Genomic DNA, 144,179 nt, shown 5'->3' on the forward strand with positions numbered 1-144,179 from the left:
ACATAATTCTGGGTGCCATTTACAAACCATAAGTGCTAATGACTCCATTCCTTTTTGTGGTTGTAGGGGCTGTTGATTGGAGTACATTAAAACAAACCTGAATTCTCTAGGACATTCAGAAGCCAAGTTATAAGCCCACAAATTTGTAACTGGACTACTTCTTTAAATTGACACCAGCTCCGGTGACCTTTGGGACATGGTTTGACCCCCTTAGGAAAGTGCTATCATCATGAAACGTTCAGATCACTTACAACTCAATAGATTCTACCTTTCTGTAACGTTTCAGCCTGATTGGACCTTGTTTTCACACAAATGAACCCAGAATGATGTGAAATTGTGCTTCGTGCAACATAATTCTGGGTGCCATTTAAAAACCATAAGTGCTAATGACTCCATTCCTTTTTGTGGTTGTAGGGGCTGTTGATTGGAGTATACTAAAACAAACCCGATCTCTCTAGGACATTCAGAAGCCAAGTTATAAGCCCACAAATGTGTAACTGGACTACTTCTTTATATTGACACCAGATCCGGTGACCTTTGGGACATGTTTTGACCCCCTTAGGAAAGTGCTATCATCATGAAACGTTCAGATCACTTACAACTCAATAGATTCTACCTTCTTGTAACGTTTCAGCCTGATTGGACCTTGTTTTCACACAAATGGACCCAGAATGATGTGAAATTGTGCTTCCTGCAACATAATTCTGGGTGCCATTTAAAAACCATAAGTGCTAATGAGTCCATTCCTTTTTTAGGTTGTAGGGGCTGTTGATTGGAGTACATTAAAACAAACCTGATCTCTCTAGGACATTCAGAAACCAAGTTATAAGCCCTCAAAGGTGCAATTAGACTACTTCTTTAAAGTGACACCAGGCCCGGTGACCTTTGGGACATGGTTTTACCCCCTATAGGAATGTGCGATCATCATGAAACGTTCAGATCACTTACAACTCAATAGATTCTACCTTCTTGTAACGTTTCAGCCTGATTGGACCTTGTTTTCACACAAATGGACCCAGAATGATGTGAAATTGTGCTTCGTGCAACATAATTCTGGGTGCCATTTACAAACCATAAGTGCTAATGACTCCATTCCTTTTTGTGGTTGTAGGGGCTGTTGGTTGGAGTACATTAAAACAAACCTGATCTCTCTAGGACATTCAGAAGCCAAGTTATAAGCCCACAAATGTGTAACTGGACTACTTCTTTAAATTGACACCAGATCCGGTGACCTTTGGGACATGGTTTGACCCCCTTAAGAAAGTGCTATCATCATGAAACGTTCAGATCACTTACAACTCAATAGATTCTACCTTCCTGTAACGTTTCAGCCTGACTGGACCTTGTTTTCACACAAATGAACCCAGAATGATGTGAAATTGTGCTTCGTGCAACATAATTCTGGGTGCCATTTAAAAACCATAAGTGCTAATGACTCCATTCCTTTTTGTGGTTGTAGGGGCTGGTGGTTGGAGTACATTAAAACAAACCTGATCTCTTTAGGACATTCAGAAACCAAGTTATAATCCCTCAAAGGTGTAATTGGACTACTTCTTTAAAGTGACACCAGGCCCGGTGACCTTTGGGACATGGTTTGACCCCCTATAGGAATGTGCGATCATCATGAAACGTTCAGATCACTTACAACTCAATAGATTCTACCTTCTTGTAACGTTTCAGCCTGATTGGACCTTGTTTTCACACAAATGAACCCAGAATGATGTGAAATTGTGCTTCGTGCAACATAATTCTGGGTGCCATTTAAAAACCATAAGTGCTAATGACTCCATTCCTTTTTGTGGTTGTGGGGGCTGTTGATTGGAGTATACTAAAACAAACCTGATCTCTCTAGGACATTCAGAAGCCAAGTTATAAGCCCACAAATGTGTAACTGGACTACTTCTTTAAATTGACACCAGATCCGGTGACCTTTGGGACATGGTTTGACCCCCTTAGGAAAGTGCGATCATCTTGAAACGTTCAGATCAATTACAACTCAATAGATTCTACCTTCTTGTAACGTTTCAGCCTGATTGGACCTTGTTTTCACACAAATGGACCCAGAATGATGTGAAATTGTGCTTCGTGCAACATAATTCTGGGTGCCATTTACAAACCATAAGTGCTAATGACTCCATTCCTTTTTGTGGTTGTAGGGGCTGTTGATTGGAGTACATTAAAACAAACCTGATCTCTCTAGGACACTCAGAAGCCAAGTTATAAGCCCACAAATGTGTAACTGGACTACTTTAAATTGACACCAGATCCGGTGACCTTTGGGACATGGTTTGACCCCCTTAGGAAAGTGCTATCATCTTGAAACGTTCAGATCACTTACAATTCAATAGATTCTACCTTCTTGTAACGTTTCAGCCTGATTGGACCTTGTTTTCACACAAATGGACCCAGAATGATGTGAAATTGTGCTTCGTGCAACATAATTCTGGGTGCCATTTACAAACCATAAGTGCTAATGACTCCATTCCTTTTTGAAGTTGTAGGGGCTGTTGATTGGAGTACACTAAAACAAACCTGATCTCTCTAGGACATTCAGAAACCAAGTTATAAGCCCTCAAAGGTGTAATTGGACTACTTCTTTAAAGTGACACCAGGCCCGGTGACCTTTGGGACATGGTTTGACCGCCTATAGGAATGTGCGATCATCATGAAACGTTCAGATCACTTACAACTCAATAGATTCTACCTTCTTGTAACGTTTCAGCCTGATTGGACCTTGTTTTCACACAAATGGACCCAGAATGATGTGAAATTGTGCTTCGTGCAACATAATTCTGGGTGCCATTTACAAACCATAAGTGCTAATGACTCCATTCCTTTTTGTGGTTGTAGGGGCTGTTGATTGGAGTACACTAAAATAAACCTGATCTCTCTAGGACATTCAGAAGCCAAGTTATAAGCCCACAAATGTGTAACTGGACTACTTCTTTAAATTGACACCAGATCCGGTGACCTTTGGGACATGGTTTGACCCCCTTAGGAAAGTGCGATCATCTTGAAACGTTCAGATCACTTACAACTCAATAGATTCTACCTTCTTGTAACGTTTCAGCCTGATTGGACCTTGTTTTCACACAAATGGACCCAGAATGATGTGAAATTGTGCTTCGTGCAACATAATTCTGGGTGCCATTTACAAACCATAAGTGCTAATGACTCCATTCCTTTTTGTGGTTGTAGGGGCTGTTGATTGGAGTACATTAAAACAAACCTGATCTCTCTAGGACACTCAGAAGCCAAGTTATAAGCCCACAAATGTGTAACTGGACTACTTCTTTAAATTGACACCAGATCCGGTGACCTTTGGGACATGGTTTGACCCCCTTAGGAAAGTGCTATCATCTTGAAACGTTCAGATCACTTACAATTCAATAGATTCTACCTTCTTGTAACGTTTTAGCCTGATTGGACCTTGTTTTCACACAAATGGACCCAGAATGATGTGAAATTGTGCTTCGTGCAACATAATTCTGGGTGCCATTTACAAACCATAAGTGCTAATGACTCCATTCCTTTTTGAAGTTGTAGGGGCTGTTGATTGGAGTACACTAAAACAAACCTGATCTCTCTAGGACATTCAGAAACCAAGTTATAAGCCCTCAAAGGTGTAATTGGACTACTTCTTTAAAGTGACACCAGGCCCGGTGACCTTTGGGACATGGTTTGACCGCCTATAGGAATGTGCGATCATCATGAAACGTTCAGATCACTTACAACTCAATAGATTCTACCTTCTTGTAACGTTTCAGCCTGATTGGACCTTGTTTTCACACAAATGGACCCAGAATGATGTGAAATTGTGCTTCGTGCAACATAATTCTGGGTGCCATTTACAAACCATAAGTGCTAATAACTCCATTCCTTTTTGTGGTTGTAGGGGCTGTTGGTTGGAGTACATTAAAACAAACCTGATCTCTCTAGGACATTCAGAAGCCAAGTTATAAGCCCACAAATGTGTAACTGGACTACTTCTTTAAATTGACACCAGATCCGGTGACCTTTGGGACATGGTTTGACCCCCTTAAGAAAGTGCTATCATCATGAAACGTTCAGATCACTTACAACTCAATAGATTCTACCTTCCTGTAACGTTTCAGCCTGACTGGACCTTGTTTTCACACAAATGAACCCAGAATGATGTGAAATTGTGCTTCGTGCAACATAATTCTGGGTGCCATTTAAAAACCATAAGTGCTAATGACTCCATTACTTTTTGTGGTTGTAGGGGCTGGTGGTTGGAGTACATTAAAACAAACCTGATCTCTTTAGGACATTCAGAAACCAAGTTATAATCCCTCAAAGGTGTAATTGGACTACTTCTTTAAAGTGACACCAGGCCCGGTGACCTTTGGGACATGGTTTGACCCCCTATAGGAATGTGAGATCATCATGAAACGTTCAGATCACTTACAACTCAATAGATTCTACCTTCTTGTAACGTTTCAGCCTGATTGGACCTTGTTTTCACACAAATGGACCCAGAATGATGTGAAATTGTGCTTCGTGCAACATAATTCTGGGTGCCATTTACAAACCATAAGTGCTAATGACTCCATTCCTTTTTGTGGTTGTAGGGGCTGTTGATTGGAGTACACTAAAATAAACCTGATCTCTCTAGGACATTCAGAAGCCAAGTTATAAGCCCACAAATGTGTAACTGGACTACTTCTTTAAATTGACACCAGATCCGGTGACCTTTGGGACATGGTTTGACCCCCTTAGGAAAGTGCGATCATCTTGAAACGTTCAGATCACTTACAACTCAATAGATTCTACCTTCTTGTAACGTTTCAGCCTGATTGGACCTTGTTTTCACACAAATGGACCCAGAATGATGTGAAATAGTGCTTCGTGCAACATAATTCTGGGTGCCATTTACAAACCATAAGTGCTAATGACTCCATTCCTTTTTGAAGTTGTAGGGGCTGTTGATTGGAGTACACTAAAACAAACCTGATCTCTCTAGGACATTCAGAAACCAAGTTATAAGCCCTCAAAGGTGTAATTGGACTACTTCTTTAAAGTGACACCAGATCCGGTGACCTTTGGGACATGGTTTGACCCCCTTAGGAAAGTGCTATTATCATGAAACGTTCAGGTCAATTACAACTCAATAGATTCTACTTTTCTGTAACGTTTCAGCCTGATTGGACCTTGTTTTCACACAAATGGACCCAGAATGATGTGAAATTGTGCTTCGTGCAACATAATTCTGGGTGCCATTTACAAACCATAAGTGCTAATGACTCCATTCCTTTTTGAAGTTGTAGGGGCTGTTGATTGGAGTACACTAAAACAAACCTGATCTCTCTAGGACATTCAGAAACCAAGTTTTAAGCCCTCAAAGGTGTAATTGGACTACTTCTTTAAAGTGACACCAGGCCCGGTGACCTTTGGGACATGGTTTGACCGCCTATAGGAATGTGCGATCATCATGAAACGTTCAGATCACTTACAACTCAATAGATTCTACCTTCTTGTAACGTTTCAGCCTGATTGGACCTTGTTTTCACACAAATGGACCCAGAATGATGTGAAATTGTGCTTTGTGCAACATAATTCTGGGTGCCATTTACAAACCATAAGTGCTAATGACTCCATTCCTTTTTGTGGTTGTAGGGGCTGTTGATTGGAGTACACTAAAATAAACCTGATCTCTCTAGGACATTCAGAAGCCAAGTTATAAGCCCACAAATGTGTAACTGGACTACTTCTTTAAATTGACACCAGATCCGGTGACCTTTGGGACATGGTTTGACCCCCTTAGGAAAGTGCGATCATCTTGAAACGTTCAGATCACTTACAACTCAATAGATTCTACCTTCTTGTAACGTTTCAGCCTGATTGGACCTTGTTTTCACACAAATGGACCCAGAATGATGTGAAATTGTGCTTCGTGCAACATAATTCTGGGTGCCATTTACAAACCATAAGTGCTAATGACTCCATTCCTTTTTGTGGTTGTAGGGGCTGTTGATTGGAGTACATTAAAACAAACCTGATCTCTCTAGGACACTCAGAAGCCAAGTTATAAGCCCACAAATGTGTAACTGGACTACTTCTTTAAATTGACACCAGATCCGGTGACCTTTGGGACATGGTTTGACCCCCTTAGGAAAGTGCTATCATCTTGAAACGTTCAGATCACTTACAATTCAATAGATTCTACCTTCTTGTAACGTTTCAGCCTGATTGGACCTTGTTTTCACACAAATGGACCCAGAATGATGTGAAATTGTGCTTCGTGCAACATAATTCTGGGTGCCATTTAAAAACCATAAGTGCTAATGACTCCATTCCTTTTTGTGGTTGTAGGGGCTGTTGATTGGAGTATACTAAAACAAACCTGATCTCTCTAGGACATTCAGAAGCCAAGTTATAAGCCCACAAATGTGTAACTGGACTACTTCTTTAAATTGACACCAGATCCGGTGACCTTTGGGACATGGTTTGACCCCCTTAGGAAAGTGCCATCATCATGAAACGTTCAGATCACTTACAACTCAATAGATTCTACCTTCTTGTAACGTTTCAGCCTGATTGGACCTTGTTTTCACACAAATGGACCCAGAATGATGTGAAATTGTGCTTCGTGCAACATAATTCTGGGTGCCATTTACAAACCATAAGTGCTAATGACTCCATTCCTTTTTGTGGTTGTAGGGGCTGTTGGTTGGAGTACATTAAAACAAACCTGATCTCTTTAGGACATTCAGAAACCAAGTTATAATCCCTCAAAGGTGTAATTGGACTACTTCTTTAAAGTGACACCAGGCCCGGTGACCTTTGGGACATGGTTTGACCCCCTAAAGGAATGTGCGATCATCATGAAACGTTCAGATAACTTACAACTCAATAGATTCTACCTTATTGTAATGTTTCAGCCTGATTGGACCTTGTTTTCACACAAATGAACCCAGAATGATGTGAAATTGTGCTTCGTGCAACATAATTCTGGGTGCCATTTAAAAACCATAAGTGCTAATGACTCCATTCCTTTTTGTGGTTGTAGGGGCTGTTGGTTGGAGTACATTAAAACAAACCTGATCTCTTTAGGACATTCAGAAACCAAGTTATAATCCCTCAAAGGTGTAATTGGACTACTTCTTTAAAGTGACACCAGGCCCGGTGACCTTTGGGACATGGTTTGACCCCCTATAGGAATGTGCGATCATCATGAAACGTTCAGATCACTTACAACTCAATAGATTCTACCTTCTTGTAACGTTTCAGCCTGATTGGACCTTGTTTTCACACAAATGAACCCAGAATGATGTGAAATTGTGCTTCGTGCAACATAATTCTGGGTGCCATTTAAAAACCATAAGTGCTAATGACTCCATTCCTTTTTGTGGTTGTAGGGGCTGTTGATTGGAGTATACTAAAACAAACCTGATCTCTCTAGGACATTCAGAAGCCAAGTTATAAGCCCACAAATGTGTAACTGGACTACTTCTTTAAATTGACACCAGATCCGGTGACCTTTGGGACATGGTTTGACCCCCTTAGGAAAGTGCGATCATCTTGAAACGTTCAGATCACTTACATCTCAATAGATTCTACCTTCTTGTAACGTTTCAGCCTGATTGGACCTTGTTTTCACACAAATGAACCCAGAATGATGTGAAATTGTGCTTCGTGCAACATAATTCTGGGTGCCATTTACAAACCATAAGTGCTAATGACTCCATTCCTTTTTGTGGTTGTAGGGGCTGTTGATTGGAGTACATTAAAACAAACCTGATCTCTCTAGGACATTCAGAAGCCAAGTTATAAGCCCACAAATGTGTAACTGGACTACTTCTTTAAATTGACACCAGATCCGGTGACCTTTGGGACATGGCTTGACCCCCTTAGGAAAGTGCGATCATCTTGAAACGTTCAGATCACTTACAACTCAATAGATTCTACCTTCCTGTAACGTTTCAGCCTGACTGGACCTTGTTTTCACACAAATGGACCCAGAAAGATGTGAAATTGTGCTTCGTGCAACATAATTCTGGGTGCCATTTAAAAACCATGAGTGCTAATGACTCCAATCCTTTTTGAGGTTGTAGGGGCTGTTGATTGGAGTACACCAAAACAAACCTGATCTCTCTAGGACATTCAGAAGCCAAGTTATAAGCCCACAAATGTGTAACTGGACTACTTCTTTAAAGTGACACCAGTTCCGGTGACCTTTGGGACATGGTTTTACCCCCTATAGGAATGTGCGATCATCATGAAACGTTCAGATCACTTACAACTCAATAGATTCTAACTTCTTGCAACATTTCAGCCTGATTGGACCTTGTTTTCACACAAATGAACCCAGAATGATGTGAAATTGTGCTTCGTGCAACATAATTCTGGGTGCCATTTAAAAACCATAAGTGCTAATGACTCCATTCCTTTTAGTGGTAATGGGGGCTGTGGATTGAAGTACTATAAAACAAACCTGACCTCTCTAGGACATTCAGAAGCCAAGTTATAAGCCCACAAAGGTGTAGCTGGACTACTTCTTTAAAGTGACACCAGGCCCGGTGACCTTTGGGACATGGTTTGACCCCCTATAGGAATGTGCAATCATCATGAAACGTTCAGATCACTTACAACTCAATAGATACTACCTTCTTGCAACGTTTCAGCCTGATTGGACCTTGTTTTCACACAAATGGACCCAGAAAGATGTGAAATTGTGCTTATTGCAACATAATTCTGGGTGCCATTTACAAACCATAAGTGCTAATGACTCCATTCCTTTTTGTGGTTGTAGGGGCTGTTGATTGGAGTACACTAAAACAAATCTGACCTCTCTAGGACATTCAGAAGCCAAGTTATAAGCCCACAAAGGTGTAGCTGGACTACTTCTTTAAAGTGACACCAGGCCCGGTGACCTTTGGGACATGGTTTGACCCCCTATAGGAATGTGCAATCATCATGAAACGTTCAGATCACTTACAACTCAATAGATACTACCTTCTTGCAACGTTTCAGCCTGATTGGACCTTGTTTTCACACAAATGGACCCAGAAAGATGTGAAATTGTGCTTATTGCAACATAACTCTGGGTGCCATTTAAAAACCATAAGTGCTAATGAATCCATTCCTTTTTGTGGTTGTAGGGGCTGTTGGTTGGAGTACATTAAAACAAACCTGATCTCTCTAGGACATTCAGAAGCCAAGTTATAAGCCCACAAATGTGTAACTGGACTACTTCTTTAAAGTGACACCAGGCCCGGTGACCTTTGGGACATGGTTTGACCCCCTTAGGAAATTGCTATCATCATGAAACGTTCAGATCACTTACAACTCAATAGATTCTACCTTCCTGTAACGTTTCAGCCTGATTGGACCTTGTTTTCACACAAATGAACCCAGAATGATGTGAAATTGTGCTTCGTGCAACATAATTCTGGGTGACATTTAAAAACCATAAGTGCTCATGACTCCATTCCTTTTTGGGGTAAGGGGGCTGTTAATTGGAGTACTCTAAAACAAACCTGACCTCTCTAGGGTATTCAAAAGCCAAGTTATAAGCCCACAAATGTGTAACTGGACTACTTTAAAGTGACACCAGGCCCGGTGACCTTTGGGACATGGTTTGACCCCCTATAGGAATGTGCGATCATCATGAAACGTTCAGATCACTTACAACTCAATAGATTCTACCTTCTTGTAACGTTTCAGCCTGATTGGACCTTGTTTTCACACAAATGGACCCAGAATGATGTGAAATTGTGCTTTGTGCAACATAATTCTGGGTGCCATTTACAAACCATAAGTGCTAATGACTCCATTCCTTTTTGTGGTTGTAGGGGCTGTTGATTGGAGTACACTAAAACAAATCTGACCTCTCTAGGACATTCAGAAGCCAAGTTATAAGCCCACAAAGTTGTAACTGGACTACTTCTTTTGAGTGACACCAGTCCCGGTGACCTTTGGGACATGGTTTGACCCCCTATAGGAATGTGCGATCATCATGAAACGTTCAGATCACTTACAACTCAATAGATTCTACCTTCTTGTAACGTTTCAGCCTGATTGGACCTTTTTTTCACACAAATGGACCCAGAATGATGTGAAATTGTGCTTCGTGCAACATAATTCTGGGTGCCATTTACAAACAATAAGTGCTAATGACTCCATTCCTTTTAGTGGTTGTAGGGGCTGTTGATTGGAGTACTCTGAAACAAACCTGATCTCTCTAGGACATTCAGAAGCCAAGTTATAAGCCCACAAATGTGTAACTGGACTACTTCTTTAAATTGACACCAGATCCGGTGACCTTTGGGACATGGTTTGACCCCCTTAGGAAAGTGCTATTATCATGAAACGTTCAGGTCAATTACAACTCAATAGATTCTACTTTTCTGTAACGTTTCAGCCTGATTGGACCTTGTTTTCACACAAATGGACCCAGAATGATGTGAAATTGTGCTTCGTGCATCATAATTCTGGGTGCCATTTACAAACCATAAGTGCTAATAACTCCATTCCTTTTTGTGTTTGTAGGGGCTGTTGATTGGAGTACACTAAAACAAACCTGACCTCTCTAGGACATTCAGAAGCCAAGTTATAAGCCCACAAAGGTGTAACTGGACTACTTCTTTAAAGTGACACCAGGCCCGGTGACCTTTGGGACATGGTTTGACCCCCTATAGGAATGTGCGATCATCATGAAACGTTCAGATCACTTACAACTCAATAGATTCTACCTTCCTGTAATGTTTCAGCCTGATTGGACCTTGTTTTCACACAAATGGACCCAGAAAGATGTGAAATTGTGCTTCGTGCAACATAATTCTGGGTGCCATTTACAAACCATAAGTGCTAACGACTCCATTCCTTTTTGTGGTTGTAGTGCCTGTTGATTGGAGTACACTAAAACAAACCTGACCACTCTAGGACATTCAGAAGAAACGTTATAAGCCCACAAATGTGTAACTGGACTACTTCTTTAAATTGACACCAGATCCGGTGACCTTTGGGACATGGTTTGACCCCCTTAGGAAAGTGCTATTATCATGAAACGTTCAGGTCGATTACAACTCAATAGATTCTACTTTTCTGTAACGTTTCAGCCTGATTGGACCTTGTTTTCACACAAATGGACCCAGAAAGATGTGAAATTGTGCTTCGTGCAACATAATTCTGGGTGCCATTTAAAAACCATGAGTGCTAATGACTCCAATCCTTTTTGAGGTTGTAGGGGCTGTTGATTGGAGTACACCAAAACAAACCTGATCTCTCTAGGACATTCAGAAGCCAAGTTATAAGCCCACAAATGTGTAACTGGACTACTTCTTTAAAGTGACACCAGTTCCGGTGACCTTTGGGACATGGTTTTACCCCCTATAGGAATGTGCGATCATCATGAAACGTTCAGATCACTTACAACTCAATAGATTCTAACTTCTTGCAACATTTCAGCCTGATTGGACCTTGTTTTCACACAAATGAACCCAGAATGATGTGAAATTGTGCTTCGTGCAACATAATTCTGGGTGCCATTTAAAAACCATAAGTGCTAATGACTCCATTCCTTTTAGTGGTAATGGGGGCTGTGGATTGAAGTACTATAAAACAAACCTGACCTCTCTAGGACATTCAGAAGCCAAGTTATAAGCCCACAAAGGTGTAGCTGGACTACTTCTTTAAAGTGACACCAGGCCCGGTGACCTTTGGGACATGGTTTGACCCCCTATAGGAATGTGCAATCATCATGAAACGTTCAGATCACTTACAACTCAATAGATACTACCTTCTTGCAACGTTTCAGCCTGATTGGACCTTGTTTTCACACAAATGGACCCAGAAAGATGTGAAATTGTGCTTATTGCAACATAATTCTGGGTGCCATTTACAAACCATAAGTGCTAATGACTCCATTCCTTTTTGTGGTTGTAGGGGCTGTTGATTGGAGTACACTAAAACAAATCTGACCTCTCTAGGACATTCAGAAGCCAAGTTATAAGCCCACAAAGGTGTAGCTGGACTACTTCTTTAAAGTGACACCAGGCCCGGTGACCTTTGGGACATGGTTTGACCCCCTATAGGAATGTGCAATCATCATGAAACGTTCAGATCACTTACAACTCAATAGATACTACCTTCTTGCAACGTTTCAGCCTGATTGGACCTTGTTTTCACACAAATGGACCCAGAAAGATGTGAAATTGTGCTTATTGCAACATAACTCTGGGTGCCATTTAAAAACCATAAGTGCTAATGAATCCATTCCTTTTTGTGGTTGTAGGGGCTGTTGGTTGGAGTACATTAAAACAAACCTGATCTCTCTAGGACATTCAGAAGCCAAGTTATAAGCCCACAAATGTGTAACTGGACTACTTCTTTAAAGTGACACCAGGCCCGGTGACCTTTGGGACATGGTTTGACCCCCTTAGGAAATTGCTATCATCATGAAACGTTCAGATCACTTACAACTCAATAGATTCTACCTTCCTGTAACGTTTCAGCCTGATTGGACCTTGTTTTCACACAAATGAACCCAGAATGATGTGAAATTGTGCTTCGTGCAACATAATTCTGGGTGACATTTAAAAACCATAAGTGCTCATGACTCCATTCCTTTTTGGGGTAAGGGGGCTGTTAATTGGAGTACTCTAAAACAAACCTGACCTCTCTAGGGTATTCAAAAGCCAAGTTATAAGCCCACAAATGTGTAACTGGACTACTTTAAAGTGACACCAGGCCCGGTGACCTTTGGGACATGGTTTGACCCCCTATAGGAATGTGCGATCATCATGAAACGTTCAGATCACTTACAACTCAATAGATTCTACCTTCTTGTAACGTTTCAGCCTGATTGGACCTTGTTTTCACACAAATGGACCCAGAATGATGTGAAATTGTGCTTTGTGCAACATAATTCTGGGTGCCATTTACAAACCATAAGTGCTAATGACTCCATTCCTTTTTGTGGTTGTAGGGGCTGTTGATTGGAGTACACTAAAACAAATCTGACCTCTCTAGGACATTCAGAAGCCAAGTTATAAGCCCACAAAGTTGTAACTGGACTACTTCTTTTGAGTGACACCAGTCCCGGTGACCTTTGGGACATGGTTTGACCCCCTATAGGAATGTGCGATCATCATGAAACGTTCAGATCACTTACAACTCAATAGATTCTACCTTCTTGTAACGTTTCAGCCTGATTGGACCTTTTTTTCACACAAATGGACCCAGAATGATGTGAAATTGTGCTTCGTGCAACATAATTCTGGGTGCCATTTACAAACAATAAGTGCTAATGACTCCATTCCTTTTAGTGGTTGTAGGGGCTGTTGATTGGAGTACTCTGAAACAAACCTGATCTCTCTAGGACATTCAGAAGCCAAGTTATAAGCCCACAAATGTGTAACTGGACTACTTCTTTAAATTGACACCAGATCCGGTGACCTTTGGGACATGGTTTGACCCCCTTAGGAAAGTGCTATTATCATGAAACGTTCAGGTCAATTACAACTCAATAGATTCTACTTTTCTGTAACGTTTCAGCCTGATTGGACCTTGTTTTCACACAAATGGACCCAGAATGATGTGAAATTGTGCTTCGTGCATCATAATTCTGGGTGCCATTTACAAACCATAAGTGCTAATAACTCCATTCCTTTTTGTGTTTGTAGGGGCTGTTGATTGGAGTACACTAAAACAAACCTGACCTCTCTAGGACATTCAGAAGCCAAGTTATAAGCCCACAAAGGTGTAACTGGACTACTTCTTTAAAGTGACACCAGGCCCGGTGACCTTTGGGACATGGTTTGACCCCCTATAGGAATGTGCGATCATCATGAAACGTTCAGATCACTTACAACTCAATAGATTCTACCTTCCTGTAATGTTTCAGCCTGATTGGACCTTGTTTTCACACAAATGGACCCAGAAAGATGTGAAATTGTGCTTCGTGCAACATAATTCTGGGTGCCATTTACAAACCATAAGTGCTAACGACTCCATTCCTTTTTGTGGTTGTAGTGCCTGTTGATTGGAGTACACTAAAACAAACCTGACCACTCTAGGACATTCAGAAGAAACGTTATAAGCCCACAAATGTGTAACTGGACTACTTCTTTAAATTGACACCAGATCCGGTGACCTTTGGGACATGGTTTGACCCCCTTAGGAAAGTGCTATTATCATGAAACGTTCAGGTCGATTACAACTCAATAGATTCTACTTTTCTGTAACGTTTCAGCCTGATTGGACCTTGTTTTCACACAAATGAACCCAGAATGATGTGAAATTGTGCTTCGTGCAACATAATTCTGGGTGCCATTTAAAAACCATAAGTGCTAATGACTCCATTCCTTTTAGTGGTAATGGGGGCTGTGGATTGGAGTACTCTAAAACAAACCTGACCTCTCTAGGACATTCAGAAGCCAAGTTATAAGCCCACAAAGGTCTAACTGGACTACTTCTTTAAAGTGACACCAGGCCCGGTGACCTTTGGGACATGGTTTTACCCCCTATAGGAATGTGCGATCATCATGAAACGTTCAGATCACTTACAACTCAATAGATTCTACCTTCTTGTAACGTTTCAGCCTGATTGGACCTTGTTTTCACACAAATGGACCCAGAATGATGTGAAATTGTGCTTCGTGCAACATAATTCTGGGTGCCATTTAAAAACCATAAGTGCTAATGACTCCATTCCTTTTTGTGGTTGGAGGGGCTGTTGGTTGGAGTACATTAAAACAAACCTGATCTCTCTAGGACATTCAGAAGCCAAGTTATAACCCCACAATTGTGTAACTGGACTACTTCTTTAAATTGACACCAGATCCGGTGACCTTTGGGACATGGTTTGACCCCCTTAGGAAGGGGCTATCATTAGGAAACGTTCAGATCACTTACAACTCAATAGATTCTACCTTCCTGTAACGTTTCAGCCTGATTGGACCTTGTTTTCACACAAATGAACCCAGAATGATGTGAAATTGTGCTTCGTGCAACATAATTCTGGGTGCCATTTAAAAACCATAAGTGCTAATGACTCCACTCCTTTTTGTGGTTGTAGGGGCTGTTGATTGGAGTATACTAAAACAAACCTGATCTCTCTAGGACATTCAGAAGCCAAGTTATAAGCCCACAAATGTGTAACTGGACTACTTCTTTAAATTGACACCAGGCCCGGTGACCTTTGGGACATGGTTTGACCCCCTATAGGAATGTGCGATCATCACAAAACGTTCAGATCACTAACAACTCAATAGATTCTACCTTCTTGTAACGTTTCAGCCTGATTGGACCTTGATTTCACACAAATGGACACAGAAAGATGTGAAATTGTGCTTCGTGCAACATAACTCTGGGTGCCATTTAAAAACCATAAGTGCTAATGACTCCAATTCTTTTTGTGGTTGTAGGGGCTGTTGGTTGGAGTACTCGAAAAAAAACCTGATCTCTCTAGGACATTCAGAAGCCAAGTTATAAGCCCACAAATGTGTAACTGGACTACTTCTTTAAAGTGACACCAGGCCCGGTGACCTTTGGGACATGGTTTGACCCCCTATAGGAATGTGCGATCATCATGAAACGTTCAGATCACTTACAACTCAATAGATTCTACCTTCTTGTAACGTTTCAGCCTGATTGGACCTTGTTTTCACACAAATGGACCCAGAATGATGTGAAATTGTGCTTTGTGCAACATAATTCTGGGTGCCATTTACAAACCATAAGTGCTAATGACTCCATTCCTATTTGTGGTTGTAGGGGCTGTTGAATGGAGTACACTATAACAAACCTGACCTCTCTAGGACATTCAGAAGCCAAGTTATAAGCCCACAAAGTTGTAACTGGACTACTTCTTTAAAGTGACACCAGGCCCGGTGACCTTTGGGACATGGTTTGACCCCCTATAGGAATGTGCGATCATCATGAAACGTTCAGATCACTTACAACTCAATAGATTCTACCTTCTTGTAACGTTCAGCCTGATTGGACCTTGTTTTCACACAAATGGACCCAGAATGATGTGACATTGTGCTTCGTGCAACATAATTCTGGGTGCCATTTACAAACCATAAGTGCTAATGACTCCATTCCTTTTATTGGTTGTAGGGGCTGTTGATTGGAGTACTCTGAAACAAACCTGACCTCTCTAGGACATTCAGAAGCCAAGTTATAAGCCCACAAAGGTGTAACTGGACTACTTATTTAAATTGACACCAGATCCGGTGACCTTTTGGACATGGTTTGACCCCCTTAGGAAAGTGCTATCATCATGAAACATTCAGATCACTTACAACTCAATAGATTCTACCTTCCTGTAACGTTTCAGCCTGATTGGACCTTGTTTTCACACAAATGAACCCAGAATGATGTGAAATTGTGCTTCGTGCAACATAATTCTGGGTGCCATTTAAAAACCATAAGTGCTAATGACTCCATTCCTTTTTGGGGTAAGGGGGCTGTTAATTGGAGTACTCTAAAACAAACCTGACCTCTCTAGGACATTCAGAAGCCAAGTTATAAGCCCACAAAGGTGTAACTGGACTACTTTAAATTGACACCAGATCCGTTGACCTTTGGGACATGGTTTGACCCCCTTAGGAAAGTGCTATTATCATGAAACGTTCAGATCAATTACAACTCAATAGATTCTACTTTTCTGTAACGTTTCAGCCTGATTGGACCTTGTTTTCACACAAATGAACCGAGAATGATGTGAAATTGTGCTTCGTGCAACATAATTCTGGGTGCCATTTAAAAACCATAAGTGCTAATGACTCCATGCCTTTTTTTGGTTGTAGGGGCTTTTGATTGGAGTATACTAAAACAAACCTGATCTCTCTAGGACATTCAGAAGCCAAGTTATAAGCCCACAAATGTGTAACTGGACTACTTCTTTAAAGTGACACCAGATCCGGTGACCTTTGGGGCATGGTTTGACCCCCTTAGGAAAGTGCTATCATCATGAAATGTTCAGATCACTTACAACTCAATAGATTCTACCTTCCTGTAACGGTTCAGCCTGATTGGACCTTGTTTTCACACAAATGGACCCAGAATGATGTGAAATTGTGCTTCGTGCAACATAATTCTGGGTGCCATTTACAAACCATAAGTGCTAATGACTCCATTCCTTTTTGTGGTTGTAGGGGCTGTTGATTGGAGTACACTAAAACAAACCTGACCTCTCTAGGACATTCAGAAGCCAAGTTATAAGCCCACAAAGGTGTAACTGGACTACTTTTTTAAAGTGACACCAGGCCCGGTGACCTTTGGAACATGGTTTGACCCCCTATAGGAATGTGAGATCATCATGAAACGTTCAGATAGCTTACAACTCAATAGATTCTACCTTCTTGTAACGTTTCAGCCTGATTGGACCTTGTTTTCACACAAATGAACCCAGAATGATGTGAAATTGTGCTTCGTGCAACATAATTCTGGGTGCCATTTAAAAACCACAAGTGCTAATGACTCCATTCCTTTTTGTGGTTCTAGGGGCTGTTGGTTGGAGTACATTAAAACAAACCTGATCTCTTTAGGACATTCAGAAACCAAGTTATAATCCCTCAAAGGTGTAATTGGACTACTTCTTTAAAGTGACACCAGGCCCGGTGACCTTTGGGACATGGTTTGACCCCCTATAGGAATGTGCGATCATCATGAAACGTTCAGATCACTTACAACTCAATAGATTCTACCTTCTTGTAACGTTTCAGCCTGATTGGACCTTGTTTTCACACAAATGAACCCAGAATGATGTGAAATTGTGCTTCGTGCAACATAATTCTGGGTGCCATTTAAAAACCATAAGTGCTAATGACTCCATTCCTTTTTTTGGTTGTAGGGGCTGTTGATTGGAGTATACTAAAACAAACCTGATCTCTCTAGGACATTCAGAAGCCAAGTTATAAGCCCACAAATGTGTAACTGGACTACTTCTTTAAATTGACACCAGATCCGGTGACCTTTGGGACATGGTTTGACCCCCTTAGGAAAGTGCGATCATCTTGAAACGTTCAGATCACTTACAAATCAATAGATTCTACCTTCTTGTAACGTTTCAGCCTGATTGGACCTTGTTTTCACACAAATGAACCCAGAATGATGTGAAATTGTGCTTCGTGCAACATAATTCTGGGTGCCATTTAAAAACCATAAGTGCTAATGACTCCATTCCTTTTTGTGGTTGTAGGGGCTGTTGATTGGAGTATACTAAAACAAACCTGATCTCTCTAGGACATTCAGAAGCCAAGTTATAAGCCCACAAATGTGTAACTGGACTACTTCTTTAAATTGACACCAGATCCGGTGACCTTTGGGACATGGCTTGACCCCCTTAGGAAAGTGCGATCATCTTGAAACGTTCAGATCACTTACAACTCAATAGATTCTACCTTCTTGTAACGTATCAGCCTGATTGGACCTTGTTTTCACACAAATGGACCCAGAATGATGTGAAATTGTGCTTCGTGCAACATAATTCTGGGTGCCATTTACAAACCATAAGTGCTAATGACTCCATTCCTTTTTGTGGTTGTAGGGGCTGTTGATTGGAGTACATTAAAACAAACCTGATCTCTCTAGGACATTCAGAAGCCAAGTTATAAGCCCACAAATGTGTAACTGGACTACTTCTTTAAATTGACACCAGATCCGGTGACCTTTGGGACATGGTTTGATCCCCTTAGGAAAGTACTATCATCATGAAACGTTCAGATCACTTACAACTCAATAGATTCTACCTTCCTGTAACGTTTCAGCCTGACTGGACCTTGTTTTCACACAAATGGACCCAGAAAGATGTGAAATTGTGCTTCGTGCAACATAATTCTGGGTGCCATTTAAAAACCATAAGTGCTAATGACTCCAATCCTTTTTGAGGTTGTAGGGGCTGTTGATTGGAGTACACTAAATCAAACCTGATCTCTCTAGGACATTCAGAAGCCAAGTTATAAGCCCACAAATGTGTAACTGGACTACTTCTTTAAAGTGACACCAGTTCCGGTGACCTTTGGGACATGGTTTTACCCCCTATAGGAATGTGCGATCATCATGAAACGTTCAGATCACTTACAACTCAATAGATTCTACCTTCTTGCAACGTTTCAGCCTGATTGGACCTTGTTTTCACACAAATGAACCCAGAATGATGTGAAATTGTGCTTCGTGCAACATAATTCTGGGTGCCATTTAAAAACCATAAGTGCTAATGACTCCATTCCTTTTAGTGGTAATGGGGGCTGTGGATTGAAGTACTCTAAAACAAACCTGACCTCTCTAGGACATTCAGAAGCCAAGTTATAAGCCCACAAAGGTGTAGCTGGACTACTTCTTTAAAGTGACACCAGGCCCGGTGACCTTTGGGACATGGTTTGACCCCCTATAGGAATGTGCGATCATCATGAAACGTTCAGATCACTTACAACTCAATAGATACTACCTTCTTGTAACGTTTCAGCCTGATTGGACCTTGTTTTCACACAAATGGACCCAGAAAGATGTGAAATTGTGCTTCGTGCAACATAACTCTGGGTGCCATTTAAAAACCATAAGTGCTAATGACTCCATTCCTTTTTGTGGTTGTAGGGGCTGTTGGTTGGAGTACATTAAAACAAACCTGATCCCTCTAGGACATTCAGAAGCCAAGTTATAAGCCCACAAATGTGTAACTGGACTACTTCTTTAAAGTGACACCAGGCCCGGTGACCTTTGGGACATGGTTTGACCCCCTTAGGAAAGTGCTATCATCATGAAACGTTCAGATCACTTACAACTCAATAGATTCTACCTTCCTGTAACGTTTCAGCCTGATTGGACCTTGTTTTCACACAAATGAACCTAGAATGATGTGAAATTGTGCTTCGTGCAACATAATTCTGGGTGACATTTAAAAACCATAAGTGCTAATGACTCCATTCCTTTTTGGGGTACGGGGGCTGTTAATTGGAGTACTCTAAAACAAACCTGACCTCTCTAGGATATTCAAAAGCCAAGTTATAAGCCCACAAATGTGTAACTGGACTACTTTAAAGTGACACCAGGCCCGGTGACCTTTGGGACATGGTTTGACCCCCTATAGGAATGTGCGATCATCATGAAACGTTCAGATCACTTACAACTCAATAGATTCTACCTTCTTGTAACGTTTCAGCCTGATTGGACCTTGTTTTCACACAAATGGACCCAGAATGATGTGAAATTGTGCTTTGTGTAACATAATTCTTGGTGCCATTTACAAACCATAAGTGCTAATGACTCCATTCCTTTTTGTGGTTGTAGGGGCTGTTGATTGGAGTACACTAAAACAAATCTGACCTCTCTAGGTCATTCAGAAGCCAAGTTATAAGCCCACAAAGTTGTAACTGGACTACTTCTTTTGAGTGACACCAGTCCCGGTGACCTTTGGGACATGGTTTGACCCCCTATAGGAATGTGCGATCATCATGAAACGTTCAGATCACTTACAACTCAATAGATTCTACCTTCTTGTAACGTTTCAGCCTGATTGGACCTTGTTTTCACACAAATGGACCCAGAATGATGTGAAATTGTGCTTCGTGCAACATAATTCTGGGTGCCATTTACAAACCATAAGTGCTAATGACTCCATTCCTTTTAGTGGTTGTAGGGGCTGTTGATTGGAGTACTCTGAAACAAACCTGATCTCTCTAGGACATTCAGAAGCCAAGTTATAAGCCCACAAATGTGTAACTGGACTACTTCTTTAAATTGACACCAGATCCGGTGACCTTTGGGACATGGTTTGACCCCCTTAGGAAAGTGCTATTATCATGAAACGTTCAGGTCAATTACAACTCAATAGATTCTACTTTTCTGTAACGTTTCAGCCTGATTGGACCTTGTTTTCACACAAATGGACCCAGAATGATGTGAAATTGTGCTTTGTGCAACATAATTCTGGGTGCCATTTACAAACCATAAGTGCTAATAACTCCATTCCTTTTTGTGTTTGTAGGGGCTGTTGATTGGAGTACACTAAAACAAACCTGACCTCTCTAGGACATTCAGAAGCCAAGTTATAAGCCCACAAAGGTGTAACTGGACTACTTCTTTAAAGTGACACCAGGCCCGGTGACCTTTGGGACATGGTTTGACCCCCTATAGGAATGTGCGATCATCATGAAACGTTCAGATCACTTACAACTCAATAGATTCTACCTTCCTGTAACGTTTCAGCCTGATTGGACCTTGTTTTCACACAAATGGACCCAGAAAGATGTGAAATTGTGCTTCGTGCAACATAATTCTGGGTGCCATTTACAAACCATAAGTGCTAATGACTCCACTCCTTTTTGTGGTTGTAGGGGCTGTTGATTGGAGTATACTAAAACAAACCTGATCTCTCTAGGACATTCAGAAGCCAAGTTATAAGCCCACAAATGTGTAACTGGACTACTTCTTTAAGTTGACACCAGATCCGGTGACCTTTGGGACATGGTTTTACCCCCTTAGGAAAATGCTATCATCATGAAACGTTCAGATCACTTACAACTCAATAGATTCTACCTTCCTGTAACGTGTCAGCCTGATTGGACCTTGTTTTCACACAAATGAACCCAGAATGATGTGAAATTGTGCTTCGTGCAAAATAATTCTGGGTGCCATTTAAAAACCATAAGTGCTAATGACTCCATTCCTTTTAGTGGTAATGGGGGCTGTGGATTGGAGTACTCTAAAACAAACCTGACCTCTCTAGGACATTCAGAAGCCAAGTTATAAGCCCACAAAGGTGTAACTGGACTACTTCTTTAAAGTGACACCAGGCCCGGTGACCTTTGGGACATGGTTTGACCCCCTATAGGAATGTGCGATCATCATGAAACGTTCAGATCACTTACAACTCAATAGATTCTACCTTCTTGTAACGTTTCAGCCTGATTGGACCTTGATTTCACACAAATGGACACAGAAAGATGTGAAATTGTGCTTCGTGCAACATAACTCTGGGTGCCATTTAAAAACCATAAGTGCTAATGACTCCATTACTTTTTGTGGTTGTAGGGGCTGTTGGTTGGAGTACTCGAAAAAAAACCTGATCTCTCTAGGACATTCAGAAGCCAAGTTATAAGCCCACAAATGTGTAACTGGACTACTTCTTTAAAGTGACACCAGGCCCGGTGACCTTTGGGACATGGTTTGACCCCCTATAGGAATGTGAGATCATCATGAAACGTTCAGATCACTTACAACTCAATAGATTCTACCTTCTTGTAACGTTTCAGCCTGATTGGACCTTGCTTTCACACAAATGGACCCAGAATGATGTGAAATTGTGCTTTGTGCAACATAATTCTGGGTGCCATTTACAAACCATAAGTGCTAATGACTCCATTCCTTTTAGTGGTAATGGGGGCTGTGGACTGGAGTACTCTAAAACAAACCTGACCTCTCTAGGACATTCAGAAGCCAAGTTATAAGCCCACAAAGGTGTAACTGGACTACTTCTTTAAAGTGACACCAGGCCCGGTGACCTTTGGGACATGGTTTGACCCCCTATAGGAATGTGCGATCATGATGAAACGTTCAGATCACTTACAACTCAATAGATTCTACCTTCTTGTAACGTTTCAGCCTGATTGGACCTTGATTTCACACAAATGGACACAGAAAGATGTGAAATTGTGCTTCGTGCAACATAACTCTGGGTGCCATTTAAAAACCATAAGTGCTAATGACTCCATTACTTTTTGTGGTTGTAGGGGCTGTTGGTTGGAGTACTCGAAAAAAAACCTGATCTCTCTAGGACATTCAGAAGCCAAGTTATAAGCCCACAAATGTGTAACTGGACTACTTCTTTAAAGTGACACCAGGCCCGGTGACCTTTGGGACATGGTTTGACCCCCTATAGGAATGTGCGATCATCATGAAACGTTCAGATCACTTACAACTCAATAGATTCTACCTTCTTGTAACGTTTCAGCCTGATTGGACCTTGCTTTCACACAAATGGACCCAGAATGATGTGAAATTGTGCTTCGTGCAACATAATTCTGGGTGCCATTTACAAACCATAAGTGCTAATGACTCCATTCCTTTTATTGGTTGTAGGGGCTGTTGATTGGAGTACTCTGAAACAAACCTGACCTCTCTAGGACATTCAGAAGCCAAGTTATAAGCCCACAAAGGTGTAACTGGACTACTTCTTTAAATTGACACCAGATCCGATGAACCTTTGGGACATGGTTTGACCCCCTTAGGAAAGTGCTATCATCATGAAACATTCAGATCACTTACAACTCAATAGATTCTACCTTCCTGTAACGTTTCAGCCTGATTGGACCTTGTTTTCACACAAATGAACCCAGAATGATGTGAAATTGTGCTTTGTGCAACATAATTCTGGGTGCCATTTACAAACCATTAGTGCTAATGACTCCATTCCTATTTGTGGTTGTAGGGGCTGTTGAATGGAGTACACTAAAACAAACCTGACCTCTCTAGGACATTCAGAAGCCAAGTTATAAGCCCACAAAGTTGTAACTGGACTACTTCTTTAAAGTGACACCAGGCCCGGTGACCTTTGGGACATGGTTTGACCCCCTATAGGAATGTGCGATCATCATGAAACGTTCAGATCACTTACAACTCAATAGATTCTACCTTCTTGTAACGTTCAGCCTGATTGGACCTTGTTTTCACACAAATGGACCCAGAATGATGTGAAATTGTGCTTCGTGCAACATAATTCTGGGTGCCATTTACAAACCATAAGTGCTAATGACTCCATTCCTTTTATTGGTTGTAGGGGCTGTTGATTGGAGTACTCTGAAACAAACCTGACCTCTCTAGGACATTCAGAAGCCAAGTTATAAGCCCACAAAGGTGTAACTGGACTACTTCTTTAAATTGACACCAGATCCGATGAACCTTTGGGACATGGTTTGACCCCCTTAGGAAAGTGCTATCATCATGAAACATTCAGATCACTTACAACTCAATAGATTCTACCTTCCTGTAACGTTTCAGCCTGATTGGACCTTGTTTTCACACAAATGAACCCAGAATGATGTGAAATTGTGCTTCGTGCAACATAATTCTGGGTGCCATTTAAAAACCATAAGTGCTAATGACTCCACTCCTTTTTGGGGTAAGGGGGCTGTTAATTGGAGTACTCTAAAACAAACCTGACCTCTCTAGGACATTCAGAAGCCAAGTTATAAGCCCACAAAGGTGTAACTGGACTACTTCTTTAAATTGACACCAGATCCGGTGACCTTTGGGACATGGTTTGACCCCCTTAGGAAAGTGCTATTGTCATGAAACGTTCAGATCAATTACAACTCAATAGATTCTACTTTTCTGTAACGTTTCAGCCTGATTGGACCTTGTTTTCACACAAATGAACCGAGAATGATGTGAAATTGTGCTTCGTGCAACATAATTCTGGGTGCCATTTAAAAACCATAAGTGCTAATGACTCCATGCCTTTTTTTGGTTGTAGTGGCTTGTGATTGGAGTATACTAAAACAAACCTGATCTCTCTAGGACATTCAGAAGCCAAGTTATAAGCCCACAAATGTGTAACTGGACTACTTCTTTAAAGTGACACCAGATCCGGTGACCTTTGGGGCATGGTTTGACCCCCTTAGGAAAGTGCTATCATCATGAAATGTTCAGATCACTTACAACTCAATAGATTCTACCTTCTTGTAACGTTTCAGCCTGATTGGACCTTGTTTTCACACAAATGAACCCAGAATGATGTGAAATTGTGCTTCGTGCAACATAATTCTGGGTGCCATTTAAAAACCATAAGTGCTAATAACTCCATTCCTTTATGGGGTAAGGGGGCTGTTAATTGGAGTACTCTAAAACAAACCTGACCTCTCTAGGACATTCAGAAGCCAAGTTATAAGCCCACAAAGGTGTAACTGGACTACTTCTTTAAATTGACACCAGATCCGGTGACCTTTGGGACATGGTTTGACCCCCTTAGGAAAGTGCTATTATCATGAAACATTCAGATCAATTACAACTCAATAGATTCTACTTTTCTGTAACGTTTCAGCCTGATTGGACCTTGTTTTCACACAAATGAACCGAGAATGATGTGAAATTGTGCTTCGTGCAACATAATTCTGGGTGCCATTTAAAAACCATAAGTGCTAATGACTCCATGCCTTTTTTTGGTTGTAGGGGCTTTTGATTGGAGTATACTAAAACAAACCTGATCTCTCTAGGACATTCAGAAGCCAAGTTATAAGCCCACAAATGTGTAACTGGACTACTTCTTTAAAGTGACACCAGATCCGGTGACCTTTGGGGCATGGTTTGACCCCCTTAGGAAAGTGCTATCATCATGAAACGTTCAGATCACTTACAAATCAATAGATTCTACCTTCTTGTAACGTTTCAGCCTGATTGGACCTTGTTTTCACACAAATGAACCCAGAATGATGTGAAATTGTGCTTCGTGCAACATAATTCTGGGTGCCATTTAAAAACCATAAGTGCTAATGACTCCATTCCTTTTTTTGGTTGTAGGGGCTGTTGATTGGAGTATACTAAAACAAACCTGATCTCTCTAGGACATTCAGAAGCCAAGTTATAAGCCCACAAATGTGTAACTGGACTACTTCTTTAAATTGACACCAGATCCGGTGACCTTTGGGACATGGTTTGACCCCCTTAGGAAAGTGCGATCATCTTGAAACGTTCAGATCACTTACAACTCAATAGATTCTACCTTCTTGTAACGTTTCAGCCTGATTGGACCTTGTTTTCACACAAATGAACCCAGAATGATGTGAAATTGTGCTTCGTGCAACATAATTCTGGGTGCCATTTAAAAACCATAAGTGCTAATGACTCCATTCCTTTTTGTGGTTGTAGGGGCTGTTGATTGGAGTATACTAAAACAAACCTGATCTCTCTAGGACATTCAGAAGCCAAGTTATAAGCCCACAAATGTGTAACTGGACTACTTCTTTAAATTGACACCAGATCCGGTGACCTTTGGGACATGGCTTGACCCCCTTAGGAAAGTGCGATCATCTTGAAACGTTCAGATCACTTACAACTCAATAGATTCTACCTTCTTGTAACGTATCAGCCTGATTGGACCTTGTTTTCACACAAATGGACCCAGAATGATGTGAAATTGTGCTTCGTGCAACATAATTCTGGGTGCCATTTACAAACCATAAGTGCTAATGACTCCATTCCTTTTTGTGGTTGTAGGGGCTGTTGATTGGAGTACATTAAAACAAACCTGATCTCTCTAGGACATTCAGAAGCCAAGTTATAAGCCCACAAATGTGTAACTGGACTACTTCTTTAAATTGACACCAGATCCGGTGACCTTTGGGACATGGTTTGATCCCCTTAGGAAAGTACTATCATAATGAAACGTTCAGATCACTTACAACTCAATAGATTCTACCTTCCTGTAACGTTTCAGCCTGACTGGACCTTGTTTTCACACAAATGGACCCAGAAAGATGTGAAATTGTGCTTCGTGCAACATAATTCTGGGTGCCATTTAAAAACCATAAGTGCTAATGACTCCAATCCTTTTTGAGGTTGTAGGGGCTGTTGATTGGAGTACACTAAATCAAACCTGATCTCTCTAGGACATTCAGAAGCCAAGTTATAAGCCCACAAATGTGTAACTGGACTACTTCTTTAAAGTGACACCAGTTCCGGTGACCTTTGGGACATGGTTTTACCCCCTATAGGAATGTGCGATCATCATGAAACGTTCAGATCACTTACAACTCAATAGATTCTACCTTCTTGCAACGTTTCAGCCTGATTGGACCTTGTTTTCACACAAATGAACCCAGAATGATGTGAAATTGTGCTTCGTGCAACATAATTCTGGGTGCCATTTAAAAACCATAAGTGCTAATGACTCCATTCCTTTTAGTGGTAATGGGGGCTGTGGATTGAAGTACTCTAAAACAAACCTGACCTCTCTAGGACATTCAGAAGCCAAGTTATAAGCCCACAAAGGTGTAGCTGGACTACTTCTTTAAAGTGACACCAGTTCCGGTGACCTTTGGGACATGGTTTGACCCCCTATAGGAATGTGCGATCATCATGAAACGTTCAGATCACTTACAACTCAATAGATACTACCTTCTTGTAACGTTTCAGCCTGATTGGACCTTGTTTTCACACAAATGGACCCAGAAAGATGTGAAATTGTGCTTCGTGCAACATAACTCTGGGTGCCATTTAAAAACCATAAGTGCTAATGACTCCATTCCTTTTTGTGGTTGTAGGGGCTGTTGGTTGGAGTACATTAAAACAAACCTGATCCCTCTAGGACATTCAGAAGCCAAGTTATAAGCCCACAAATGTGTAACTGGACTACTTCTTTAAAGTGACACCAGGCCCGGTGACCTTTGGGACATGGTTTGACCCCCTTAGGAAAGTGCTATCATCATGAAACGTTCAGATCACTTACAACTCAATAGATTCTACCTTCCTGTAACGTTTCAGCCTGATTGGACCTTGTTTTCACACAAATGAACCTAGAATGATGTGAAATTGTGCTTCGTGCAACATAATTCTGGGTGACATTTAAAAACCATAAGTGCTAATGACTCCATTCCTTTTTGGGGTACGGGGGCTGTTAATTGGAGTACTCTAAAACAAACCTGACCTCTCTAGGATATTCAAAAGCCAAGTTATAAGCCCACAAATGTGTAACTGGACTACTTTAAAGTGACACCAGGCCCGGTGACCTTTGGGACATGGTTTGACCCCCTATAGGAATGTGCGATCATCATGAAACGTTCAGATCACTTACAACTCAATAGATTCTACCTTCTTGTAACGTTTCAGCCTGATTGGACCTTGTTTTCACACAAATGGACCCAGAATGATGTGAAATTGTGCTTTGTGTAACATAATTCTTGGTGCCATTTACAAACCATAAGTGCTAATGACTCCATTCCTTTTTGTGGTTGTAGGGGCTGTTGATTGGAGTACACTAAAACAAATCTGACCTCTCTAGGTCATTCAGAAGCCAAGTTATAAGCCCACAAAGTTGTAACTGGACTACTTCTTTTGAGTGACACCAGTCCCGGTGACCTTTGGGACATGGTTTGACCCCCTATAGGAATGTGCGATCATCATGAAACGTTCAGATCACTTACAACTCAATAGATTCTACCTTCTTGTAACGTTTCAGCCTGATTGGACCTTGTTTTCACACAAATGGACCCAGAATGATGTGAAATTGTGCTTCGTGCAACATAATTCTGGGTGCCATTTACAAACCATAAGTGCTAATGACTCCATTCCTTTTAGTGGTTGTAGGGGCTGTTGATTGGAGTACTCTGAAACAAACCTGATCTCTCTAGGACATTCAGAAGCCAAGTTATAAGCCCACAAATGTGTAACTGGACTACTTCTTTAAATTGACACCAGATCCGGTGACCTTTGGGACATGGTTTGACCCCCTTAGGAAAGTGCTATTATCATGAAACGTTCAGGTCAATTACAACTCAATAGATTCTACTTTTCTGTAACGTTTCAGCCTGATTGGACCTTGTTTTCACACAAATGGACCCAGAATGATGTGAAATTGTGCTTTGTGCAACATAATTCTGGGTGCCATTTACAAACCATAAGTGCTAATAACTCCATTCCTTTTTGTGTTTGTAGGGGCTGTTGATTGGAGTACACTAAAACAAACCTGACCTCTCTAGGACATTCAGAAGCCAAGTTATAAGCCCACAAAGGTGTAACTGGACTACTTCTTTAAAGTGACACCAGGCCCGGTGACCTTTGGGACATGGTTTGACCCCCTATAGGAATGTGCGATCATCATGAAACGTTCAGATCACTAAAAACTCAATAGATTCTACCTTCCTGTAACGTTTCAGCCTGATTGGACCTTGTTTTCACACAAATGGACCCAGAAAGATGTGAAATTGTGCTTCGTGCAACATAATTCTGGGTGCCATTTACAAACCATAAGTGCTAATGACTCCATTCCTTTTTGTGGTTGTAGTGCCTGTTGATTGGAGTACACTAAAACAAACCTGACCAGTCTAGGACATTCAGAAGAAACGTTATAAGCCCACAAATGTGTAACTGGACTACTTCTTTAAATTGACACCAGATCCGGTGACCTTTGGGACATGGTTTGACCCCCTTAGGAAAGTGCTATTATCATGAAACGTTCAGGTCAATTACAACTCAATAGATTCTACTTTTCTGTAACGTTTCAGCCTGATTGGACCTTGTTTTCACACAAATGAACCCAGAATGATGTGAAATTGTGCTTCGTACAACATAATTCTGGGTGCCATTTAAAAACCATAAGTGCTAATGACTCCATTCCTTTTAGTGGTAATGGGGGCTGTGGATTGGAGTACTCTAAAACAAACCTGACCTCTCTAGGACATTCAGAAGCCAAGTTATAAGCCCACAAAGGTGTAACTGGACTACTTCTTTAAAGTGACACCAGGCCCGGTGACCTTTGGGACATGGTTTTACCCCCTATAGGAATGTGCGATCATCATGAAACATTCAGATCACTTACAACTCAATAGATTCTACCTTCTTGTAACGTTTCAGCCTGATTGGACCTTGTTTTCACACAAATGGACCCAGAATGATGTGAAATTGTGCTTCGTGCAACATAATTCTGGGTGCCATTTAAAAACCATAAGTGCTAATGACTCCATTCCTTTTTGTGGTTGGAGGGGCTGTTGGTTGGAGTACATTAAAACAAACCTGATCTCTCTAGGACATTCAGAAGCCAAGTTATAACCCCACAAATGTGTAACTGGACTACTTCTTTAAATTGACACCAGATCCGGTGACCTTTGGGACATGGTTTGACCTCCTTAGGAATGTGCTATCATTAGGAAACGTTCAGATCACTTACAACTCAATAGATTCTACCTTCCTGTAACGTTTCAGCCTGATTGGACCTTGTTTTCACACAAATGAACCCAGAATGATGTGAAATTGTGCTTCGTGCAACATAATTCTGGGTGCCATTTAAAAACCATAAGTGCTAATGACTCCACTCCTTTTTGTGGTTGTAGGGGCTGTTGATTGGAGTATACTAAAACAAACCTGATCTCTCTAGGACATTCAGAAGCCAAGTTATAAGCCCACAAATGTGTAACTGGACTACTTCTTTAAGTTGACACCAGATCCGGTGACCTTTGGGACATGGTTTTACCCCCTTAGGAAAATGCTATCATCATGAAACGTTCAGATCACTTACAACTCAATAGATTCTACCTTCCTGTAACGTGTCAGCCTGATTGGACCTTGTTTTCACACAAATGAACCCAGAATGATGTGAAATTGTGCTTCGTGCAAAATAATTCTGGGTGCCATTTAAAAACCATAAGTGCTAATGACTCCATTCCTTTTAGTGGTAATGGGGGCTGTGGATTGGAGTACTCTAAAACAAACCTGACCTCTCTAGGACATTCAGAAGCCAAGTTATAAGCCCACAAAGGTGTAACTGGACTACTTCTTTAAAGTGACACCAGGCCCGGTGACCTTTGGGACATGGTTTGACCCCCTATAGGAATGTGCGATCATCATGAAACGTTCAGATCACTTACAACTCAATAGATTCTACCTTCTTGTAACGTTTCAGCCTGATTGGACCTTGATTTCACACAAATGGACACAGAAAGATGTGAAATTGTGCTTCGTGCAACATAACTCTGGGTGCCATTTAAAAACCATAAGTGCTAATGACTCCATTACTTTTTGTGGTTGTAGGGGCTGTTGGTTGGAGTACTCGAAAAAAAACCTGATCTCTCTAGGACATTCAGAAGCCAAGTTATAAGCCCACAAATGTGTAACTGGACTACTTCTTTAAAGTGACACCAGGCCCGGTGACCTTTGGGACATGGTTTGACCCCCTATAGGAATGTGAGATCATCATGAAACGTTCAGATCACTTACAACTCAATAGATTCTACCTTCTTGTAACGTTTCAGCCTGATTGGACCTTGCTTTCACACAAATGGACCCAGAATGATGTGAAATTGTGCTTTGTGCAACATAATTCTGGGTGCCATTTACAAACCATAAGTGCTAATGACTCCATTCCTTTTAGTGGTAATGGGGGCTGTGGATTGGAGTACTCTAAAACAAACCTGACCTCTCTAGGACATTCAGAAGCCAAGTTATAAGCCCACAAAGGTGTAACTGGACTACTTCTTTAAAGTGACACCAGGCCCGGTGACCTTTGGGACATGATTTGACCCCCTATAGGAATGTGCGATCATCATGAAACGTTCAGATCACTTACAACTCAATAGATTCTACCTTCTTGTAACGTTTCAGCCTGATTGGACCTTGATTTCACACAAATGGACACAGAAAGATGTGAAATTGTGCTTCGTGCAACATAACTCTGGGTGCCATTTAAAAACCATAAGTGCTAATGACTCCATTACTTTTTGTGGTTGTAGGGGCTGTTGGTTGGAGTACTCGAAAAAAAACCTGATCTCTCTAGGACATTCAGAAGCCAAGTTATAAGCCCACAAATGTGTAACTGGACTACTTCTTTAAAGTGACACCAGGCCCGGTGACCTTTGGGACATGGTTTGACCCCCTATAGGAATGTGCGATCATCATGAAACGTTCAGATCACTTACAACTCAATAGATTCTACCTTCTTGTAACATTTCAGCCTGATTGGACCTTGCTTTCACACAAATGGACCCAGAATGATGTGAAATTGTGCTTCGTGCAACATAATTCTGGGTGCCATTTACAAACCATAAGTGCTAATGACTCCATTCCTTTTATTGGTTGTAGGGGCTGTTGATTGGAGTACTCTGAAACAAACCTGACCTCTCTAGGACATTCAGAAGCCAAGTTATAAGCCCACAAAGGTGTAACTGGACTACTTCTTTAAATTGACACCAGATCCGATGAACCTTTGGGACATGGTTTGACCCCCTTAGGAAAGTGCTATCATCATGAAACATTCAGATCACTTACAACTCAATAGATTCTACCTTCCTGTAACGTTTCAGCCTGATTGGACCTTGTTTTCACACAAATGAACCCAGAATGATGTGAAATTGTGCTTTGTGCAACATAATTCTGGGTGCCATTTACAAACCATTAGTGCTAATGACTCCATTCCTATTTGTGGTTGTAGGGGCTGTTGAATGGAGTACACTAAAACAAACCTGACCTCTCTAGGACATTCAGAAGCCAAGTTATAAGCCCACAAAGTTGTAACTGGACTACTTCTTTAAAGTGACACCAGGCCCGGTGACCTTTGGGACATGGTTTGACCCCCTATAGGAATGTGCGATCATCATGAAACGTTCAGATCACTTACAACTCAATAGATTCTACCTTCTTGTAACGTTCAGCCTGATTGGACCTTGTTTGCACACAAATGGACCCAGAATGATGTGAAATTGTGCTTCGTGCAACATAATTCTGGGTGCCATTTACAAACCATAAGTGCTAATGACTCCATTCCTTTTATTGGTTGTAGGGGCTGTTGATTGGAGTACTCTGAAACAAACCTGACCTCTCTAGGACATTCAGAAGCCAAGTTATAAGCCCACAAAGGTGTAACTGGACTACTTTAAATTGACACCAGATCCGATGAACCTTTGGGACATGGTTTGACCCCCTTAGGAAAGTGCTATCATCATGAAACATTCAGATCACTTACAACTCAATAGATTCTACCTTCCTGTAACGTTTCAGCCTGATTGGACCTTGTTTTCACACAAATGAACCCAGAATGATGTGAAATTGTGCTTCGTGCAACATAATTCTGGGTGCCATTTAAAAACCATAAGTGCTAATGACTCCACTCCTTTTTGGGGTAAGGGGGCTGTTAATTGGAGTACTCTAAAACAAACCTGACCTCTCTAGGACATTCAGAAGCCAAGTTATAAGCCCACAAAGGTGTAACTGGACTACTTCTTTAAATTGACACCAGATCCGGTGACCTTTGGGACATGGTTTGACCCCCTTAGGAAAGTGCTATTGTCATGAAACGTTCAGATCAATTACAACTCAATAGATTCTACTTTTCTGTAACGTTTCAGCCTGATTGGACCTTGTTTTCACACAAATGAACCGAGAATGATGTGAAATTGTGCTTCGTGCAACATAATTCTGGGTGCCATTTAAAAACCATAAGTGCTAATGACTCCATGCCTTTTTTTGGTTGTAGTGGCTTGTGATTGGAGTATACTAAAACAAACCTGATCTCTCTAGGACATTCAGAAGCCAAGTTATAAGCCCACAAATGTGTAACTGGACTACTTCTTTAAAGTGACACCAGATCCGGTGACCTTTGGGGCATGGTTTGACCCCCTTAGGAAAGTGCTATCATCATGAAATGTTCAGATCACTTACAACTCAATAGATTCTACCTTCTTGTAACGTTTCAGCCTGATTGGACCTTGTTTTCACACAAATGAACCCAGAATGATGTGAAATTGTGCTTCGTGCAACATAATTCTGGGTGCCATTTAAAAACCATAAGTGCTAATAACTCCATTCCTTTATGGGGTAAGGGGGCTGTTAATTGGAGTACTCTAAAACAAACCTGACCTCTCTAGGACATTCAGAAGCCAAGTTATAAGCCCACAAAGGTGTAACTGGACTACTTCTTTAAATTGACACCAGATCCGGTGACCTTTGGGACATGGTTTGACCCCCTTAGGAAAGTGCTATTATCATGAAACATTCAGATCAATTACAACTCAATAGATTCTACTTTTCTGTAACGTTTCAGCCTGATTGGACCTTGTTTTCACACAAATGAACCGAGAATGATGTGAAATTGTGCTTCGTGCAACATAATTCTGGGTGCCATTTAAAAACCATAAGTGCTAATGACTCCATGCCTTTTTTTGGTTGTAGGGGCTTTTGATTGGAGTATACTAAAACAAACCTGATCTCTCTAGGACATTCAGAAGCCAAGTTATAAGCCCACAAATGTGTAACTGGACTACTTCTTTAAAGTGACACCAGATCCGGTGACCTTTGGGGCATGGTTTGACCCCCTTAGGAAAGTGCTATCATCATGAAATGTTCAGATCACTTACAACTCAATAGATTCTACCTTCCTGTAACGGTTCAGCCTGATTGGACCTTGTTTTCACACAAATGGACCCAGAATGATGTGAAATTGTGCTTCGTGCAACGTAATTCTGGGTGCCATTTACAAACCATAAGTGCTAATGACTCCATTCCTTTTTGTGGTTGTAGGGGCTGTTGATTGGAGTACACTAAAACAAACCTGACCTCTCTAGGACATTCAGAAGCCAAGTTATAAGCCCACAAAGGTGTAACTGGACTACTTCTTTAAAGTGACACCAGGCCCGGTGACCTTTGGGACATGGTTTGACCCCCTATAGGAATGTGCGATCATCATGAAACGTTCAGATAGCTTACAAATCAATAGATTCTACCTTCTTGTAACGTTTCAGCCTCATTGGACCTTGTTTTCACACAAATGGACCCAGAATGATGTGAAATTGTGCTTTGTGCAGCATAATTCTGGGTGCCATTTACAAATCATAACTGCTAATGACTCCATTCCTTTTTGTGGTTGTAGGGGCTGTTGATTGGAGTACACTAAAACAAATCTGACCTCTCTAGGACATTCAGAAGCCAAGTTATAAGCCCACAAAGTTGTAACTGGACTACTTCTTTAAAGTGACACCAGGCCCGGTGACCTTTCGGACATGGTTTGACCCCCTATAGGAATGTGCGATCATCATGATACGTTCAGATCACTTACAACTCAATAGATTCTACCTTCTTGTAACGTTTCAGCCTGATTGGACCTTGTTTTCACACAAATGGACCCAGAAAGATGTGAAATTGTGCTTCGTGCAACATAATTCTGGGTGCCATTTACAAACCATAAGTGCTAATGACTCCATTCCTTTTAGTGGCTGTAGGGGCTGTTGATTGGAGTACTCTGAAACAAACCTGATCTCTCTAGGACATTCAGAAGCCAAGTTATAAGCCCACAAATGTGTAACTGGACTACTTCTTTAAATTGACACCAGATCCGGTGACCTTTGGGACATGGTTTGACCCCCTTAGGAAAGTGCTATTATCATGAAACGTTCAGGTCAATTACAACTCAATAGATTCTACTTTTCTGTAACGTTTCAGCCTGATTGGACCTTGTTTTCACACAAATGGACCCAGAATGATGTGAAATTGTGCTTCGTGCAACATAATTCTGGGTGCCATTTACAAACCATAAGTGCTAATAACTCCATTCCTTTTTGTGTTTGTAGGGGCTGTTGATTGGAGTACACTAAAACAAACCTGACCTCTCTAGGACATTCAGAAGCCAAGTTATAAGCCCACAAAGGTGTAACTGGACTACTTCTTTAAAGTGACACCAGGCCCGGTGACCTTTGGGACATGGTTTGACCCCCTATAGGAATGTGCGATCATCATGAAACGTTCAGATCACTTACAACTCAATAGATTCTACCTTCCTGTAACGTTTCAGCCTGATTGGACCTTGTTTTCACACAAATGGACCCAGAAAGATGTGAAATTGTGCTTCGTGCAACATAATTCTGGGTGCCATTTACAAACCATAAGTGCTAATGACTCCATTCCTTTTTGTGGTTGTAGTGCCTGTTGATTGGAGTACACTAAAACAAACCTGACCACTCTAGGACATTCAGAAGAAACGTTATAAGCCCACAAATGTGTAACTGGACTACTTCTTTAAATTGACACCAGATCCGGTGACCTTTGGGACATGGTTTGACCCCCTTAGGAAAGTGCTATTATCATGAAACGTTCAGGTCAATTACAACTCAATAGATTCTACTTTTCTGTAACGTTTCAGCCTGATTGGACCTTGTTTTCACACAAATGAACCCAGAATGATGTGAAATTGTGCTTCGTGCAACATAATTCTGGGTGCCATTTAAAAACCATAAGTGCTAATGACTCCATTCCTTTTAGTGGTAATGGGGGCTGTGGATTGGAGTACTCTAAAACAAACCTGACCTCTCTAGGACATTCAGAAGCCAAGTTATAAGCCCACAAAGGTGTAACTGGACTACTTCTTTAAATTGACACCAGATCCGGTGACCTTTGGGACATTGTTTGATCCCCTTAGGAAAGTACTATCATCATGAAACGTTCAGATCACTTACAACTCAATAGATTCTACCTTCCTGTAACGTTTCAGCCTGACTGGACCTTGTTTTCACACAAATGGACCCAGAAAGATGTGAAATTGTGCTTCGTGCAACATAATTCTGGGTGCCATTTAAAAACCATAAGTGCTAATGACTCCAATCCTTTTTGAGGTTGTAGGGGCTGTTGATTGGAGTACACTAAATCAAACCTGATCTCTCTAGGACATTCAGAAGCCAAGTTATAAGCCCACAAATGTGTAACTGGACTACTTCTTTAAAGTGACACCAGTTCCGGTGACCTTTGGGACATGGTTTTACCCCCTATAGGAATGTGCGATCATCATGAAACGTTCAGATCACTTACAACTCAATAGATTCTACCTTCTTGCAACGTTTCAGCCTGATTGGACCTTGTTTTCACACAAATGAACCCAGAATGATGTGAAATTGTGCTTCGTGCAACATAATTCTGGGTGCCATTTAAAAACCATAAGTGCTAATGACTCCATTCCTTTTAGTGGTAATGGGGGCTGTGGATTGAAGTACTCTAAAACAAACCTGACCTCTCTAGGACATTCAGAAGCCAAGTTATAAGCCCACAAAGGTGTAGATGGACTACTTCTTTAAAGTGACACCAGGCCCGGTGACCTTTGGGACATGGTTTGACCCCCTATAGGAATGTGCGATCATCATGAAACGTTCAGATCACTTACAACTCAATAGATACTACCTTCTTGTAACGTTTCAGCCTGATTGGACCTTGTTTTCACACAAATGGACCCAGAAAGATGTGAAATTGTGCTTCGTGCAACATAACTCTGGGTGCCATTTAAAAACCATAAGTGCTAATGAATCCATTCCTTTTTGTGGTTGTAGGGGCTGTTGGTTGGAGTACATTAAAACAAACCTGATCTCTCTAGGACATTCAGAAGCCAAGTTATAAGCCCACAAATGTGTAACTGGACTACTTCTTTAAAGTGACACCAGGCCCGGTGACCTTTGGGACATGGTTTGACCCCCTTAGGAAAGTGCTATCATCATGAAACGTTCAGATCACTTACAACTCAATAGATTCTACCTTCCTGTAACGTTTCAGCCTGATTGGACCTTGTTTTCACACAAATGAACCTAGAATGATGTGAAATTGTGCTTCGTGCAACATAATTCTGGGTGACATTTAAAAACCATAAGTGCTAATGACTCCATTCCTTTTTGGGGTACGGGGGCTGTTGATTGGAGTACTCTAAAACAAACCTGACCTCTCTAGGATATTCAAAAGCCACGTTATAAGCCCACAAATGTGTAACTGGACTACTTTAAAGTGACACCAGGCCCGGTGACCTTTGGGACATGGTTTGACCCCCTATAGGAATGTGCGATCATCATGAAACGTTCAGATCACTTACAACTCAATAGATTCTACCTTCTTGTAACGTTTCAGCCTGATTGGACCTTGTTTTCACACAAATGGACCCAGAATGATGTGAAATTGTGCTTTGTGCAACATAATTCTTGGTGCCATTTACAAACCATAAGTGCTAATGACTCCATTCCTTTTTGTGGTTGTAGGGGCTGTTGATTGGAGTACACTAAAACAAATCTGACCTCTCTAGGACATTCAGAAGCCAAGTTATAAGCCCACAAAGTTGTAACTGGACTACTTCTTTTGAGTGACACCAGTCCCGGTGACCTTTGGGACATGGTTTGACCCCCTATAGGAATGTGCGATCATCATGAAACGTTCAGATCACTTACAACTCAATAGATTCTACCTTCTTGTAACGTTTCAGCCTGATTGGACCTTGTTTTCACACAAATGGACCCAGAATGATGTGAAATTGTGCTTCGTGCAACATAATTCTGGGTGCCATTTACAAACCATAAGTGCTAATGACTCCATTCCTTTTAGTGGTTGTAGGGGCTGTTGATTGGAGTACTCTGAAACAAACCTGATCTCTCTAGGACATTCAAAAGCCAAGTTATAAGCCCACAAATGTGTAACTGGACTACTTCTTTAAATTGACACCAGATCCGGTGACCTTTGGGACATGGTTTGACCCCCTTAGGAAAGTGCTATTATCATGAAACGTTCAGGTCAATTACAACTCAATAGATTCTACTTTTCTGTAACGTTTCAGCCTGATTGGACCTTGTTTTCACACAAATGGACCCAGAATGATGTGAAATTGTGCTTCGTGCAAAATAATTCTGGGTGCCATTTACAAACCATAAGTGCTAATAACTCCATTCCTTTTTGTGTTTGTAGGGGCTGTTGATTGGAGTACACTAAAACAAACCTGACCTCTCTAGGACATTCAGAAGCCAAGTTATAAGCCCACAAAGGTGTAACTGGACTACTTCTTTAAAGTGACACCAGGCCCGGTGACCTTTGGGACATGGTTTGACCCCCTATAGGAATGTGCGATCATCATGAAACGTTCAGATCACTTACAACTCAATAGATTCTACCTTCCTGTAACGTTTCAGCCTGATTTGACCTTGTTTTCACACAAATGGACCCAGAAAGATGTGAAATTGTGCTTCGTGCAACATAATTCTGGGTGCCATTTACAAACCATAAGTGCTAATGACTCCATTCCTTTTTGTGGTTGTAGTGCCTGTTGATTGGAGTACACTAAAACAAACCTGACCACTCTAGGACATTCAGAAGAAACGTTATAAGCCCACAAATGTGTAACTGGACTACTTCTTTAAATTGACACCAGATCCGGTGACCTTTGGGACATGGTTTGACCCCCTTAGGAAAGTGCTATTATCATGAAACGTTCAGGTCAATTACAACTCAATAGATTCTACTTTTCTGTAACGTTTCAGCCTGATTGGACCTTGTTTTCACACAAATGAACCCAGAATGATGTGAAATTGTGCTTCGTACAACATAATTCTGGGTGCCATTTAAAAACCATAAGTGCTAATGACTCCATTCCTTTTAGTGGTAATGGGGGCTGTGGATTGGAGTACTCTAAAACAAACCTGACCTCTCTAGGACATTCAGAAGCCAAGTTATAAGCCCACAAAGGTGTAACTGGACTACTTCTTTAAAGTGACACCAGGCCCGGTGACCTTTGGGACATGGTTTTACCCCCCATAGGAATGTGCGATCATCATGAAACATTCAGATCACTTACAACTCAATAGATTCTACCTTCTTGTAACGTTTCAGCCTGATTGGACCTTGTTTTCACACAAATGGACCCAGAATGATGTGAAATTGTGCTTCGTGCAACATAATTCTGGGTGCCATTTAAAAACCATAAGTGCTAATGACTCCATTCCTTTTTGTGGTTGGAGGGGCTGTTGGTTGGAGTACATTAAAACAAACCTGATCTCTCTAGGACATTCAGAAGCCAAGTTATAACCCCACAAATGTGTAACTGGACTACTTCTTTAAATTGACACCAGATCCGGTGACCTTTGGGACATGGTTTGACCCCCTTAGGAATGTGCTATCATTAGGAAACGTTCAGATCACTTACAACTCAATAGATTCTACCTTCCTGTAACGTTTCAGCCTGATTGGACCTTGTTTTCACACAAATGAACCCAGAATGATGTGAAATTGTGCTTCGTGCAACATAATTCTGGGTGCCATTTAAAAACCATAAGTGCTAATGACTCCACTCCTTTTTGTGGTTGTAGGGGCTGTTGATTGGAGTATACTAAAACAAACCTGATCTCTCTAGGACATTCAGAAGCCAAGTTATAAGCCCACAAATGTGTAACTGGACTACTTCTTTAAGTTGACACCAGATCCGGTGACCTTTGGGACATGGTTTTACCCCCTTAGGAAAATGCTATCATCATGAAACGTTCAGATCACTTACAACTCAATAGATTCTACCTTCCTGTAACGTTTCAGCCTGATTGGACCTTGTTTTCACACAAATGAACCCAGAATGATGCGAAATTGTGCTTCGTGCAAAATAATTCTGGGTGCCATTTAAAAACCATAAGTGCTAATGACTCCATTCCTTTTAGTGGTAATGGGGGCTGTGGATTGGAGTACTCTAAAACAAACCTGACCTCTCTAGGACATTCAGAAGCCAAGTTATAAGCCCACAAAGGTGTAACTGGACTACTTCTTTAAAGTGACACCAGGCCCGGTGACCTTTGGGACATGGTTTGACCCCCTATAGGAATGTGCGATCATCATGAAACGTTCAGATCACTTACAACTCAATAGATTCTACCTTCTTGTAACGTTTCAGCCTGATTGGACCTTGATTTCACACAAATGGACACAGAAAGATGTGAAATTGTGCTTCGTGCAACATAACTCTGGGTGCCATTTAAAAACCATAAGTGCTAATGACTCCATTACTTTTTGTGGTTGTAGGGGCTGTTGGTTGGAGTACTCGAAAAAAAAACCTGATCTCTCTAGGACATTCAGAAGCCAAGTTATAAGCCCACAAATGTGTAACTGGACTACTTCTTTAAAGTGACACCAGGCCCGGTGACCTTTGGGACATGGTTTGACCCCCTATAGGAATGTGCGATCATCATGAAACGTTCAGATTACTTACAACTCAATAGATTCTACCTTCTTGTAACGTTTCAGCCTGATTGGACCTTGCTTTCACACAAATGGACCCAGAATGATGTGAAATTGTGCTTTGTGCAACATAATTCTGGGTGCCATTTACAAACCATTAGTGCTAATGACTCCATTCCTATTTGTGGTTGTAGGGGCTGTTGAATGGAGTACACTAAAACAAACCTGACCTCTCTAGGACATTCAGAAGCCAAGTTATAAGCCCACAAAGTTGTAACTGGACTACTTCTTTAAAGTGACACCAGGCCCGGTGACCTTTGGGACATGGTTTGACCCCCTATAGGAATGTGCGATCATCATGAAACGTTCAGATCACTTACAACTCAATAGATTCTACCTTCTTGTAACGTTCAGCCTGATTGGACCTTGTTTTCACACAAATGGACCCAGAATGATGTGAAATTGTGCTTCGTGCAACATAATTCTGGGTGCCATTTACAAACCATAAGTGCTAATGACTCCATTCCTTTTATTGGTTGTAGGGGCTGTTGATTGGAGTACTCTGAAACAAACCTGACCTCTCTAGGACATTCAGAAGCCAAGTTATAAGCCCACAAAGGTGTAACTGGACTACTTCTTTAAATTGACACCAGATCCGATGAACCTTTGGGACATGGTTTGACCCCCTTAGGAAAGTGCTATCATCATGAAACATTCAGATCACTTACAACTCAATAGATTCTACCTTCCTGTAACGTTTCAGCCTGATTGGACCTTGTTTTCACACAAATGAACCCAGAATGATGTGAAATTGTGCTTTGTGCAACATAATTCTGGGTGCCATTTACAAACCATTAGTGCTAATGACTCCATTCCTATTTGTGGTTGTAGGGGCTGTTGAATGGAGTACACTAAAACAAACCTGACCTCTCTAGGACATTCAGAAGCCAAGTTATAAGCCCACAAAGTTGTAACTGGACTACTTCTTTAAAGTGACACCAGGCCCGGTGACCTTTGGGACATGGTTTGACCCCCTATAGGAATGTGCGATCATCATGAAACGTTCAGATCACTTACAACTCAATAGATTCTACCTTCTTGTAACGTTCAGCCTGATTGGACCTTGTTTTCACACAAATGGACCCAGAATGATGTGAAATTGTGCTTCGTGCAACATAATTCTGGGTGCCATTTACAAACCATAAGTGCTAATGACTCCATTCCTTTTATTGGTTGTAGGGGCTGTTGATTGGAGTACTCCTAAACAAACCTGACCTCTCTAGGACATTCAGAAGCCAAGTTATAAGCCCACAAAGGTGTAACTGGACTACTTCTTTAAATTGACACCAGATCCGATGAACCTTTGGGACATGGTTTGACCCCCTTAGGAAAGTGCTATCATCATGAAACATTCAGATCACTTACAACTCAATAGATTCTACCTTCCTGTAACGTTTCAGCCTGATTGGACCTTGTTTTCACACAAATGAACCCAGAATGATGTGAAATTGTGCTTCGTGCAACATAATTCTGGGTGCCATTTAAAAACCATAAGTGCTAATGACTCCACTCCTTTTTGGGGTAAGGGGGCTGTTAATTTGAGTACTCTAAAACAAACCTGACCTCTCTAGGACATTCAGAAGCCAAGTTATAAGCCCACAAAGGTGTAACTGGACTACTTCTTTAAATTGACACCAGATCCGGTGACCTTTGGGACATGGTTTGACCCCCTTAGGAAAGTGCTATTGTCATGAAACGTTCAGATCAATTACAACTCAATAGATTCTACTTTTCTGTAACGTTTCAGCCTGATTGGACCTTGTTTTCACACAAATGAACCGAGAATGATGTGAAATTGTGCTTCGTACAACATAATTCTGGGTGCCATTTAAAAACCATAAGTGCTAATGACTCCATGCCTTTTTTTGGTTGTAGGGGCTTGTGATTGGAGTATACTAAAACAAACCTGACATTCAGAAGCCAAGTTATAAGCCCACAAATGTGTAACTGGACTACTTCTTTAAAGTGACACCAGATCCGGTGACCTTTGGGGCATGGTTTGACCCCCTTAGGAAAGTGCTATCATCATGAAATGTTCAGATCACTTACAACTCAATAGATTCTACCTTCTTGTAACGTTTCAGCCTGATTGGACCTTGTTTTAACACAAATGAACTCAGAATGATGTGAAATTGTGCTTCGTGCAACATAATTCAGGGTGCCATTTAAAAACCATAAGTGCTAATAACTCCATTCCTTTATGGGGTAAGGGGGCTGTTAATTGGAGTACTCTAAAACAAACCTGACCTCTCTAGGACATTCAGAAGCCAAGTTATAAGCCCACAAAGGTGTAACTGGACTACTTCTTTAAATTGACACCAGATCCGGTGACCTTTGGGACATGGTTTGACCCCCTTAGGAAAGTGCTATTATCATGAAACATTCAGATCAATTACAACTCAATAGATTCTACTTTTCTGTAACGTTTCAGCCTGATTGGACCTTGTTTTCACACAAATGAACCGAGAATGATGTGAAATTGTGCTTCGTGCAACATAATTCTGGGTGCCATTTAAAAACCATAAGTGCTAATGACTCCATGCCTTTTTTTGGTTGTAGGGGCTTTTGATTGGAGTATACTAAAACAAACCTGATCTCTCTAGGACATTCAGAAGCCAAGTTATAAGCCCACAAATGTGTATCTGGACTACTTCTTTAAAGTGACACCAGATCCGGTGACCTTTGGGGCATGGTTTGACCCCCTTAGGAAAGTGCTATCATCATGAAATGTTCAGATCACTTACAACTCAATAGATTCTACCTTCCTGTAACGGTTCAGCCTGATTGGACCGTGTTTTCACACAAATGGACCCAGAATGATGTGAAATTGTGCTTCGTGCAACGTAATTCTGGGTGCCATTTACAAACCATAAGTGCTAATGACTCCATTCCTTTTTGTGGTTGTAGGGGCTGTTGATTGGAGTACACTAAAACAAACCTGACCTCTCTAGGACATTCAGAAGCCAAGTTATAAGCCCACAAAGGTGTAACTGGACTACTTCTTTAAAGTGACACCAGGCCCGGTGACCTTTGGGACATGGTTTGACCCCCTATAGGAATGTGCGATCATCATGAAACGTTCAGATAGCTTACAACTCAATAGATTCTACCTTCTTGTAACGTTTCAGCCTCATTGGACCTTGTCTTCACACAAATGGACCCAGAATGATGTGAAATTGTGCTTTGTGCAGCATAATTCTGGGTGCCATTTACAAATCATAACTGCTAATGACTCCATTCCTTTTTGTGGTTGTAGGGGCTGTTGATTGGAGTACACTAAAACAAATCTGACCTCTCTAGGACATTCAGAAGCCAAGTTATAAGCCCACAAAGTTGTAACTGGACTACTTCTTTAAAGTGACACCAGGCCCGGTGACCTTTCGGACATGGTTTGACCCCCTATAGGAATGTGCGATCATCATGATACGTTCAGATCACTTACAAATCAATAGATTCTACCTTCTTGTAACGTTTCAGCCTGATTGGACCTTGTTTTCACACAAATGGACCCAGAAAGATGTGAAATTGTGCTTCGTGCAACATAATTCTGGGTGCCATTTACAAACCATAAGTGCTAATGACTCCATTCCTTTTAGTGGTTGTAGGGGCTGTTGATTGGAGTACTCTGAAACAAACCTGATCTCTCTAGGACATTCAGAAGCCAAGTTATAAGCCCACAAATGTGTAACTGGACTACTTCTTTAAATTGACACCAGATCCGGTGACCTTTGGGACATGGTTTGACCCCCTTAGGAAAGTGCTATTATCATGAAACGTTCAGGTCAATTACAACTCAATAGATTCTACTTTTCTGTAACTTTTCAGCCTGATTGGACCTTGTTTTCACACAAATGGACCCAGAATGATGTGAAATTGTGCTTCGTGCAACATAATTCTGGGTGCCATTTACAAACCATAAGTGCTAATAACTCCATTCCTTTTTGTGTTTGTAGGGGCTGTTGATTGGAGTACACTAAAACAAACCTGACCTCTCTAGGACATTCAGAAGCCAAGTTATAAGCCCACAAAGGTGTAACTGGACTACTTCTTTAAAGTGACACCAGGCCCGGTGACCTTTGGGACATGGTTTGACCCCCTATAGGAATGTGCGATCATCATGAAACGTTCAGATCACTTACAACTCAATAGATTCTACCTTCCTGTAACGTTTCAGCCTGATTGGACCTTGTTTTCACACAAATGGACCCAGAAAGATGTGAAATTGTGCTTCGTGCAACATAATTCTGGGTGCCATTTACAAACCATAAGTGCTAATGACTCCATTCCTTTTTGTGGTTGTAGTGCCTGTTGATTGGAGTACACTAAAACAAACCTGACCACTCTAGGACATTCAGAAGAAACGTTATAAGCCCACAAATGTTTAACTGGACTACTTCTTTAAATTGACACCAGATCCGGTGACCTTTGGGACATGGTTTGACCCCCTTAGGAAAGTGCTATTATCATGAAACGTTCAGGTCAATTACAACTCAATAGATTCTACTTTTCTGTAACGTTTCAGCCTGATTGGACCTTGTTTTCACACAAATGAACCCAGAATGATGTGAAATTGTGCTTCGTGCAACATAATTCTGGGTGCCATTTAAAAACCATAAGTGCTAATGACTCCATTCCTTTTAGTGGTAATGGGGGCTGTGGATTGGAGTACTCTAAAACAAACCTGACCTCTCTAGGACATTCAGAAGCCAAGTTATAAGCCCACAAAGGTGTAACTGGACTACTTCTTTAAAGTGACACCAGGCCCGGTGACCTTTGGGACATGGTTTTACCCCCTATAGGAATGAGCGATCATCATGAAACATTCAGATCACTTACAACTCAATAGATTCTACCTTCTTGTAACGTTTCAGCCTGATTGGACCTTGTTTTCACACAAATGGACCCAGAATGATGTGAAATTGTGCTTCGTGCAACATAATTCTGGGTGCTATTTAAAAACCATAAGTGCTAATGACTCCATTCCTTTTTGTGGTTGTAGGGGCTGTTGATTGGAGTATACTAAAACAAACCTGATCTCTCTAGGACATTCAGAAGCCAAGTTATAAGCCCACAAATGTGTAACTGGACTACTTCTTTAAATTGACACCAGATCCGGTGACCTTTGGGACATGGTTTGACCCCCTTAGGAATGTGCTATCATTAGGAAACGTTCAGATCACTTACAACTCAATAGATTCTACCTTCCTGTAACGTTTCAGCCTGATTGGACCTTGTTTTCACACAAATGAACCCAGAATAATGTGAAATTGTGCTTCGTGCAACATAATTCTGGGTGCCATTTAAAAACCATAAGTGCTAATGACTCCACTCCTTTTTGTGGTTGTAGGGGCTGTTGATTGGAGTATACTAAAACAAACCTGATCTCTCTAGGACATTCAGAAGCCAAGTTATAAGCCCACAAATGTGTAACTGGACTACTTCTTTAAGTTGACACCAGATCTGGTGACCTTTGGGACATGGTTTTACCCCCTTAGGAAAATGCTATCATCATGAAACGTTCAGATCACTTACAACTCAATAGATTCTACCTTCCTGTAACGTTTCAGCCTGATTGGACCTTGTTTTCACACAAATGAACCCAGAATGATGTGAAATTGTGCTTCGTGCAAAATAATTCTGGGTGCCATTTAAAAACCATAAGTGCTAATGACTCCATTCCTTTTAGTGGTAATGGGGGCTGTGGATTGGAGTACTCTAAAACAAACCTGACCTCTCTAGGACATTCAGAAGCCAAGTTATAAGCCCACAAAGGTGTAACTGGACTACTTCTTTAAAGTGACACCAGGCCCGGTGACCTTTGGGACATGGTTTGACCCCCTATAGGAATGTGCGATCATCATGAAACGTTCAGATCACTTACAACTCAATAGATTCTACCTTCTTGTAACGTTTCAGCCTGATTGGACCTTGATTTCACACAAATGGACACAGAAAGATGTGAAATTGTGCTTCGTGCAACATAACTCTGGGTGCCATTTAAAAACCATAAGTGCTAATGACTCCATTACTTTTTGTGGTTGTAGGGGCTGTTGGTTGGAGTACTCGAAAAAAAACCTGATCTCTCTAGGACATTCAGAAGCCAAGTTATAAGCCCACAAATGTGTAACTGGACTACTTCTTTAAAGTGACACCAGGCCCGGTGACCTTTGGGACATGGTTTGACCCCCTATAGGAATGTGCGATCATCATGAAACGTTCAGATCACTTACAACTCAATAGATTCTACCTTCTTGTAACGTTTCAGCCTGATTGGACCTTGCTTTCACACAAATGGACCCAGAATGATGTGAAATTGTGCTTTGTGCAACATAATTCTGGGTGCCATTTACAAACCATTAGTGCTAATGACTCCATTCCTATTTGTGGTTGTAGGGGCTGTTGAATGGAGTACACTAAAACAAACCTGACCTCTCTAGGACATTCAGAAGCCAAGTTATAAGCCCACAAAGTTGTAACTGGACTACTTCTTTAAAGTGACACCAGGCCCGGTGACCTTTGGGACATGGTTTGACCCCCTTAGGAAAGTGCTATCATCATGAAACATTCAGATCACTTACAACTCAATAGATTCTACCTTCCTGTAACGTTTCAGCCTGATTGGACCTTGTTTTCACACAAATGAACCCAGAATGATGTGAAATTGTGCTTTGTGCAACATAATTCTGGGTGCCATTTACAAACCATTAGTGCTAATGACTCCATTCCTATTTGTGGTTGTAGGGGCTGTTGAATGGAGTACACTAAAACAAACCTGACCTCTCTAGGACATTCAGAAGCCAAGTTATAAGCCCACAAAGTTGTAACTGGACTACTTCTTTAAAGTGACACCAGGCCCGGTGACCTTTGGGACATGGTTTGACCCCCTATAGGAATGTGCGATCATCATGAAACGTTCAGATCACTTACAACTCAATAGATTCTACCTTCTTGTAACGTTCAGCCTGATTGGACCTTGTTTTCACACAAATGGACCCAGAATGATGTGAAATTGTGCTTCGTGCAACATAATTCTGGGTGCCATTTACAAACCATAAGTGCTAATGACTCCATTCCTTTTATTGGTTGTAGGGGCTGTTGATTGGAGTACTCCTAAACAAACCTGACCTCTCTAGGACATTCAGAAGCCAAGTTATAAGCCCACAAAGGTGTAACTGGACTACTTCTTTAAATTGACACCAGATCCGATGAACCTTTGGGACATGGTTTGACCCCCTTAGGAAAGTGCTATCATCATGAAACATTCAGATCACTTACAACTCAATAGATTCTACCTTCCTGTAACGTTTCAGCCTGATTGGACCTTGTTTTCACACAAATGAACCCAGAATGATGTGAAATTGTGCTTCGTGCAACATAATTCTGGGTGCCATTTAAAAACCATAAGTGCTAATGACTCCACTCCTTTTTGGGGTAAGGGGGCTGTTAATTTGAGTACTCTAAAACAAACCTGACCTCTCTAGGACATTCAGAAGCCAAGTTATAAGCCCACAAAGGTGTAACTGGACTACTTCTTTAAATTGACACCAGATCCGGTGACCTTTGGGACATGGTTTGACCCCCTTAGGAAAGTGCTATTGTCATGAAACGTTCAGATCAATTACAACTCAATAGATTCTACTTTTCTGTAACGTTTCAGCCTGATTGGACCTTGTTTTCACACAAATGAACCGAGAATGATGTGAAATTGTGCTTCGTGCAACATAATTCTGGGTGCCATTTAAAAACCATAAGTGCTAATGACTCCATGCCTTTTTTTGGTTGTAGGGGCTTGTGATTGGAGTATACTAAAACAAACCTGACATTCAGAAGCCAAGTTATAAGCCCACAAATGTGTAACTGGACTACTTCTTTAAAGTGACACCAGATCCGGTGACCTTTGGGGCATGGTTTGACCCCCTTAGGAAAGTGCTATCATCATGAAATGTTCAGATCACTTACAACTCAATAGATTCTACCTTCTTGTAACGTTTCAGCCTGATTGGACCTTGTTTTAACACAAATGAACTCAGAATGATGTGAAATTGTGCTTCGTGCAACATAATTCAGGGTGCCATTTAAAAACCATAAGTGCTAATAACTCCATTCCTTTATGGGGTAAGGGGGCTGTTAATTGGAGTACTCTAAAACAAACCTGACCTCTCTAGGACATTCAGAAGCCAAGTTATAAGCCCACAAAGGTGTAACTGGACTACTTCTTTAAATTGACACCAGATCCGGTGACCTTTGGGACATGGTTTGACCCCCTTAGGAAAGTGCTATTATCATGAAACATTCAGATCAATTACAACTCAATAGATTCTACTTTTCTGTAACGTTTCAGCCTGATTGGACCTTGTTTTCACACAAATGAACCGAGAATGATGTGAAATTGTGCTTCGTGCAACATAATTCTGGGTGCCATTTAAAAACCATAAGTGCTAATGACTCCATGCCTTTTTTTGGTTGTAGGGGCTTTTGATTGGAGTATACTAAAACAAACCTGATCTCTCTAGGACATTCAGAAGCCAAGTTATAAGCCCACAAATGTGTATCTGGACTACTTCTTTAAAGTGACACCAGATCCGGTGACCTTTGGGGCATGGTTTGACCCCCTTAGGAAAGTGCTATCATCATGAAATGTTCAGATCACTTACAACTCAATAGATTCTACCTTCCTGTAACGGTTCAGCCTGATTGGACCGTGTTTTCACACAAATGGACCCAGAATGATGTGAAATTGTGCTTCGTGCAACGTAATTCTGGGTGCCATTTACAAACCATAAGTGCTAATGACTCCATTCCTTTTTGTGGTTGTAGGGGCTGTTGATTGGAGTACACTAAAACAAACCTGACCTCTCTAGGACATTCAGAAGCCAAGTTATAAGCCCACAAAGGTGTAACTGGACTACTTCTTTAAAGTGACACCAGGCCCGGTGACCTTTGGGACATGGTTTGACCCCCTATAGGAATGTGCGATCATCATGAAACGTTCAGATAGCTTACAACTCAATAGATTCTACCTTCTTGTAACGTTTCAGCCTCATTGGACCTTGTCTTCACACAAATGGACCCAGAATGATGTGAAATTGTGCTTTGTGCAGCATAATTCTGGGTGCCATTTACAAATCATAACTGCTAATGACTCCATTCCTTTTTGTGGTTGTAGGGGCTGTTGATTGGAGTACACTAAAACAAATCTGACCTCTCTAGGACATTCAGAAGCCAAGTTATAAGCCCACAAAGTTGTAACTGGACTACTTCTTTAAAGTGACACCAGGCCCGGTGACCTTTCGGACATGGTTTGACCCCCTATAGGAATGTGCGATCATCATGATACGTTCAGATCACTTACAAATCAATAGATTCTACCTTCTTGTAACGTTTCAGCCTGATTGGACCTTGTTTTCACACAAATGGACCCAGAAAGATGTGAAATTGTGCTTCGTGCAACATAATTCTGGGTGCCATTTACAAACCATAAGTGCTAATGACTCCATTCCTTTTAGTGGTTGTAGGGGCTGTTGATTGGAGTACTCTGAAACAAACCTGATCTCTCTAGGACATTCAGAAGCCAAGTTATAAGCCCACAAATGTGTAACTGGACTACTTCTTTAAATTGACACCAGATCCGGTGACCTTTGGGACATGGTTTGACCCCCTTAGGAAAGTGCTATTATCATGAAACGTTCAGGTCAATTACAACTCAATAGATTCTACTTTTCTGTAACGTTTCAGCCTGATTGGACCTTGTTTTCACACAAATGGACCCAGAATGATGTGAAATTGTGCTTCGTGCAACATAATTCTGGGTGCCATTTACAAACCATAAGTGCTAATAACTCCATTCCTTTTTGTGTTTGTAGGGGCTGTTGATTGGAGTACACTAAAACAAACCTGACCTCTCTAGGACATTCAGAAGCCAAGTTATAAGCCCACAAAGGTGTAACTGGACTACTTCTTTAAAGTGACACCAGGCCCGGTGACCTTTGGGACATGGTTTGACCCCCTATAGGAATGTGCGATCATCATGAAACGTTCAGATCACTTACAACTCAATAGATTCTACCTTCCTGTAACGTTTCAGCCTGATTGGACCTTGTTTTCACACAAATGGACCCAGAAAGATGTGAAATTGTGCTTCGTGCAACATAATTCTGGGTGCCATTTACAAACCATAAGTGCTAATGACTCCATTCCTTTTTGTGGTTGTAGTGCCTGTTGATTGGAGTACACTAAAACAAACCTGACCACTCTAGGACATTCAGAAGAAACGTTATAAGCCCACAAATGTTTAACTGGACTACTTCTTTAAATTGACACCAGATCCGGTGACCTTTGGGACATGGTTTGACCCCCTTAGGAAAGTGCTATTATCATGAAACGTTCAGGTCAATTACAACTCAATAGATTCTACTTTTCTGTAACGTTTCAGCCTGATTGGACCTTGTTTTCACACAAATGAACCCAGAATGATGTGAAATTGTGCTTCGTGCAACATAATTCTGGGTGCCATTTAAAAACCATAAGTGCTAATGACTCCATTCCTTTTAGTGGTAATGGGGGCTGTGGATTGGAGTACTCTAAAACAAACCTGACCTCTCTAGGACATTCAGAAGCCAAGTTATAAGCCCACAAAGGTGTAACTGGACTACTTCTTTAAAGTGACACCAGGCCCGGTGACCTTTGGGACATGGTTTTACCCCCTATAGGAATGAGCGATCATCATGAAACATTCAGATCACTTACAACTCAATAGATTCTACCTTCTTGTAACGTTTCAGCCTGATTGGACCTTGTTTTCACACAAATGGACCCAGAATGATGTGAAATTGTGCTTCGTGCAACATAATTCTGGGTGCCATTTAAAAACCATAAGTGCTAATGACTCCATTCCTTTTTGTGGTTGTAGGGGCTGTTGATTGGAGTATACTAAAACAAACCTGATCTCTCTAGGACATTCAGAAGCCAAGTTATAAGCCCACAAATGTGTAACTGGACTACTTCTTTAAATTGACACCAGATCCGGTGACCTTTGGGACATGGTTTGACCCCCTTAGGAATGTGCTATCATTAGGAAACGTTCAGATCACTTACAACTCAATAGATTCTACCTTCCTGTAACGTTTCAGCCTGATTGGACCTTGTTTTCACACAAATGAACCCAGAATAATGTGAAATTGTGCTTCGTGCAACATAATTCTGGGTGCCATTTAAAAACCATAAGTGCTAATGACTCCACTCCTTTTTGTGGTTGTAGGGGCTGTTGATTGGAGTATACTAAAACAAACCTGATCTCTCTAGGACATTCAGAAGCCAAGTTATAAGCCCACAAATGTGTAACTGGACTACTTCTTTAAGTTGACACCAGATCTGGTGACCTTTGGGACATGGTTTTACCCCCTTAGGAAAATGCTATCATCATGAAACGTTCAGATCACTTACAACTCAATAGATTCTACCTTCCTGTAACGTTTCAGCCTGATTGGACCTTGTTTTCACACAAATGAACCCAGAATGATGTGAAATTGTGCTTCGTGCAAAATAATTCTGGGTGCCATTTAAAAACCATAAGTGCTAATGACTCCATTCCTTTTAGTGGTAATGGGGGCTGTGGATTGGAGTACTCTAAAACAAACCTGACCTCTCTAGGACATTCAGAAGCCAAGTTATAAGCCCACAAAGGTGTAACTGGACTACTTCTTTAAAGTGACACCAGGCCCGGTGACCTTTGGGACATGGTTTGACCCCCTATAGGAATGTGCGATCATCATGAAACGTTCAGATCACTTACAACTCAATAGATTCTACCTTCTTGTAACGTTACAGCCTGATTGGACCTTGATTTCACACAAATGGACACAGAAAGATGTGAAATTGTGCTTCGTGCAACATAACTCTGGGTGCCATTTAAAAACCATAAGTGCTAATGACTCCATTACTTTTTGTGGTTGTAGGGGCTGTTGGTTGGAGTACTCGAAAAAAAACCTGATCTCTCTAGGACATTCAGAAGCCAAGTTATAAGCCCACAAATGTGTAACTGGACTACTTCTTTAAAGTGACACCAGGCCCGGTGACCTTTGGGACATGGTTTGACCCCCTATAGGAATGTGCGATCATCATGAAACGTTCAGATCACTTACAACTCAATAGATTCTACCTTCTTGTAACGTTTCAGCCTGATTGGACCTTGCTTTCACACAAATGGACCCAGAATGATGTGAAATTGTGCTTTGTGCAACATAATTCTGGGTGCCATTTACAAACCATTAGTGCTAATGACTCCATTCCTATTTGTGGTTGTAGGGGCTGTTGAATGGAGTACACTAAAACAAACCTGACCTCTCTAGGACATTCAGAAGCCAAGTTATAAGCCCACAAAGTTGTAACTGGACTACTTCTTTAAAGTGACACCAGGCCCGGTGACCTTTGGGACATGGTTTGACCCCCTATAGGAATGTGCGATCATCATGAAACGTTCAGATCACTTACAACTCAATAGATTCTACCTTCTTGTAACGTTCAGCCTGATTGGACCTTGTTTTCACACAAATGGACCCAGAATGATGTGAAATTGTGCTTCGTGCAACATAATTCTGGGTGCCATTTACAAACCATAAGTGCTAATGACTCCATTCCTTTTATTGGTTGTAGGGGCTGTTGATTGGAGTACTCTGAAACAAACCTGACCTCTCTAGGACATTCAGAAGCCAAGTTATAAGCCCACAAAGGTGTAACTGGACTACTTCTTTAAATTGACACCAGATCCGATGAACCTTTGGGACATGGTTTGACCCCCTTAGGAAAGTGCTATCATCATGAAACATTCATATCACTTACAACTCAATAGATTCTACCTTCCTGTAACGTTTCAGCCTGAATGGACCTTGTTTTCACACAAATGAACCCAGAATGATGTGAAATTGTGCTTCGTGCAACATAATTCTGGGTGCCATTTAAAAACCATAAGTGCTAATGACTCCACTCCTTTTTGGGGTAAGGGGGCTGTTAATTGGAGTACTCTAAAACAAACCTGACCTCTCTAGGACATTCAGAAGCCAAGTTATAAGCCCACAAAGGTGTAACTGGACTACTTCTTTAAATTGACACCAGATCTGGTGACCTTTGGGACATGGTTTGACCCCCTTAGGAAAGTGCTATTGTCATGAAACGTTCAGATCAATTACAACTCAATAGATTCTACTTTTCTGTAACGTTTCAGCCTGATTGGACCTTGTTTTCACACAAATGAACCGAGAATGATGTGAAATTGTGCTTCGTGCAACATAATTCTGGGTGCCATTTAAAAACCATAAGTGCTAATGACTCCATGCCTTTTTTTGGTTGTAGGGGCTTGTGATTGGAGTATACTAAAACAAACCTGATCTCTCTAGGACATTCAGAAGCCAAGTTATAAGCCCACAAATGTGTAACTGGACTACTTCTTTAAAGTGACACCAGATCCGGTGACCTTTGGGGCATGGTTTGACCCCCTTAGGAAAGTGCTATCATCATGAAATGTTCAGATCACTTACAACTCAAAAGATTCTACCTTCTTGTAACGTTTCAGCCTGATTGGACCTTGTTTTCACACAAATGAACCCTGAATGATGTGAAATTGTGCTTCGTGCAACATAATTCTGGGTGCCATTTAAAAACCATAAGTGCTAATAACTCCATTCCTTTATGGGGTAAGGGGGCTGTTAATTGGAGTACTCTAAAACAAACCTGACCTCTCTAGGACATTCAGAAGCCAAGTTATAAGCCCACAAAGGTGTAACTGGACTACTTCTTTAAATTGACACCAGATCCGGTGAACTTTGGGACATGGTTTGACCCCCTTAGGAAAGTGCTATTATCATGAAACATTCAGATCAATTACAACTCAATAGATTCTACTTTTCTGTAACGTTTCAGCCTGATTGGACCTTGTTTTCACACAAATGAACCGAGAATGATGTGAAATTGTGCTTCGTGCAACATAATTCTGGGTGCCATTTAAAAACCATAAGTGCTAATGACTCCATGCCTTTTTTTGGTTGTAGGGGCTTTTGATTGGAGTATACTAAAACAAACCTGATCTCTCTAGGACATTCAGAAGCCAAGTTATAAGCCCACAAATGTGTAACTGGACTACTTCTTTAAAGTGACACCAGATCCGGTGACCTTTGGGGCATGGTTTGACCCCCTTAGGAAAGTGCTATCATCATGAAATGTTCAGATCACTTACAACTCAATAGATTCTACCTTCCTGTAACGGTTCAGCCTGATTGGACCTTGTTTTCACACAAATGGACCCAGAATGATGTGAAATTGTGCTTCGTGCAACGTAATTCTGGGTGCCATTTACAAACCATAAGTGCTAATGACTCCATTCCTTTTTGTGGTTGTAGGGGCTGTTGATTGGAGTACACTAAAACAAACCTGACCTCTCTAGGACATTCAGAAGCCAAGTTATAAGCCCACAAAGGTGTAACTGGACTACTTCTTTAAAGTGACACCAGGCCCGGTGACCTTTGGGACATGGTTTGACCCCCTATAGGAATGTGCGATCATCATGAAACGTTCAGATAGCTTACAACTCAATAGATTCTACCTTCTTGTAACGTTTCAGCCTCATTGGACCTTGTTTTCACACAAATGGACCCAGAATGATGTGAAATTGTGCTTTGTGCAACATAATTCTGGGTGCCATTTACAAATCATAACTGCTAATGACTCCATTCCTTTCTGTGGTTGTAGGGGCTGTTGATTGGAGTACACTAAAACAAATCTGACCTCTCTAGGACATTCAGAAGCCAAGTTATAAGCCCACAAAGTTGTAACTGGACTACTTCTTTAAAGTGACACCAGGCCCGGTGACCTTTCGGACATGGTTTGACCCCCTATAGGAATGTGCGATCATCATGATACGTTCAGATCACTTACAACTCAATAGATTCTACCTTCTTGTAACGTTTCAGCCTGATTGGACCTTGTTTTCACACAAATGGACCCAGAAAGATGTGAAATTGTGCTTCGTGCAACATAATTCTGGGTGCCATTTACAAACCATGAGTGTTAATGACTCCATTCCTTTTAGTGGTTTTAGGGGCTGTTGATTGGAGTACTCTGAAACAAACCTGATCTCTCTAGGACATTCAGAAGCCAAGTCATAAGCCCACAAATGTGTAACTGGACTACTTCTTTAAAGTGACACGAGATCCGGTGACCTTTGGGACATGGTTTGACCCCCTTAGGAAAGTGCCATTATCATGAAACGTTCAGATCAATTACAACTCAATAGATTCTACTTTTCTGTAACGTTTCAGCCTGATTGGACCTTGTTTTCACACAAATGAACCGAGAATGATGTGAAATTGTGCTTCGTGCAACATAATTCTGGGTGCCATTTAAAAACCATAAGTGCTAATGACTCCATTCCTTTTTTTGGTTGTAGGGGCTTTTGATTGGAGTATACTAAAACAAACCTGATCTCTCTAGGACATTCAGAAGCCAAGTTATAATCCCACAAATGTGTAACTGGACTACTTCTTTAAATTGACACCAGATCCGGTGACCTTTGGGACATGGTTTGACCCCCTTAGGAAAGTGCTATCATCATGAAACGTTCAGATCACTTACAACTAAATAGATTCTACCTTCCTGTAACGTTTCAGCCTGATTGGACCTTGTTTTCACACAAATGGACCCAGAATGATGTGAAATTGTGCTTCGTGCAACATAATTCTGGGTGCCATTTACAAACCATAAGTGCTAATGACTCCATTCCTTTTTGTGGTTGTAGGGGCTGTTGATTGGAGTACACTAAAACAAACCTGACCTCTCTAGGACATTCAGAAGCCAAGTTATAAGCCCACAAAGGTGTAACTGGACTACTTCTTTAAAGTGACACCAGGCCCGGTGACCTTTGGGACATGGTTTGACCCCCTATAGGAATGTGCGATCATCATGAAACGTTCAGATCACTTACAACTAAATAGATTCTACCTTCCTGTAACGTTTCAGCCTGATTGGACCTTGTTTTCACACAAATGGACCCAGGATGATGTGAAATTGTGCTTCTTGCAACATAATTCTGCGTGCCATTTACAAACCATAAGTGCTAATGACTCCATTCCTTTTTGTGGTTGTAGGGGCTGTTGATTGGAGTACACTAAAACAAACCTGACCTCTCTAGGACATTCAGAAGAAATGTTATAAGCCCACAAAGGTGTAACTGGACTACTTCTTTGAAGTGACACCAGGCCCGGTGACCTTTGGGACATGGTTTGACCCCCTATAGGAATGTGCTATCATAATAAAACACAGGAATCATTTACAACTCAATAGATTCTACTTTTCTGTGACGTTTCAGCCTGATTGGACCTTGTTTTCACACAAATGGACCCAGAATGATGTGAAATTGTGCTTCGTGCAACATAATTCTGGGTGCCATTTAAAAACCATTGGTGCTAATGACTCCATTCCTTTTAGTGGTAATGGGGGCTGTGGATTGGAGTACTCTAAAACAAATCTGACCTCTCTAGGACATTCAGAAGCCAAGTTATAAGCCCACAAAGGTGTAACTGGACTACTTCTTTAAAGTGACACCAGGCCCGGTGACCTTTGGGACATGGTTTGACCCCCTATAGGAATGTGCGATCATCATGAAACGTTCAGATCATTTACAACTCAATAGATTCTACCTTCTTGTAACGTTTCAGCCTGATTGGACCTTGTTTTCACACAAATGGACCCAGAATGATGTGAAATTGTGCTTCGTGCAACATAATTCTGGGTGCCATTTAAAAACCATAAGTGCTAATGACTCCAATCCTTTTTGAGGTTGTAGGGGCTGTTGATTGGAGTACACTAAAACAAACCTGACCTCTCTAGGACATTCAGAAGCCAAGTTATAAGCCCACAAAGGTGTAACTGGACTACTTCTTTAAAGTGACACCAGGCCCGGTGACCTTTGGGACATGGTTTGACCCCCTATAGGAATGTGCGATCATCATGAAACGTTCAGATCACTTACCACTCAATAGATTCTACCTTCCTGTAACGTTTCAGCCTGATTGGACCTTGTTTTCACACAAATGGACCCAGAATGATGTGAAATTGTGCTTCGTGCAACATAATTCTGGGTGCCATTTACAAACCATAAGTGCTAATGACTCCATTCCTTTTTGTGGTTGTAGGGGCTGTTGATTGGAGTACACTAAAACAAACCTGACCTCTCTAGGACATTCAGAAGAAATGTTATAAGCCCACAAAGGTGTAACTGGACTACTTCTTTGAAGTGACACCAGGCCCAGTGACCTTTGGGACATGGTTTGACCCCCTATAGGAATGTGCTATCATAATAAAACACAGGAATCATTTACAACTCAATAGATTCTACTTTTCTGTGACGTTTCAGCCTGATTGGACCTTGTTTTCACACAAATGGACCCAGAATGATGTGAAATTGTGCTTCGTTCAACATAATTCTGGGTGCCATTTAAAAACCATAAGTGCTAATGACTCCATTCCTTTTAGTGGTAATGGGGGCTGTGGATTGGAGTACTCTAAAACAAATCTGACCTCTCTAGGACATTCAGAAGCCAAGTTATAAGCCCACAAAGGTGTAACTGGACTACTTCTTTAAAGTGACACCAGGCCCGGTGACCTTTGGGACATGGTTTGACCCCCTATAGGAATGTGCGATCATCATGAAACGTTCAGATCATTTACAACTCAATAGATTCTACCTTCTTGTAACGTTTCAGCTTGATTGGACCTTGTTTTCACACAAATGGACCCAGAATGATGTGAAATTGTGCTTCGTGCAACATAATTCTGGGTGCCATTTAAAAACCATAAGTGCTAATGACTCCAATCCTTTTTGAGGTTGTAGGGGCTGTTGATTGGAGTACACTAAAACAAACCTGATCTCTCTAGGACATTCAGAAGCCAAGTTATAATCCCACAAATGTGTAACTGGACTACTTCTTTAAAGTGACAACAGTTCCGGTGACCTTTGGGACATGGTTTTACCCCCTATAGGAATGTGCGATCATCATGAAACGTTCAGATAACTTACAACTCAATAGATTCTACCTTCTTGCAACGTTTCAGCCTGATTGGACCTTGTTTTCACACAAATGAACCCAGAATGATGTGAAATTGTGCTTCGTGCAACATAATTCTGGGTGCCATTTAAAAACCATAAGTGCTAATGACTCCATTCCTTTTAGTGGTAATAGGGGCTGTGGATTGGAGTACTCTAAAACAAACCTGACCTCTCTAGGACATTCAGAAGCCAAGTTATAAGCCCACAAAGGTGTAACTGGACTACTTCTTTAAAGTGACACCAGGCCTGGTGACCTTTGGGACATGGTTTGACCCCCTATAGGAATGTGCGATCATCATGAAACGTTCAGATCACTTACAACTCAATAGATTCTACCTTCTTGTAACGTTTCAGCCTGATTGGACCTTGTTTTCACACAAATGGACCCAGAAAGATGTGAAATTGTGCTTCGTGCAACATAACTCTGGGTGCCATTTAAAAACCATAAGTGCTAATGACTCCATTCCTTTTTGTGGTTGTAGGGGCTGTTGGTTGGAGTACATTAAAACAAACCTGATCTCTCTAGGACATTCAGAAGCCAAGTTATAAGCCCACAAATGTGTAACTGGACTACTTCTTTAAAGTGACACCAGGCCCGGTGACCTTTGGGACATGGTTTGACCCCCTATAGGAATGTGCGATCATCATGAAACGTTCAGATCACTTACAACTCAATAGATTCTACCTTCTTGTAACGTTTCAGTCTGATTGGACCTTGTTTTCACACAAATGGACCCAGAATGATGTGAAATTGTGCTTTGTGCAACATAATTCTGGGTGCCATTTACAAACCATAAGTGCTAATGACTCCATTCCTATTTGTGGTTGTAGGGGCTGTTGAATGGAGTACACTAAAACAAACCTGACCTCTCTAGGACATTCAGAAGCCAAGTTATAAGCCCACAAAGTTGTAACTGGACTACGTCTTTAAAGTGACACCAGGCCCGGTGACCTTTGGGACATGGTTTGACCCCCTATAGGAATGTGCGATCATCATGAAACGTTCAGATCACTTACAACTCAATAGATTCTACATTCTTGTAACGTTTCAGCCTGATTGGACCTTGTTTTCACACAAATGGACCCAGAATGATGTGAAATTGTGCTTCGTGCAACATAATTCTGGGTCCTAGAGAGATCAGGTTTGTTTTAGTATACTCCAATCAACAGCCCCTACAACCACAAAAAGGAATGGAGTCATTAGCACTTATGGTTTTTAAATGGCACCCAGAATTATGTTGCACGAAGCACAATTTCACATCATTCTGGGTTCATTTGTGTGAAAACAAGGTCCAATCAGGCTGAAACGTTACTGGAAGGTAGAATCTATTGCGTTGTAAGTGATCTGAACGTTTCATGATGATAGCACTTCCCTAAGGGGGTCAAACCATGTCCCAAAGGTCACCGGATCTGTTGTCTAAAGAAGTAGTCCAGTTACACATTTGTGGGCTTATAACTTGGCTTCTGAATGTCCTAGAGAGATCAGGTTTGTTTTAGTATACTCCAATCAACAGCCCCTAAAACCACAAAAAGGAATGGAGTCATTAGCACTTATGGTTTTTAAATGGCACCCAGAATAATGTTGCACGAAGCACAATTTCACATCATTCTGGGTCCATTTGTGTAAAAACAATGTCCATTCAGGCTGAAACAATACAGGAAGGTAGAATCTATTGAGTTGTAAGTGATCTGAATGTTTCAAGATGATCGCACATTCCTATAGGGGGTCAAACCATGTCCCAAAGGTCACCGGGCCTGGTGTCACTTTAAAGAAGTAGTCCAGTTACACCTTTGTGGGCTTATAACTTGGCTTCTGAATGTCCTAGAGAGGTTAGGTTTGTTTTAGTGTACTCCAATCAAAAGCCCCTACAACCACAAAAAGGAATGGAGTGTGGGCTTATAACTTGGCTTCTGAATGTCCTAGAGCGATCAGGTTTGTTTTAGTGTACTCCAATCAACAGCCCCTACAACCACAAAAAGGAATGGAGTCATTAGCACTTATGGTTTTTAAATGGCACCCAGAATTATGTTGCACAAAGCACAATTTCACATCATTCTGGGTTCATTTGTGTGAAAACAAGGTCCAATCATGCTGAAACGTTACAGGAAGGTAGAATCTTTTGAGTTGTAAGTGATCTGAACGTTTCATGATGATAGAACTTTCCTAAGGGGGTCAAACCATGTCCCAAAGGTCACCGGATCTGGTGTCAATTTAAAGAAGTAGTCCAGTTACGCATTTGTGGGCTTATAACTTGGCTTCTGAATGTCCTAGAGGGATCAGGTTTGTTTTAGTGTACTCCAATCAACAGCCCCTACAACCACAAAAAGGAATGCAGTCATTAGCACTTATGGTTTGTAAATGGCACCCAGAATTATGTTGCACGAAGCACAATTTCACATCATTCTGGGTCCATTTGTGTGAAAACAAGGTCCAATCAGGCTGAAACATTACAGGAAGGTAGAATATATTAAGTTGTAAGTGATCTGAACGTTTCATGATGATAGCACTTCCCTAAGGGGGTCAAACCATGTCCCAAAGGTCACCGGATCTGGTGTCTAAAGAAGTAGTCCAGTTACACATTTGTGGGCTTATAACTTGGCTTCTGAATGTCCTAGAGAGATCAGGTTTGTTTTATTATACTCCAATCAACAGCCCCTACAACCACAAAAAGGAATGGAGTCATTAGCACTTATGGTTTTTAAATGGCACCCAGAATTATGTTGCACGAAGCACAATTTCACATCATTCTGGGTTCATTTGTGTGAAAACAAGGTCCAATCAGGCTGAAACGTTACAGGAAGGTAGAATCTATTGAGTTGTAAGTGATCTGAACATTTCATGATGATAGCACTTTCCTAAGGGGGTCAAACCATGTCCCAAAGGTCACCGGATCTGGTGTCAATTTAAAGAAGTAGTCCAGTTACACATTTGTGGGCTTATAACTTGGCTTCTGAATGTCCTAGAGAGATCAGGTTTGTTTTAGTGTACTCCAATCAACAGCCCGTACAACCACAAAAAGGAATGGAGTCATTAGCACTTACGGTTTTTAAATGGCACCCAGAATTATGTTGCATGAAGCACAATTTCACATCATTCTGGGTTCATTTGTGTGAAAACAAGGTCCAATCAGGCTAAAACGTTACAGGAAGGTAGAATCTATTGAGTTGTAAGTGATCTAAACGTTTCATGATGATCGCACTTTCCTAAGGGGGTCAAACCATGTCCCAAAGGTCACCGGATCTGGTGTCTAAAGAAGTAGTCCAGTTACACATTTGTGGGCTTATAACTTGGCTTCTGAATGTCCTAGAGAGATCAGGTTTGTTTTATTATACTCCAATCAACAGCCCCTACAACCACAAAAAGGAATGGAGTCATTAGCACTTATGGTTTTTAAATGGCACCCAGAATTATGTTGCACGAAGCACAATTTCACATCATTCTGGGTTCATTTGTGTGAAAACAAGGTCCAATCAGGCTGAAACGTTACAAGAAGGTAGAATCTATTGAGTTGTAAGTGATCTGAACGTTTAATGATGATCTCACATTCCTATAGGGGGTAAAACCATGTCCCAAAGGTCACCGGGCCTGGTTTCACTTTAAAGAAGTAGTCCAGTTACACCTTTGTTGGCTTATAACTTGGCTTCTGAATGTCCTCGAGAGGTCAGGTTTGTTTTAGTGTACTCCAATCAACAGCCCCTACAACCACAAAAAGGAATGGAGTCATTAGCACTTATGGTTTGTAAACGGCACCCAGAATTATGTTGCACGAAGCACAATTTCACATCATTCTGGGTCCATTTGTGTGAAAACAAGGTCCAATCAGGCTGAAAAATTACAGGAAGGTAGAATCTATTAAGTTGTAAGTGATCTAAATGCTTCAAGATGATCGCACATTCCTATAGGGGGTCAAACCATGTCCCAAAGGTCACCGGGCCTGGTGTCACTTTAAAGAAGTAGTCCAGTTACACCTTTGTGGGCTTATAACTTGGCTTCTGAATGTCCTAGAGAGGTTAGGTTTGTTTCAGTGTACTCCAATCAAAAGCCCCTACAACCACAAAAAGGAATGGAGTGTGGGCTTATAACTTGGCTTCTGAATGTCCTAGAGCGATCAGGTTTGTTTTAGTGTACTCCAATCAACAGCCCCTACAACCACAAAAAGGAATGGAGTCATTAGCACTTATGGTTTTTAAATGGCACCCAGAATTATGTTGCACAAAGCACAATTTCACATCATTCTGGGTTCATTTGTGTGAAAACAAGGTCCAATCATGCTGAAACGTTACAGGAAGGTAGAATCTTTTGAGTTGTAAGTGATCTGAACGTTTCATGATGATAGAACTTTCCTAAGGGGGTCAAACCATGTCCCAAAGGTCACCGGATCTGGTGTCAATTTAAAGAAGTAGTCCAGTTACGCATTTGTGGGCTTATAACTTGGCTTCTGAATGTCCTAGAGGGATCAGGTTTGTTTTAGTGTACTCCAATCAACAGCCCCTACAACCACAAAAAGGAATGCAGTCATTAGCACTTATGGTTTGTAAATGGCACCCAGAATTATGTTGCACGAAGCACAATTTCACATCATTCTGGGTCCATTTGTGTGAAAACAAGGTCCAATCAGGCTGAAACATTACAGGAAGGTAGAATATATTAAGTTGTAAGTGATCTGAACGTTTCATGATGATAGCACTTCCCTAAGGGGGTCAAACCATGTCCCAAAGGTCACCGGATCTGGTTTCAATTTAAAGAAGTAGACCAGTTACACATTTGTGGGCTTATAACTTGGCTTCTGAATGTCCTAGAGAGATCAGGTTTGTTTTAGTGTACTCCAATCAACAGCCCGTACAACCACAAAAAGGAATGGAGTCATTAGCACTTACGGTTTTTAAATGGCACCCAGAATTATGTTGCATGAAGCACAATTTCACATCATTCTGGGTTCATTTGTGTGAAAACAAGGTCCAATCAGGCTGAAACGTTACAGGAAGGTAGAATCTACTGAGTTGTAAGTGATCTGAACGTTTCATGATGATAGCACTTTCCTTAGGGGGTCAAACCATGTCCCAAAGGTCACTGGATCTGGTGTCAATTTAAAGAAGTAGTCCAGTTACACATTTGTGGGCTTATAACTTGGCTTCTGATTGTCCTAGAGAGATCAGGTTTGTTTTAGTGTACTCCAATCAACAGCCCCTACAACCACAAAATGAATGGAGTCATTAGCACTTATGGTTTGTAAATGGCACCCAGAATTATGTTGCACGAAGCACAATTTCACATCATTCTGGGAACATTTGTGTGAAAACAAGGTCCAATCAGGCTCAAACATTACAGGAAGGTAGAATCTATTACGTTGTAAGTGATCTGAACGTTTCATGATGATAGCACTTCCCTAAGGGGGTCAAACAATGTCCCAAAGGTCACCGGATCTGGTGTCTAAAGAAGTAGTCCAGTTACACATTTGTGGGCTTATAACTTGGCTTCTGAATGTCCTAGAGAGATCAGGTTTGTTTTAGTATACTCCAATCAACAGCCCCTACAACCACAAAAAGGAATGGAGTCATTAGCACTTATGGTTTTTAAATGGCACCCAGAATTATGTTGCACGAAGCACAATTTCACATCATTCTGGGAACATTTGTGTGAAAACAAGGTCCAATCAGGCTCAAACATTACAGGAAGGTAGAATCTATTACGTTAAAAGTGATCTGAACGTTTCATGATGATAGCACTTTCCTAAGGGGGTCAAACCATGTCCCAAAGGTCACCGGATCTGGTGTCAATTTAAAGAAGTAGTCCAGTTACACATTTGTGGGCTTATAACTTGGCTTCTGAATGTCCTAGAGAGGTCAGGTTTAATTTAGTGTACTCCAATCAACAGCCCCTACAACCACAAAAAGGAATGGAGTCATTAGCACTTATGGTTTGTAAATGGCACCCAGAATTATGTTGCACGAAGCACAATTTCACATCATTCTGGGTCCATTTGTGTGATAACAAGGTCCAATCAGGCTGAAACATTACAGGAAGGTAGAATCTATTAAGTTGTAAGTGATCTGAACGTTTCATGATGATAGCACTTCCCTAAGGGGGTCAAACCATGTCCCAAAGGTCACCGGATCTGGTGTCTAAAGAAGAAGTCCAGTTACACATTTGTGGGCTTATAACTTGTTTTCTGAATGTCCTAGAGAGATCAGGTTTGTTTTAGTACTCCAATCAACAGCCCCTACAACCACAAAAAGGAATGGAGTCATTAGCACTTATGGTTTTTAAATGGCACCCAGAATTATGTTGCACAAAGCACAATTTCACATCATTCTGGGTTCATTTGTGTGAAAACAAGGTCCAATCAGGCTGAAACGTTACAGGAAGGTAGAATCTATTGCGTTGTAAGTGATCTGAACGTTTCATGATGATAGCACTTTCCTAAGGCGGTCAAACCATGTCCCAAAGGTCACCGGATCTGGTGTCAATTTAAAGAAGTAGTCCAGTTACACATTTGTGGGCTTATAACTTGGCTTCTGAATGTCCTAGAGAGATCAGGTTTGTTTTATTATACTCCAATCAACAGCCCCTACAACCACAAAAAGGAATGGAGTCATTAGCACTTATGGTTTTTAAATGGCACCCAGAATTATGTTGCACGAAGCATAATTTCACATCATTCTGGGTTCATTTGTGTGAAAACAAGGTCCAATCAGGCTGAAACAATACAGGAAGGTAGAATCTATTGAGTTGTAAGTGATCTGAATGTTTCAAGATGATCGCACATTCCTATAGGGGGTCAAACCATGTCCCAAAGGTCACCGGGCCTGGTGTCACTTTAAAGAAGTAGTCCAGTTACACCTTTGTGGGCTTATAACTTGGCTTCTGAATGTCCTAGAGAGGTTAGGTTTGTTTTAGTGTACTCCAATCAAAAGCCCCTACAACCACAAAAAGGAATGGAGTGTGGGCTTATAACTTGGCTTCTGAATGTCCTAGAGCGATCAGGTTTGTTTTAGTGTACTCCAATCAACAGCCCCTACAACCACAAAAAGGAATGGAGTCATTAGCACTTATGGTTTTTAAATGGCACCCAGAATAATGTTGCACAAAGCACAATTTCACATCATTCTGGGTTCATTTGTGTGAAAACAAGGTCCAATCATGCTGAAACGTTACAGGAAGGTAGAATCTTTTGAGTTGTAAGTGATCTGAACGTTTCATGATGATAGAACTTTCCTAAGGGGGTCAAACCATGTCCCAAAGGTCACCGGATCTGGTGTCAATTTAAAGAAGTAGTCCAGTTACGCATTTGTGGGCTTATAACTTGGCTTCTGAATGTCCTAGAGGGATCAGGTTTGTTTTAGTGTACTCCAATCAACAGCCCCTACAACCACAAAAAGGAATGCAGTCATTAGCACTTATGGTTTGTAAATGGCACCCAGAATTATGTTGCACGAAGCACAATTTCACATCATTCTGGGTCCATTTGTGTGAAAACAAGGTCCAATCAGGCTGAAACATTACAGGAAGGTAGAATATATTAATTTGTAAGTGATCTGAACGTTTCATGATGATAGCACTTCCCTAAGGGGGTCAAACCATGTCCCAAAGGTCACCGGATCTGGTGTCTAAAGAAGTAGTCCAGTTACACATTTGTGGGCTTATAACTTGGCTTCTGAATGTCCTAGAGAGATCAGGTTTGTTTTATTATACTCCAATCAACAGCCCCTACAACCACAATAAGGAATGGAGTCATTAGCACTTATGGTTTTTAAATGGCACCCAGAATTATGTTGCACGAAGCACAATTTCACATCATTCTGGGTTCATTTGTGTGAAAACAAGGTCCAATCAGGCCGAAACGTTACAGGAAGGTAGAATCTATTAAGTTGTAAGTGATCTGAACATTTCATGATGATAGCACTTCCCTAAGGGGGTCAAACCATGTCCCAAAGGTCACCGGATCTGGTGTCAATTTAAAGAAGTAGTCCAGTTACACATTTGTGGGCTTATAACTTGGCTTCTGAATGTCCTAGAGAGATCAGGTTTGTTTTAGTGTACTCCAATCAACAGCCCGTACAACCACAAAAAGGAATGGAGTCATTAGCACTTACGGTTTTTAAATGGCACCCAGAATTATGTTGCATGAAGCACAATTTCACATCATTCTGGGTTCATTTGTGTGAAAACAAGGTCCAATCAGGCTGAAACGTTACAGGAAGGTAGAATCTACTGAGTTGTAAGTGATCTGAACGTTTCATGATGATAGCACTTTCCTTAGGGGGTCAAACCATGTCCCAAAGGTCACTGGATCTGGTGTCAATTTAAAGAAGTAGTCCAGTTACACATTTGTGGGCTTATAACTTGGCTTCTGATTGTCCTAGAGAGATCAGGTTTGTTTTAGTGTACTCCAATCAACAGCCCCTACAACCACAAAATGAATGGAGTCATTAGCACTTATGGTTTGTAAATGGCACCCAGAATTATGTTGCACGAAGCACAATTTCACATCATTCTGGGAACATTTGTGTGAAAACAAGGTCCAATCAGGCTCAAACATTACAGGAAGGTAGAATCTATTACGTTGTAAGTGATCTGAACGTTTCATGATGATAGCACTTCCCTAAGGGGGTCAAACAATGTCCCAAAGGTCACCGGATCTGGTGTCTAAAGAAGTAGTCCAGTTACACATTTGTGGGCTTATAACTTGGCTTCTGAATGTCCTAGAGAGATCAGGTTTGTTTTAGTATACTCCAATCAACAGCCCCTACAACCACAAAAAGGAATGGAGTCATTAGCACTTATGGTTTTTAAATGGCACCCAGAATTATGTTGCACGAAGCACAATTTCACATCATTCTGGGAACATTTGTGTGAAAACAAGGTCCAATCAGGCTCAAACATTACAGGAAGGTAGAATCTATTACGTTAAAAGTGATCTGAACGTTTCATGATGATAGCACTTTCCTAAGGGGGTCAAACCATGTCCCAAAGGTCACCGGATCTGGTGTCAATTTAAAGAAGTAGTCCAGTTACACATTTGTGGGCTTATAACTTGGCTTCTGAATGTCCTAGAGAGGTCAGGTTTAATTTAATGTACTCCAATCAACAGCCCCTACAACCACAAAAAGGAATGGAGTCATTAGCACTTATGGTTTGTAAATGGCACCCAGAATTATGTTGCACGAAGCACAATTTCACATCATTCTGGGTCCATTTGTGTGATAACAAGGTCCAATCAGGCTGAAACATTACAGGAAGGTAGAATCTATTAAGTTGTAAGTGATCTGAACGTTTCATGATGATAGCACTTCCCTAAGGGGGTCAAACCATGTCCCAAAGGTCACCGGATCTGGTGTCTAAAGAAGAAGTCCAGTTACACATTTGTGGGCTTATAACTTGTTTTCTGAATGTCCTAGAGAGATCAGGTTTGTTTTAGTACTCCAATCAACAGCCCCTACAACCACAAAAAGGAATGGAGTCATTAGCACTTATGGTTTTTAAATGGCACCCAGAATTATGTTGCACAAAGCACAATTTCACATCATTCTGGGTTCATTTGTGTGAAAACAAGGTCCAATCAGGCTGAAACGTTACAGGAAGGTAGAATCTATTGCGTTGTAAGTGATCTGAACGTTTCATGATGATAGCACTTTCCTAAGGCGGTCAAACCATGTCCCAAAGGTCACCAGATCTGGTGTCAATTTAAAGAAGTAGTCCAGTTACACATTTGTGGGCTTTTAACTTGGCTTCTGAATGTCCTAGAGAGATCAGGTTTGTTTTATTATACTCCAATCAACAGCCCCTACAACCACAAAAAGGAATGGAGTCATTAGCACTTATGGTTTTTAAATGGCACCCAGAATTATGTTGCACGAAGCACAATTTCACTTCATTCTGGGTCCATTTGTGTGAAAACAAGGTCCAATCAGGCTGAAACGCTACAAGAAGGTAGAATCAATTGAGTTGTAAGTGATCTGAACGTTTCATGATGATCGCACATTCCTATAGGGGGTCAAACCATGTCCCAAAGGTCACCGGGCCTGGTGTCACTTTAAAGAAGTAGTCCAGTTACACCTTTGTGGGCTTATAACTTGGCTTCTGAATGTCCTAGAGAGATCAGATTTGTTTTATTATACTCCAATCAACAGCCCCTACAACCACAAAAAGGAATGGAGTCATTAGCACTTATGGTTTTTAAATGGCACCCAGAATTATGTTGCACGAAGCACAATTTCACATCATTCTGGGTTCATTTGTGTGAAAACAAGGTCCAATCAGGCTGAAACGTTACAGGAAGGTAGAATCTATTGAGTTGTAAGTGATCTGAACATTTCATGATGATAGCACTTTCCTAAGGGGGTCAAACCATGTCCCAAAGGTCACCGGATCTGGTGTCAATTTAAAGAAGTAGTCCAGTTACACATTTGTGGGCTTATAACTTGGCTTCTGAATGTCCTAGAGAGATCAGGTTTGTTTTAGTGTACTCCAATCAACAGCCCGTACAACCACAAAAAGGAATGGAGTCATTAGCACTTACGGTTTTTAAATGGCACCCAGAATTATGTTGCATGAAGCACAATTTCACATCATTCTGGGTTCATTTGTGTGAAAACAAGGTCCAATCAGGCTCAAACATTACAGGAAGGTAGAATCTATTACGTTGTAAGTGATCTGAACGTTTCATGATGATAGCACTTCCCTAAGGGGGTCAAACAATGTCCCAAAGGTCACCGGATCTGGTGTCTAAAGAAGTAGTCCAGTTACACATTTGTGGGCTTATAACTTGGCTTCTGAATGTCCTAGAGAGATCAGGTTTGTTTTAGTTTACTCCAATCAACAGCCCCTACAACCACAAAAAGGAATGGAGTCATTAGCACTTATGGTTTTTAAATGGCACCCAGAATTATGTTGCACGAAGCACAATTTCACATCATTCTGGGAACATTTGTGTGAAAACAAGGTCCAATCAGGCTCAAACATTACAGGAAGGTAGAATCTATTACGTTAAAAGTGATCTGAACGTTTCATGATGATAGCACTTTCCTAAGGGGGTCAAACCATGTCCCAAAGGTCACCGGATCTGGTGTCAATTTAAAGAAGTAGTCCAGTTACACATTTGTGGGCTTATAACTTGGCTTCTGAATGTCCTAGAGAGGTCAGGTTTAATTTAGTGTACTCCAATCAACAGCCCCTACAACCACAAAAAGGAATGGAGTCATTAGCACTTATGGTTTGTAAATGGCACCCAGAATTATGTTGCACGAAGCACAATTTCACATCATTCTGGGTCCATTTGTGTGATAACAAGGTCCAATCAGGCTGAAACATTACAGGAAGGTAGAATCTATTAAGTTGTAAGTGATCTGAACGTTTCATGATGATAGCACTTCCCTAAGGGGGTCAAACCATGTCCCAAAGGTCACCGGATCTGGTGTCTAAAGAAGAAGTCCAGTTACACATTTGTGGGCTTATAACTTGTTTTCTGAATATCCTAGAGAGATCAGGTTTGTTTTAGTACTCCAATCAACAGCCCCTACAACCACAAAAAGGAATGGAGTCATTAGCACTTATGGTTTTTAAATGGCACCCAGAATTATGTTGCACACAGCACAATTTCACATCATTCTGGGTTCATTTGTGTGAAAACAAGGTCCAATCAGGCTGAAACGTTACAGGAAGGTAGAATCTATTGCGTTGTAAGTGATCTGAACGTTTCATGATGATAGCACTTTCCTAAGGCGGTCAAACCATGTCCCAAAGGTCACCGGATCTGGTGTCAATTTAAAGAAGTAGTCCAGTTACACATTTGTGGGCTTAAACCTTGGCTTCTGAATGTCCTAGAGCGATCAGGTTTGTTTTATTGTACTCCAATCAACAGCCCCTACAACCACAAAAAGGAATGGAGACATTAGCACTTATGGTTTTCAAATGGCACCCAGAATCATGTTGCACGAAGCACAATTTCACATCATTCTGGGTTCATTTGTGTAAAAACAATGTCCAATCAGGCTGAAACAATACAGGAAGGTAGAATCTATTGAGTTGTAAGTGATCTGAACGTTTCAAGATGATCGCACATTCCTATAGGGGGTCAAACCATGTCCCAAAGGTCACCGGGCCTGGTGTCACTTTAAAGAAGTAGTCCAGTTACACCTTTGTGGGCTTATAACTTGGCTTCTGAATGTCCTTGAGAGGTTAGGTTTGTTTTAGTGTACTCCAATCAAAAGCCCCTACAACCACAAAAAGGAATGGAGTCATTAGCACTTATGGTTTGTAAATGGCACCCAGAATTATGTTGCACGAAGCACAATTTCACATCATTCTGGGTTCATTTGTATGAAAACAAGGTCCAATCAGGCTGAAACGTTACAGGAAGGTAGAATCTATTATGTTGTAAGTGATCTGAACGTTTCATGATGATAACACTTCCCTAAGGGGGTCAAACCATGTCCCAAAGGTCACCGGATCTGGTGTCTAAAGAAATAGTCCAGTTACACATTTGTGGGCTTATAACTTGGCTTCTGAATGTCCTAGAGAGATCAGGTTTGTTTTATTATACTCCAATCAACAGCCCCTACAACCACAAAAAGGAATGGAGTCATTAGCACTTATGGTTTTTAAATGGCACCCAGAATTATGTTGCACGAAGCACAATTTCACTTCATTCTGGGTCCATTTGTGTGAAAACAAGGTCCAATCAGGCTGAAACGCTACAAGAAGGTAGAATCAATTGAGTTGTAAGTGATCTGAACGTTTCATGATGATCGCACATTCCTATAGGGGGTCAAACCATGTCCCAAAGGTCACCGGGCCTGGTGTCACTTTAAAGAAGTAGTCCAGTTACACCTTTGTGGGCTTATAACTTGGCTTCTGAATGTCCTAGAGAGATCAGGTTTGTTTTATTATACTCCAATCAACAGCCCCTACAACCACAAAAAGGAATGGAGTCATTAGCACTTATGGTTTTTAAATGGCACCCAGAATTATGTTGCACGAAGCACAATTTCACATCATTCTGGGTTCATTTGTGTGAAAACAAGGTCCAATCAGGCTGAAACGTTACAGGAAGGTAGAATCTACTGAGTTGTAAGTGATCTGAACGTTTCATGATGATAGCACTTTCCTTAGGGGGTCAAACCATGTCCCAAAGGTCACTGGATCTGGTGTCAATTTAAAGAAGTAGTCCAGTTACACATTTGTGGGCTTATAACTTGGCTTCTGATTGTCCTAGAGAGATCAGGTTTGTTTTAGTGTACTCCAATCAACAGCCCCTACAACCACAAAATGAATGGAGTCATTAGCACTTATGGTTTGTAAATGGCACCCAGAATTATGTTGCACGAAGCACAATTTCACATAATTCTGGGAACATTTGTGTGAAAACAAGGTCCAATCAGGCTCAAACATTACAGGAAGGTAGAATCTATTAAGTTGTAAGTGATCTGAACGTTTCATGATGATAGCACTTCCCTAAGGGGGTCAAACAATGTCCCAAAGGTCACCGGATCTGGTGTCTAAAGAAGTAGTCCAGTTACACATTTGTGGGCTTATAACTTGGCTTCTGAATGTCCTAGAGAGATCAGGTTTGTTTTGGTATACTCCAATCAACAGCCCCTACAACCACAAAAAGGAATGGAGTCATTAGCACTTATGGTTTTTAAATGGCACCCAGAATTATGTTGCACGAAGCACAATTTCACATCATTCTGGGTTCATTTGTGTGAAAACAAGGTCCAATCAGGCTGAAACGTTACAGGAAGGTAGAATCTATTGAGTTGTAAGTGATCTGAACGTTTCATGATGATAGCACTTTCCTAAGGGGGTCAAACCATGTCCCAAAGGTCACCGGATCTGGTGTCAATTTAAAGAAGTAGTCCAGTTACACATTTGTGGGCTTATAACTTGGCTTCTGAATGTCCTAGAGAGATCAGGTTTGTTTTATTATACTCCAATCAACAGCCCCTACAACCACAAAAAGGAATGGAGTCATTAGCACTTATGGTTTTTAAATGGCACCCAGAATTATGTTGCACGAAGCACAATTTCACATCATTCTGGGTTCATTTGTGTGAAAACAAGGTCCAATCAGGCTGAAACGTTACAGGAAGGTAGAATCTACTGAGTTGTAAGTGATCTGAACGTTTCATGATGATAGCACTTTCCTTAGGGGGTCAAACCATGTCCCAAAGGTCACTGGATCTGGTGTCAATTTAAAGAAGTAGTCCAGTTACACATTTGTGGGCTTATAACTTGGCTTCTGATTGTCCTAGAGAGATCAGGTTTGTTTTAGTGTACTCCAATCAACAGCCCCTACAACCACAAAATGAATGGAGTCATTAGCACTTATGGTTTGTAAATGGCACCCAGAATTATGTTGCACGAAGCACAATTTCACATCATTCTGGGAACATTTGTGTGAAAACAAGGTCCAATCAGGCTCAAACATTACAGGAAGGTAGAATCTATTAAGTTGTAAGTGATCTGAATGTTTCATGATGATAGCACTTCCCTAAGGGGGTCAAACAATGTCCCAAAGGTCACCGGATCTGGTGTCTAAAGAAGTAGTCCAGTTACACATTTGTGGGCTTATAACTTGGCTTCTGAATGTCCTAGAGAGATCAGGTTTGTTTTAGTATACTCCAATCAACAGCCCCTACAACCACAAAAAGGAATGGAGTCATTAGCACTTATGGTTTTTAAATGGCACCCAGAATTATGTTGCACGAAGCACAATTTCACATCATTCTGGGTTCATTTGTGTGAAAACAAGGTCCAATCAGGCTGAAACGTTACAGGAAGGTAGAACCTATTGAGTTGTAAGTGATCTGAACGTTTCATGATGATAGCACTTTCCTAAGGGGGTCAAACCATGTCCCAAAGGTCACCGGATCTGGTGTCAATTTAAAGAAGTAGTCCAGTTACACATTTGTGGGCTTATAACTTGGCTTCTGAATGTCCTAGAGAGGTCAGGTTTAATTTAGTGTACTCCAATCAACAGCCCCTACAACCACAAAAAGGAATGGAGTCATTAGCACTTATGGTTTGTAAATGGCACCCAGAATTATGTTGCACGAAGCACAATTTCACATCATTCTGGGTCCATTTGTGTGATAACAAGGTCCAATCAGGCTGAAACATTACAGGAAGGTAGAATCTATTAAGTTGTAAGTGATCTGAACGTTTCATGATGATAGCACTTCCCTAAGGGGGTCAAACCATGTCCCAAAGGTCACCGGATCTGGTGTCTAAAGAAGTAGTCCAGTTACACATTTGTGGGCTTATAACTTGTTTTCTGAATGTCCTAGAGAGATCAGGTTTGTTTTAGTACTCCAATCAACAGCCCCTACAACCACAAAAAGGAATGGAGTCATTAGCACTTATGGTTTTTAAATGGCACCCAGAATTATGTTGCACGAAGCACAATTTCACATCATTCTGGGTTCATTTGTGTGAAAACAAGGTCCAATCAGGCTGAAACGTTACAGGAAGGTAGAATCTATTGCGTTGTAAGTGATCTGAACGTTTCATGATGATAGCACTTTCCTAAGGCGGTCAAACCATGTCCCAAAGGTCACCGGATCTGGTGTCAATTTAAAGAAGTAGTCCAGTTACACATTTGTGGTCTTAAACCTTGGCTTCTGAATGTCCTAGAGCGATCAGGTTTGTTTTAGTACTCCAATCAACAGCCCCTACAACCACAAAAAGGAATGGAGTCATTAGCACTTATGGTTTTTAAATGGCACCCAGAATTATGTTGCACGAAGCACAATTTCACATCATTCTGGGTTCATTTGTGTAAAAACAATGTCCAATCAGGCTGAAACAATTCAGGAAGGTAGAATCTATTGAGTTGTAAGTGATCTGAACGTTTCAAGATGATCGCACATTCCTATAGGGGGTCAAACCATGTCCCAAAGGTCACCGGGCCTGGTGTCACTTTAAAGAAGTAGTCCAGTTACACCTTTGTGGGCTTATAACTTGGCTTCTGAATGTCCTAGAGAGGTTAGGTTTGTTTTAGTGTACTCCAATCAACAGCCCCTACAACCACAAAAAGGAATGGAGTAATTAGCACTTATGGTTTTTAAATGGCACCCAGAATTATGTTGCACGAAGCACAATTTCACATCATTCTGGGTTCATTTGTGTGAAAACAAGGTCCAATCAGGCTGAAACGTTACAGGAAGGTAGAATCTATTGAGCTGTAAGTGATCTGAACGTTTCATGATGATAGCACTTTCCTAAGGGGGTCAAACCATGTCCCAAAGGTCACCGGATCTGGTGTCACTTTAAAGAAGTAGTCCAGTTACACATTTGTTGGCTTATAACTTGGCTTCTGAATGTCCTAGAGAGGTCAGGTTTGTTTTAGTGTACTCCAATCAACAGCCCCTACAACCACAAAAAGGAATGGAGTCATTAGCACTTATGGTTTGTAAATGGCACCCAGAATTATGTTGCACGAAGCACAATTTCACATCATTCTGGGTCCATTTGTGTGAAAACAAGGTCCAATCAGGCTGAAACATTACAGGAAGGTAGTATCTATTAAGTTGTAAGTGATCTGAATGTTTCATGATGATAGCACTTCCCTAAGGGGGTCAAACCATGTCCCAAAGGTCACCGGATCTGGTGTCTAAAGAAGTAGACCAGTTACACATTTGTGGGCTTATAACTTGGCTTCTGAATGTCCTAGAGAGATCAGGTTTGTTTTAGTATACTCCAATCAACAGCCCCTACAACCACAAAAAGGAATGGAGTCATTAGCACTTATGGTTTTTAAATGGCACCCAGAATTATGTTGCACGAAGCACAATTTCACATCATTCTGGGTTCATTTGTGTGAAAACAAGGTCCAATCAGGCTGAAACGTTACAGGAAGGTAGAATCTATTGCGTTGTAAGTGATCTGAACATTTCATGATGATAGCACTTTCCTAAGGGGGTCAAACCATGTCCCAAAGGTCACCGGATCTGGTGTCAATTTAAAGAAGTAGTCCAGTTACACATTTGTGGGCTTAAACCTTGGCTTCTGAATGTCCTTGAGCATCAGGTTTGTTTTAGTGTACTCCAATCAACAGCCCCTACAACCACAAAAAGGAATGGAGACATTAGCACTTATGGTTTTTAAATGGCACGAGAATTATGTTGCACGAAGCACAATTTCACATCATTCTGGGTTCATTTGTGTAAAAACAAGGTCCAATGAGGCTGAAACAATACAGGAAGGTAGAATCTATTGAGTTGTAAGTGATCTGAACGTTTCAAGATGATCGCACATTCCTATAGGGGGTCAAATCATGTCCCAAAGGTCACCGGGCCTGGTGTCACTTTAAAGAAGTAGTCCAGTTACACCTTTGTGGGCTTATAACTTGGCTTCTGAATGTCCTAGAGAGGTTAGGTTTGTTTTAGTGTACTCCATTCAAAAGCCCCTACAACCACAAAAAGGAATGGAGTGTGGGCTTATAACTTGGCTTCTGAATGTCCTAGAGCGATCAGGTTTGTTTTAGTGTACTCCAATCAACAGCCCCTACAACCACAAAAAGGAATGGAGTCATTAGCACTTAAGGTTTTTAAATGGCACCCAGAATTATGTTGCACAAAGCACAATTTCACATCATTCTGGGTTCATTTGTGTGAAAACAAGGTCCAATCATGCTGAAACGTTACAGGAAGGTAGAATCTTTTGAGTTGTAAGTGATCTGAACGTTTCATGATGATAGAACTTTCCTAAGGGGGTCAAACCATGTCCCAAAGGTCACCGGATCTGGTGTCAATTTAAAGAAGTAGTCCAGTTACACATTTGTGGGCTTATAACTTGGCTTCTGAATGTCCTAGAGAGATCAGGTTTGTTTTAGTGTACTCCAATCAACAGCCCCTACAACCACAAAAAGGAATGCAGTCATTAGCACTTATGGTTTTTAAATGGCACCCAGAATTATGTTGCACGAAGCACAATTTCACATCATTCTGGGAACATTTGTGTGAAAACAAGGTCCAATCAGGCTCAAACATTACAGGAAGGTAGAATCTATTAAGTTGTAAGTGATCTGAACGTTTCATGATGATAGCACTTCCCTAAGGGGGTCAAACAATGTCCCAAAGGTCACCGGATCTGGTGTCTAAAGAAGTAGTCCAGTTACACATTTGTGGGCTTATAACTTGGCTTCTGAATGTCCTAGAGAGATCAGGTTTGTTTTAGTATACTCCAATCAACAGCCCCTACAACCACAAAAAGGAATGGAGTCATTAGCACTTATGGTTTTTAAATGGCACCCAGAATTATGTTGCACGAAGCACAATTTCACATCATTCTGGGAACATTTGTGTGAAAACAAGGTCCAATCAGGCTCAAACATTACAGGAAGGTAGAATCTATTACGTTAAAAGTGATCTGAACGTTTCATGATGATAGCACTTTCCTAAGGGGGTCAAACCATGTCCCAAAGGTCACCGGATCTGGTGTCAATTTAAAGAAGTAGTCCAGTTACACATTTGTGGGCTTATAACTTGGCTTCTGAATGTCCTAGAGAGGTCAGGTTTAATTTAATGTACTCCAATCAACAGCCCCTACAACCACAAAAAGGAATGGAGTCATTAGCACTTATGGTTTGTAAATGGCACCCAGAATTATGTTGCACGAAGCACAATTTCACATCATTCTGGGTCCATTTGTGTGATAACAAGGTCCAATCAGGCTGAAACATTACAGGAAGGTAGAATCTATTAAGTTGTAAGTGATCTGAACGTTTCATGATGATAGCACTTCCCTAAGGGGGTCAAACCATGTCCCAAAGGTCACCGGATCTGGTGTCTAAAGAAGAAGTCCAGTTACACATTTGTGGGCTTATAACTTGTTTTCTGAATGTCCTAGAGAGATCAGGTTTGTTTTAGTACTCCAATCAACAGCCCCTACAACCACAAAAAGGAATGGAGTCATTAGCACTTATGGTTTTTAAATGGCACCCAGAATTATGTTGCACAAAGCACAATTTCACATCATTCTGGGTTCATTTGTGTGAAAACAAGGTCCAATCAGGCTGAAACGTTACAGGAAGGTAGAATCTATTGCGTTGTAAGTGATCTGAACGTTTCATGATGATAGCACTTTCCTAAGGCGGTCAAACCATGTCCCAAAGGTCACCAGATCTGGTGTCAATTTAAAGAAGTAGTCCAGTTACACATTTGTGGGCTTTTAACTTGGCTTCTGAATGTCCTAGAGAGATCAGGTTTGTTTTATTATACTCCAATCAACAGCCCCTACAACCACAAAAAGGAATGGAGTCATTAGCACTTATGGTTTTTAAATGGCACCCAGAATTATGTTGCACGAAGCACAATTTCACTTCATTCTGGGTCCATTTGTGTGAAAACAAGGTCCAATCAGGCTGAAACGCTACAAGAAGGTAGAATCAATTGAGTTGTAAGTGATCTGAACGTTTCATGATGATCGCACATTCCTATAGGGGGTCAAACCATGTCCCAAAGGTCACCGGGCCTGGTGTCACTTTAAAGAAGTAGTCCAGTTACACCTTTGTGGGCTTATAACTTGGCTTCTGAATGTCCTAGAGAGATCAGATTTGTTTTATTATACTCCAATCAACAGCCCCTACAACCACAAAAAGGAATGGAGTCATTAGCACTTATGGTTTTTAAATGGCACCCAGAATTATGTTGCACGAAGCACAATTTCACATCATTCTGGGTTCATTTGTGTGAAAACAAGGTCCAATCAGGCTGAAACGTTACAGGAAGGTAGAATCTATTGAGTTGTAAGTGATCTGAACATTTCATGATGATAGCACTTTCCTAAGGGGGTCAAACCATGTCCCAAAGGTCACCGGATCTGGTGTCAATTTAAAGAAGTAGTCCAGTTACACATTTGTGGGCTTATAACTTGGCTTCTGAATGTCCTAGAGAGATCAGGTTTGTTTTAGTGTACTCCAATCAACAGCCCGTACAACCACAAAAAGGAATGGAGTCATTAGCACTTACGGTTTTTAAATGGCACCCAGAATTATGTTGCATGAAGCACAATTTCACATCATTCTGGGTTCATTTGTGTGAAAACAAGGTCCAATCAGGCTCAAACATTACAGGAAGGTAGAATCTATTACGTTGTAAGTGATCTGAACGTTTCATGATGATAGCACTTCCCTAAGGGGGTCAAACAATGTCCCAAAGGTCACCGGATCTGGTGTCTAAAGAAGTAGTCCAGTTACACATTTGTGGGCTTATAACTTGGCTTCTGAATGTCCTAGAGAGATCAGGTTTGTTTTAGTTTACTCCAATCAACAGCCCCTACAACCACAAAAAGGAATGGAGTCATTAGCACTTATGGTTTTTAAATGGCACCCAGAATTATGTTGCACGAAGCACAATTTCACATCATTCTGGGAACATTTGTGTGAAAACAAGGTCCAATCAGGCTCAAACATTACAGGAAGGTAGAATCTATTACGTTAAAAGTGATCTGAACGTTTCATGATGATAGCACTTTCCTAAGGGGGTCAAACCATGTCCCAAAGGTCACCGGATCTGGTGTCAATTTAAAGAAGTAGTCCAGTTACACATTTGTGGGCTTATAACTTGGCTTCTGAATGTCCTAGAGAGGTCAGGTTTAATTTAGTGTACTCCAATCAACAGCCCCTACAACCACAAAAAGGAATGGAGTCATTAGCACTTATGGTTTGTAAATGGCACCCAGAATTATGTTGCACGAAGCACAATTTCACATCATTCTGGGTCCATTTGTGTGATAACAAGGTCCAATCAGGCTGAAACATTACAGGAAGGTAGAATCTATTAAGTTGTAAGTGATCTGAACGTTTCATGATGATAGCACTTCCCTAAGGGGGTCAAACCATGTCCCAAAGGTCACCGGATCTGGTGTCTAAAGAAGAAGTCCAGTTACACATTTGTGGGCTTATAACTTGTTTTCTGAATATCCTAGAGAGATCAGGTTTGTTTTAGTACTCCAATCAACAGCCCCTACAACCACAAAAAGGAATGGAGTCATTAGCACTTATGGTTTTTAAATGGCACCCAGAATTATGTTGCACACAGCACAATTTCACATCATTCTGGGTTCATTTGTGTGAAAACAAGGTCCAATCAGGCTGAAACGTTACAGGAAGGTAGAATCTATTGCGTTGTAAGTGATCTGAACGTTTCATGATGATAGCACTTTCCTAAGGCGGTCAAACCATGTCCCAAAGGTCACCGGATCTGGTGTCAATTTAAAGAAGTAGTCCAGTTACACATTTGTGGGCTTAAACCTTGGCTTCTGAATGTCCTAGAGCGATCAGGTTTGTTTTATTGTACTCCAATCAACAGCCCCTACAACCACAAAAAGGAATGGAGACATTAGCACTTATGGTTTTCAAATGGCACCCAGAATCATGTTGCACGAAGCACAATTTCACATCATTCTGGGTTCATTTGTGTAAAAACAATGTCCAATCAGGCTGAAACAATACAGGAAGGTAGAATCTATTGAGTTGTAAGTGATCTGAACGTTTCAAGATGATCGCACATTCCTATAGGGGGTCAAACCATGTCCCAAAGGTCACCGGGCCTGGTGTCACTTTAAAGAAGTAGTCCAGTTACACCTTTGTGGGCTTATAACTTGGCTTCTGAATGTCCTTGAGAGGTTAGGTTTGTTTTAGTGTACTCCAATCAAAAGCCCCTACAACCACAAAAAGGAATGGAGTCATTAGCACTTATGGTTTGTAAATGGCACCCAGAATTATGTTGCACGAAGCACAATTTCACATCATTCTGGGTTCATTTGTATGAAAACAAGGTCCAATCAGGCTGAAACGTTACAGGAAGGTAGAATCTATTATGTTGTAAGTGATCTGAACGTTTCATGATGATAACACTTCCCTAAGGGGGTCAAACCATGTCCCAAAGGTCACCGGATCTGGTGTCTAAAGAAATAGTCCAGTTACACATTTGTGGGCTTATAACTTGGCTTCTGAATGTCCTAGAGAGATCAGGTTTGTTTTATTATACTCCAATCAACAGCCCCTACAACCACAAAAAGGAATGGAGTCATTAGCACTTATGGTTTTTAAATGGCACCCAGAATTATGTTGCACGAAGCACAATTTCACTTCATTCTGGGTCCATTTGTGTGAAAACAAGGTCCAATCAGGCTGAAACGCTACAAGAAGGTAGAATCAATTGAGTTGTAAGTGATCTGAACGTTTCATGATGATCGCACATTCCTATAGGGGGTCAAACCATGTCCCAAAGGTCACCGGGCCTGGTGTCACTTTAAAGAAGTAGTCCAGTTACACCTTTGTGGGCTTATAACTTGGCTTCTGAATGTCCTAGAGAGATCAGGTTTGTTTTATTATACTCCAATCAACAGCCCCTACAACCACAAAAAGGAATGGAGTCATTAGCACTTATGGTTTTTAAATGGCACCCAGAATTATGTTGCACGAAGCACAATTTCACATCATTCTGGGTTCATTTGTGTGAAAACAAGGTCCAATCAGGCTGAAACGTTACAGGAAGGTAGAATCTACTGAGTTGTAAGTGATCTGAACGTTTCATGATGATAGCACTTTCCTTAGGGGGTCAAACCATGTCCCAAAGGTCACTGGATCTGGTGTCAATTTAAAGAAGTAGTCCAGTTACACATTTGTGGGCTTATAACTTGGCTTCTGATTGTCCTAGAGAGATCAGGTTTGTTTTAGTGTACTCCAATCAACAGCCCCTACAACCACAAAATGAATGGAGTCATTAGCACTTATGGTTTGTAAATGGCACCCAGAATTATGTTGCACGAAGCACAATTTCACATAATTCTGGGAACATTTGTGTGAAAACAAGGTCCAATCAGGCTCAAACATTACAGGAAGGTAGAATCTATTAAGTTGTAAGTGATCTGAACGTTTCATGATGATAGCACTTCCCTAAGGGGGTCAAACAATGTCCCAAAGGTCACCGGATCTGGTGTCTAAAGAAGTAGTCCAGTTACACATTTGTGGGCTTATAACTTGGCTTCTGAATGTCCTAGAGAGATCAGGTTTGTTTTGGTATACTCCAATCAACAGCCCCTACAACCACAAAAAGGAATGGAGTCATTAGCACTTATGGTTTTTAAATGGCACCCAGAATTATGTTGCACGAAGCACAATTTCACATCATTCTGGGTTCATTTGTGTGAAAACAAGGTCCAATCAGGCTGAAACGTTACAGGAAGGTAGAATCTATTGAGTTGTAAGTGATCTGAACGTTTCATGATGATAGCACTTTCCTAAGGGGGTCAAACCATGTCCCAAAGGTCACCGGATCTGGTGTCAATTTAAAGAAGTAGTCCAGTTACACATTTGTGGGCTTATAACTTGGCTTCTGAATGTCCTAGAGAGATCAGGTTTGTTTTATTATACTCCAATCAACAGCCCCTACAACCACAAAAAGGAATGGAGTCATTAGCACTTATGGTGTGGTTCTTTTTCCTTATCAAAAACAAGAGAGAGACAGTTTATCCAATCTCAGCGTGGGGCTTTATTTGTACAATTCAGCAATACATCACCAACACTTCATGGGGACAGCCTTCAGCCTCGAACTAAATGCCTCGGCTGGAAACCTGCTGCAAAGCCCTCTCTCCTACACCACGCAGCATCGGTTATACTCTTCTGGCCCCCACCCTCATGATTTCGGGAAATGATGGGATGCTGTTTTATTACCCAATATGGTCAAAGTAAGCCAATACTTACTGGAAGTTACATAAGCTGGACTGAACAACATGTTGTGGAGCACGTACGCAGCAGCTGGACAATCAAGATGTTAAAAGTGCACGTACACAGGATGCTGGGCTGATCAACATCTTGTCAAAATGCACGTACACAGAACACTGCTTTTTTGGCTCCTACAGATCCCCCCCATGGGGGTGTCCACCCCCATAAACAAGCTGGCTACATAACAAATAACATAACACATAAATGAATGTTAACATAGACCAGTAAATGGGAGTTAAATGACAAAATGACTAATATACTGCAGTCTTCAGCCAAACTATATAGATATAAATGTAACGACGAAGTAACTGCAAAGTAAGTATCAGCTGCAAGACACAACATTGAATGTGTCGTCTTTAACCACCCCAGCAATACATCAAAAATGCATGCGCACACTGTAAGAGGGCGAAAAACCTGTCCGCTGTTCTTAACAGGAAAATTCCCCCTTGACCTCCTGCCCCAACAGGACGATCACGTAACGCACAGAGTGAGCATACAAGTCTAGCCTAAGTATATGGCAGACATTAGGTAACATTGAATTAACAAAAGAACACACATAAGAGAAAATGAAGTGATGATACCTTCCAACAGAGAATAAAAAAAATCATGAGTACGATCGTGCATTAATTATCCTTAGCAATATTGCAACCAGTAACTGTACGTGAATATGCAATCAAAAATACAAACTCATATGAAATAAATGATTGACGTGGATACGAATGAACAACTAGGAGATGTTGATGTGACTAAACCTATAAAAAGTTAAACACAACAGTAAATGTAATGAATATACGAACATACTAGATGTAACAACACAACTGCTCAACCGAAATAGAGAACGGAGTCAGAGTCTCAGTTGCAGAGCTGGAAAAAAAGAAGAAACGGAGTGAAGAAAACACAAGAGTCTAGTTCAGTTTCATTGATGACTGCTGCAGGGGTCTTGTCGCTGGAAGAGGACTTCGAGGCCGATTCCTTAGTCGAGTGCATGTAACCACAACAACAACATCTCTGATGAGACGCAAAGCTTACTCCACCGCCATCTCATCAGCCGTCCCGTTCTTCAGGCACATTGGGTGTCGTGCTGTGCTGAGTCCATTGCGGCCATTTCCATTTGCACGTATTGAGACGACGCAGCAAGGTTCATTTGGGCAGCCAGAGTTCGCTCCCACAGTCTCCTCACAACAGGTAGGATGCAACATGCCAATAGAGAAATCAGAATTAGTACTACTATTGCACCAATTCCTGCTTTTACCAAAATAGCTCCCCACTGACCCAATTTGAGGGCTAAGGAGTCTAAGGACCAGCTTTCCCTGCCTGCATTCTCCCTCAGCTCTATCTTTAAATCTTTCAATTTCCTCATTCCTTCAGTAAATGCACCATCAGGGGCCGTATTACTTGGAATGTAGGTGCAACATTCTTGCCCACTGGAGTTCAGAAACTTACAGAGCCCACCTTTCTCGGCCAGCAACCAGTCCAAAGCCTGGTCATGCTGCAAAGTCATCTTGACTGTGGCATGAAGTTGTTCACCCAAGAGGCCAAGGTTATTTACTGTGTAATTTAAGATTCTTTGCTGATTAAAATAAACATAGTTGATCCATTTCACATTCTTATTTATTGTTATCCAAGGAAGAATTGACTCTAAACCAGCTACTACCTCATCTCTTGCTTGAAATTCTATGGGAATTCCTGTTGGCAGTCCTATGGCGTTTAAATGCACTTTATGATCAAACACATCATACCTCTTTGTCCTACGTCTATTGGTAGTCTCCAACTGAAGTAATTCACTCACACCTTCATGTAAGATAGTCACTGGAACTTTCATACGTACTAGCGTACACAACCCAACCCAAAAACTTGGCAAAACATTCATTAAAACATCACCACCACACATCCAGTAGCTGTCGGCCACTGGAATGTCTTGCTCACCTATGAGATCCAGAGTGGGGATCGTCATCGATATGTTTTCACAGTCCTGACTAAGAGTTACAGGGTTTTCATACCAAACAGGGGTATCAATGAGAAGTGGCGTCATATTTGCATGCGGGAACCAGGATAATACCCAAGTGACGTTACAGTTGACAGATGTATTACCTACGTCCACTCCTCCATTGTCAGCGAAACCTCCACTTGCAAAACATTCATAATCAGCACTATAATCAATTTTGTAGTCCGTTGGAGGACCATTTTGGTCTGTTTGGATCGCAAATTCAGCACATTCCTCTAAGATGTTATATTCTGCATATTTTTTAACATATTTGTGCTTATCTCGTGTACCATGGAGCAATCTGCAGTGGAATCCGCACAATGGCAACTTAAGAATAGGTGGAATCTTTTTATTTATCTCTATTTCCTTTCTAGTCTTACAAGTGCGTCGTTGTGTAATGGCACATTCACTAGAAGTATATTTTTCTGGAACAACCTCAGGTAACATTCCGGGTGCTTGAGCGCACACTATGCAGTCATTAGGAGTCATTTCTCTCGTCGTATACAAAGCCCATTTATACCAACTATTTTGCATGGCGGCATCCCAAAGCCTATCCTCTATCGGCAATGGTCTGCCCGCTCTAGGGGAGATAGGTCCTGTGTTACTCCCGGGCCTAGGTCTAATCGGCCCAAATAGTGGCTTAGGCACAGCTTTGCGATTGGTCACTTCTTGTTCATTTTGGCCTTGCTGAGTAAGATTACAAACATGGTTACTACCAGAGGCTTCTGTGGGAAAATCAGATTTCACAGCTACATCTCCTGTGGGAGTTGTAGTACTAACAGGTGGCTTAGTAGTTACACTTCTTAACTTGCTAACTGGCGTTGTTTCAGGTCTTAAAATCAGTGGAGTCACTAGCTGTAAGTGAGAGGAAGAGCTCCAGTCGGACCTCCCCTCTTCAACAGGAGCTGTGGTAGTCAAAACATCAGGGATTACAGTAGTAGTAGTAGTAGCGCTAGTAGTTAAAACATTATTTGGAACTGTGGTCACACTGTCAGGGATTTTATTTATCTTAATTGTGGTCAAAACATTATTTGGAATCGTGGTTGTAACACCAGTTTTAACAACTGCTATGTCGAATGCAGGCAAGGATGCTGACCTATGTTGCATCCGGCCTGCTGGATTGTACTTAACTTGATCACGGTGTGCTGCCTCGTCGTTGACCAAGTCGTCTAGCGTATGCTCTTGTGATGGGTCGACGATCTGCTCCTCGGCCATCGTCTCCATCTTCACCTCCTCCAGCACCACCATCAGACCCCCTAGTGTCATCCAAAACAGAACTGTTATCAGGCTTAGCACGCCCTTCTTTTCCTCGGCCATCATGCCGGTTTGTTACGTCAGACACAATACTGCCCTGAGTTTTGTCTTTGACTTTCGTGCAGTGTGTCAGATGATGCCACGTCGATCCTCCTTCGACCTGGACTGCCGTTGGCGTTGCTCGAACCACTTTGTAGGGACCCTCTCGCCGCGGTTCGTGCCACTTCCTCCTGAAAACTTTGATGTACACCTGGTCTCCAGGAACTACTGGCCCGTCTGCGCCTGCGCTAGAGACGAGCTCCTTTCTCTTTTCCTGCAAATAGATGGCTTTATGGATGCTGGTTAGTTGCTTGATGTAGCTTTTGAATTCAAGCTCTAGCTGCTCCAGTGAAGGCCCCTTGTGGGGTCCTCTGAGCTGAGGAGCTGGCATTGGCCTGCCTGTTAGGACCTCATGAGGTGAAAGATGCGTGCTTCTGTTAGTTTGCATGCGATAGCTCATTAAGGCAAGCGGCAATGCATCAACCCAGTTAAGGTTAGTACAAGCACAGATTTTGCAGATTTTAGACTTCAACGTCAGATTCGCTCGCTCGACCATTCCTTGGCTCTGGGGGTGATAAACTGATCCTAATCGTTGCTTTATCCTTAGTTGTTGCAACACACCTTTAAGGACTTTTTCAACAAAAGCAGGACCATTGTCCGAGCTTATTTCCGACGGGATACCAAAGCGAGGAATCACTTCTCTGACTAGAAACTTTACCACTGTTTCTGAACCTAGATCTTTGGAGGGAACGGCTTCGATCCACCGACTGAATCTGTCAATGATCACCAACATGTACCGCTTCCCATGCACAGACTTAATCATGTCAACATAGTCAATGACCAAATGTTTGAAAGGACCTTCGGGCACTGGAATGTGTCCCGCTGGGACTGTGATGCCCTTTTTTACATTGTTCTCAGCACAAATGTCACACTGATCTATTACTTCCTCAACCATGGCTTTTAGGTAGGGTGACCAGTAACCTTGTTTGTTAAGTCTTTTCAGAACCTCTGTACGACCACAATGATCAGGACCGTGGCTCTCTGAGATTAGCATTGTCAGCAGGGAGACAGGTGCAACGATCAAGCCCTCATGAGACCTCCACAAGCCGCTTGAGTCCATTGTTGCACCTCTTTTTCTCCAACACTGCTGCTCGCTTTTCTCTGCCTTTTCCTGAATCAAAATGATGTCTTCTGGTGTTATTACAGGTTCTAATGATATTACAGGCGTCAAAATGGCTTCTTCACACCTGGAGGCAGATTTTGCCGCCTCATCTGCTGCATTGTTGCCTCTGATGACATCGCAGTTACCCTTGCGGTGTGCAGGGCATTTTACAATGGCCAGTTTCGATGGAAGCATCATTGCTGAGATCAGCTCGTTGATCTGCTTTCCATGAAGGATGGGTGTGCCGTCCGTCTTCTTAAAACCTCTTTGCCTCCACACACTTCCAAACAGGTGACAAACACCATGTGCGTATGCAGAGTCAGTGTAGATAGTTGCTACCTGGCCACTTGCCAACTTGCAAGCTTCGGTCAGGGCTTTGAGTTCCGCTAGCTGTGCAGAACAGGGTTGGTTACACTTTTCAGCTTTTACTGTTTCAAATCTGTCATCTACTTTTTCCACAACAGCAAACGCTGCATGGTTTCCTAAGTAGTCTCTAAAACATGAACCATCAACAAAATAGGTGACATCAGATTGATCGAAAGGAGTAGATTCCAAATCAGGCCTTAGCTTAGTGTATCTAGATACCTCAGCTATGCAGCAATGTGGTTCTCCTTCGAACTCAAAGGGAACACTGTTAGCAGGGTTTGTCGTGGTACACCTCTTTATGACAACGTCCGGATATGTCAGTAGTGGCATATACTGCAAGCATCTTGCTTGGTTTAACACAAACTTCCCTCGGTTGATTAGTTCAGATATTTTGTGATGTGTGTAGATGGTGACAGGATATCCCATTGTTATCACTGAGGCTTTCTCATAAGCATAATGCAAAGCAGCCAATCCTTGATAACAAGGGGGCCATCCCTGTGCCACATTGTCAAGTTTTGCACTGTAGTACGCAATAGGTTGTTTCCGACGTCCACTGCATGTGTCCTGCATTAACACTGCAGAGGCATACATGTCATGTCTGTTTGCGACGTACAGCAAAAATGGTTTTGTGTAGTCAGGTGTTGCTAAACTTGGCGCAGTTTGCATGTCTTGTTTGATAGTTTCAAAAGCTATCTTAGCTTCATTTGTCCATTTTAGAGTCGATTTTAAAGACTCACTTCCAGCATCTTTAATCAGTGCCCTAAGTGGTGCGGTTTTTTCAGCATAGTTTTCAATCCACTCGGAGTTGAAACCAGTCATTCCCAGAAATGTCATCATTTGTCCAACAGTTTGTGGTTGTGGAGCTTTGCTCACACCTTCCACGTGTTCTGGTGAGATGGCGACAGTCCCATGGGAGATTACTCTCCCTAGGTACTCTACCTGTGGTTGGCAGTACTGAAGCTTTGTCAGGGAGGCTTTGTGTCCTCCCCGAGCTAACTTCTGTAGGACTTTAATGGAGTCACGATGGCAATCATCGATTGTTCGTGCGCAAATCAGTAGGTCATCAACATACTGAATCACAGTGCTGTTCACCTCGATGCCTTCGAGGCTCTGTTTCAAAATTTGATTGAAGATGTGTGGACTGTGTTTTAGCCCTTGTGGTAGCCTTCTGTACGTGAGCTGTCTTCCACGAAACGTGAATGCAAAAAGATATTGTGATTCTTTGGCCAATGGGATGCTAAAAAATGCTGAACACAGATCAATTACCGTGAAGTATTTAGCTTCTCCATCGATGTTACTCAGTAATGTGCTTGGATTTGGCACGTCTGCGTCAAAGTCAGTGATCACTTCATTTACAGCTCTTAAATCATGTACCAGTCGGTACTTGAGCTTGTCTGCTTTTAGCACTGGCAAAATTGGAGTGTTACATGTGCTATAGGTTTCTTTTAGTACTCCTGCTTGAATTAGACCTTCAATAGTTGCATTTATACCCTCTTCTGCTTCTGGCTTTAGTGGGTATTGGGGTCGATAAGGCAGTCTTGCATTTGGCTTCAATTCCACTTGAACTGGAGTTGCCGATGTTACCAGTCCAACATCCGTGTCATGTTTGGACCATAGCTGGTCTGGAACCTGTTTTAGCATGTCAGCTTTCAACTCGTTTTGAACTGTTTCTGATTCTGCTACACCCTGCATGTGTTTTTTGTTTGCGACTGTTACAACCTGTGGTTTTGACATCATGGTGGTACCGCAGAGAATTTTAATCATTTCTGCATTTTTTGTAGTGTAGATTAGCGGGTTATCTGTTTTCTGCCACTCTGTTTTAGTTGCTGTTAACATCATTGGTCCAAGATCTTTTGACTCAAAGCCTTTGTTTACCATTAAGGTAATGTGTGGTGCTGATTCTGGCACAGTGTGCCATTTTTCAATAAATGGGTTTTCTTCCACATTCACAGCTGCACCTTGCTGTCCTATCACGATGTATTGTGACACTAGCCTAACGTGCAAGTCTTTTGTTTCTTTGTCCCATTTTTCTTCAAAGATTCTACTGCATGATGAATCATAAGTCATTGTGCAGTGATAGTCACTGAATGGTACAGTAGCTTCTGGAATTTGAGCTTCAATAAATTTCTCCCATTGTTGAAACATCTCGGAGACTGGCTTGTTAATGTCACCAAGCCAGTAGACCTTAGCGTGTTTTGTCTGAGCAGTCATTTGAAAGTTTATTCCAGAGCTATCTACATAAATTCCTTCTGGTGTGCACCAGATTTTTGTTTTTAGTTTACACAATGCATCTCTTCCTAGTAGATTAACTGGAGTTTGGTCTGAAATCAGAATTGGGATTACGATTTCACTGTCATCAACTGCTAGTCTTACTGGAGCTGTTAAGGGGTTTATTTGTTTTGCTCCCGAGAACCCTGTTGTCTTTACGCTTTTCTCAGACATGGGGAGATGAGTTGCATAATTTGATTTTATGCACGAGTAGGTTGCCCCAGTATCAACTAACATTGGGACCGATTTGCCTTCTATTTTAACATTGATCACTGGTTCTTTATCGGCGTTAGCTGTTAAAATTGGTAGTTGCTCCTCCCCCCCAGGGCCCTCCGGGCATCCCTAGAATCCTTGTTGTGCTGCCCATGGATTAACTGGACCTCCTCTTCCCCGGTTTGGTCGTGTTCCACGACCACGCCCAGACCATTCAGGGTTTGGAATTGGATTCGGACAGTCTCGATACAGGTGACCCATCTGGCCACACCCCCAACATGAACCTGGAAGTGGGGGTCGATTCTGCTGCACCCAGCCTTGTCGAGTTGGGTAGCGGTTGGGGAAACGATTTGGAAATCGTCTCTGTGGTCCGGGCTGCTGTCTACCATACTGGTTTGGGTAGACATTGATAACCGGTTGAGATGGAGTTTGAGGCGGGGCCACAGCTGTCTGCAATGCTTGGACTTGGCTGTCACTTTTCACCACTGCTGCCTGAGTTTTTGCCTTGCTCTGGAGATCATTTATGTGCAGCTGCGTGAGTTTTCTTTGAGCACACTTTTCTTGCTCAATCATTTTGTTATTGTCTTTCCGATAGCGGTCCACGGCGTGGACTACATGGTCTCTGAACTGTGCATGTGGCATTGAGTCCAGTCCCACCACATCCTCCAGTTTGTCTCGCACAGGAGTCGGGAGAGTGGAAATCAGGGATGTTCGGAACAGAGAAGTCATTATTGGCGTCCCCTCAGGACCCTCCTCCGTCTCCAGCTTCCACCGTCTGAGCTGCCTGTCAACAAATGACGCAGGACTCTCAGTCTCTGAAAGTGGCTCACCTTTCAAGGCTTTGGGGTCAATCCTGTTGGGATATGCTGCTCTTAGTATGTTCCAGAGTGCATTTCTGTGTGTGTTAAACTCCGTGCCGTCAGCCATTGGGTCCAGCATCCATTGGACTCCATTGGATGCGAGCAATGTTCCCATAGCTGATGTCCCAACAACTCGAGCCAAAATAGCTTTGAGATCTCCAAGGGCAAGCATTAGCCCAGTTGTCTCCTGTTCGAAGGCCCGAATCCACTTTCCAGCGCCATCTTGTATCTCGGGCAGCCGCGAAACCAAACCAGTGAGGTCGAGGCTCTGCCAGGGAATATAATTAGCTCTTGTGCCCTTAATTAAAATTGGGTACTGACCATCATTAGTGTATCGAATAGGTGGTTTTAAGTCATGTCTGGGTCTCAGATCACGGCTTTCATTGCTAGGACCTGGTTTTTCCTTCTCTTGAGTCAGACCTGTATTTGGATCACCACGCTCTGGTGAATGAATGCCTGGTTTGTAAAAAGGCTTGAAATTTTTCTCCTTGCTTGTGCTAGTGGTGTTCTCACTAACCTCATCTGAATGTGTGCCTGTGATGTGATTTAAGGATTTCCGCAGGCCTTCAGATATGTCCTGTATAATTTGGTCAACATCGTTTAGCTCATCATGTACATCCTCATCCTTGTTCTCAAGGTCAATCCAGTATGAGTTAGCCTTCGGTTGCCTTTTCAAAAAATCCTTATGTTCTGCAAAACAATCAATCTCCCTTCGTCCTTCTTCCCTTACCGCTCGACGTTCTGTACTGCAATATTTTGGATGCGTTCCACGAGGTGGAGTTGTTTGTTCGAATTCTCTTTCCTCACTTCCTTTTGCATGCTTTTCTTTGCCAGGTGCTTCATCTGATTGCTGTGATGTTGTTAATTTTAAAATTGCATTGTCGACATCTAAACCCTTAGGACCTTTGTCGAATGTGTCGCGCAAATCAAAATCTCCCGTAATTGTAACGGTTCCCAAGAGGGGATACAGGCCCTCTTCTGCTGGGGCCTTCACTTCCTTCTGGGGTTTGTCCAATTTGTCTTTCATTTTGAGAATGGCATGTTTAAAGTTCTGTCTGTAAATCTTTCCTTCATTCCTGAATAAGTCCAGGATCTGAATTTCTTTTTCTCTTTTCTGCTGTCTTTTCTTGGATCCATCTGCTTTATGATCCTGAATTCTCAATTCCAAATTATCACACGCCACTACGTCAAAAGTGCCTTCAGATGGCCACGGATTGCATAGTTTTCTCGTCCGTTTTGACCACTTCTCTGACATGTGCTTTATCTCTTTTGCTAAAGCCGGATTCTTCGCTGCCAAAATTCCTGCTGGCGTGACAGACATTTTGAAGTTTCAGTGACACTATTATTCCTTTGATTAGTTGACTAGTTTGTTTATTTATAGTCTCCTGAAAATAACACAAGAATTGAAAGTTGAAACAGATACTGGTGACATATGATGCTGTGGTCTTGAGTAATCTGTTGTTGCTCTGTTTACACAAATGTTGAACAATTTATCTTCTTATTGTAAATGCCTTAAAATCAAATCTCTTCTGATGTAACACTAAAGTAAAGTTAGTTCAAAAAGCTTTATTTATTGTTGAAAGAAAACTTAATGCCTGATGTATTTATTTCTCCAGCAGTTAAGCTGCAAGATGAGTTTGACTCAAATCTTCTGTCCTGCAGAGGCAGGCTGGTGTGACAGGCTAAAATAGCCGTATCCTTGGTCCGAGCTGTGTGTGAGCAATGTTCAGCCCACAGGGTAGGGTTTCTCTACGCCTACGGCTCACCAACCAATCCACACACAGAGGTGGAGTCAGAGGCGGGATCGCCTCTGTACTTCTGTGTCTGTGTGTGTGAGGAGATTAACGCACACACAGCTGGTGGGTGGAGCTTACACTTCTATTCTGATTCTCTGCCCAGTCTAAGCTGAGAGTCTGACCACTAAGGATGTCTGTACAGAGAAACGAACAAGTCCTGGTGACATCAACCGCACCCAGTCTTCAGAATTTAGCAACTCTCATACAGCTTTATAACATTACAACACAGGAAAAAGTCAACCACAATTGAGACCGAATCAGCAGAAGAAAAATCAGTTTCTCTCTAATTTATCCAAGCAATAGTTTAAACAAGATCAGAGTATTTGAACTTTCACGAGTAAAACAACCACACACAACAAAGCTTTCACACTTGCATAGAGATAAAAAACACACTTCAAAGCGATTTGACACTGGAACAACGTTTCATGCCAAACAGCAACACACATACACATTATTATTTTTACTCATAATCTATATTTCTCATATTTCACATAACCCAGCTGGTAAAAATAGTTATCATGCTTGTGCACTTCAGCATATATTTTTTATTTATATATATGTCACTCTAAAAACTTGTTATTATTATTTTAACTTCTGGTTTTCTGTTCAAAGGCTAATCAGAACAAGATCACAGACTTTGAAATTTGTATAACATTAAACATCAAAATGTAGCACTGCAGTGAATAATATTGATTTGTTTTACACCGTTTTTTAAAGCTTCTCCTAGTTTTTCCTCCTTTTTTCCTCCTAACCTCTGGCGCCTCACCCACAGCTGTTCTCACTCACACACACGCTTGTCTTCACAAACACACACACACACACACACACACAAAAAACAAACTCAATAGACAGTCTCCCCGAGCACCCGGGTCTGTCGTTTCCGTGCAGCCTCTCCGCTGCTCCTATGAGTTCAACACATGCCTTTTGCCAACAACACATGAAATTTACCAATCCTCGAGGATTCAACCGAATTACTGGCAAGCTTATCTGTCACAACTTCAGCGATTTTTCTCAGATCCCAATCTTATCCCGGCCTCACCGGGGCATATGGATCTCACTTGTCGACCTTTTACTTGTCCTTCCTGGACTCTTTTTTTTTTTTTTTCATCAGCTGTCAAATTCTATTCCAATTCTCGCTGTCCCAGCTTTTAATTTGTCACTTTAAACTTTGTCCGTCATCAAAATGACTCAGCTGACTTCACACATGTGTGAATAATTTCACCGCTGCTCTGGACAAGCGCCTTCTCTTGTTGTTATTCTAAATTATGAGTAGGGCATGTTTTTTCTCCCAGACCATTTCTCAGTCCACGAAAATAACTCCAAAATTGAACAAAAGTTGTTCTTACCTATAAGGGCCCCGGAGTCAGGTTTCAGTGGATTGAGAAATGATCCGAAGAGCACACCTCCACTCCCCGCTTCGTGGTCACCAAATGTGGTTCTTTTTCCTTATCAAAAACAAGAGAGAGACAGTTTATCCAATCTCAGCGTGGGGCTTTATTTGTACAATTCAGCAATACATCACCAACACTTCATGGGGACAGCCTTCAGCCTCGAACTAAATGCCTCGGCTGGAAACCTGCTGCAAAGCCCTCTCTCCTACACCACGCAGCATCGGTTATACTCTTCTGGCCCCCACCCTCATGATTTCGGGAAATGATGGGATGCTGTTTTATTACCCAATATGGTCAAAGTAAGCCAATACTTACTGGAAGTTACATAAGCTGGACTGAACAACATGTTGTGGAGCACGTACGCAGCAGCTGGACAATCAAGATGTTAAAAGTGCACGTACACAGGATGCTGGGCTGATCAACATCTTGTCAAAATGCACGTACACAGAACACTGCTTTTTTGGCTCCTACAATGGTTTTTAAATGGCACCCAGAATTATGTTGCACGAAGCACAATTTCACATCATTCTGGGTTCATTTGTGTGAAAACAAGGTCCAATCAGGCTGAAACGTTACAGGAAGGTAGAATCTACTGAGTTGTAAGTGATCTGAACGTTTCATGATGATAGCACTTTCCTTAGGGGGTCAAACCATGTCCCAAAGGTCACTGGATCTGGTGTCAATTTAAAGAAGTAGTCCAGTTACACATTTGTGGGCTTATAACTTGGCTTCTGATTGTCCTAGAGAGATCAGGTTTGTTTTAGTGTACTCCAATCAACAGCCCCTACAACCACAAAATGAATGGAGTCATTAGCACTTATGGTTTGTAAATGGCACCCAGAATTATGTTGCACGAAGCACAATTTCACATCATTCTGGGAACATTTGTGTGAAAACAAGGTCCAATCAGGCTCAAACATTACAGGAAGGTAGAATCTATTAAGTTGTAAGTGATCTGAACGTTTCATGATGATAGCACTTCCCTAAGGGGGTCAAACAATGTCCCAAAGGTCACCGGATCTGGTGTCTAAAGAAGTAGTCCAGTTACACATTTGTGGGCTTATAACTTGGCTTCTGAATGTCCTAGAGAGATCAGGTTTGTTTTAGTATACTCCAATCAACAGCCCCTACAACCACAAAAAGGAATGGAGTCATTAGCACTTATGGTTTTTAAATGGCACCCAGAATTATGTTGCACGAAGCACAATTTCACATCATTCTGGGTTCATTTGTGTGAAAACAAGGTCCAATCAGGCTGAAACGTTACAGGAAGGTAGAACCTATTGAGTTGTAAGTGATCTGAACGTTTCATGATGATAGCACTTTCCTAAGGGGGTCAAACCATGTCCCAAAGGTCACCGGATCTGGTGTCAATTTAAAGAAGTAGTCCAGTTACACATTTGTGGGCTTATAACTTGGCTTCTGAATGTCCTAGAGAGGTCAGGTTTAATTTAGTGTACTCCAATCAACAGCCCCTACAACCACAAAAAGGAATGGAGTCATTAGCACTTATGGTTTGTAAATGGCACCCAGAATTATGTTGCACGAAGCACAATTTCACATCATTCTGGGTCCATTTGTGTGATAACAAGGTCCAATCAGGCTGAAACATTACAGGAAGGTAGAATCTATTAAGTTGTAAGTGATCTGAACGTTTCATGATGATAGCACTTCCCTAAGGGGGTCAAACCATGTCCCAAAGGTCACCGGATCTGGTGTCTAAAGAAGTAGTCCAGTTACACATTTGTGGGCTTATAACTTGTTTTCTGAATGTCCTAGAGAGATCAGGTTTGTTTTAGTACTCCAATCAACAGCCCCTACAACCACAAAAAGGAATGGAGTCATTAGCACTTATGGTTTTTAAATGGCACCCAGAATTATGTTGCACGAAGCACAATTTCACATCATTCTGGGTTCATTTGTGTGAAAACAAGGTCCAATCAGGCTGAAACGTTACAGGAAGGTAGAATCTATTGCGTTGTAAGTGATCTGAACGTTTCATGATGATAGCACTTTCCTAAGGCGGTCAAACCATGTCCCAAAGGTCACCGGATCTGGTGTCAATTTAAAGAAGTAGTCCAGTTACACATTTGTGGTCTTAAACCTTGGCTTCTGAATGTCCTAGAGCGATCAGGTTTGTTTTAGTGTACTCCAATCAACAGCCCCTACAACCACAAAAAGGAATGGAGACATTAGCACTTATGGTATTTAAATGGCACCGAGAATTATGTTGCACGAAGCACAATTTCACATCATTCTGGGTTCATTTGTGTAAAAACAATGTCCAATCAGGCTGAAACAATTCAGGAAGGTAGAATCTATTGAGTTGTAAGTGATCTGAACGTTTCAAGATGATCGCACATTCCTATAGGGGGTCAAACCATGTCCCAAAGGTCACCGGGCCTGGTGTCACTTTAAAGAAGTAGTCCAGTTACACCTTTGTGGGCTTATAACTTGGCTTCTGAATGTCCTAGAGAGGTTAGGTTTGTTTTAGTGTACTCCAATCAACAGCCCCTACAACCACAAAAAGGAATGGAGTAATTAGCACTTATGGTTTTTAAATGGCACCCAGAATTATGTTGCACGAAGCACAATTTCACATCATTCTGGGTTCATTTGTGTGAAAACAAGGTCCAATCAGGCTGAAACGTTACAGGAAGGTAGAATCTATTGAGCTGTAAGTGATCTGAACGTTTCATGATGATAGCACTTTCCTAAGGGGGTCAAACCATGTCCCAAAGGTCACCGGATCTGGTGTCACTTTAAAGAAGTAGTCCAGTTACACATTTGTTGGCTTATAACTTGGCTTCTGAATGTCCTAGAGAGGTCAGGTTTGTTTTAGTGTACTCCAATCAACAGCCCCTACAACCACAAAAAGGAATGGAGTCATTAGCACTTATGGTTTGTAAATGGCACCCAGAATTATGTTGCACGAAGCACAATTTCACATCATTCTGGGTCCATTTGTGTGAAAACAAGGTCCAATCAGGCTGAAACATTACAGGAAGGTAGTATCTATTAAGTTGTAAGTGATCTGAATGTTTCATGATGATAGCACTTCCCTAAGGGGGTCAAACCATGTCCCAAAGGTCACCGGATCTGGTGTCTAAAGAAGTAGACCAGTTACACATTTGTGGGCTTATAACTTGGCTTCTGAATGTCCTAGAGAGATCAGGTTTGTTTTAGTATACTCCAATCAACAGCCCCTACAACCACAAAAAGGAATGGAGTCATTAGCACTTATGGTTTTTAAATGGCACCCAGAATTATGTTGCACGAAGCACAATTTCACATCATTCTGGGTTCATTTGTGTGAAAACAAGGTCCAATCAGGCTGAAACGTTACAGGAAGGTAGAATCTATTGCGTTGTAAGTGATCTGAACATTTCATGATGATAGCACTTTCCTAAGGGGGTCAAACCATGTCCCAAAGGTCACCGGATCTGGTGTCAATTTAAAGAAGTAGTCCAGTTACACATTTGTGGGCTTAAACCTTGGCTTCTGAATGTCCTTGAGCATCAGGTTTGTTTTAGTGTACTCCAATCAACAGCCCCTACAACCACAAAAAGGAATGGAGACATTAGCACTTATGGTTTTTAAATGGCACGAGAATTATGTTGCACGAAGCACAATTTCACATCATTCTGGGTTCATTTGTGTAAAAACAAGGTCCAATGAGGCTGAAACAATACAGGAAGGTAGAATCTATTGAGTTGTAAGTGATCTGAACGTTTCAAGATGATCGCACATTCCTATAGGGGGTCAAATCATGTCCCAAAGGTCACCGGGCCTGGTGTCACTTTAAAGAAGTAGTCCAGTTACACCTTTGTGGGCTTATAACTTGGCTTCTGAATGTCCTAGAGAGGTTAGGTTTGTTTTAGTGTACTCCATTCAAAAGCCCCTACAACCACAAAAAGGAATGGAGTGTGGGCTTATAACTTGGCTTCTGAATGTCCTAGAGCGATCAGGTTTGTTTTAGTGTACTCCAATCAACAGCCCCTACAACCACAAAAAGGAATGGAGTCATTAGCACTTAAGGTTTTTAAATGGCACCCAGAATTATGTTGCACAAAGCACAATTTCACATCATTCTGGGTTCATTTGTGTGAAAACAAGGTCCAATCATGCTGAAACGTTACAGGAAGGTAGAATCTTTTGAGTTGTAAGTGATCTGAACGTTTCATGATGATAGAACTTTCCTAAGGGGGTCAAACCATGTCCCAAAGGTCACCGGATCTGGTGTCAATTTAAAGAAGTAGTCCAGTTACACATTTGTGGGCTTATAACTTGGCTTCTGAATGTCCTAGAGAGATCAGGTTTGTTTTAGTGTACTCCAATCAACAGCCCCTACAACCACAAAAAGGAATGCAGTCATTAGCACTTATGGTTTTTAAATGGCACCCAGAATTATGTTGCACGAAGCACAATTTCACATCATTCTGGGAACATTTGTGTGAAAACAAGGTCCAATCAGGCTCAAACATTACAGGAAGGTAGAATCTATTAAGTTGTAAGTGATCTGAACGTTTCATGATGATAGCACTTCCCTAAGGGGGTCAAACAATGTCCCAAAGGTCACCGGATCTGGTGTCTAAAGAAGTAGTCCAGTTACACATTTGTGGGCATATAACTTGGCTTCTGAATGTCCTAGAGAGATCAGGTTTGTTTTGGTATACTCCAATCAACAGCCCCTACAACCACAAAAAGGAATGGAGTCATTAGCACTTATGGTTTTTAAATGGCACCCAGAATTATGTTGCACGAAGCACAATTTCACATCATTCTGGGTTCATTTGTGTGAAAACAAGGTCCAATCAGGCTGAAACGTTACAGGAAGGTAGAATCTATTGAGTTGTAAGTGATCTGAACGTTTCATGATGATAGCACTTTCCTAAGGGGGTCAAACCATGTCCCAAAGGTCACCGGATCTGGTGTCAATTTAAAGAAGTAGTCCAGTTACACATTTGTGGGCTTATAACTTGGCTTCTGAATGTCCTAGAGAGATCAGGTTTGTTTTATTATACTCCAATCAACAGCCCCTACAACCACAAAAAGGAATGGAGTCATTAGCACTTATGGTTTTTAAATGGCACCCAGAATTATGTTGCACGAAGCACAATTTCACATCATTCTGGGTTCATTTGTGTGAAAACAAGGTCCAATCAGGCTGAAACGTTACAGGAAGGTAGAATCTACTGAGTTGTAAGTGATCTGAACGTTTCATGATGATAGCACTTTCCTTAGGGGGTCAAACCATGTCCCAAAGGTCACTGGATCTGGTGTCAATTTAAAGAAGTAGTCCAGTTACACATTTGTGGGCTTATAACTTGGCTTCTGATTGTCCTAGAGAGATCAGGTTTGTTTTAGTGTACTCCAATCAACAGCCCCTACAACCACAAAATGAATGGAGTCATTAGCACTTATGGTTTGTAAATGGCACCCAGAATTATGTTGCACGAAGCACAATTTCACATCATTCTGGGAACATTTGTGTGAAAACAAGGTCCAATCAGGCTCAAACATTACAGGAAGGTAGAATCTATTAAGTTGTAAGTGATCTGAACGTTTCATGATGATAGCACTTCCCTAAGGGGGTCAAACAATGTCCCAAAGGTCACCGGATCTGGTGTCTAAAGAAGTAGTCCAGTTACACATTTGTGGGCTTATAACTTGGCTTCTGAATGTCCTAGAGAGATCAGGTTTGTTTTAGTATACTCCAATCAACAGCCCCTACAACCACAAAAAGGAATGGAGTCATTAGCACTTATGGTTTTTAAATGGCACCCAGAATTATGTTGCACGAAGCACAATTTCACATCATTCTGGGTTCATTTGTGTGAAAACAAGGTCCAATCAGGCTGAAACGTTACAGGAAGGTAGAACCTATTGAGTTGTAAGTGATCTGAACGTTTCATGATGATAGCACTTTCCTAAGGGGGTCAAACCATGTCCCAAAGGTCACCGGATCTGGTGTCAATTTAAAGAAGTAGTCCAGTTACACATTTGTGGGCTTATAACTTGGCTTCTGAATGTCCTAGAGAGGTCAGGTTTAATTTAGTGTACTCCAATCAACAGCCCCTACAACCACAAAAAGGAATGGAGTCATTAGCACTTATGGTTTGTAAATGGCACCCAGAATTATGTTGCACGAAGCACAATTTCACATCATTCTGGGTCCATTTGTGTGATAACAAGGTCCAATCAGGCTGAAACATTACAGGAAGGTAGAATCTATTAAGTTGTAAGTGATCTGAACGTTTCATGATGATAGCACTTCCCTAAGGGGGTCAAACCATGTCCCAAAGGTCACCGGATCTGGTGTCTAAAGAAGTAGTCCAGTTACACATTTGTGGGCTTATAACTTGTTTTCTGAATGTCCTAGAGAGATCAGGTTTGTTTTAGTACTCCAATCAACAGCCCCTACAACCACAAAAAGGAATGGAGTCATTAGCACTTATGGTTTTTAAATGGCACCCAGAATTATGTTGCACGAAGCACAATTTCACATCATTCTGGGTTCATTTGTGTGAAAACAAGGTCCAATCAGGCTGAAACGTTACAGGAAGGTAGAATCTATTGCGTTGTAAGTGATCTGAACGTTTCATGATGATAGCACTTTCCTAAGGCGGTCAAACCATGTCCCAAAGGTCACCGGATCTGGTGTCAATTTAAAGAAGTAGTCCAGTTACACATTTGTGGGCTTAAACCTTGGCTTCTGAATGTCCTAGAGCGATCAGGTTTGTTTTAGTGTACTCCAATCAACAGCCCCTACAACCACAAAAAGGAATGGAGACATTAGCACTTATGGTTTTTAAATGGCACCGAGAATTATGTTGCACGAAGCACAATTTCACATCATTCTGGGTTCATTTGTGTAAAAACAATGTCCAATCAGGCTGAAACAATTCAGGAAGGTAGAATCTATTGAGTTGTAAGTGATCTGAACGTTTCAAGATGATCGCACATTCCTATAGGGGGTCAAACCATGTCCCAAAGGTCACCGGGCCTGGTGTCACTTTAAAGAAGTAGTCCAGTTACACCTTTGTGGGCTTATAACTTGGCTTCTGAATGTCCTAGAGAGGTTAGGTTTGTTTTAGTGTACTCCAATCAACAGCCCCTACAACCACAAAAAGGAATGGAGTAATTAGCACTTATGGTTTTTAAATGGCACCCAGAATTATGTTGCACGAAGCACAATTTCACATCATTCTGGGTTCATTTGTGTGAAAACAAGGTCCAATCAAGCTGAAACGTTACAGGAAGGTAGAATCTATTGAGCTGTAAGTGATCTGAACGTTTCATGATGATAGCACTTTCCTAAGGGGGTCAAACCATGTCCCAAAGGTCACCGGATCTGGTGTCACTTTAAAGAAGTAGTCCAGTTACACATTTGTTGGCTTATAACTTGGCTTCTGAATGTCCTAGAGAGGTCAGGTTTGTTTTAGTGTACTCCAATCAACAGCCCCTACAACCACAAAAAGGAATGGAGTCATTAGCACTTATGGTTTGTAAATGGCACCCAGAATTATGTTGCACGAAGCACAATTTCACATCATTCTGGGTCCATTTGTGTGAAAACAAGGTCCAATCAGGCTGAAACATTACAGGAAGGTAGTATCTATTAAGTTGTAAGTGATCTGAATGTTTCATGATGATAGCACTTCCCTAAGGGGGTCAAACCATGTCCCAAAGGTCACCGGATCTGGTGTCTAAAGAAGTAGACCAGTTACACATTTGTGGGCTTATAACTTGGCTTCTGAATGTCCTAGAGAGATCAGGTTTGTTTTAGTATACTCCAATCAACAGCCCCTACAACCACAAAAAGGAATGGAGTCATTAGCACTTATGGTTTTTAAATGGCACCCAGAATTATGTTGCACGAAGCACAATTTCACATCATTCTGGGTTCATTTGTGTGAAAACAAGGTCCAATCAGGCTGAAACGTTACAGGAAGGTAGAATCTATTGCGTTGTAAGTGATCTGAACGTTTCAAGATGATCGCACATTCCTATAGGGGGTCAAATCATGTCCCAAAGGTCACCGGGCCTGGTGTCACTTTAAAGAAGTAGTCCAGTTACACCTTTGTGGGCTTATAACTTGGCTTCTGAATGTCCTAGAGAGGTTAGGTTTGTTTTAGTGTACTCCATTCAAAAGCCCCTACAACCACAAAAAGGAATGGAGTGTGGGCTTATAACTTGGCTTCTGAATGTCCTAGAGCGATCAGGTTTGTTTTAGTGTACTCCAATCAACAGCCCCTACAACCACAAAAAGGAATGGAGTCATTAGCACTTAAGGTTTTTAAATGGCACCCAGAATTATGTTGCACAAAGCACAATTTCACATCATTCTGGGTTCATTTGTGTGAAAACAAGGTCCAATCATGCTGAAACGTTACAGGAAGGTAGAATCTTTTGAGTTGTAAGTGATCTGAACGTTTCATGATGATAGAACTTTCCTAAGGGGGTCAAACCATGTCCCAAAGGTCACCGGATCTGGTGTCAATTTAAAGAAGTAGTCCAGTTACACATTTGTGGGCTTATAACTTGGCTTCTGAATGTCCTAGAGAGATCAGGTTTGTTTTAGTGTACTCCAATCAACAGCCCCTACAACCACAAAAAGGAATGCAGTCATTAGCACTTATGGTTTTTAAATGGCACCCAGAATTATGTTGCACGAAGCACAATTTCACATCATTCTGGGAACATTTGTGTGAAAACAAGGTCCAATCAGGCTCAAACATTACAGGAAGGTAGAATCTATTAAGTTGTAAGTGATCTGAACGTTTCATGATGATAGCACTTCCCTAAGGGGGTCAAACAATGTCCCAAAGGTCACCGGATCTGGTGTCTAAAGAAGTAGTCCAGTTACACATTTGTGGGCTTATAACTTGGCTTCTGAATGTCCTAGAGAGATCAGGTTTGTTTTGGTATACTCCAATCAACAGCCCCTACAACCACAAAAAGGAATGGAGTCATTAGCACTTATGGTTTTTAAATGGCACCCAGAATTATGTTGCACGAAGCACAATTTCACATCATTCTGGGTTCATTTGTGTGAAAACAAGGTCCAATCAGGCTGAAACGTTACAGGAAGGTAGAATCTATTGAGTTGTAAGTGATCTGAACGTTTCATGATGATAGCACTTTCCTAAGGGGGTCAAACCATGTCCCAAAGGTCACCGGATCTGGTGTCAATTTAAAGAAGTAGTCCAGTTACACATTTGTGGGCTTATAACTTGGCTTCTGAATGTCCTAGAGAGATCAGGTTTGTTTTATTATACTCCAATCAACAGCCCCTACAACCACAAAAAGGAATGGAGTCATTAGCACTTATGGTTTTTAAATGGCACCCAGAATTATGTTGCACGAAGCACAATTTCACATCATTCTGGGTTCATTTGTGTGAAAACAAGGTCCAATCAGGCTGAAACGTTACAGGAAGGTAGAACCTATTGAGTTGTAAGTGATCTGAACGTTTCATGATGATAGCACTTTCCTAAGGGGGTCAAACCATGTCCCAAAGGTCACCGGATCTGGTGTCAATTTAAAGAAGTAGTCCAGTTACACATTTGTGGGCTTATAACTTGGCTTCTGAATGTCCTAGAGAGGTCAGGTTTAATTTAGTGTACTCCAATCAACAGCCCCTACAACCACAAAAAGGAATGGAGTCATTAGCACTTATGGTTTGTAAATGGCACCCAGAATTATGTTGCACGAAGCACAATTTCACATCATTCTGGGTCCATTTGTGTGATAACAAGGTCCAATCAGGCTGAAACATTACAGGAAGGTAGAATCTATTAAGTTGTAAGTGATCTGAACGTTTCATGATGATAGCACTTCCCTAAGGGGGTCAAACCATGTCCCAAAGGTCACCGGATCTGGTGTCTAAAGAAGTAGTCCAGTTACACATTTGTGGGCTTATAACTTGTTTTCTGAATGTCCTAGAGAGATCAGGTTTGTTTTAGTACTCCAATCAACAGCCCCTACAACCACAAAAAGGAATGGAGTCATTAGCACTTATGGTTTTTAAATGGCACCCAGAATTATGTTGCACGAAGCACAATTTCACATCATTCTGGGTTCATTTGTGTGAAAACAAGGTCCAATCAGGCTGAAACGTTACAGGAAGGTAGAATCTATTGCGTTGTAAGTGATCTGAACGTTTCATGATGATAGCACTTTCCTAAGGCGGTCAAACCATGTCCCAAAGGTCACCGGATCTGGTGTCAATTTAAAGAAGTAGTCCAGTTACACATTTGTGGGCTTAAACCTTGGCTTCTGAATGTCCTAGAGCGATCAGGTTTGTTTTAGTGTACTCCAATCAACAGCCCCTACAACCACAAAAAGGAATGGAGACATTAGCACTTATGGTTTTTAAATGGCACCGAGAATTATGTTGCACGAAGCACAATTTCACATCATTCTGGGTTCATTTGTGTAAAAACAATGTCCAATCAGGCTGAAACAATTCAGGAAGGTAGAATCTATTGAGTTGTAAGTGATCTGAACGTTTCAAGATGATCGCACATTCCTATAGGGGGTCAAACCATGTCCCAAAGGTCACCGGGCCTGGTGTCACTTTAAAGAAGTAGTCCAGTTACACCTTTGTGGGCTTATAACTTGGCTTCTGAATGTCCTAGAGAGGTTAGGTTTGTTTTAGTGTACTCCAATCAACAGCCCCTACAACCACAAAAAGGAATGGAGTAATTAGCACTTATGGTTTTTAAATGGCACCCAGAATTATGTTGCACGAAGCACAATTTCACATCATTCTGGGTTCATTTGTGTGAAAACAAGGTCCAATCAGGCTGAAACGTTACAGGAAGGTAGAATCTATTGAGCTGTAAGTGATCTGAACGTTTCATGATGATAGCACTTTCCTAAGGGGGTCAAACCATGTCCCAAAGGTCACCGGATCTGGTGTCACTTTAAAGAAGTAGTCCAGTTACACATTTGTTGGCTTATAACTTGGCTTCTGAATGTCCTAGAGAGGTCAGGTTTGTTTTAGTGTACTCCAATCAACAGCCCCTACAACCACAAAAAGGAATGGAGTCATTAGCACTTATGGTTTGTAAATGGCACCCAGAATTATGTTGCACGAAGCACAATTTCACATCATTCTGGGTCCATTTGTGTGAAAACAAGGTCCAATCAGGCTGAAACATTACAGGAAGGTAGTATCTATTAAGTTGTAAGTGATCTGAATGTTTCATGATGATAGCACTTCCCTAAGGGGGTCAAACCATGTCCCAAAGGTCACCGGATCTGGTGTCTAAAGAAGTAGACCAGTTACACATTTGTGGGCTTATAACTTGGCTTCTGAATGTCCTAGAGAGATCAGGTTTGTTTTAGTATACTCCAATCAACAGCCCCTACAACCACAAAAAGGAATGGAGTCATTAGCACTTATGGTTTTTAAATGGCACCCAGAATTATGTTGCACGAAGCACAATTTCACATCATTCTGGGTTCATTTGTGTGAAAACAAGGTCCAATCAGGCTGAAACGTTACAGGAAGGTAGAATCTATTGCGTTGTAAGTGATCTGAACATTTCATGATGATAGCACTTTCCTAAGGGGGTCAAACCATGTCCCAAAGGTCACCGGATCTGGTGTCAATTTAAAGAAGTAGTCCAGTTACACATTTGTGGGCTTAAACCTTGGCTTCTGAATGTCCTTGAGCATCAGGTTTGTTTTAGTGTACTCCAATCAACAGCCCCTACAACCACAAAAAGGAATGGAGACATTAGCACTTATGGTTTTTAAATGGCACGAGAATTATGTTGCACGAAGCACAATTTCACATCATTCTGGGTTCATTTGTGTAAAAACAAGGTCCAATGAGGCTGAAACAATACAGGAAGGTAGAATCTATTGAGTTGTAAGTGATCTGAACGTTTCAAGATGATCGCACATTCCTATAGGGGGTCAAATCATGTCCCAAAGGTCACCGGGCCTGGTGTCACTTTAAAGAAGTAGTCCAGTTACACCTTTGTGGGCTTATAACTTGGCTTCTGAATGTCCTAGAGAGGTTAGGTTTGTTTTAGTGTACTCCATTCAAAAGCCCCTACAACCACAAAAAGGAATGGAGTGTGGGCTTATAACTTGGCTTCTGAATGTCCTAGAGCGATCAGGTTTGTTTTAGTGTACTCCAATCAACAGCCCCTACAACCACAAAAAGGAATGGAGTCATTAGCACTTAAGGTTTTTAAATGGCACCCAGAATTATGTTGCACAAAGCACAATTTCACATCATTCTGGGTTCATTTGTGTGAAAACAAGGTCCAATCATGCTGAAACGTTACAGGAAGGTAGAATCTTTTGAGTTGTAAGTGATCTGAACGTTTCATGATGATAGAACTTTCCTAAGGGGGTCAAACCATGTCCCAAAGGTCACCGGATCTGGTGTCAATTTAAAGAAGTAGTCCAGTTACACATTTGTGGGCTTATAACTTGGCTTCTGAATGTCCTAGAGAGATCAGGTTTGTTTTAGTGTACTCCAATCAACAGCCCCTACAACCACAAAAAGGAATGCAGTCATTAGCACTTATGGTTTGTAAATGGCACCCAGAATTATGTTGCACGAAGCACAATTTCACATCATTCCTGGTCCATTTGTGTGAAAACAAGGTCCAATCAGGCTGAAACATTACAGGAAGGTATAATATATTAAGTTGTAAGTGATCTGAACGTTTCATGATGATAGCACTTCCCTAAGGGCGTCAAACCATGTCCCAAAGGTCACCAGATCTGGTGTCTAAAGAAGTAGTCCAGTTACACATTTGTGGGCTTATAACTTGGCTTCTGAATGTCCTAGAGAGATCAGGTTTGTTTTAGTATACTCCAATCAACAGCCCCTACAACCACAAAATGAATGGAGTCATTAGCACTTATGGTTTGTAAATGGCACCCAGAATTATGCTGCACGAAGCACAATTTCACATCATTCTGGGAACATTTGTGTGAAAACAAGGTCCAATCAGGCTGAAACATTGCAGGAAGGTAGAATCTATTAAGTTGTAAGTGATCTGAACGTTTCATGATGATAGCACTTCCCTAAGGGGGTCAAACAATGTCCCAAAGGTCACCGGATCTGGTGTCTAAAGAAGTAGTCCAGTTACACATTTGTGGGCTTATAACTTGTTTTCTGAATGTCCTAGAGAGATCAGGTTTGTTTTAGTACTCCAATAAACAGCCCCTAAAACCACAAAAAGGAATGGAGTCATTAGCACTTATGGTTTTTAAATGGCACCCAGAATTATGTTGCACGAAGCACAATTTAACATCATTCTGGGTTCATTTGTGTGAAAACAAGGTCCAATCAGGCTGAAACGTTACAGGAAGGTAGAATCTATTGCGTTGTAAGTGATCTGAACGTTTCATGATGATAGCACTTTCCTAAGGCGGTCAAACCATGTCCCAAAGGTCACCGGATCTGGTGTCAATATAAAGAAGTAGTCCAGTTACACATTTGTGGGCTTAAACCTTGGCTTCTGAATGCCCTAGAGCGATCAGGTTTGTTTTAGTGTACTCCAATCAACAGCCCCTACAACCACAAAAAGGAATGGTGACATTAGCACTTATGGTTTTTAAATGGCACAGAGAATTATGTTGCACGAAGCACAATTTCACATCATTCTGGTTTCATTTGTGTAAAAACAAGGTCCAATCAGGCTGAAACAATACAGGAAGGTAGAATCTATTGAGTTGTAAGTGATCTGAATGTTTCATGATGATCGCACATTCCTATAGGGGGTAAAACCATGTCCCAAAGGTCACCGGGCCTGGTGTCACTTTAAAGAAGTAGTCCAGTTACACCTTTGTGGGCTTATAACTTGGCTTCTGAATGTCCTAGAGAGGTTAGGTTTGTTTTAGTGTACTCCAATCAAAAGCCCCTACAACCACAAAAAGGAATGGAGTCATTAGCACTTATGGTTTGTAAATGGCACCCAGAATTATGTTGCACGAAGCACAATTTCACATCATTCTGGGTTCATTTGTATGAAAACAAGGTCCAATCAGGCTGAAACGTTACAGGAAGGTAGAATCTATTGAGTTGTAAGTGATCTGAACGTTTCATGATGATAGCACTTTCCTAAGGGGGTCAAACCATGTCCCAAAGGTCACCGGATCTGGTGTCAATTTAAAGAAGTTGTCCAGTTACACATTTGTGGGCTTATAACTTGGCTTCTTAATGTCCTAGAGAGGTTAGGTTTGTTTTAGTTTACTCCAATCAACAGCCCCTACAACCACAAAAAGGAATGGAGTCATTAGCACTTATGGTTTGTAAATGGCACCCAGAATTTTGTTGAGCGAAGCACAATTTCACATCATTCTGGGTTCATTTGTGTGAAAACAAGGTCCAATCAGGCTGAAACGTTACAAGAAGGTAGAATCTATTGAGTTGTAAGTGATCTGAACGTTTCATGATGATAGCAATTTCCAAAAGGGGGTCAAACCATGTCCCAAAGGTCACCGGATCTGGTGTCAATTTAAAGAAGTAGTCCAGTTACACATTTGTGGGCTTAAACCTTGGCTTCTGAATGTCCTAGAGAGATCAGGTTTGTCTTAGTGTACTCCAATCAACAGCCCCTACAACCACAAAAAGGAATGGAGACATTAGCACTTATGGTTTTTAAATGGCACCGAGAATTATGTTGCACGAAGCACAATTTCACATCATTCTGGGTTCATTTGTGTAAAAACAAGGTCCAATCAGACTGAAACAAAACAGGAAGGTAGAATCTATTGAGTTGTAAGTGATCTGAACGTTTCAAGATGATCGCACATTCCTATAGGGGGTCAAACCATGTCCCAAAGGTCACCGGGCCTGGTGTCACTTTAAAGAAGTAGTCCAGTTACACCTTTGTGGGCTTATAACTTGGCTTCTGAATGTCCTAGAGAGGTTAGGTTTGTTTTAGTGTACTCCAATCAAAAGCCCCTACAACCACAAAAAGGAATGGAGTCATTAGCACTTATGGTTTGTAAATGGCACCCAGAATTATGTTGCACGAAGCACAATTTCACATCATTCTGGGTTCATTTGTATGAAAACAAGGTCCAATCAGGCTGAAACGTTACAGGAAGGTAGAATCTATTGAGTTGTAAGTGATCTGAACGTTTCATGATGATAGCACTTTCCTAAGGGGGTCAAACCATGTCCCAAAGGTCACCGGATCTGGTGTCAATTTAAAGAAGTTGTCCAGTTACACATTTGTGGGCTTATAACTTGGCTTCTGAATGTCCTAGAGAGGTTAGGTTTGTTTTAGTGTACTCCAATCAACAGCCCCTACAACCACAAAAAGGAATGGAGTCATTAGCACTTATGGTTTGTAAATGGCACCCAGAATTTTGTTGAGCGAAGCACAATTTCACATCATTCTGGGTTAATTTGTGTGAAAACAAGGTCCAATCAGGCTGAAACGTTACAAGAAGGTAGAATCTATTGAGTTGTAAGTGATCTGAACGTTTCATGATGATCGCACATTCCTATAGGGGGTCAAACCATGTCCCAAAGGTCACTGGGCCTGGTGTCACTTTAAAGAAGTAGTCCAGTTACACATTTGTGGGCTTATAACTTGGCTTCTGAATATCCTAGAGCGATCAGGTTTGTTTTAGTGTACTCCAATCAACAGCCCCTACAACCACAAAAAGGAATGGAGTCATTAGCACTTATGATTTTTAAATGGCACCCAGAATTATGTTGCACGAAGCACAATTTCACATCATTCTGGGTTCATTTGTGTGAAAACAAGGTCCAATCAGGCAGAAACATTACAGGAAGGTAGAATCTATTGAGTTGTAAGTGATCTGAACGTTTCATGATGATAGCACTTTCCTATAGGGGGTCAAACCATGTCCCAAAGGTCACCGGGCCTGGTGTCACTTTAAAGAAGTAGTCCAGTTACACCTTTGTGGGCTTATAACTTGGCTTCTGAATGTCCTAGAGAGGTCAGGTTTGTTTTAGTGTACTCCAATCAACAGCCCCTACAACCACAAAAAGGAATGGAGTCATTAGCACTTATTGTTTGTAAATGGCACCCAGAATTATGTTGCACAAAGCACAATTTCACATCATTCTGGGTTCATTTGTGTGAAAACAAGGTCCAATCAGGCTGAAACGTTACAGGAAGGTAGAATCTATTGAGTTGTAAGTGATCTGAACGTTTCAAGATGATCGCACATTCCTATAGGGGGTAAAACCATGTCCCAAAGGTCACTGGGCCTGGTGTCACTTTAAAGAAGTAGTCCAGTTACATCTCAGTGGGCTTATAACTTGGCTTCTGAATGTCCTAGAGAGATCAGGTTTGTTTTAATGTACTCCAATCAACAGCCCCTACAACCACAAAAAGGAATGGAGTCATTAGCACTTATGGTTTGTAAATGGCACCCAGAATTATGTTGAACGAAGCACAATTTCACATCATTCTGGGTTCATTTGTGTGAAAACAAGGTCCAATCAGGCAGAAACGTTACAGGAAGGTAGAATCTATTGAGTTGTAAGTGATCTGAACGTTTCATGATGATAGCACTTTCCTAAGGGGGTCAAACCATGTCCCAAAGGTCACCGGATCTGGTGTCACTTTAAAGAAGTAGTCCAGTTACACATTTGTGGGCTTATAACTTGGCTTCTGAATGTCCTAGAGGGATCAGGTTTGTTTTAGTGTACTCCAATCAACAGCCCGTACAACCACAAAAAGGAATGGAGTCATTAGCACTTATTGTTTGTAAATGGCACCCAGAATTATGTTGCACGAAGCACAATTTCACATCATTCTGGGTCCATTTGTGTGAAAACAAGGTCCAATCAGGCTGAAACGTTACAAGAAGGTAGAATCTATTGAGTTGTAAGTGATCTGAACGTTTCATTATGACCGCACATTCCTATAGGGGGTCAAACCATGTCCCAAAGGTCACCGGGCCTGGTGTCACTTTAAAGAAGTAGTCCAGTTACACCTTTGTGGGCTCATAACTTGGCTTCTGAATGTCCTAGAGAGGTCAGGTTTGTTTTAGTGTACTCCAATCAACAGCCCCTACAACCACAAAAAGGAGTGGTGTCATTAGCACTTATGGTTTGTAAATGGCACCCAGAATTATGTTGCACGAAGCACAATTTCACATCATTCTGGGTCCATTTGTGTGAAAACAAGGTCCAATCAGGCTGAAACGTTACAAGAAGGTTGAATCTATTGAGTTGTAAGTGATCTGAACGTTTCATGATGATAGCACTTTCCTATAGGGGGTAAAACCATGTCCCAAAGGTCACCGGGCCTGGTGTCACTTTAAAGAAGTAGTCCAGTTACATCTCTGTGGGCTTATAACTTGGCTTCTGAATGTCCTAGAGAGATCAGGTTTGTTTTAATGTACTCCAATCAACAGCCCCTACAACCACAAAAAGGAATGGAGTCATTAGCACTTAAGGTTTGTAAATGGCACCCAGAATTATGTTGAACGAAGCACAATTTCACATCATTCTGGGTTCATTTGTGTGAAAACAAGGTCCAATCAGGCAGAAACGTTACAGGAAGGTAGATTCTATTGAGTTGTAAGTGATCTGAACGTTTCATGATGATAGCACTTTCCTAAGGGGGTCAAACCATGTCCCAAAGGTCACCGGATCTGGTGTCACTTTAAAGAAGTAGTCCAGTTACACATTTGTGGGCTTATAACTTGGCTTCTGAATGTCCTAGAGGGATCAGGTTTGTTTTAGTGTACTCCAATCAACAGCCCCTACAACCACAAAAAGGAATGGAGTCATTAGCACTTATGGTTTGTAAATGGCACCCAGAATTATGTTGCACGAAGCACAATTTCACATCATTCTGGGTCCATTTGTGTGAAAACAATGTCCAATCAGGCAGAAACGTTACAAGAAGGTCGAATATATTGAGTTGTAAGTGATCTGAACGTTTCATGATGATCGCACATTCCTATAGGGGGTCAAACCATGTCCCAAAGGTCACCGGGCCTGGTGTCACTTTAAAGAAGTAGTCCAGTTACCCCTTTGTGGGCTTATAACTTGGCTTCTGAATGTCCTAGAGAGGTCAGGTTTGTTTTAGTGTACTCCAATCAACAGCCCCTACAACCACAAAAAGGAATGGAGTCATTAGCACTTATGGTTTGTAAATGGCACCCAGAATTATGTTGCACGAAGCACAATTTCATATCATTCTGGGTTCATTTGTGTGAAAACAAGGTCCAATCAGGCTGAAACGTTACAGGAAGGTAGAATCTATTGCGTTGTAAGTGATCTGAACGTTTCATGATGATAGCACTTTCCTAAGAGGGTCAAACCATGTCCCAAAGGTCACCGGATCTGGTGTCAATTTAAAGAAGTAGTCCAGTTACACATTTGTGGGCTTAAACCTTGGCTTCTGAATGTCCTAGAGCGATCAGGTTTGTTTTAGTGTACTCCAATCAACAGCCCCTACAACCACAAAAAGGAATGGAGTCATTAGCACTTATGGTTTTTAAATGGCACCCAGAATTATGTTGCACGAAGCACAATTTCACATCATTCTGGGTTCATTTGTATGAAAACAAGGTCCAATCAGGCTGAAACGTTATAGGAAGGTAGAATCTATTGAGTTGTAAGTGATCTGAACGTTTCATGATGATAGCACATTCCTAAGGGGGTCAAACCATGTCCCAAAGGTCACCGGATCTGGTGTCAATTTAAAGAAGTTGTCCAGTTACACCTTTGTGGGCTTATAACTTGGCTTCTGAATGTCCTAGAGAGGTTTGTTTTGTTTTAGTGTACTCCAATCAACAGCCCCTACAACCACAAAAAGGAATGGAGTCATTAGCACTTATGGTTTTTAAATGGCACCCAGAATTATGTTGCACGAAGCACAATTTCACATCATTCTGGGTTCATTTGTGTGAAAACAAGGTCCAATCAGGCTGAAATGTTACAGGAAGGTAGAATCTATTGAGTTGTAAGTGATCTGAACGTTTCATGATGATAGCACTTTCCTAAGGGGGTCAAACCATGTCCCAAAGGTCACCTGATCTGGTGTCAATTTAAAGAAGTAGTCCAGTTACACATTTGTGGGCTTATAACTTGGCTTCTGAATGTCATAGAGAGATCAGGTTTGTTTTAGTGTACTCCAATCAACAGCCCCTACAACCACAAAAAGGAATGGAGTCATTAGCACTTATGGTTTGTAAATGGCACCCAGAATTATGTTGCACGAAGCACAATTTCACTTCAGTCTGGGTCCATTTGTGTGAAAACAAGGTCCAATCAGGCTGAAACGCTACAAGAAGGTAGAATCAATTGAGTTGTAAGTGATCTGAACGTTTCAAGATGATCGCACATTCCTATAGGGGGTAAAACCATGTCCCAAAGGTCACCGGGCCTGGTGTCACTTTAAAGAAGTAGTCCAGTTACATATTTGTGGGCTTATAACTTGGCTTCTGAATGTCCTATAGAGGTTATTTTGTTTTAATGTACTCCAATAAACAGCCCCTACAACCACAAAAATGAATGGAGTCATTAGCACTTATAGTTTGTAAATGGCACCCAGAATTATGTTGCACGAAGCACAATTTCACATCATTCTGGGTTTATTTGTGTGAAAACAAGGTCCAATCAGGCTGAAACGTTACAAGAAGGTAGAATCTATTGAGTTGTAAGTGATCTGAACGTTTCATGATGATCGCACATTCCTATAGGGGGTCAAACCATGTCCCAAAGGTCACCGGGCCTGGTGTCACTTTAAAGAAGTAGTCCAGTTACACCTTTGTGGGCTTATAACTTGGCTTCTGAATGTCCTAGAGAGGTCAGGTTTGTTTTATTGTACTCCAATCAACAGCCCCTACAACCACAAAAAGGAATGGAGTCATTAGCACTTATGGTTTGTAAATGGCACCCAGAATTATGTGGCACGAAGCACAATTTCACATCATTCTGGGTCCATTTGTGTGAAAACAAGGTACAATCAGGCTGAAACGTTACAAGAAGGTAGAATCTATTGAGTTGTAAGTGATCTGAACGTTTCATGATGATCGCACATTCCTATAGGGGGTCAAACCATGTCCCAAAGGTCACCGGGCCTGGTGTCACTTTAAAGAAGTAGTCCAGTTACACATTTGTGGGCTCATAACTTGGCTTCTGAATGTCCTAGAGAGGTCAGGTTTGTTTTAGTGTACTCCAATCAACAGCCCCTACAACCACAAAAAGGAATGGAGTCATTAGCACTTATGGTTTGTAAATGGCACCCAGAATTATGTTGCACGAAGCACAATTTCACATCATTCTGGGTTCATTTGTGTGAAACAAGGTCCAATCAGGCTGAAATGTTACAGGAAGGTAGAATCTATTGCGTTGTAAGTGATCTGAACGTTTCATGATGATAGCACTTTCCTAAGAGGGTCAAACCATGTCCCAAAGGTCACCGGATCTGGTGTCAATTTAAAGAAGTAGTCCAGTTACACATTTGTGGGCTTATAACTTGGCTTCTGAATGTCCTAGAGAGTTTAGGTTTGTTTTAGTGTACTCCAATCAAAAGCCCCTACAACCACAAAAAGGAATGGAGTCATTAGCACTTATGGTTTGTAAATGGCACCCAGAATTATGTTGCACGAAGCACAAGTTCACATCATTCTGGGTTCATTTGTATGAAAACAAGGTCCAATCAGGCTGAAACGTTACAGGAAGGTAGAATCTATTGAGTTGTAAGTGATCTGAACGTTTCATGATGATAGCACATTCCTAAGGGGGTCAAACCATGTCCCAAAGGTCACCGGATCTGGTGTCAATTTAAAGAAGTTGTCCAGTTACACATTTGTGGGCTTATAACTTGGCTTCTGAATGTCCTAGAGAGGTTTGGTTTGTTTTAGTGTACTCCAATCAACAGCCCCTACAACCACAAAAAGGAATGGAGTCATTAGCACTTATGGTTTGTAAATGGCACCCAGAATTTTGTTGAGCGAAGCTCAATTTCACATCATTCTGGGTTCATTTGTGTGAAAACAAGGTCCAATCAGGCTGAAACGTTACAAGAAGGTAGAATCTATTGAGTTGTAAGTGATCTGAACGTTTCATGATGATCGCACATTCCTATAGGGGGTCAAACCATGTCCCAAAGGTCACCGGGCCTGGTGTCACTTTAAAGAAGTAGTCCAGTTACACATTTGTGGGCTTATAACTTGGCTTCTGAATGTCCTAGAGCGATCAGATTTGTTTTAGTGTACTCCAATCAACAGCCCCTACAACCACAAAAAGGAATGGAGTCATTAGCACTTATGATTTTTAAATGGCACCCAGAATTATGTTGCACGAAGCACAATTTCACATCATTCTGGGTTCATTTGTGTGAAAACAAGGTCCAATCAGGCTGAAATGTTACAGGAAGGTAGAATCTATTGAGTTGTAAGTGAACTGAACGTTTCATGATGATAGCACTTTCCTAAGGGGGTCAAACCATGTCCCAAAGGTCACCTGATCTGGTGTCAATTTAAAGAAGTAGTCCAGTTACACATTTGTGGGCTTATAACTTGGCTTCTGAATGTCCTAGAGAGATCAGGTTTGTTTTAGTGTACTCCAATCAACAGCCCCTACAACCACAAAAAGGAATGGAGTCATTAGCACTTATGGTTTGTAAATGGCACCCAGAATTATGTTGCACGAAGTACAATTTCACTTCATTCTGGGTCCATTTGTGTGAAAACAAGGTCCAATCAGGCTGAAACGTTACAAGAAGGTAGAATCAATTGAGTTGTAAGTGATCTGAATGTTTCAAGATGATCGCACATTCCTATAGGGGGTAAAACCATGTCCCAAAGGTCACCGGGCCTGGTGTCACTTTAAAGAAGTTGTCCAGTTACATCTTTGTGGGCTTATAACTTGGCTTCTGAATGTCCTATAGAGGTTAGGTTTGTTTTAGTGTACTCCAATCAACAGCCCCTACAACCACAAAAATGAATGGAGTCATTAGCACTTATAGTTTGTAAATGGCACCCAGAATTATGTTGCACGAAGCACAATTTCACATCATTCTGGGTTTATTTGTGTGAAAACAAGGTCCAATCAGGCTGAAACGTTACAAGAAGGTAGAATCTATTGAGTTGTAAGTGATCTGAACGTTTCATGATGATCGCACATTCCTATAGGGGGTCAAACCATGTCCCAAAGGTCACCGGGCCTGGTGTCAATTTAAAAAAGTAGTCCAGTTACACATTTGTGGGCTTATAACTTGGCTTCTGAATGTCCTAGAGAGATCAGGTTTGTTTTAGTATACGCCAATCAACAGCCCCTACAACCACAAAAAGGAATGGAGTCATTAGCACTTATGGTTTTTAAATGGCACCCAGAACTATGTTGCACGAAGCACAATTTCACATCATTCTGGGTTCATTTGTATGAAAACAAGGTCCAATCAGGCTGAAACGTTACAGGAAGGTAGAATCTATTGAGTTGTAAGTGATCTGAACGTTTCATGATGATAGCACTTTCCTAAGGGGGTCAAACCATGTCCCAAATGTCACCGGATGTGGTGTCAATTTAAAGAAGTAGTCCAGTTACACATTTGTGGGCTTATAACTTGGCTTCTGAATGTCCTAGAGAGGTCAGGTTTGTTTTAATGTACTCCAATCAACAGCCCCTACAATCACAAAAAGGAATGGAGTCATTAGCACTTATGGTTTGTAAATGGCACCCAGAATTATGTTGCACAAAGCACAAGTTCACATCATTCTGGGTTCATTTGTGTGAAAACAAGGTCCAATCAGGCAGAAACGTTACAGGAAGGTAGAATCTATTGAGTTGTAAGTGATCTGAACGTTTCATGATGATAGCACTTTCCTATAGGGGGTCAAACCATGTCCCAAAGGTCACCGGGCCTGGTGTCACTTTAAAGAAGTAGTCCAGTTACACCTTTGTGGGCTTATAACTTGGCTTCTGAATGTCCTAGAGAGGTCAGGTTTGTTTTAGTGTACTCCAATCAACAGCCGCTACAACCACAAAAAGGAATGGAGTCATTAGCACTTATGGTTTGTAAATGGCACCCCGAATTATGTTGCACGAAGCACAATTTCACATCATTCTGGGTCCATTTGTGTGAAAACAAGGTCCAATCAGGCTGAAACGTTACAGGAAGGTAGAATCTATTGAGTTGTAAGTGATCTGAACGTTTCAAGATGATCGCACATTCCTATAGGGGGTAAAACCATGTTCCAAAGGTCACCGGGCCTGGTGTCACTTTAAAGAAGTAGTCCAGTTACATCTCTGTGGGCTTATAACTTGGCTTCTGAATGTCCTAGAGAGATCAGGTTTGTTTTAATGTATTCCAATCAACAGCCGCTACAACCACAAAAAGGAATGGAGTCATTAGCACTTATGGTTTGTAAATGGCACCCAGAATTATGTTGAACGAAGCACAATTTCACATCATTCTGGGTTCATTTGTGTGAAAACAAGGTCCAATCAGGCAGAAACGTTACAGGAAGGTAGAATCTATTGAGTTGTAAGTGATCTGAACGTTTCATGATGATCACACATTCGTATAGGGGGTCAAACCATCTCCCAAAGGTCACCGGGCCTGGTGTCACTTTAAAGAAGAAGTCCAGTTACACATTTGTGGGCTTATAACTTGGCTTCTGAATGTCCTAGAGCGATCAGGTTTGTTTTAGTGTACTCCAAGCAACAGCCCCTACAACCACAAAAAGGAATGGAGTCATTAGCACTTATAGTTTTTAAATGGCACCCAGAATTATGTTGCACGAAGCACAATTTCACATCATTCTGGGATCATTTGTGTGAAAACAAGGTCCAGTCAGGCTGAAACGTTACAAGAAGGTAGAATCTACTGAGTTGTAAGTGATCTGAACGTTTCATGATGATCGCACATTCCTATAGGGGGTCAAACCATGTCCCAAAGGTCACCGGGCCTGGTGTCACTTTAAAGAAGTAGTCCAGTTACACATTTGTGGGCATATAACTTGGCTTCTGAATGTCCTAGAGAGGTCAGGTTTGTTTTAATGTACTCCAATCAACAGCCCCTACAACCACAAAAAGGAATGGAGTCATTAGCACTTATGGTTTGTAAATGGCACCCAGAATTATGTTGCACAAAGCACAAGTTCACATCATTCTTGGTTCATTTGTGTGGAAACAAGGTCCAATCAGGCAGAAACGTTACAGGAAGGTAGAATCTATTGAGTTGTAAGTGATCTGAACGTTTCATGATGATAGCACTTTCCTATAGGGGGTCAAACCATGTCCCAAAGGTCACCGGGCCTGGTGTCACTTTAAAGAAGTAGTCCAGTTACACCTTTGTGGGCTTATAACTTGGCTTCTGAATGTCCTAGAGAGGTCAGGTTTGTTTTAGTGTACTCCAATCAACAGCCGCTACAACCACAAAAAGGAATGGAGTCATTAGCACTTATGGTTTGTAAATGGCACCCCGAATTATGTTGCACGAAGCACAATTTCACATCATTCTGGGTCCATTTGTGTGAAAACAAGGTCCAATCAGGCTGAAACGTTACAGGAAGGTAGAATCTATTGAGTTGTAATTGATCTGAACGTTTCAAGATGATCGCACATTCCTATAGGGGGTAAAACCATGTTCCAAAGGTCACCGGGCCTGGTGTCACTTTAAAGAAGTAGTCCAGTTACATCTCTGTGGGCTTATAACTTGGCTTCTGAATGTCCTAGAGAGATCAGGTTTGTTTTAGTGTACTCCAATCAACAGCCCCTACAACCACAAAAAGGAATGGAGTCATTAGCACTTATGGTTTGTAAATGGCACCCAGAATTATGTTGCACGAAGCACAATTTCACTTCATTCTGGGTCCATTTGTGTGAAAACAAGGTCCAATCAGGCTGAAACGCTACAAGAAGGTAGAATCAATTGAGTTGTAAGTGATCTGAACGTTTCAAGATGATCGCACATTCCTATAGGGGGTAAAACCATGTCCCAAAGGTCACCGGGCCTGGTGTCACTTTAAAGAAGTAGTCCAGTTACATCTTTGTGGGCTTATAACTTGGCTTCTGAATGTCCTATAGAGGTTAGGTTTGTTTTAGTGTACTCCAATCAACAGCCCCTACAACCACAAAAATGAATGGAGTCATTAGCACTTATAGTTTGTAAATGGCACCCAGAATTATGTTGCACGAAGCACAATTTCACATCATTCTGGGTTTATTTGTGTGAAAACAAGGTCCTATCAGGCTGAAACGTTACAAGAAGGTAGAATCTATTGAGTTGTAAGTGATCTGAATGTTTCATGATGATCGCACATTCCTATAGGGGGTCAAACCATGTCCCAAAGGTCACCGGGCCTGGTGTCACTTTAAAGAAGTAGTCCAGTTACACCTTTGTGGGCTTATAACTTGGCTTCTGAATGTCCTAGAGAGGTCAGGTTTGTTTTAGTGTACTCCAATCAACAGCCCCTACAACCACAAAAAGGAATGGAGTCATTAGCACTTATGGTTTGTAAATGGCACCCAGAATTATGTTGCACGAAGCACAATTTCACATGATTCTGGGTTCATTTGTGTGAAAACAAGGTCCAATCAGGCTGAAACGTCACAGGAAGGTAGAATCTATTGAGTTGTAAGTGATCTGAACGTTTCATGATGATAGCACTTTCCTAAGGGGGTCAAACCATGTCCCAAAGGTCACCGGATCAGGTGTCAATTTAAAAAAGTAGTCCAGTTACACATTTGTGGGCTTATAACTTGGCTTCTGAATGCCCTAGAGAGATCAAGTTTGTTTTAGTATACGCCAATCAACAGCCCCTACAACCACAAAAAGGAATGGAGTCATTAGCACTTATGGTTTTTAAATGGCACCCAGAACTGTGTTGCACGAAGCACAATTTCACATCATTCTGGATTCATTTGTATGAAAACAAGGTCCAATCAGGCTGAAACGTTACAGGAAGGTAGAATCTATTGAGTTGTAAGTGATCTGAACGTTTCATGATGATAGCACTTTCCTAAGGGGGTCAAACCATGTCCCAAATGTCACCGGATGTGGTGTCAATTTAAAGAAGTAGTCCAGTTACACATTTGTGGGCTTATAACTTGGCTTCTGAATGTCCTAGAGAGGTCAGGTTTGTTTTAATGTACTCCAATCAAAAGCCCCTACAATCACAAAAAGGAATGGAGTCATTAGCACTTATGGTTTGTAAATGGCACCCAGAATTATGTTGCACAAAGCACAAGTTCACATCATTCTGGGTTCATTTGTGTGAAAACAAGGTCCAATCAGGCTGAAACGTTACAAGAAGGTAGAATCTATTGAGTTGTAAGTGATCTGAACGTTTCATGATGATCGCACATTCCTATAGGGGGTCAAACCATGTCCCAAAGGTCACCGGGCCTGGTGTCACTTTAAAGAAGTAGTCCAGTTACACCTTTGTGGGCTTATAACTTGGCTTCTGAATGTCCTAGAGAGGTCAGGTTTGTTTTATTGTACTCCAATCAACAGCCCCTACAACCACAAAAAGGAATGGAGTCATTAGCACTTATGGTTTGTAAATGGCACCCAGAATTATGTGGCACGAAGCACAATTTCACATCATTCTGGGTCCATTTGTGTGAAAACAAGGTACAATCAGGCTGAAACGTTACAAGAAGGTAGAATCTATTGAGTTGTAAGTGATCTGAACGTTTCATGATGATCGCACATTCCTATAGGGGGTCAAACCATGTCCCAAAGGTCACCGGGCCTGGTGTCACTTTAAAGAAGTAGTCCAGTTACACCTTTGTGGGCTCATAACTTGGCTTCTGAATGTCCTAGAGAGGTCAGGTTTGTTTTAGTGTACTCCAATCAACAGCCCCTACAACCACAAAAAGGAATGGAGTCATTAGCACTTATGGTTTGTAAATGGCACCCAGAATTATGTTGCACGAAGCACAGTTTCACATCATTCTGGGTTCATTTGTGTGAAACAAGGTCCAATCAGGCTGAAATGTTACAGGAAGGTAGAATCTATTGCGTTGTAAGTGATCTGAACGTTTCATGATGATAGCACTTTCCTAAGACGGTCAAACCATGTCCCAAAGGTCACCGGATCTGGTGTCAATTTAAAGAAGTAGTCCAGTTACACATTTGTGGGCTTATAACTTGGCTTCTGAATGTCCTAGAGAGTTTAGGTTTGTTTTAGTGTACTCCAATCAAAAGCCCCTACAACCACAAAAAGGAATGGAGTCATTAGCACTTATGGTTTGTAAATGGCACCCAGAATTATGTTGCACGAAGCACAAGTTCACATCATTCTGGGTTCATTTGTATGAAAACAAGGTCCAATCAGGCTGAAACGTTATAGGAAGGTAGAATCTATTGAGTTGTAAGTGATCTGAACGTTTCATGATGATAGCACATTCCTAAGGGTGTCAAACCATGTCCCAAAGGTCACCGGATCTGGTGTCAATTTAAAGAAGTTGTCCAGTTACACATTTGTGGGCTTATAACTTGGCTTCTGAATGTCCTAGAGAGGTTTGGTTTGTTTTAGTGTACTCCAATCAACAGCCCCTACAACCACAAAAAGGAATGGAGTCATTAGCACTTATGGTTTGTAAATGGCACCCAGAATTTTGTTGAGCGAAGCTCAATTTCACATCATTCTGGGTTCATTTGTGTGAAAACAAGGTCCAATCAGGCTGAAACGTTACAAGAAGGTAGAATCTATTGAGTTGTAAGTGATCTGAACGTTTCATGATGATCGCACATTCCTATAGGGGGTCAAACCATGTCCCAAAGGTCACCGGGCCTGGTGTCACTTTAAAGAAGTAGTCCAGTTACACATTTGTGGGCTTATAACTTGGCTTCTGAATGTCCTAGAGCGATCAGGTTTGTTTTAGTGTACTCCAATCAACAGCCCCTACAACCACAAAAAGGAATGGAGTCATTAGCACTTATGATTTTTAAATGGCACCCAGAATTATGTTGCACGAAGCACAATTTCACATCATTCTGGGTTCATTTGTGTGAAAACAAGGTCCAATCAGGCTGAAATGTTACAGGAAGGTAGAATCTATTGAGTTGTAAGTGATCTGAACGTTTCATGATGATAGCACTTTCCTAAGGGGGTCAAACCATGTCCCAAAGGTCACCTGATCTGGTGTCAATTTAAAGAAGTAGTCCAGTTACACATTTGTGGGCTTATAACTTGGCTTCTGAATGTCCTAGAGAGATCAGGTTTGTTTTAGTGTACTCCAATCAACAGCCCCTACAACCACAAAAAGGAATGGAGTCATTAGCACTTATGGTTTGTAAATGGCACCCAGAATTATGTTGCACGAAGCACAATTTCACTTCATTCTGGGTCCATTTGTGTGAAAACAAGGTCCAATCAGGCTGAAACGCTACAAGAAGGTAGAATCAATTGAGTTGTAAGTGATCTGAATGTTTCAAGATGATCGCACATTCCTATAGGGGGTAAAACCATGTCCCAAAGGTCACCGGGCCTGGTGTCACTTTAAAGAAGTAGTCCAGTTACATCTTTGTGGGCTTATAACTTGGCTTCTGAATGTCCTATAGAGGTTAGGTTTGTTTTAGTGTACTCCAATCAACAGCCCCTACAACCACAAAAATGAATGGAGTCATTAGCACTTATAGTTTGTAAATGGCACCCAGAATTATGTTGCACGAAGCACAATTTCACATCATTCTGGGTTTATTTGTGTGAAAACAAGGTCCAATCAGGCTGAAACGTTACAAGAAGGTAGAATCTATTGAGTTGTAAGTGATCTGAACGTTTCATGATGATCGCACATTCCTATAGGGGGTCAAACCATGTCCCAAAGGTCACCGGGCCTGGTGTCACTTTAAAGAAGTAGTCCAGTTACACCTTTGTGGGCTTATAACTTGGCTCCTGAATGTCCTAGAGAGGTCAGGTTTGTTTTAGTGTACTCCAATCAACAGCCCCTACAACCACAAAAAGGAATGGAGTCATTAGCACTTATGGTTTGTAAATGGCACCCAGAATTATGTTGCACGAAGCACAATTTCACATCATTCTGGGTTCATTTGTGTGAAAACAAGGTCCAATCAGGCTGAAACGTCACAGGAAGGTAGAATCTATTGAGTTGTAAGTGATCTGAACGTTTCATGATGATAGCACTTTCCTAAGGGGGTCAAACCATGTCCCAAAGGTCACCGGATCTGGTGTCAATTTAAAAAAGTAGTCCAGTTACACATTTGTGGGCTTATAACTTGGCTTCTGAATGTCCTAGAGAGATCAGGTTTGTTTTAGTATACGCCAATCAACAGCCCCTACAACCACAAAAAGGAATGGAGTCATTAGCACTTATGGTTTTTAAATGGCACCCAGAACTATGTTGCACGAAGCACAATTTCACATCATTCTGGGTTCATTTGTATGAAAACAAGGTCCAATCAGGCTGAAACGTTACAGGAAGGTAGAATCTATTGAGTTGTAAGTGATCTGAACGTTTCATGATGATAGCACTTTCCTAAGGGGGTCAAACCATGTCCCAAATGTCACCGGATGTGGTGTCAATTTAAAGAAGTAGTCCAGTTACACATTTGTGGGCTTATAACTTGGCTTCTGAATGTCCTAGAGAGGTCAGGTTTGTTTTAATGTACTCCAATCAAAAGCCCCTACAATCACAAAAAGGAATGGAGTCATTAGCACTTATGGTTTGTAAATGGCACCCAGAATTATGTTGCACAAAGCACAAGTTCACATCATTCTGGGTTCATTTGTGTGAAAACAAGGTCCAATCAGGCAGAAACGTTACAGGAAGGTAGAATCTATTGAGTTGTAAGTGATCTGAACGTTTCATGATGATAGCACTTTCCTATAGGGGGTCAAACCATGTCCCAAAGGTCACCGGGCCTGGTGTCACTTTAAAGAAGTAGTCCAGTTACACCTTTGTGGGCTTATAACTTGGCTTCTGAATGTCCTAGAGAGGTCAGGTTTGTTTTAGTGTACTCCAATCAACAGCCGCTACAACCACAAAAAGGAATGGAGTCATTAGCACTTATGGTTTGTAAATGGCACCCCGAATTATGTTGCACGAAGCACAATTTCACATCATTCTGGGTCCATTTGTGTGAAAACAAGGTCCAATCAGGCTGAAACGTTACAGGAAGGTAGAATCTATTGAGTTGTAAGTGATCTGAACGTTTCAAGATGATCGCACATTCCTATAGGGGGTAAAACCATGTTCCAACGGTCACCGGGCCTGGTGTCACTTTAAAGAAGTAGTCCAGTTACATCTCTGTGGGCTTATAACTTGGCTTCTGAATGTCCTAGAGAGATCAGGTTTGTTTTAATGTATTCCATTCAACAGCCGCTACAACCACAAAAAGGAATGGAGTCATTAGCACTTATGGTTTGTAAATGGCACCCAGAATTATGTTGAATGAAGCACAATTTCACATCATTCTGGGTTCATTTGTGTGAAAACAAGGTCCAATCAGGCAGAAACGTTACAGGAAGGTAGAATCTATTGAGTTGTAAGTGATCTGAACGTTTCATGATGATCACACATTCGTATAGGGGGTCAAACCATCTCCCAAAGGTCACCGGGCCTGGTGTCACTTTAAAGAAGAAGTCCAGTTACACATTTGTGGGCTTATAACTTGGCTTCTGAATGTCCTAGAGCGATCAGGTTTGTTTTAGTGTACTCCAAGCAACAGCCCCTACAACCACAAAAAGGAATGGAGTCATTAGCACTTATGGTTTTTAAATGGCACCCAGAATTATGTTGCACGAAGCACAATTTCACATCATTCTGGGTTCATTTGTGTGAAAACAAGGTCCAGTCAGGCTGAAACGTTACAAGAAGGTAGAATCTACTGAAATGTAAGTGATCTGAACGTTTCATGATGATCGCACATTCCTATAGGGGGTCAAACCATGTCCCAAAGGTCACCGGGCCTGGTGTCACTTTAAAGAAGTAGTCCAGTTACACATTTGTGGGCATATAACTTGGCTTCTGAATGTCCTAGAGAGGTCAGGTTTGTTTTAATGTACTCCAATCAACAGCCCCTACAACCACAAAAAGGAATGGAGTCATTAGCACTTATGGTTTGTAAATGGCACCCAGAATTATGTTGCACAAAGCACAAGTTCACATCATTCTTGGTTCATTTGTGTGAAAACAAGGTCCAATCAGGCAGAAACGTTACAGGAAGGTAGAATCTATTGAGTTGTAAGTGATCTGAACGTTTCATGATGATAGCACTTTCCTATAGGGGGTCAAACCATGTCCCAAAGGTCACCGGGCCTGGTGTCACTTTAAAGAAGTAGTCCAGTTACACCTTTGTGGGCTTATAACTTGGCTTCTGAATGTCCTAGAGAGGTCAGGTTTGTTTTAGTGTACTCCAATCAACAGCCGCTACAACCACAAAAAGGAATGGAGTCATTAGCACTTATGGTTTGTAAATGGCACCCCGAATTATGTTGCACGAAGCACAATTTCACATCATTCTGGGTCCATTTGTGTGAAAACAAGGTCCAATCAGGCTGAAACGTTACAGGAAGGTAGAATCTATTGAGTTGTAAGTGATCTGAACGTTTCAAGATGATCGCACATTCCTATAGGGGGTAAAACCATGTTCCAAAGGTCACCGGGCCTGGTGTCACTTTAAAGAAGTAGTCCAGTTACATCTCTGTGGGCTTATAACTTGGCTTCTGAATGTCCTAGAGAGATCAGGTTTGTTTTAGTGTACTCCAATCAACAGCCCCTACAACCACAAAAAGGAATGGAGTCATTAGCACTTATGGTTTGTAAATGGCACCCAGAATTATGTTGCACGAAGCACAATTTCACTTCATTCTGGGTCCATTTGTGTGAAAACAAGGTCCAATCAGGCTGAAACGCTACAAGAAGGTAGAATCAATTGAGTTGTAAGTGATCTGAACATTTCAAGATGATCGCACATTCCTATAGGGGGTAAAACCATGTCCCAAAGGTCACCGGGCCTGGTGTCACTTTAAAGAAGTAGTCCAGTTACATCTTTGTGGGCTTATAACTTGGCTTCTGAATGTCCTATAGAGGTTAGGTTTGTTTTAGTGTACTCCAATCAACAGCCCCTACAACCACAAAAATGAATGGAGTCATTAGCACTTATAGTTTGTAAATGGCACCCAGAATTATGTTGCACGAAGCACAATTTCACATCATTCTGGGTTTATTTGTGTGAAAACAAGGTCCTATCAGGCTGAAACGTTACAAGAAGGTAGAATCTATTGAGTTGTAAGTGATCTGAACGTTTCATGATGATCGCACATTCCTATAGGGGGTCAAACCATGTCCCAAAGGTCACCGGGCCTGGTGTCACTTTAAAGAAGTAGTCCAGTTACACCTTTGTGGGCTTATAACTTGGCTTCTGAATGTCCTAAAGAGGTCAGGTTTAATTTAGTGTACTCCAATCAACAGCCCCTACAACCACAAAAAGGAATGGAGTCATTAGCACTTATGGTTTGTAAATGACACCCAGAATTATGTTGCACGAAGCACAATTTCACATCATTCTGGGTTCATTTGTGTGAAAACAAGGTCCAATCAGGCTGAAACGTCACAGGAAGGTAGAATCTATTGAGTTGTAAGTGATCTGAACGTTTCATGATGATAGCACTTTCCTAAGGGGGTCAAACCATGTCCCAAAGGTCACCGGATCTGGTGTCAATTTAAAAAAGTAGTCCAGTTACACATTTGTGGGCTTATAACTTGGCTTCTGAATGTCCTAGAGAAATCAGGTTTGTTTTAGTATACACCAATCAACAGCCCCTACAACCACAAAAAGGAATGGAGTCATTAGCACTTATGGTTTTTAAATGGCACCCAGAACTATGTTGCACGAAGCACAATTTCACATCATTCTGGGTTCATTTGTATGAAAACAAGGTCCAATCAGGCTGAAACGTTACAGGAAGGTAGAATCTATTGAGTTGTAAGTGATCTGAACGTTTCATGATGATAGCACTTTCCTAAGGGGGTCAAACCATGTCCCAAATGTCACCGGATGTGGTGTCAATTTAAAGAAGTAGTCCAGTTACACATTTGTGGGCTTATAACTTGGCTTCTGAATGTCCTAGAGAGGTCAGGTTTGTTTTAATGTACTCCAATCAACAGCCCCTACAATCACAAAAAGGAATGGAGTCATTAGCACTTATGGTTTGTAAATGGCACCCAGAATTATGTTGCACAAAGCACAAGTTCACATCATTCTGGGTTCATTTGTGTGAAAACAAGGTCCAATCAGGCAGAAACGTTACAGGAAGGTAGAATCTATTGAGTTGTAAGTGATCTGAACGTTTCATGATGATAGCACTTTCCTATAGGGGGTCAAACCATGTCCCAAAGGTCACCGGGCCTGGTGTCACTTTAAAGAAGTAGTCCAGTTACACCTTTGTGGGCTTATAACTTGGCTTCTGAATGTCCTAGAGAGGTCAGGTTTGTTTTAATGTACTCCAATCAACAGCCCCTACAATCACAAAAAGGAATGGAGTCATTAGCACTTATGGTTTGTAAATGGCACCCAGAATTATGTTGCACAAAGCACAAGTTCACATCATTCTGGGTTCATTTGTGTGAAAACAAGGTCCAATCAGGCAGAAACGTTACAGGAAGGTAGAATCTATTGAGTTGTAAGTGATCTGAACGTTTCATGATGATAGCACTTTCCTATAGGGGGTCAAACCATGTCCCAAAGGTCACCGGGCCTGGTGTCACTTTAAAGAAGTAGTCCAGTTACACCTTTGTGGGCTTATAACTTGGCTTCTGAATGTCCTAGAGAGGTCAGGTTTGTTTTAGTGTACTCCAATCAACAGCCGCTACAACCACAAAAAGGAATGGAGTCATTAGCACTTATGGTTTGTAAATGGCACCCCGAATTATGTTGCACGAAGCACAATTTCACATCATTCTGGGTCCATTTGTGTGAAAACAAGGTCCAATCAGGCTGAAACGTTACAGGAAGGTAGAATCTATTGAGTTGTAAGTGATCTGAACGTTTCAAGATGATCGCACATTCCTATGGGGGGTAAAACCATGTTCCAAAGGTCACCGGGCCTGGTGTCACTTTAAAGAAGTAGTCCAGTTACATCTCTGTGGGCTTATAACTTGGCTTCTGAATGTCCTAGAGAGATCAGGTTTGTTTTAATGTACTCCAATCAACAGCCGCTACAACCACAAAAAGGAATGGAGTCATTAGCACTTATGGTTTGTAAATGGCACCCAGAATTATGTTGAACGAAGCACAATTTCACATCATTCTGGGTTCATTTGTGTGAAAACAAGGTCCAATCAGGCAGAAACGTTACAGGAAGGTAGAATCTATTGAGTTGTAAGTGATCTGAACGTTTCATGATGATCACACATTCGTATAGGGGGTCAAACCATGTCCCAAAGGTCACCGGGCCTGGTGTCACTTTAAAGAAGAAGTCCAGTTACACATTTGTGGGCTTATAACTTGGCTTCTGAATGTCCTAGAGCGATCAGGTTTGTTTTAGTGTACTCCAAGCAACAGCCCCTACTCCACAAAAAGGAATGGAGTCATTAGCACTTATGGTTTTTAAATGGCACCCAGAATTATGTTGCACGAAGCACAATTTCACATCATTCTGGGTTCATTTGTGTGAAAACAAGGTCCAGTCAGGCTGAAACGTTACAAGAAGGTAGAATCTACTGAGTTGTAAGTGATCTGAACGTTTCATGATGATCACACATTCCTATAGGGGGTCAAACCATGTCCCAAAGGTCACCGGGCCTGGTGTCACTTTAAAGAAGTAGTCCAGTTACACATTTGTGGGCATATAACTTGGCTTCTGAATGTCCTAGAGAGGTCAGGTTTGTTTTAATGTACTCCAATCAACAGCCCCTACAACCACAAAAAGGAATGGAGTCATTAGCACTTATGGTTTGTAAATGGCACCCAGAATTATGTTGCACAAAGCACAAGTTCACATCATTCTTGGTTCATTTGTGTGAAAACAAGGTCCAATCAGGCAGAAACGTTACAGGAAGGTAGAATCTATTGAGTTGTAAGTGATCTGAACGTTTCAAGATGATCGCACATTCCTATAGGGGGTAAAACCATGTTCCAAAGGTCACCGGGCCTGGTGTCACTTTAAAGAAGTAGTCCAGTTACATCTCTGTGGGCTTATAACTTGGCTTCTGAATGTCCTAGAGAGATCAGGTTTGTTTTAATGTACTCCAATCAACAGCCCCTACAACCACAAAAAGGAATGGAGTCATTAGCACTTATGGTTTGTAAATGGCACCCAGAATTATGTTGCACGAAGCACAATTTCACATCATTCTGGGTTCATTTGTGTGAAAACAAGGTCCAATCAGGCTGAAACGTTACAGGAAGGTAGAATCTATTGAGTTGTAAGTGATCTGAACGTTTCATGGTGATAGCACTTTCCTAAGGGGGTCAAACCATGTCCCAAAGCTCACCGGATCTGGTGTCAATTTAAAGAAGTAGTCCAGTTACACATTTGTGGGCTTATAACTTGGCTTCTGAATGTCCTAGAGCGATCAGGTTTGTTTTAGTGTACTCCAAGCAACAGCCCCTACAACCACAAAAAGGAATGGAGTCATTAGCACTTATGGTTTTTAAATGGCACCCAGAATTATGTTGCACGAAGCACAATTTCACATCATTCTGGGTTCATTTGTGTGAAAACAAGGTCCAGTCAGGCTGAAACGTTACAAGAAGGTAGAATCTACTGAGTTGTAAGTGATCTGAACGTTTCATGATGATCGCACATTCCTATAGGGGGTCAAACCATGTCCCAAAGGTCACCGGGCCTGGTGTCACTTTAAAGAAGTAGTCCAGTTACACATTTGTGGGCATATAACTTGGCTTCTGAATGTCCTAGAGAGGTCAGGTTTGTTTTAATGTACTCCAATCAACAGCCCCTACAACCACAAAAAGGAATGGAGTCATTAGCACTTATGGTTTGTAAATGGCACCCAGAATTATGTTGCACAAAGCACAAGTTCACATCATTCTGGGTTCATTTGTGTGAAAACAAGGTCCAATCAGGCAGAAACGTTACAGGAAGGTAGAATCTATTGAGTTGTAAGTGATCTGAACGTTTCATGATGATAGCACTTTCCTAAGGGGTTCAAACCATGTCCCAAAGGTCACCGGGCCTGGTGTCACTTTAAAGAAGTAGTCCAGTTACACCTTTGTGGGCTTATAACTTGGCTTCTGAATGTCCTAGAGAGGTCAGGTTTGTTTTAGTGTACTCCAATCAACAGCCCCTATAACCACAAAAAGGAATGGAGTCATTAGCACTTATGGTTTGTAAATGGCACCCAGAATTATGTTGAACGAAGCAAAATTTCACATCATTCTGGGTTCATTTGTCTGAAAACATGGTCCAATCAGGCAGAAACCTTACAGGAAGGTAGAATCTATTGAGTTGTAAGTGATCTGAACGTTTCATGATGATAGCACTTTCCTAAGGGGGTCAAACCATGTCCCAAAGGTCACCGGATCTGGTGTCACTTTAAAGAAGTAGCCCAGTTACACATTTGTGGGCTTATAACTTGGCTTCTGAATGTCCTAGAGAGATCAGGTTTGTTTTAGTGTACTCCAGTCAACAGCCCCTACAACCACAAAAAGGAATGGAGTCATTAGCACTTATGGTTTGTAAATGGCACCCAGAATTATGTTGCACGAAGCACAATTTCACATCATTCTGGGTCCATTTGTGTGAAAACAAGGTCCAATCAGGCTGAAACGTTACAAGAAGGTAGAATCTATTGAGTTGTAAGTGATCTGAACGTTTCATGATGATCGCACATTCCTATAGGGGGTCAAACCATGTCCCAAAGGTCACCGGGCCTGGAGTCACTTTAAAGAAGTAGTCCAGTTACACCTTTGTGGGCTTATAACTTGGCTTCTGAATGTCCTAGAAAGGTCAGGTTTGTTTTAGTGTACTCCAATCAACAGCCCCTACAACCACAAAAAGGAATGGAGTCATTAGCACTTATGGTTTGTAAATGGCACCCAGAATTATGTGGCACGAAGCACATTTTCACATCATTCTGGGTTCATTTGTGTAAAAACAGGGTCCAATCAGGCTGAAACGTTACAGGAAGGTAGAATCTATTGAGTTGTAAGTGATCTGAACGTTTCATGATGATCGCACATTCCTATAGGGAGTCAAACCATGTCCCAAAGGTCACCGGGCCTGGTGTCACTTTAAAGAAGTAGTCCAGTTACACCTTTGTGGGCTCATAACTTGGCTTCTGAATGTCCTAGAGAGGTCAGGTTTGTTTTAGTGTACTCCAATCAACAGCCCCTACAACCACAAAAAGCAATGGAGTCATTAGCACTTATGGTTTGTAAATGGCACCCAGAATTATGTTGCACGAAGCACAATTTCACATCATTCTGGGTTCATTTGTGTGAAAACAAGGTCCAATCAGGCTGAAACGTTACAGGAAGGTAGAATCTATTGCGTTGTAAGTGATCTGAACGTTTCATGATGATAGCACTTTCCTAAGAGGGTGAAACCATGTCCCAAAGGTCACCGGATCTGGTGTCAATTTAAAGAAGTAGTCCAGTTACACATTTGTGGGCTTAAACCTTGGCTTCTGAATGTCCTAGAGCGATCAGGTTTGTTTTAGTGTACTCCAATCAACAGCCCCTACAACCACAAAAAGGAATGGAGACATTAGCACTTATGGTTTTTAAATGGCACCGAGAATTATGTTGCACGAAGCACAATTTCACATCATTCTGGGTTCATTTGTGTAAAAACAAGGTCCAATCAGGCTGAAACAATACAGGAAGGTAGAATCTATTGAGTTGTAAGTGATCTGAACGTTTCATGATGATAGCACTTTCCTAAGGGGGTCAAACCATGTCCCAAAGGTCACCGGATCTGGTGTCAATTTAAAAAAAGTAGTCCAGTTACACCTTTGTGGGCTCATAACTTGGCTTCTGAATGTCCTAGAGAGGTCAGGTTTGTTTTAGTGTACTCCAATCAACAGCCCCTACAACCACAAAAAGCAATGGAGTCATTAGCACTTATGGTTTGTAAATGGCACCCAGAATTATGTTGCACGAAGCACAATTTCACATCATTCTGGGTTCATTTGTGTGAAAACAAGGCCCAATCAGGCTGAAACGTTACAGGAAGGTAGAATCTATTGCTTGTAAGTGATCTGAACGTTTCATGATGATAGCACTTTCCTAAGAGGGTGAAACCATGTCCCAAAGGTCACCGGATCTGGTGTCAATTTAAAGAAGTAGTCCAGTTACACATTTGTGGGCTTAAACCTTGGCTTCTGAATGTCCTAGAGCGATCAGGTTTGTTTTAGTGTACTCCAATCAACAGCCCCTACAACCACAAAAAGGAATGGAGACATTAGCACTTATGGTTTTTAAATGGCACCGAGAATTATGTTGCACGAAGCACAATTTCACATCATTCTGGGTTCATTTGTGTAAAAACAAGGTCCAATCAGTCTGAAACAATACAGGAAGGTAGAATCTATTGAGTTGTAAGTGATCTGAACGTTTCAAGATGATCGCACATTCCTATAGGGGGTCAAACCATGTCCCAAAGGTCACCGGGCCTGGTGTCACTTTAAAGAAGTAGTCCAGTTACACCTTTGTGGGCTTATAACTTGGCTTCTGAATGTCCTAGAGAGTTTAGGTTTGTTTTAGTGTACTCCAATCAAAAGCCCCTACAACCACAAAAAGGAATGGAGTCATTAGCACTTATGGTTTGTAAATGGCACCCAGAATTATGTTGCACGAAGCACAATTTCACATCATTCTGGGTTCATTTGTATGAAAACAAGGTCCAATCAGACTGAAACGTTATAGGAAGGTAGAATCTATTGAGTTGTAAGTGATCTGAACGTTTCATGATGATAGCACATTCCTAAGGGGGTCAAACCATGTCCCAAAGGTCACCAGATCTGGTGTCAATTTAAAGAAGTTGTCCAGTTACACATTTGTGGGCTTATAACTTGGCTTCTGAATGTCCTAGAGAGGTTTGGTTTGTTTTAGTGTACTCCAATCAACAGCCCCTACAACCACAAAAAGGAATGGAGTCATTAGCACTTATGGTTTGTAAATGGCACCCAGAATTTTGTTGAGCGAAGCTCAATTTCACATCATTCTGGGTTCATTTGTGTGAAAACAAGGTCCAATCAGGCTGAAACGTTACAAGAAGGTAGAATCTATTGCGTTGTAAGTGATCTGAACGTTTCATGATGATCGCACATTCCTATAGGGGGTCAAACCATGTCCCAAAGGTCACCGGGCCTGGTGTCACTTTAAAGAAGTAGTCCAGTTACACATTTGTGGGCTTATAACTTGGCTTCTGAATGTCCTAGAGCGATCAGGTTTGTTTTAGTGTACTCCAATCAACAGCCCCTACAACCACAAAAAGGAATGGAGTCATTAGCACTTATGGTTTGTAAATGGCACCCAGAATTATGTTGCACGAAGCACAATTTCACTTCATTCTGGGTCCATTTGTGTGAAAACAAGGTCCAATCAGGCTGAAACGCTACAAGAAGGTAGAATCAATTGAGTTGTAAGTGATCTGAACGTTTCATGATGATAGCACATTCCTATAGGGGGTCAAACCATGTCCCAAAGGTCACCGGGCCTGGTGTCACTTTAAAGAAGTAGTCCAGTTACACCTTTGTGGGCTTATAACTTGGCTTCTGAATGTCCGAGAGAGGTCAGGTTTGTTTTAGTGTACTCCAATCAACAGCCCCTACAACCACAAAAAGGAATGGAGTCATTAGCACTTATGGTTTGTAAATGGCACCCAGAATTATGTTGCACGAAGCACAATTTCACATCATTCTGGGTTCATTTGTGTGAAAACAAGGTCCAATCAGGCTGAAACGTCACAGGAAGGTAGAATCTATTGAGTTGAAAGTGATCTGAACGTTTCATGATGATAGCACTTTCCTAAGGGGGTCAAACCATGTCCCAAAGGTCACCGGATCTGGTGTCAATTTAAAAAAGTAGTCCAGTTACACATTTGTGGGCTTTTAACTTGGCTTCTGAATGTCCTAGAGAGATCAGATTTGTTTTAGTATACGCCAATCAACAGCCCCTACAACCACAAAAAGGAATGGAGTCATTAGCACTTATGGTTTTTAAATGGCACCCAGAATTATGTTGCACAAAGCACAATTTCACATCATTCTGGGTTCATTTGTGTGAAAACAAGGTCCAATCAGGCTGAAACGTTACAGGAAGGTAGAATCTATTGCGTTGTAAGTGATCTGAACGTTTCATGATGATAGCACTTTCCTAAGAGGGTCAAACCATGTCCCAAAGGTCACCGGATCTGGTGTCAATTTAAAGAAGTAGTCCAGTTACACATTTGTGGGCTTAAACCTTGGCTTCTGAATGTCCTAGAGCGATCAGGTTTGTTTTAGTGTACTCCAATCAACAGCCCCTACAACCACAAAAAGGAATGGAGACATTAGCACTTATGGTTTTTAAATGGCACCGAGAATTATGTTGCACGAAGCACAATTTCACATCATTCTGGGTTCATTTGTGTAAAAACAAGGTCCAATCAGGCTGAAACAATACAGGAAGGTAGAATCTATTGAGTTGTAAGTGATCTGAACGTTTCAAGATGATCGCACATTCCTATAGGGGGTCAAACCATGTCCCAAAGGTCACCGGGCCTGGTGTCACTTTAAAGAAGTAGTCCAGTTACACCTTTGTGGGCTTATAACTTGGCTTCTGAATGTCCTAGAGAGTTTAGGTTTGTTTTAGTGTACTCCAATCAAAAGCCCCTACAACCACAAAAAGGAATGGAGTCATTAGCACTTATGGTTTGTAAATGGCACCCAGAATTATGTTGCACGAAGCACAATTTCACATCATTCTGGGTTCATTTGTATGAAAACAAGGTCCAATCAGACTGAAACGTTATAGGAAGGTAGAATCTATTGAGTTGTAAGTGATCTGAACGTTTCATGATGATAGCACATTCCTAAGGGGGTCAAACCATGTCCCAAAGGTCACCAGATCTGGTGTCAATTTAAAGAAGTTGTCCAGTTACACATTTGTGGGCTTATAACTTGGCTTCTGAATGTCCTAGAGAGGTTTGGTTTGTTTTAGTGTACTCCAATCAACAGCCCCTACAACCACAAAAAGGAATGGAGTCATTAGCACTTATGGTTTGTAAATGGCACCCAGAATTTTGTTGAGCGAAGCTCAATTTCACATCATTCTGGGTTCATTTGTGTGAAAACAAGGTCCAATCAGGCTGAAACGTTACAAGAAGGTAGAATCTATTGAGTTGTAAGTGATCTGAACGTTTCATGATGATCGCACATTCCTATATGGGGTCAAACCATGTCCCAAAGGTCACCGGGCCTGGTGTCACTTTAAAGAAGTAGTCCAGTTACACATTTGTGGGCTTATAACTTGGCTTCTGAATGTCCTAGAGCGATCAGGTTTGTTTTAGTGTACTCCAATCAACAGCCCCTACAACCACAAAAAGGAATGGAGTCATTAGCACTTATGGTTTGTAAATGGCACCCAGAATTATGTTGCACGAAGCACAATTTCACTTCATTCTGGGTCCATTTGTGTGAAAACAAGGTCCAATCAGGCTGAAACGCTACAAGAAGGTAGAATCAATTGAGTTGTAAGTGATCTGAACGTTTCATGATGATAGCACATTCCTATAGGGGGTCAAACCATGTCCCAAAGGTCACCGGGCCTGGTGTCACTTTAAAGAAGTAGTCCAGTTACACCTTTGTGGGCTTATAACTTGGCTTCTGAATGTCCGAGAGAGGTCAGGTTTGTTTTAGTGTACTCCAATCAACAGCCCCTACAACCACAATAAGGAATGGAGTCATTAGCACTTATGGTTTGTAAATGGCACCCAGAATTATGTTGCACGAAGCACAATTTCACATCATTCTGGGTTCATTTGTGTGAAAACAAGGTCCAATCAGGCTGAAACGTCACAGGAAGGTAGAATCTATTGAGTTGTAAGTGATCTGAACGTTTCATGATGATAGCACTTTCCTAAGGGGGTCAAACCATGTCCCAAAGGTCACCGGATCTGGTGTCAATTTAAAAAAGTAGTCCAGTTACACATTTGTGGGCTTATAACTTGGCTTCTGAATGTCCTAGAGAGATCAGATTTGATTTAGTATACGCCAATCAACAGCCCCTACAACCACAAAAAGGAATGGAGTCATTAGCACTTATGGTTTTTAAATGGCACCCAGAATTATGTTGCACGAAGCACAATTTCACATCATTCTGGGTTCATTTGTATGAAAACAAGGTCCAATCAGGCTGAAACGTTACAGGAAGGTAGAATCTATTGAGTTGTAAGTGATCTGAACGTTTCATGATGATAGCACTTTCCTAAGGGGGTCAAACCATGTCCCAAATGTCACCGGATCTGGTGTCAATTTAAAGAAGTAGTCCAGTTACACATTTGTGGGCTTATAACTTGGCTTCTGAATGTCCTAGAGAGGTCAGGTTTGTTTTAATGTACTCCAATCAACAGCCCCTACAATCACAAAAAGGAATGGAGTCATTAGCACTTATGGTTTGTAAATGGCACCCAGAATTATGTTGCACAAAGCACAAGTTCACATCATTCTGGGTTCATTTGTGTGAAAACAAGGTCCAATCAGGCAGAAACGTTACAGGAAGGTAGAATCTATTGAGTTGTAAGTGATCTGAACGTTTCATGATGATAGCACTTTCCTATAGGGGGTCAAACCATGTCCCAAAGGTCACCGGGCCTGGTGTCACTTTAAAGAAGTAGTCCAGTTACACCTTTGTGGGCTTATAACTTGGCTTCTGAATGTCCTAGAGAGGTCAGGTTTGTTTTAGTGTACTCCAGTCAACAGCCCCTACACCCACAAAAAGGAATGGAGTCATTAGCACTTATGGTTTGTAAATGGCACCCAGAATTATGTTGCACGAAGCACAATTTCACATCATTCTGGGTCCATTTGTGTGAAAACAAGGTCCAATCAGGCTGAAACGTTACAAGAAGGTAGAATCTATTGAGTTGTAAGTGATCTGAACGTTTCATGATGATCACACATTCCTAAAGGGGGTCAAACCATGTCCCAAAGGTCACCGGGCCTGGTGTCACTTTAAAGAAGAAGTCCAGTTACACATTTGTGGGCTTATAACTTGGCTTCTGAATGTCCTAGAGCGATCAGGTTTGTTTTAGTGTACTCCAATCAACAGCCCCTACAACCACAAAAAGGAATGGAGTCATTAGCACTTATGGTTTTTAAATGGCACCCAGAATTATGTTGCACGAAGCACAATTTCACATCATTCTGGGTTCATTTGTGTGAAAACAAGGTCCAATCAGGCTGAACCGTTACGGGAAGGTAGAATCTATTGAGTTGTAAGTGATCTGAACGTTTCATGATGATAGCACTTTCCTAAGGGGGTCAAACCATGTCCCAAAGGTCACCGGATCTGGTGTCAATTTAAAGAAGTAGTCCAGTTACACATTTGTGGGCTTATAACTTGGCTTCTGAATGTCCTAGAGAGATCAGGTTTGTTTTAGTGTACTCCAATCAACAGCCCCTACAACCACAAAAAGGAATGGAGTCATTAGCACTTATGGTTTGTAAATGGCACCCAGAATTATGTTGCACGAAGCACAATTTCACATCATTCTGGGTCCATTTGTGTGAAAACAAGGTCCAATCAGGCTGAAACGTTACAAGAAGGTAGAATCTATTGAGTTGTAAGTGATCTGAACGTTTCATGATGATCGCACATTCCTATAGGGGGTCAAACCATGTCCCAAAGGTCACCGGGCCTGGAGTCACTTTAAAGAAGTAGTCCAGTTACACGTTTGTGGGCTTATAACTTGGCTTCTGAATGTCCTAGAGAGGTCAGGTTTGTTTTAGTGTACTCCGATCAACAGCCCCTACAACCACAAAAAGGAATGGAGTCATTAGCACTTATGGTTTGTAAATGGCACCCAGAATTATGTGGCACGAAGCACAATTTCACATCATTCTGGGTTCATTTGTGTGAAAACAAGGTCCAATCAGGCTGAAACGTTACAGGAAGGTAGAATCTATTGAGTTGTAAGTGATCTGAACGTTTCATGATGATCGCACATTCCTATAGGGGGTCAAACCATGTCCCAAAGGTCACCGGGCCTGGTGTCACTTTAAAGAAGTAGTCCAGTTACACCTTTGTGGGCTCATAACTTGGCTTCTGAATGTCCTAGAGAGGTCAGGTTTGTTTTAGTGTACTCCAATCAACAGCCCCTACAACCACAAAAAGCAATGGAGTCATTAGCACTTATGGTTTGTAAATGGCACCCAGAATTATGTTGCACGAAGCACAATTTCACATCATTCTGGGTTCATTTGTGTGAAAACAAGGTCCAATCAGGCTGAAACGTTACAGGAAGGTAGAATCTATTGCGTTGTAAGTGATCTGAACGTTTCATGATGATAGCACTTTCCTAAGAGGGTCAAACCATGTCCCAAAGGTCACCGGATCTGGTGTCAATTTAAAGAAGTAGTCCAGTTACACATTTGTGGGCTTAAACCTTGGCTTCTGAATGTCCTAGAGCGATCAGGTTTGTTTTAGTGTACTCCAATCAACAGCCCCTACAACCACAAAAAGGAATGGAGACATTAGCACTTATGGTTTGTAAATGGCACCCAGAATTATGTTGCACAAAGCACAAGTTCACATCATTCTGGGTTCATTTGTGTGAAAACAAGGTCCAATCAGGCAGAAACGTTACAGGAAGGTAGAATCTATTGAGTTGTAAGTGATCTGAACGTTTCATGATGATAGCACTTTCCTATAGGGGGTCAAACCATGTCCCAAAGGTCACCGGGCCTGGTGTCACTTTAAAGAAGTAGTCCAGTTACACCTTTGTGGGCTTATAACTTGGCTTCTGAATGTCCTAGAGAGGTCAAGTTTGTTTTAGTGTACTCCAGTCAACAGCCCCTACACCCACAAAAAGGAATGGAGTCATTAGCACTTATGGTTTGTAAATGGCACCCAGAATTATGTTGCACGAAGCACAATTTCACATCATTCTGGGTCCATTTGTGTGAAAACAAGGTCCAATCAGGCTGAAACGTTACAAGAAGGTAGAATCTATTGAGTTGTAAGTGATCTGAACGTTTCATGATGATCACACATTCCTAAAGGGGGTCAAACCATGTCCCAAAGGTCACCGGGCCTGGTGTCACTTTAAAGAAGAAGTCCAGTTACACATTTGTGGGCTTATAACTTGGCTTCTGAATGTCCTAGAGCGATCAGGTTTGTTTTAGTGTACTCCAATCAACAGCCCCTACAACCACAAAAAGGAATGGAGTCATTAGCACTTATGGTTTTTAAATGGCACCCAGAATTATGTTGCACGAAGCACAATTTCACATCATTCTGGGTTCATTTGTGTGAAAACAAGGTCCAATCAGGCTGAACCGTTACGGGAAGGTAGAATCTATTGAGTTGTAAGTGATCTGAACGTTTCATGATGATAGCACTTTCCTAAGGGGGTCAAACCATGTCCCAAAGGTCACCGGATCTGGTGTCAATTTAAAGAAGTAGTCCAGTTACACATTTGTGGGCTTATAACTTGGCTTCTGAATGTCCTAGAGAGATCAGGTTTGTTTTAGTGTACTCCAATCAACAGCCCCTACAACCACAAAAAGGAATGGAGTCATTAGCACTTATGGTTTGTAAATGGCACCCAGAATTATGTTGCACGAAGCACAATTTCACATCATTCTGGGTCCATTTGTGTGAAAACAAGGTCCAATCAGGCTGAAACGTTACAAGAAGGTAGAATCTATTGAGTTGTAAGTGATCTGAACGTTTCATGATGATCGCACATTCCTATAGGGGGTCAAACCATGTCCCAAAGGTCACCGGGCCTGGAGTCACTTTAAAGAAGTAGTCCAGTTACACGTTTGTGGGCTTATAACTTGGCTTCTGAATGTCCTAGAGAGGTCAGGTTTGTTTTAGTGTACTCCGATCAACAGCCCCTACAACCACAAAAAGGAATGGAGTCATTAGCACTTATGGTTTGTAAATGGCACCCAGAATTATGTGGCACGAAGCACAATTTCACATCATTCTGGGTTCATTTGTGTGAAAACAAGGTCCAATCAGGCTGAAACGTTACAGGAAGGTAGAATCTATTGAGTTGTAAGTGATCTGAACGTTTCATGATGATCGCACATTCCTATAGGGGGTCAAACCATGTCCCAAAGGTCACCGGGCCTGGTGTCACTTTAAAGAAGTAGTCCAGTTACACCTTTGTGGGCTCATAACTTGGCTTCTGAATGTCCTAGAGAGGTCAGGTTTGTTTTAGTGTACTCCAATCAACAGCCCCTACAACCACAAAAAGCAATGGAGTCATTAGCACTTATGGTTTGTAAATGGCACCCAGAATTATGTTGCACGAAGCACAATTTCACATCATTCTGGGTTCATTTGTGTGAAAACAAGGTCCAATCAGGCTGAAACGTTACAGGAAGGTAGAATCTATTGCGTTGTAAGTGATCTGAACGTTTCATGATGATAGCACTTTCCTAAGAGGGTCAAACCATGTCCCAAAGGTCACCGGATCTGGTGTCAATTTAAAGAAGTAGTCCAGTTACACATTTGTGGGCTTAAACCTTGGCTTCTGAATGTCCTAGAGCGATCAGGTTTGTTTTAGTGTACTCCAATCAACAGCCCCTACAACCACAAAAAGGAATGGAGACATTAGCACTTATGGTTTTTAAATGGCACCGAGAATTATGTTGCACGAAGCACAATTTCACATCATTCTGGGTTCATTTGTGTAAAAACAAGGTCCAATCAGGCTGAAACAATACAGGAAGGTAGAATCTATTGAGTTGTAAGTGATCTGAACGTTTCAAGATGATCGCACATTCCTATAGGGGGTCAAACCATGTCCCAAAGGTCACCGGGCCTGGTGTCACTTTAAAGAAGTAGTCCAGTTACACCTTTGTGGGCTTATAACTTGGCTTCTGAATGTCCTAGAGAGTTTAGGTTTGTTTTAGTGTACTCCAATCAAAAGCCCCTACAACCACAAAAAGGAATGGAGTCATTAGCACTTATGGTTTGTAAATGGCACCCAGAATTATGTTGCACGAAGCACAATTTCACATCATTCTGGGTTCATTTGTATGAAAACAAGGTCCAATCAGACTGAAACGTTATAGGAAGGTAGAATCTATTGAGTTGTAAGTGATCTGAACGTTTCATGATGACAGCACATTCCTAAGGGGGTCAAACCATGTCCCAAAGGTCACCGGATCTGGTGTCAATTTAAAGAAGTTGTCCAGTTACACATTTGTGGGCTTATAACTTGGCTTCTGAATGTCCTAGAGAGGTTTGGTTTGTTTTAGTGTACTCCAATCAACAGCCCCTACAACCACAAAAAGGAATGGAGTCATTAGCACTTATGGTTTGTAAATGGCACCCAAAATTTTGTTGAGCGAAGCTCAATTTCACATCATTCTGGGTTCATTTGTGTGAAAACAAGGTCCAATCAGGCTGAAACGTTACAAGAAGGTAGAATCTATTGAGTTGTAAGTGATCTGAACGTTTCATGATGATCGCACATTCCTATAGGGGGTCAAACCATGTCCCAAAGGTCACCGGGCCTGGTGTCACTTTAAAGAAGTAGTCCAGTTACACATTTGTGGGCTTATAACTTGGCTTCTGAATGTCCTAGAGCGATCAGGTTTGTTTTAGTGTACTCCAATCAACAGCCCCTACAACCACAAAAAGGAATGGAGTCATTAGCACTTATGGTTTGTAAATGGCACCCAGAATTATGTTGCACGAAGCACAATTTCACTTCATTCTGGGTCCATTTGTGTGAAAACAAGGTCCAATCAGGCTGAAACGCTACAAGAAGGTAGAATCAATTGAGTTGTAAGTGATCTGAACGTTTCATGATGATAGCACATTCCTATAGGGGGTCAAACCATGTCCCAAAGGTCACCGGGCCTGGTGTCACTTTAAAGAAGTAGTCCAGTTACACCTTTGTGGGCTTATAACTTGGCTTCTGAATGTCCGAGAGAGGTCAGGTTTGTTTTAGTGTACTCCAATCAACAGCCCCTACAACCACAAAAAGGAATGGAGTCATTAGCACTTATGGTTTGTAAATGGCACCCAGAATTATGTTGCACGAAGCACAATTTCACATCATTCTGGGTTCATTTGTGTGAAAACAAGGTCCAATCAGGCTGAAACGTCACAGGAAGGTAGAATCTATTGAGTTGTAAGTGATCTGAACGTTTCATGATGATAGCACTTTCCTAAGGGGGTCAAACCATGTCCCAAAGGTCACCGGATCTGGTGTCAATTTAAAAAAGTAGTCCAGTTACACATTTGTGGGCTTATAACTTGGCTTCTGAATGTCCTAGAGAGATCAGATTTGTTTTAGTATACGCCAATCAACAGCCCCTACAACCACAAAAAGGAATGGAGTCATTAGCACTTATGGTTTTTAAATGGCACCCAGAATTATGTTGCACGAAGCACAATTTCACATCATTCTGGGTTCATTTGTATGAAAACAAGGTCCAATCAGGCTGAAACGTTACAGGAAGGTAGAATCTATTGAGTTGTAAGTGATCTGAACGTTTCATGATGATAGCACTTTCCTAAGGGGGTCAAACCATGTCCCAAATGTCACCGGATCTGGTGTCAATTTAAAGAAGTAGTCCAGTTACACATTTGTGGGCTTATAACTTGGCTTCTGAATGTCCTAGAGAGGTCAGGTTTGTTTTAGTGTACTCCAATCAACAGCCCCTACAATCACAAAAAGGAATGGAGTCATTATCACTTATGGTTTGTAAATGGCACCCAGAATTATGTTGCACAAAGCACAAGTTCACATCATTCTGGGTTCATTTGTGTGAAAACAAGGTCCAATCAGGCAGAAACGTTACAGGAAGGTAGAATCTATTGAGTTGTAAGTGATCTGAACGTTTCATGATGATAGCACTTTCCTATAGGGGGTCAAACCATGTCCCAAAGGTCACCTGGCCTGGTGTCACTTTAAAGAAGTAGTCCAGTTACACCTTTGTGGGCTTATAACTTGGCTTCTGAATGTCCTAGAGAGGTCAGGTTTGTTTTAGTGTACTCCAGTCAACAGCCCCTACAACCACAAAAAGGAATGGAGTCATTAGCACTTATGGTTTGTAAATGGCACCCAGAATTATGTTGCACGAAGCACAATTTCACATCATTCTGGGTTCATTTGTGTGAAAACAAGGTCCAATCAGGCTGAAACGTTACAGGAAGGTAGAATCTATTGCGTTGTAAGTGATCTGAACGTTTCATGATGATAGCACTTTCCTAAGAGGGTCAAACCATGTCCCAAAGGTCACCGGATCTGGTGTCAATTTAAAGAAGTAGTCCAGTTACACATTTGTGGGCTTAAACCTTGGCTTCTGAATGTCCTAGAGCGATCAGGTTTGTTTTAGTGTACTCCAATCAACAGCCCCTACAACCACAAAAAGGAATGGAGACATTAGCACTTATGGTTTTTAAATGGCACCGAGAATTATGTTGCACGAAGCACAATTTCACATCATTCTGGGTTCATTTGTGTAAAAACAAGGTCCAATCAGGCTGAAACAATACAGGAAGGTAGAATCTATTGAGTTGTAAGTGATCTGAACGTTTCAAGATGATCGCACATTCCTATAGGGGGTCAAACCATGTCCCAAAGGTCACCGGGCCTGGTGTCACTTTAAAGAAGTAGTCCAGTTACACCTTTGTGGGCTTATAACTTGGCTTCTGAATGTCCTAGAGAGTTTAGGTTTGTTTTAGTGTACTCCAATCAAAAGCCCCTACAACCACAAAAAGGAATGGAGTCATTAGCACTTATGGTTTGTAAATGGCACCCAGAATTATGTTGCACGAAGCACAATTTCACATCATTCTGGGTTCATTTGTATGAAAACAAGGTCCAATCAGACTGAAACGTTATAGGAAGGTAGAATCTATTGAGTTGTAAGTGATCTGAACGTTTCATGATGACAGCACATTCCTAAGGGGGTCAAACCATGTCCAAAAGGTCACCGGATCTGGTGTCAATTTAAAGAAGTTGTCCAGTTACACATTTGTGGGCTTATAACTTGGCTTCTGAATGTCCTAGAGAGGTTTGGTTTGTTTTAGTGTACTCCAATCAACAGCCCCTACAACCACAAAAATGAATGGAGTCATTAGCACTTATGGTTTGTAAATGGCACCCAAAATTTTGTTGAGCGAAGCTCAATTTCACATCATTCTGGGTTCATTTGTGTGAAAACAAGGTCCAATCAGGCTGAAACGTTACAAGAAGGTAGAATCTATTGAGTTGTAAGTGATCTGAACGTTTCATGATGATCGCACA

Source organism: Nothobranchius furzeri, chromosome 3 (genome assembly GCF_043380555.1).
Source record: "Nothobranchius furzeri strain GRZ-AD chromosome 3, NfurGRZ-RIMD1, whole genome shotgun sequence".
NCBI classification, from domain to species: domain Eukaryota; kingdom Metazoa; phylum Chordata; class Actinopteri; order Cyprinodontiformes; family Nothobranchiidae; genus Nothobranchius; species Nothobranchius furzeri.